Below are 117,172 nucleotides of genomic sequence, written 5' to 3' on the forward strand. Positions count from 1 at the left end.
TTCATGCCCCTCGACTCTTATAACTGCCATCTGGTTTCTGTACAAATTGTAAATAGCTTTTCGCTCCCTGTATTTTACCCCTGCCACCTTTAGAATGTGAAAGAGAGTATTCCAGTTAACATTGTCAAAAGCTTTCTCTAAGTCTACAAATGCTAAAAACGTAGGTTTGCCTTTTCTTAATCTTTCTTCTAAGATAAGTCGTAAGGTTAGTATTGCCTCAAGTGTTCCAACATTTCTACGGAATCCAAACTGATCTTCCCCGAGGTCCGCTTCTACCAGTTTTTCCATTCGTCTGTAAAGAATTCGGGTTAGTATTTTGCAGCTGTGACTTATTAAACTGATAGATCGGTAATTTTCACATCTGTCAACACCTGCTTTCTTTGGGATTGGAATAATTATATTCTTCTTGAAGTCTGAGGGTATTTCACCTGTCTCATACATCTTGCTCGCCAGATGGTAGAGTTTTGTCAGGACTGGCTCTCCCAAGGCAGTCAGTAGTTCTAATGGAATGTTGTCTACTCCCGGAGCCTTGTTTCGACTCAGGTCTTTCAGTGCTCTGTCAAACTCTTCACGCAGTATCGTATCTCCCATTTCATCTTCATCTACATCCTCTTCCATTTCCATAATATTGTCCTCAAGTACATCGCCCTTGTATAAACCCTCTATATACTCCTTCCACCTTTCTGCCTTCCCTTCTTTGCTTAGAACTGGGTTGCCATCTGAGCTCTTGATATTCATACAAGTGGTTCTCTTCTCTCCAAAGGTCTCTTTAATTTTCCTGTAGGCAGTATCTATCTTACCCCTAGTGAGACAAGCCTCTACATCCTTACATTTGTCCTTTAGCCATCCCCGCTTAGCCATTTTGCACTTCCTGTCCATCTCATTTTTGAGACGTTTGTATTCCTTTTTGCCTGCCTCATTTACTGCATTTTTATATTTTCTCCTTTCATCAATTAAATTCAATATTTCTTCTGTTACCCAAGGATTTCTATTAGCCCTCGTCTTTTTACCTACTTGATCGTCTGCTGCTTTCACTACTTCATCCCTCAGAGCTACCCATTCTTCTTCTACTGTATTTCTTTTCCCCATTCCTGTCAATTGTTCCCTTATGCTCTCCCTGAAACTCTCTACAACCTCTCGTTCTTTCAGTTTATCCAGGTCCCATCTCCTTAAATTCCCACCTTTTTGCAGTTTCTTCAGTTTCAATCTGCAGTTCATAACCAAGAGATTGTGGTCAGAATCCATATCTGCCCCTGGAAATGTCTTACAATTTAAAACCTGGTTCCTAAATCTCTGTCTTACCATTATGTAATCTATCTGATACCTTTTAGTATCTCCAGGATTCTTCCAGGTATACAACCTTCTTTTATGATTCTTGAACCAAGTGTTAGCTATGATTAAGTTATGCTCTGTGCAAAATTCTACAAGGCGGCTTCCTCTTTCATTTCTTCCCCCCAATCCATATTCACCTACTATGTTTCCTTCTCTCCCTTTTCCTACTGACGAATTCCAGTCACCCATGACTATTAAATTTTCGTCTCCCTTCACTACCTGAATGATTTCTTTTATCTTGTCATACATTTCATCAATTTCTTCATCATCTGCAGAGCTAGTTGGCATATAAACTTGTACTACTGTAGTAGGCATGGGCTTCGTGTCTATCTTGGCCACAATAATGCCTTCACTATGCTGTTTGTAGTAGCTAACCCGCACTCATATTTTTTTATTCATTATTAAACGTACTCCTGCATTACCTCTATTTGATTTTGTATTTATAACCCTGTAATCACCTGACCAAAAGTCTTGTTCCTCCTGCCACCGAACTTCACTAATTCCCACTGTATCTGACTTTAACCTATCCATTTCCCTTTTTAAATTTTCTAACCTACCTGCCCGATTAAGGGATCTGACATTCCACGCTCCGATCCGTAGAACGCCAGTTTTCTTTCTCCTGATAACGACGTCCTCTTGAGTAGTCCCCGCCCGGAGATCCGAATGGGGGACTATTTTACCTCCGGAATATTTTACCCAAGAGGACGCCATCATCATTTAATCATACAGTAAAGCTGCATGTCCTTGGGAAAAATTACGGCTGTAGTTTCCCCTTGCTTTCAGCCGTTCGCAGTACCAGCACAGCAAGGCCGTTTTGGTTAATGTTACAAGGCCAGATCAGTCAATCATCCAGACTGTTGCTCCCTGCAACTACTGAAAAGGCTGCTGCCCCTCTTCAGGAACCACATGTTTGTCTGGCCTCTCAACAGATACCCCTCCGTTGTGGTTGCACCTACGGTACGGCCATCTGTATCGTTGAGGCACGCAAGCCTCCCCACCAATGGCAAGGTCCATGGTTCATGGGGGGAACACCTGGCATAATAAAATAAATAAGAAACATGCACAAAAAGTGTATATGTGTAGATCTGAAAAAATTTGAAAGTTGAAACTTTTTTTTTCTAAATATAGGATGGTAGTGATGAATTTCAATTATTCTTTCCTCAATCCCTATCTACGTGGATAACCAGTATTATATTCTTTGAATCGTCAATACTGAATACAACTAAAAAAACTCTCCCCCCTGTAAAATTTTGTAAATGGCATTTGTTGCGTTTTGTTAAAATGGTCCGCAATTACAGTTTATTTTCTCAGTGAAAAATATGTATTCAGCAACCCCTTTATCTCCATGTAGTGATTTATACCCAAGTACACTAGATATACATACAAGGGGAAGTCGGAAAGTAAAGCAGCGCTTGGTAACACTACTAGTATCCGGGGCTGAAGTATTATCATCTGCAACAATTCTATACAACATGTCATTCTTATTCCCGTGTTAGTCATCATACTGTAGCAGATGGTGAAACATGGCGGCTCCACTGTCGATCTGCACCAAGGAGGAAATGAGTGCAGTGATTCGCATTTTGTCCGTGGAAAGTGTTAAACCTGCAGAAATTATTCGTCAAATGCAAGCACAGTGTGGTGACAGCTGTTTATCACAAAGCAAGCTATAAAAAGGGAAGAACTTCCCTATATATTGGGGAAAGATCGGGCAGGTCACTGATGTCAATATTGGAGGAAAATTTGGTAATCACTGAGGGTATGGTGATGGAAAACAGGCAAATCACAGTGGACGAAATTGCCAATACTTTACATATCAGTCATGATTCAGCATATTCAACTTTACATGACTGTCTAAATTTTCTCAAAGAGTGTGCAAGGTGGGTACCAAATGAACTGTCAGCACAGGGTAAGGCGCAAAGGATGGACTTCTCTCAAAAACATTTGGTCTGTTATTACTGCGAGGGAGATGGATTTTTACAGCAAATCGTTACTGTAGATGAAATGTGGGAGCATCATCACAAACCGGAAAGTAAGGCTGCGAGCATGGTTTGGAAACGCCCATCATCGCCAGAAATTAACAAATTTAAACATCAACCATCAATCGGTAAGATAATGCTAACACTATTCTGGGACATGAAGATGTGTTGGCCATTAATTTCATCCTGTATGGCAAAACTGTGAACAGTGAGAACTATTGTGATGTGTTGCGAACTAAACTGAGACCTGCAATCAGATTCAAATGACACAGAAAACTGCAAAAATGTGTCACCTTGCAGCAAGATAACGCTCGACCACATTCTGCCAAATGTATGGGTGGAACAATCATGGAGTTAAGATTCGAACTGCTGGAACACTAGCCACACAGCACACAGTACAGACCAGACCTGGCGCCGAGTGATTTCGCTATGTTTGGACCATTGAAGGAAGCGTTCAGGGGAAGATGAATCACAACTGATGCAGAAGTCGTTGAAGCGGTGCAAATTTGGCTACAGGTGCAACCACAAAACTTTTTCCAATAGAATCAAAAAACGTGTGAAACACTGGACAAGGTGGGTTGAAATACAGGGAGATTATGTAGGAAAATAACACACACACACACACACACACACACACACACACACACACACAGATATATACAGGATGAGTCAGGAGAAAAGGTAGATGCTTTGAGGGGTGATAGTATTAGTGATTTTGAACAAAAAACTTCATATGGACGTATGCCCTATTCTGAATGGTTTCCGAAATAGAACACATTTAATATCACTTTTGTATGTTTTTCTTGAATAACTCAAAAACCACACCATCCAACGAAAACGTGTCATCGTAAAAAATTAAACTTCTGTATATTAAATTTCCTATAAAAAAGGTACTATTCATTTTTTCTTTAGAACGAATGGTTTGTGCAAAGAGAGCGCAAAAATGTTGAAAAACTCGCTCCACGTGCATGCGCTGTAGCTTACGCAGTTTTCGTAGGCCAATTTGAGGTAGTTTCCCGACTTTATAGACCACAAGTGTCCCGTATCAAACTGATCGTCTCAACTTGCTGTCTCAAATTGGCCTACAAAAACTACAAGCTACAGTGCATGTGCGTCAAGTGAGTTTTCCAAAATTCTCGCACTCTCTTCACACAAACCATTAGTTCTAGAGAAAAAAAAATGAACAGGACCTTTTTTGTAAGAAATTTAATATAGTTTAATTTTGTGCTGCGATACATTTTCACCGGAGGGTGCAGTTTGCAAGTTATTCACGAAAAACGTACAAAAGTGATATTAAACGTGTTCTATCTCTGAAACCACTCAGAATAGGGGATATGTCCATATGAAGTTTTTTTGTTCAGAATCACTAATACCCTCAGACTTCAAGAAGAATATAATAATTCCAATCCCAAAGAAAGCAGGTGTTGACAGATGTGAAAATTACCGAACTATCAGTTTAATAAGTCACAGCTGCAAAATACTAACGCGAATTCTTTACAGACGAATGGAAAAACTAGTAGGAGCCAACCTCGGGGAAGATCAGTTTGGATTCCGTAGAAACACTGGAACACGTGAGGCAATACTGACCTTACGACTTATCTTAGAAGAAAGATTAAGAAAAGGCAAACCTACGTTTCTAGCATTTGTAGACTTAGAGAAAGCTTTTGACAACGTTAACTGGAATACTCTCTTTCACATTCTGAAGGTGGCAGGGGTGAAATACAGGGAGCGAAAGGCTATTTACAATTTGTACAGAAACCAGATGGCAGTTATAAGAGTCGAGGGACATGAAAGGGAAGCAGTGGTTGGGAAAGGAGTGAGACAGGGTTGTAGCCTTTCCCCGATGTTATTCAATCTGTATATTGAGCAAGCAGTAAAGGAAACAAAAGAAAAATTCGGAGTAGTTATTAAAATTCATGAAGAAGAAATAAAAACTTTGAGGTTGGCCGATGACATTGTAATTCTGTCAGAGACAGCAAAGGACTTGGAAGAGCAGTTGAATGGAATGGACAGTGTCTTGAAAGGAGGATATAAGATGAACATCAACAAAAGCAAAACAAGGATAATGGAATGTAGTCTAATTAAGTCGGGTGATGCTGAGGGAATTAGATTAGGAAATGAGACACTTAAAGTAGTAAAGGAGTTTTGCTATTTAGGGAGCAAAATAACTGATGATGGTCGAAGTAGAGAGGATATAAAATGCAGACTGGCAACGGCAAGGAAAGCGTTTCTGAAGAGGAGAAATTTGATAACATCGAGTATAGATTTAAATGTCAGGAAGTCCTTTCTGAAAGTATTTGTATGGAGTGTAGCCATGTATGGAAGTGAAACATGGACGATAAATAGTTTGGACAAGAAGAGAATAGAAGCTTTCAAAATGTGGTGCTACAGAAGAATGCTGAAGATTAGATGGGTAGATCACATAACTAATGAGGAAGTATTGAATAGGATTGGGGAGAAGAGAAGTTTGTGGCACAACTTGACCAGAAGAAGGGATCGGTTGGTAGGACATGTTCTGAGGCATCAAGGGATCACCAATTTAGTATTGGAGGGCAGCATGGAGGTTAAAAATCGTAGAGGGAGACCAAGAGATGAATACACTAAGCAGATTCAGAAGGATGTAGGTTGCAGTAGGTACTGGGAGATGAAAAAGCTTGCACAGGATAGAGTAGCATGGAGAGCTGCATCAAATCAGTCTCAGGACTGAAGACCACAACAACAACATCACCCCTCAAAACATGTAACTTCCGCCCTGACTCACCCTCTATATTTAAAAATTCTTGTCTGGGGTAGGAGGAATCGTGAAGCAGATATGATTTTAATTTGTGTCTGAATCTAATTTTATTATATGTACTAGCTAAAAAATGCCCACTCCACACAGTTTTTATTTTTATTCGTTTTCTGCAAACATTCGAAATCACTCGAGAACACTCAAAAAAATCATAAAAATGTTAGAATGCCATGCTAAAGGGTACTTTCGAATGCTCAAAAATACTCCCCAGTCTTCAAATCTACTGAAGTATTCATCACAACCCTAATCTGAAATTAAGTACTCTGCCAATCACTTCTCTTCTTTATACAACACTGAGAACACTCCAAAACATTCAAGAACATTTTTTTACAAAAATTGGAAACTTTCCAGAATCTTCTAAAATAAATAACATTCAAGAATATTTTAGAAATGCTGTTTGTTCTTTATCTTTACTTGATATTATTTTCATTCTAATTATATTGTTTGATAACTGTTCACAACCATTTCTTGTTTTGAATTTTTAAATTAATATCGTTAACTACTTAATTTCTTGCTGCTAAAATCGCTCTTTCGAATAACCAACTTGAGTAATTTTGAACAATGTTCACAATAACTTTATCTAATAATTCATTTTGTCTGTTGACAATGTTATTTAAATTATTTACAAGCTCAATCTGGCTACTTACATGATCAGTTAGGTGGATGCCTTCACTAATTTTTAAGAGTTTTTCAACAAAATGTTTCACTACTTCATCATTGGGAAGTTGAACTCTCATGTTTGTTCTTAACTCTACATCCCTCACTAGATACCAACAAAATGATTTCTTCAAACACGCATTTCATCTGCTGGAGTTGATTTTAGAATAACTGGAAACATTTGCCAAAAATGTCCATTACATGTAAATAATGCAGTTCCTATTACTTCCAGATTACCTCGGAGATCTACAACATTCTACAATCTTTTGGAAGGTTCTATGACATTTCTGAACATTCTCCAATGTACTAGAACGAACATTCTGGCCAGTCTCGGCCACTTCGGCACTTGACTTCAAGCTACTTCACTGTCTTCTCATAAGAAGTCATCTGGCGTGATGCCCTCTTTTGATACCTATATCTTCAAACCCAACCCTTGCAATTCCAAACCAAACCTTATCATGGACAGGGGATGTAGGGGCTACCATATCATATAACCCCGTGGAGCTCCAGGAGCGTGTGGTTGAGTTGTAGCAGCATGCACAGGAAAGCCACACTAAGACTTATTACGTCACTGCGAACAAATGCCCTCTTTAAACACACATAGCTTCTTGATAACTAACCCCATAGTTCCAAAATAAAACCTCCTTCAAGGATGGGGAATGCATCATTACCACACCATATAACCCTCTGGGGTCAGTGAAATTCACTTGCAGAATTTTGGTATCTCACACACACACACACACACACACACACACACACACAAACCAACTTTTATTATACAGGGTGTCCCATTTATCTTAACCACCCTAAATAACTGTTTGTCCAGATGCAAATTACAAAACGTTTCAAGCAAATGGTCTTTAGCCCTCAGGGGGACATCAATCAGCATGATTGTCTTCATTGTAGCTTTGTTTTTTACAAAGATGGGAAGAGCGGTATGACTTTTTTAAATGGCGCACTGTATTTTTTATTTGGTAATTCATTTCCTCTCCTAAAGACCTATTCAAAAATGTATTACAGTGTACCATTTACTGAAACACAACCTTATTAATTACAAAACACAACACTGACTTTGAGCCCAGGATCACAAACTCGTCCACTTGCTGGAGTTGTAAGAAAACAAATGAGAACCAAGTAAAAACATAACACAAAATTGACTTTGACTCTCCTGTATGATTGCCCAAGAGTAGAACATTCAAAGGTACTCAAAGTGATGACCCCAGACACCGATACACTGGTGCACTCATTGAATGAAAGAATTATTTACTGCTTCCAGTGTTGCCTGGCTGAAGATAATTACAAGCAAGCACAATACATTCGTGCATGTCCTCTGAATTTATTGGAATGTCGCGTTAGACAACATCTTTAATGCATCCCCAAACAAAAAAGTCCAGAGGATTTAAATCAGGATACCTAGCAGGCCAAGCAGCTGTTCCTCCTTGACCAATCCATCTGGCATGATACCTTCGGTTCAGAACACAACATGCACGCCAGGCATCATGTCCTGGACACCAATCATGTTGATACCACACAAGCATTCTGGTTCTTAGCAGCATTTCATCCAGAAGAGGAGGAAGAATTTGTATGAGGAAGTTGGCATACTCTGTGCTGTTTAGACTACCATTGAAGAAATAAGGACCAATAATTGTAGTACCAAGCATCACACACCGGATGTTAAATCTCCATTGACGCTGATGTTCCACCTGTCTAAGCCATCGTGGGTTATCGCTGGACCAATAATGCATGTTCCTTTGTTTGAGAAGGAACATTCATCGGTAAATTGAACATTGGAGAAGAAGTTCGGGTTGGCGAGGATTTGCCACTCTGCCCACTGACAGAACTGTACATAATTCTGGAAATCGTACCCATGCAATTCTTGATGTAGGTGTAAATGGCAAGGATGTAAGAATACGATGTACACTGGTTTTAGGATTGCTAATCTCGTGTTCAAGCTGTCGTGCGCTCACATGTGGATTCATAGCTGTGGAAATGAGAATAGTAACATCGGCAGCTTCGTCTGTGAGAGTGCTACGACAACTGAGTTGTCGTGGGTCGAAACTTCCCGTTTCCTGAAACGTCGCAACAAGACGAGAAAACATCCATCAGGAAGGTGGGTTCTTGTCAGGATATCGCTCTCTGTGCAGTTCCGCTGCCTGCGTAGCATTTCTCCTACCTTCAACAACAACAATAAAAGAAACATTACATTGATGCAGTTTGTAGGAACGACAGCCTTTACTGTATGCCTACTCTACACAATAGTATTTAAAAGGATTAAACTACTGTACCAAGTGTACATGTACATAAGAAAACAGTATTGCAATTACTGTTCTGCTAACTTACATTCCCCATAGATGAGCAGCATTTCTACCTTCTCTTCATTGGTGTACATTCTACTCATACAGCTCTTCAATTGACGATGGTTGACAGAATGACAGGTCTGCATTCTACTTATGTTTACATTTGTCCTCTGTCAATGTCAGCATGTGGATGTGTTCCATTACCCCGAGTACCTGCACTAAGTGCTGGGAGCATCAACGTCAATGCTGTGTTATGTAATTAATAACGTCGTCTTTAAGTGAATGGTGCACTGTGATACATCTTTGAATCGGTCTTAAGGAGATGAAATTAATTACCAAATAAAAAATACAGTGTGCCATTTAAAAAAGTCATACTGCTGTTCATATCTTTGTAAAAAAAACAAAGCTACAATGAAGGCAATCATGCTGATTGATGTCCCCCTGAAAGCTAAAGAACATTTGCTTGAAACATTTTGTAATTTGCATCTGGACAAACAGTTATTTAGGTTGGTCAAGATAAATGGGACACCCTGTATACACTGATTAATTCTTTACATCACTGGCTAGGTGGGCACAGATTTTTATGGCAGAGTATCTCTCTCTCTTTTCTGTGCCACACTGTGACAGAGGGTGTGTGTAATCACTTGGTTTTTCATGTCCTCCATGCTGAAGGAAATCCCGAGAACCTGAATTGAGGTAGATACCACCATTAGCTTCATCTACCATGTGCAACAGCATATCAAGAACATGATGTTATTTATTACTACAGTTTACAACAGCAAAGGGATGGGCTATGGAGCAGTAAACAACAGGTCAGCAGTCATACCATCTAGTGTCACCACCTCATTCTAAGGTAAAGAAACAACTGCTCCACATAGTTAACTCTTCTCAGACAAACACTAGCAAGGGCACACAAACACAGCCATCGGATGTTCCAAATATTGAAAAATGTCATCTATTTATTTATTTATTTATTTATTTATTTATTGTTCCGTGGGACCACATTTAGGAGAAGTCTCCATGGTCATGGAACGAGTCAATACATGAAATTATAACACGATTGTAGAAACAGATAAAATGAAACAAGTCGTTAGTTTAAATAAAGAAAATCAAGAATGTAACACTGGAATTTGCTTAATTTTTTATCTCTTCCAGGAGCTCCTCGACAGAATAGAAGGAGTGAGCCATGAGGAAACTCTTCAGTTTAGACTTAAAAGTGTTTGGGCTACTGCTAAGATTTTTGAGTTCTTGTGGTAGCTTATTGAAAATGGATGCAGCAGTATACTGCACTCCTTTCTGCACAAGAGTCAAGGAAGTGCATTCCACATGCAGATTTGATTTCTGCCTAGTATTAACTGAGTGAAAGCTGCTAACTCTTGGGAATAAGCTAATATTGCTAACAACAAACGACATTAAAGAAAATACATACTGTGAGGGCAATGTCAAAATTCCCAGACTATTGAATAGGGGTCGACAAGAGGTTTTCGAACTTACACCATACATAGCTCGAACAGCCCGTTTTTGAGCCAAAAATACCCTTTTTGAATCAGAAGAATTACCCCAAAAAATAATACCATATGACATAAGCGTATGAAAATATGCGAAGTATACTACTTTTCGTGTTGAAATGTCACTTATTTCAGATACTGTTCTAATGGTAAATAAAGCGGCATTTAGTTTCTGAACAAGATCCTGAACATGGGCTTTCCACAACAGCTTACTATCTATCCGTACGCCTAGGAACTTGAACTGTTCCGTCTCGCTTATAACATGCCCATTCTGTCTGATTAAAATGTCAGTTCTTGTTGAATTGTGGGTTAGAAACTGTAAAAACTGAGTCTTACTGTGATTTAGCATCAAATTATTTTCCAAAAGCCACGAACTTACTTCATGAACTACATTATTTGATAATGTTTCAATATTACACACAAGATCCTTCACTACCAAGGTGGTGTCATCAGCAAACAGAAATATTTTTGAATCACCTGTAATACTAGAAGGCATATCATTTACATAAATAAGGAACAGCAGTGGCCCCAGCACCGACCCTTGGGGAACGCCCCATTTAACAGTGCCCCATTGGGACTGAACATCATTACCACTCTCAATATTGCGGAGGATTACCTTCTGCTTTCTGTTCTTAAAGTAGGAGGCGAACCAATTGTAAGCTACTCCCCTTACTCCATAATGTTCCAACTTCTGCAGTAATATTTTGTGGTCAACACAGTCAAAAGCCTTCGTTAAATCAAAGAAAACACCTAACGTTCTCAACCTTTTATTTAATCCGTCCAAAACCTCACAGAGAAAAGAGAATATAGCATTTTCAGTTGTTAAGCCATTTCTAAAACCAAACTGTACATTTGACAGCAAATTATGTGAATTTAAATGCTGCAGTAACCTTGTATATACAAGCCTCTCAATAACTTTAGCAAACACCGATGGCATAGAAATAGGTCTATAATTGTCAACATTATCCCTGTCTCCCTTTTTATAAAGTGGCTTCACTACCGAGTACTTTAATCGGTCAGGAAACCGACCACTGCTAAAGGAAAAGTTACAGATATGGCTAAGTACTGAGCTAATATACGTGGAACAATACTTCAGTATTCTGCTAGATACCCCGTCATATCCATGAGAGTTCTTGGTCTTTAGTGATTTAATTATTAACTCAATCTCCCTCTTGTCAGTATCATGGAGGAGCATTTCAGGTAACAGTCTCGGAACACTTTTTTCTAAGAGCGCTGTATGATTCCCTGTTGGGACTAGGTTTCTATTTAGTTCACCTGCTATATTCAGAAAGTGATTATTAAGTACTGTACATATATGCGACTTATCAGCAACACGGACATCCCCACTACGCACTGATTCTATATCCTCGACCTGTCTCTGCAGACCAGCCACTTCCTTTACGACTGACCATATGGTTCTAATTTTATCCTGAGACTTAGCTATTCTATCTGCATACCACATACTTTTTGCCTTCCTAATAACTTTTTTAAGCACCTTACAATACTGTTTGTAATGGGCTGCTGCATTTAGATTTTGACTGTTTCTAACGTTTTGATATAATTGCCACTTTGTTCTACAAGATATTCTTATCCCTTTAGTCAGCCACCCAGGCTGCCTGTTTGTGCTAGTACCCTGTTTTAAACGTTCTAACGGAAAGCAACTTTCAAAGAGCACGAGAAAAGTCTTGAGGAAAGCATTATATTTATCGTCTACTGTATCAGCACTATAAACATCTTGCCAATCTTGTTCCTTGATAAGGTTTACAAAAGTCTGTACAGCAACTGGATCAGCTTTCCTAAAAAGTTGGTAACTATATTTAACATGTGTTGAAGCACAAAAATCTTTTAGACTTAAAATTTGTGCATCATGATCTGAAAGGCCATTCACTTTTTTGCTAACAGAATGCCCTTCTAATAATGACGAATGAACAAAAATATTGTCTATGGTTGTTCTACTGTTCCCTTGCACTCTCGTTGGAAAGAATACGGTTTGCATAAGATTATATGAATTAAGGAGGTCTACCAGCATCCTTTTCCTTGCACAATCACTTATACAATTAATATTGAAGTCACCACATATAACTAACTTTTTGTATTTCCTATAAAGTGAACCAAGAACCTCCTCTAGCTTTAGCAAAAATGTTGTGAAATCGGAGTCTGGGGATCTATAAATAACAACAGTAAGAAGTTTAGCTCCACTAAATTTAACCACACCTGCACAACATTCAAACACCTTTTCAGTGCAGTACTTTGAAACATCAATTGACTCAAATGGGATACCGTTTTTCACATACATGGCTACTCCCCCACACCGCAAAGAGCTCCTAGAAAAGCTGCCAGCCAACCTGTATCCTGGTAAAGGAAGCCTCTGAATTATCTCCTTATTTAAGAAGTGTTCAGATATACCAATAATTTCAGAGTCAACATCTATAAGCAGTTCACTAACTTTATCTCGAATACCTTGTATATTTTGATGAAATATACTAATTCCCTCATTAATCGGATACCCAAGCTTTGTAGAAAGTGGTTTCTTTGTTAGAGAGACTTCCCTTAAGCAGGAATACCTATCAGCTGACTTCAATCTAAAAAAGGTACAGCTCTAACACCCACAACTACCGGAATTTTCCCATGAGTGATCCCACCACCCCCACCTATGCTGTCACCTATAAGTTTTGCCAACCTCCCCTTCCCATACCTGTTGAGGTGCAGGCCATGTCTAGTGAAACCCGTCCTACTGATAGACTCCACCGACACCACTGAAATGTGACTCATGCCTTCTGTCATCAGCGCACCCCCAAGTCTCATGTTATTACGCCTGACGGCTATATTAAGATGAGGCCGATCGTGACGCTGAAACAGTTCCACGAAATGCACATTCGTGTTGCCAGTCTGAGTGGCTATCTTTTCCAGGTCACCATCTATGTCATACTTCCCATCCCTATCAATACTATTACCAGCCCCACCCACAATCACTACCTGATCCTCTTTAGTAAAATCCCTACATAACCCCCCTATGTTAAAAGTCACCTGAGCCAATCCTGCATTAGGCTTCACAATGCTGGTGACCTGGTACTCACTCCCCAAAACTTCCTGCAACTGCTGGCCTACACCTCTACCATGAGAACTACCTAACAGCAGAACCTTCTTCTTTCTCTTAGACTTTGCAACTGTCCTAGACTGGAAAGTTGAAGTATGCACAGTTATAGGCTGATGGCAATGGTACAAGCATGTCTAAGTGACATAAGACAAAGCATGTCACTTATTAATCAGCACCCATTAGGCAGATGGTGGAATTAATTTCTTGGTTGGTTGGTTGGTTGGTTTGGGGAAGGAGACCAGACAGCGTGGTCATCGGTCTCATCGGATTAGGGAAGGATGGGGAAGGAAGTCGGCCGTGCCCTTTCAGAGGAACCATCCCGGCATTGGCCTGGAGTGATTTAGGGAAATCACGGAAAACCTAAATCCGGATGGCCGGACGCGGGATTGAACCATCGTCCTCCTGAATGCGAGTCCAGTGTCTAACCACTGCGCCACCTCGCTCGGTTTAATTTCTTGTTGAGGATGTTTACACAGTATGAAATGGGGCTCATGATACGCGTGCCACTGCCTGTCACCAGTGAATGATACAGCAACTTACTGTCAAATTGTATGCTCCTGTTGGTTTGTCTGCAGCAACACAATATACCATTTCACTGTTCACAAAATGTGTCAATGATTTCAGGAACATTCTACACACATGAGAATGATTGTGTGAACCTACAAGTCACCTGAGCACAGTACTACTGCACATGCGCAATACCATGAGAGCTAGGTGTCTTTATTTCCAACGGTTCTGCAAATTTGGTCAGTAGTTGTGTGTCTCTAATACCAGAGTGAGGATGCTGGATCTTGGTTTACACCTTTATATTTCCAAATATGCTTCACCGATATATGATTTCATACCTTTACATATTCCTTTATATTATAATTTTAACCATGCTAATGGTAGGCAAGTTGCCAACTGTGGCAGTGTATGATTGTTACTAAACGGCTACCTCGGGGGTGGGGGATACAAGTAGGTGTGTGAGGGGGGGACGACGACGACGTGTGTGTGTGTGTGTGTGTGTGTGTGTGTGTGTGTGTGTGTGTGTGTGTGTTTTTAGGGCTCAAAACTGCTATGGTCATTAGCGCCCGGTCCGGGACTTAAGAAACAGTAAAAAACCGAAAATGGAAGCCAGCAGCAATGGTAACAAAAGTCATAAAATTGGAGAAACTAAAAACAGAAGGAAGGCTTAAATATCCTCTACAGAAGGGGTTGGTTGTCCCCAAAAAAAGCTTCAAATGACTGACGTCATTTCACTGGCACCAATAAACTCGAGAACGCGATCGGCTGAGTGCGTGTCATCTGCTAAAATCGATGATATATCAGGCGACAGCTGTAGACGGGAGCGTAACGGATTAAAATAGGGGCACTCAATTAAAAGGTGTCTTACCATCCACAGCTGAGAGCAGTGGGGACAGAGTGGGGGAGGATCGCCGCTTAAAAGATGTCGATGGCTAAAGAGACAATGCCCTATCCGGAGTCTAGTTAAAATAACCTCCTCCCGACGACGCGTTCGGGAGGAAGAGGTCCAAGCACAAGGAAGAGCTTTCACGTCCCGCAATTTATTATGGGGAAGTGTCGACCAATGTGCATGCCATAAAAGAACAACACGACGACATAAAACGCTCCGTAGATCGGCGAAGGGAATCGATTGAATAGCTGGCCGAAGAAGAGAGACTGCAGCCTTGGCTGCTATATCGGCCGCCTCATTTCCACAGATACCAACGTGTCCCGGGAGCAAGAGGAACGCCACTGAGACGCCCCCCAGGTAGAGCAAGTGCAGACAGTCCTGAACCCAGTGGACCAGAGGGTGCACAGGGTAAAGAGCTTGGAGACTCAGGAGAGAGCTGAGAGAATTTGAGCAGATAACGTACTGTATCCGCTGATGGCGGCGGATGTAGTGGACAGCCTGGAGAACAGCGTAAAGCTCCGCAGTATAAACCGAACACTGGTCAGGGAGCCGAAAGTGATTTGGGGTGTCGCCAACAATATAGGCACTCCCTACACCTAACGATGTTTTCGAGCCATCGGTGTAAATAAATGTGGCTTCCTTCATTTGTGCACATAGAGCAGCAAATGCCCGACGATAAACAAGTGAAGGGGTACCATCCTTGGGAAATCGACAAAGGTCACGGAGCAGGCAGATCCGGGGACGGAGCCAAGGCGGTGCTGTACCCCAAGTTGTCAAGAAGGTTTTAGGAAAGCAGAAGGAAAGAGAACGGAGCAGTTTACGGAAGTGGACTCCCGGTGGTAGTAGGGAGGAGGGGCGGCCTGCGTACCCTACATCAAAGGAGGCACCGAAAAAAATGTCATGGGCTGGATTAGCAGGCATGGAAGACAGATGGCTAGCATAACGACTCAGAAGGACTGCTCGCCGATTGGACAGCGGAGGTTCAGCAGTCTCAGCATAAAGGCTTTCCACAGGGCTGGTGTAAAAAGCTCCAGACACTAAACGTAATCCACGGTGGTGGATAGAGTCGAGACGCCGAAGAATAGACGGCCGAGCAGAGGAGTAGACTATGCTTCCATAGTCCAATTTCGAGCGCACTAAGGCGCGATAAAGGCGGAGAAGGACCACTCGGTCTGCTCCCCAGGAGGTACCATTCAGGAAACGGAGGGTGTTGAGGGATCGCAGACAGCGAGCCGAAAGATAGGAAATGTGGGAGGAACAGCACAGTTTTCTGTCAAACATAAGACCCAAGAATTTAGCGACGTCCGAAAACGGAAGGTTGACAGGTCCTAGATGTAAGGAGGGTGGAAGAAACTCCTTACGTCGCCAAGAATTAACACAAACGGTCTTACTGGGAGAAAAACGGAAGCCGGTTTCAACGCTCCAAGAGTGGAGGCGATCGAGACATCCTTGAAGACGTCGTTCAAGAAGGCTGGTCCGTTGAGAGCTGTAGTAGATCGCAAAATCGTCCACAAAGAGGGACCCCGAGACATCAGGAAGGAGGCAATCCATAATTGGATTTATGGCAATGGCAAACAGTACAACACTCAGCACGGAGCCCTGGGGTACCCCGTTTTCTTGGGAGAAAGTACGGGAGAGAGTAGTGTTCACCCGCACCCTAAATATGCGCTCTGCCAAAAATTCGAGAAGAAAATGGGGCAGCCGACCTCGAAAGCCCCAAGAGAATAGTGTGCGGAGGATGCCTGTCCTCCAACAGGTATCGTGTGCTCTCTCCAGATCAAAAAATATTGCTACTGTTTGGCGTTTCCGGAGAAAATTGTTCATGATGTAAGTGGAGAGAGCAACAAGATGGGCAACTGCAGAATGATGCTTTCGGAATCCGCTTTGGGCAGGTGTTAAAAGACTGCGGAATTCCAGCCACCAAGCTAAACGGTAATTCACCATATGCTCCAAAACCTTACAGACACTACTCGTGAGAGAAATGGGGCGATAGCTAGACGGGAGATGTTTGTCCTTTCCAGGTTTCGGAACAGGAATGACGATAGCTTCCCGCCATCGTCTGGGAAAAGCACTGTCGGTCCAAATTCGATTATAAAGGCGAAGGAGGTAATGCAGACTATGTGTTGATAAATGCAGCAACATTTGGACGTGGATACCATCCGGTCCTGGGGCGGAGGAGCGAGAAGAAGAGAGTGCATGTTGGAGTTCCCGCATGGAGAAAACAGTATTGTAGCTTTTGCGATTTTGAGAAGAGAAAGCAAGATGTTGCACTTCCGCTGCACGTTTCTTCCGAAGAAACGCTGGCGGGTAATTTGAAGAGCTCGAAATCTCAGCAAGGTGCTGACCCAATGAGTTAGAAATTGCGACGGGGTCCACTAATGTATTATGCGCGACAGTGAGCCCGGAGACCGGGGAGAAACTAGGCGCGCCTGAGAACCGTCGAAGCCGACTCCAAACTTCCGAGGAGGGAGTGAAGGTGTTAATTGAGCTAATAAAGAATTTCCAGCTTGCCTTCTTGCTATCGCGGATGACACGACGGTATCGCGCACAGAACTGCTTATAGCGGATACAGTTGGCCAAAGTAGGATGGTGGCGGAAAACGCGAAGAGCACGTCGCTGCTCACATATTGCGTCACGGCATGCCTCGTTCCACCAAGGAACTGGGGGGCGCCGGGGCAATTCGGAGGTGCGTGGTATTGAACGTTCCGCAGTTGTAAGAATAACGTCTGAAATATGAGTGACCTCATCGTCGACGCTAGGAAAGTGACGGTCATCGAATGTCGCTAGAGACGAAAAAAGTGTCCAATCGGCTTGGGCAAACTTCCAGCGTCGCGGGCGCATATATGGCAGTTGAGGCTGCAGTCTAAGGACACATGGAAAGTGGTCACTCGAGTGCGTATCATCAAGGGCGAACCATTCGAAGCGCTGAGCTAGCAGAACAGTACCAACCGCAAGGTCCAAATGAGATAAAGTTGTCGTGGAGGCAGACAAAAATGTAGGGACCCCAGTGTTGAGGCAAACTAGATCCGCTTGGTGGAAGACGTCTAGCAATAGTGAGCCATGTGGACAAGGATGTGGAGATCCCCAAAGCGGGTGGTGGGCATTGAAGTCCTCAACCAGCAAATAGGGGGGTGGAAGCTGACCAAGAAGATGAAGGAGATCAGCTCATGCCATTGGTGTGGATGATGGAATGTATACAGTACTAAGAGAGAATGTGTATCCAGAAAGGGAAAGACGGATGGCGACAGCTTGGAAGGAAGTGTTTAAGTGGATTGGGTGATAATGGAGAGTATCATGGAGAAGAATCATGAGTCCTCCATGGGCTGGAGTGCCTTCAACAGAGGGGAGATCATATCGAACGGACTGAAAATGAGGGAGAACAAAGCGGTCATGGGGACGCAGCTTTGTTTCCTGAAGACAGAAGATGACTGGCGAGTGGGATCGTAAGAGGACAGACAATTCATCCCGATTGGCTCGAATGCCGCGGACATTCCAGTGGACAATAGACATAGGGTGAACAAAAAATGGAGGAATGCGACCAAGGGCGCCGTCAACTCAACGACTGCTCAGAGCTTGCGACCGACAGCATGGAATGGCATTCAGCCGAATTCAGAAGATCCTGATCCATAGGTTGTTCAGGAGCAGCTCCTGCCACCAGCGATTGGCCGGTTGATCGGCAGAACCCGATGAAGGGTGAGCCATAGAGTGGGCAGGTGAAAGTGGTGAGGTTGAACGGACGATCTTTGCGCTGGCCGATCTGACGATCGTGGCACTAAAGGTGAGGTCGCAAGTCTGCGTGGCCGCCTCCTTTGTTGGCCGAGGAAAAGCAAGGACAGTGCTGTATTTTCCTGTCTGAGGCACGGTGGGTTGTCGACTAGCGAATAATTTTCGAGCAGCAAAGGTCGACACCTTTTCCTTCACTCTGATTTCCTGGATGAGCTTTTCATCCTTAAAAATGGGCCAATCTAGAGAGGAAGCAGCGTGGTCACCCATACAGTTGATGCAGCGAGGGGATGGAGGTGGACAAGCACCCTCATGGGCATCCTTGCCACACGTAACACATTTGGCCGGATTGGAACAGGACTGGCTGGTGTGATTGAGCCGCTGACACCGATAGCAATGCATAGGGTTTGGGACGTAAGGGCGAACAGAATTTATCTCATAGCCTGCTTTGATTTTCGATGGAAGTTGAACTTTGTCAAATGTCAAGAAGACAGCACGGGTTGGAATGATGTTCGTGTCAACCCTTTTCATAACTCTATGAACAGCCGTTACGCCCTGGTCAGACAAGTAGTGCTGAATTTCTTCATCAGACAATCCATCGAGGGAGCGTGTATATACGACTCCACGCGAGCAATTTAAAGCGCGGTGCGCTTCAACCCGGACAGGGAAGGTGTGGAGCAGTGAAGTACGCAGCAATTTTTGTGCCTGGAGGGCACTGACTGTTTCTAACAACAAGGTGCCATTCCGTAATCTGGAACAAGACTATACAGGACCTGCATTTGCGTCGACACCTTTCTGAATAATGAAAGGGTTGACCGTGGAGAAGTCGTGACCTTCGTCGGACCGAGAAACAACAAGGAACTGTGGCAACGATGGAAGAACTGTCTGTGGCTGAGACTCAGTGAACTTACGCTTGTGAGCAGACATAGTGGAAGGTGAGGAAACCATTGCGGAAGAATCCCCCATGATTACCGGCGTCTCCGATGGCGCGCTCCTCCCTTGTGGGGGCCCTCTCTGAGGCCACTCCTGCCTTAGGTGATTGTTCACACCTCAGGTCACACCTCCCGACAAACGGACGGAGGGACCAATCGGCACTTTCGGAAGGTATCAGCTCGGGTAATCACCCCTCCCTGGGCTTGGCCGTTACCAGGGGGTACGTACGTGTCCTACCTGTCTACCCGGGGCGGGGAATTACGCGTTACCCCGTCACCGGCTACGCACAAAAATGCGTGGGTCGGCCTTCAGACACGCACAGGGAGGAAGAAAGAGAAAGGGAAAGGAAAGAAGAGAGGTCTCAAACGCCGCAGCGGAGAAAATGGTAAAGAGAAGAGGTAAGGAAAGGGAAGGACAAAGAAAGGAAGAAGACATACAAGCAAAGAAGGCGAAGAATGCGTTACATTTACGAGCGTCCGTCTCCGGACATAGGCACAAACCATACTCCCAGATGGGGAGAAAGGGAAGGAAAGAGCCAGAGGTGAGGGGAGGAGGGGCGAAGATGGGGGATGGAGAAAGATGCGGAAAGGGAAGGTATGCAGCCTGGAAAGGACGGAAGGCCACATTAGCTCGGGGTCCCGTGCTCGCTACGCACGTATCCACAAAAGAGTTGTGGACCCCCTGGGTGTGTGTGTGTGTGTGTGTGTGTGGGGGGGGGGGGGGGGGGGGTTAAGTGTGTGGAGGGGGTGCGTGTGTGTGCATTACACTTATTGTCAGGAAAGCAGTACTGTGGGAAAAGAAAAACTAAGCAGGTGGTTGAGGGCGGCGTGGTGACCAAAAGGCCCGAATACGTGGGCAGAGGGGGACGGGGGCCCGAGTACGTGGGCACGGGGGTAAGGGCGCCCGAGTACGCGGGCACAGGTGTAAGGGCGCCCGAGTACGCGGGCACAGGTGTAAGGGCGCCCGAGTACGCGGGCACAGGTGTAAGGGCGCCCGAGTACGCGGGCACAGGGGTAAGGGCGCCCGAGAATGCGGGAACAAGGGTAATGGCGCCCGAGTGCGTGGGCAGAGGGGTAAGGGCGCCCGAGTGCGTGGGCAGTGGGGTAAGGGCGCCCGAGTGCGTGGGCAGTGGGGTAAGGGCGCCCGAGTACGTGGGCGCAGGGGGAAGGGCGCCCGAGTACGTGGGCGCAGGGGGAAGGGCGCCCGAGTACGTGGGCGCAGGGGGAAGGGCGCCCTTACACTTTTCATACGTCCAAGACTACAATGTCAATCATGTTGAACAGTAAGATGTAAATTTAAATTGAAAGTGACAAAATGAGAACACAATAGACAAACTACTCAAACACAATTTAGCAATCTGAATTATGAAATGCTACAGAGATAAGAGCCAGAAAATCTACTGTACACTTAAACTTGTCAACAGCGAGCATGCATCTGATCAGAGGTGTGATTATTCTAATCGTCATCACTCAGAGGGCTTGGAGAGCCAAGTGAACTTGTCTAATTGCTAAAGGAGAACCCAGGGGCTGCACTTAAACTTGTCAATAGCACGTGGGGAAAAGAGGATAATGACCAGTTAACCCACCAACAGAAGTCAACAGGTTAACAATGAAAGGTTATTCTTCAAAGTAAATAATGGATTTCAATCTTTTTACACTTCTACAGGTTTTCTCTTTGCATTAATGTCACACTGCATTGAAGGGGAAAATATGACAAATGTCATTTGAAACTTTAGCATAAAAGTAAATTCCTGTTGTGATTAAAATTAAGTCAGTGTTTGACTTTTCAGTATGGAAGAGAATTAGAGAAGCAACTGGTGGTCTCATCTGGTTTTTCTACATATTCAGTGCTCATTTTCTGCTTTCACTTTAAGCACTGCAGACAACCACGACTTGCAGAACTGCCAGCATTCTGCACTGGAAATTTGATCAATTCATACTGTCAGTATACAAAGTTGTGTGTGAAACGCGAAACTAAAATATTATGCTCCAAAAAGGCCAACGTAAGATACAGATGCTAAACTGCATAGTGTCCTTTACTTTTTCAACTCTTTGCTAGCTATGGATTCTCAAGTTGCTGCCAGTAACACAGAAATAAAATGAGTAGTATCACCACTCACCGAACATGGTAAACATCTGCTACACCATTAATTGTCCGAGATGCCTCCTTACATACAGTAATGAATGATCCCAACTTCTTGTACTGTGTCAATACGACGAAGAGCTTGTTTCTGAAACAAAATTTTTTTAGTCATTTTAATTCTATTAATCTTGTTTCTGTCTACATATTTTTCAGACAAGACATAAATTCAGCTACAAACCAATCCATGACAACCAAGTAAAATCACATTCTTACACATGTAAACAATACAATTTACAGTCAACAAACTAATTGTTAAACATTTGCATACCACAAAAACTTCAAACATTTGACATTCCCTGTTTGTCTCAGTAGAGCAGTGCTTACTGTGGCTGCTATTGCAAATTGATCAATGAACGAAATATGTTTCTTTTACCTCAACATTTAATCTTGTGTCTGCTGAAATTAAGGCTATGTAAGTATCATCACAGAAGATTCACAAATGTAATACTAACAAAATGATATTAAGTCTGAAGCAAACCAAAATGTTCAAAAAGGGAGATGTGTTCTGAACTTTATTTGGGGTCACTCAGACATACTATTTCACAAAACAGAAATCAACCACAAATAAGAAAATTGTTTAAAAATTTGTGGTCAGCTGCTCCAGCATCTAAGCAATTCTAAAACATAATCCAGTCACAGGCATCTATATAAGCAGTTATAATCACATCAAAATATGTTAACTAATGAAGGGATAGGTTGATAGGACACATGCCGAGGCATCAAGGAATAATTAGTTTGGTTACTGAGGAAAGGGGGTAGAGTAAAATCAAGGTATGAATATAGTAAGCTGGTTTAAATGGATGTAGGGTGTATTTGTTATGCTGAAATGAAGATGGTTGCATAGGATTGAATAGCATCTCAATTTTCTGCGTTTACTAAGTAGTAACATCAAGAATTATTTTACATGAATTATACATGCTGTTTAGACACTCAAAGCATACAGCAAATATAAATCTCAAGAAGTTACATTTTCACCTGCAATATTCTACAATCAGCACCACAACATGAGAGAGCTGAAAAGAAAACATGTGCCTAAGCTTATTCTCTGGTTGTTTCCTGCTATGGCAGCTGTCCATACACGATTAGCAATCAGTTATTTTGTTATTCTGAATGAGGTAAAGTTTGCCACATCACAAAGAGCTTTATATTTCATCTCTATAATCACTATGTTAGGCTAATTCAAGACATTCATTACAAAACGGCGGGTCCCTACCTAAGAACTGTGTTTGGATTTCTTGCCATTCCATTTGTGTATGGAGCATGGAAAGAATCATTGTTAAATGTCTGTGTGCACTTTCAATTAAAATAATCTTGTTCACATGATCCCTACACAAGAGATACATAGGTATATTCCTAGATTCAGGATTTAAAGCTGGTTCTTGAAACTTCGTAAGTAGGCTTTCTTGGGATAATTTAAGTTTCTCTTCAAGAATCTGCCAGTGCAGTTTCTTCAGCAACTCTGTAAGACACTCCCATGGGTCAAACAAACCTCTGACCATTTGCGCTGCGCTTCTCTCCAGTTTCCCCTGCTAGCCCGATTTGGTATGGGTCCCACACACTTGACCAATACACTAGAATGGGTCAAATGAATGATTTGTAAACTATCTCCTTTGTAGACTGATTGCATTTTCCTAGTTTTCTACCAATACACCAAGGTCTGCTGTCTGCTTTACCCACAGCTGAGCCTATTTCATTGTTCCACCTCACATCCCTACTAACTGTTACACCCAAGTATTTATATGATTTTCCAGATTCCAGCTGTGACTCACTAATAATATTATTTGGAGGATTTTTCATATCGTAACGTGCACAGTTTAATGTTTTTGAACATTTAACCCTACAACCACCAAGCACGGGCCAAAACTGCCCGTAAAAAGGCACATTTTGCCAAGCATGGACAAAAATTGCCTTTACATTTTTCTTTTATTAAATTTCAGTTGGCAATCTCAAATGTGAGTTTTACAGCGTCTTGTTGAGAGTAATTGTTGAGTCTCACTTTCATTGTTGATTACTACCCATTAGTATTAGCAACTAATTTGTTTGTGTGGCCATTCTTCGCAGCAAGCACAGAAATATTTGCTTTGTAAATAAAAAAATGCCTTCTCCTGCTGCACTGTGTTTTATTCCCCCAGGGGTCTGTCTTTTTTCACTTTAAGGTATCATCTTTGAGATTTAACCAAACAACATGGGATACACAATGAACTAAAAGTAGTTATATTTTGAAGTTCAAAGTTGATCAAATCTCTATGTTGGCGACAGAAGACTGACAGTGCACCAGAACATCTAGAACAAACAAAATGAAAAGTGGGAAGAAAAATGTTTGTAACATAAAAGCATGCTTATGTTTCGTAAATAGAGTACTAGAGCAACCTCCAGCATGTGACCGGATGAGAAGAAATGAAGATGCCAACTAAAAACACAAAGAACTGTTGCAAGTAACCACGTATTTACATAAAAAGCGAGAGGTGAACTGTTTTATAATCGACAAATAATACGTAACAAGAGAAAAGTGTCCCACTTATGACGCCTTAAAGTGAAAAAAAAAGGTGAAGAGCATCTGGGAGAGGAAAAAAATACAGTGCAGCAAGAGAAGGCATTTTTTATTTACAAAGCAAATATTGTTATTAGCAGTTTGTCACGACGGAGCAAACATTTTCCTTGTAAAGTAGATTTTCTGAAATGAGTTTAGAGGCTTCAACGATGCAGAACTTCTTGCAGAACTTTTACCTGGCTATGAATTATCCGATTTCAGTAATTTTGAGTTGGATCACACAGACATAGAAGCGAATAATGAAGTAGTGAAAGATGAAGAAGAAACAAGCCATGTAGGTAATGCTACAAACAAATATGTTAGAAGTTCTGGTAGAGTGTATCTTGCAGAAGCCCCAAGGCATTGTAAAAGGGATTTTGCCAACACAGTCTGTGAACATCAGGGAATAACTACTGCTGGGAAAGTAACAAGTATACGTGAGTCATTCAAGAAATTTTTCACTCCTGAAATAGTACACAAATTGTTGACCATGCAAATGAAGAAGCTGAAAGAAAACAATTACCCCCTGCTAGCATTTCTGAAATACACTCATGCTCATAAATAAAGGATAATGCTGATACATGGTGAAACAATGCTCTGGTGGGCAGTTTTCGGGTTTAAATCACCTTGGGGTATGACCATGCGGTTGCACGGTGGCACTGGCAGCAGTCCACATACGCAGAGGTGTGTGTCAGAGTAAGGTGCAGCGAGTAAGTGTGCAGACATTTTCAGACGTGCTAATGGTGAATGTGCGCTGAAAATGGCTCAAAGAACACATATTGATGACGTTATGAGGGGTAGAATACTAGGGTGACTGGAGACTGTTCAAACACAGCATGTCGTCGCACGGGCCTTCTGTGTGCCACAAAATGTGATCTCAAGATTATGGCAACGATTCCAGCTGACCAGGAAATGTGTCCAGGTGCTACAGTATGGGAAATCCACAGTGTAAAACACCACAAGAAGACCGATATCTCACCATCAGTGCCTGCAGACGGCCACGGAGTACTGCAGGTAGCCTTGCTCGGGACCTTACCGCAGCCAATGGAACAGATGTCTCCAGACACATAGTCTGCAGACAACTGAACAGACATGGTTTATTCGCCTGGAGACCTGCAAGGTGCATTCCACTGACCCCTGGTCACAGGAGAGCACGTAAAGCCTAGTGTCAAGAACTCACTACATGGTCATTGAAAGAGTGGTCCCAGGTTATGTTCATGGACGCATCCAGGTATAGTCTGAACAGTGATTCTCGCTGGGTTTTCATCTGACGTGAACCAGGAACTAGACACCACCCCTTAATGTCCTTGAAAGGGACCTGTATGGAGGTCGTGGTTTGCTGGTGTGGGGTGGGATTATGATTGGAGCACGTACACCCCTGCATGTCTTTGACAGAGGAACTGTAACAGGTCAGGTGTAGCAGGACATCATTTTGCACCAGTATGTCTGCCTTTTCAAGGGCGCAATGGGTCCCACCTTCCTCCTGATGGATGATAACGCAGGTCCTCACCGAGCTGCCATCGTGGAGGAGTACCTTGAAACAGAAGATATCAGGCGAATGGAGTGGCCTGCCTGTTCTCCAGACCTAAACCTCATCGAGCACATCTGGGATGCTCTCTGTCAACGTATCGCTGCACATCTTCAAACCCCTAGGACACTTCAGGAGCTCTGACAGGCACTGGTGCAAGAATGGGAGGCTATAATCCAGCAGCTGCTCGACCACCTGATCCAGAGTATGCCAATCCGTTGTGCGGCCTATGTACATGTGCATAGTGATCATATCCCATATTGATGTCGGGGAAACAGTGGAGTTTTGTAGAACACGTGTTTCGGGACGGTTTTCTCAACTTATCACAAATACCGTGGACTTACAGATCCATGTCGTTTGTGTTCCCTATGTGCCTATGCTGTTAGCGTCAGTTTTGTGTAGTGCCATGTTGTGTGGCACCGCATTCTGCAATTATCCTTAATTTATGAGCATGAGTGTATATGCTTTGATAAGAATTTTAATTCTAATGGGAACTAACCAGGACACCAATATTTCTTTAGCTAACTTATGATTAAATTTGTTGGGAAGAGCCAAATAAAGAGGAACTATGTGTAAGCCAAGAGCATATCAGCTACTGAAAATTCTTTGCTTTGATGTTAAAGGCATCAGGGCAGAAAGACATATAAGAAACAAATTTTCACCACTGTGTGAATTATTTGAAGAATTGAATGGAGTATTCCCAAGGTACTTCAGAAGTGGACCTCACAATACAATTGATGAAATACTACGTCTTTACAAATGTTGTCGTCCTTTTACAGTTTTCCTTAAAGACAAACCTGGAAAATATGGTATACTTGGTAGAAATCTTAGAAGTATAACTGAACGATACATAGTAAAAATGGAAGTGCATACTGGAAATGTAGATCTGCCTGTGAATGAGGTCCTCTTGAGATTGTGAAGAGACTGGTGGAGCCAATAAAGAATACAGGCTACAATATCACAACTGACTGTTTCTACACTTCTGTGGAATTGGACATACGGTACAAAGATTACAAACTTACGATGTTTGGGACACTCAAATCCAACAGAAAACACACAATGCAAGAACTTAGGATGGGAGTAGACAGAGAGCCACTTTCCTCCAAATTTGCATTCACAGATAAGTCTATTAAGAAGCCTAAATAACAATTGTCTCTTACATCACAAAGGAAAACTAAAAAAAAACTGTTGATGATGCATAACATTGTGAAGCGGGAGCAGACATTGATACACCAAAAAGTAAACCCATATTAAACCATAATATAAGTCCACTAAGGGAGGAGTGGATGCCATAGATCAAATGACCAGGACATACTCTAAGTTGGCCACTTCCAATGATCTACAGCCTATTTGATATAGCTGCAGTAAACTCATACATACTGTTCAAGATGAATGTGGCTAAAAGAATGAAGGTAAATCAAACACTAGAAAACTGTATATCCAAGAATTAGGCTTTGAACTTTTGAAACCATATGTAGAAGAGTGGTCCAAGGACTTAAAAGGACTCTGGCCACCTATTTTTTGCGCAATGGGAGATACCCTTGGAAAGAAACTAGAGGTAACCAAAATTTCTGCATATGAGGAACTAACTAGGAAAGCAAGATGCTAAATATGCTTGAAGAATGCAAATAACCAGAGCACCAGAGACAACATCACGAAAAACAAGTTAACATGTACAGGTAAATTTCTTCTGTAAATGACAGTATTCTCTCCAAGTGAAGATTGTTTTTCGAAAGTTTTCAACGTACCATAACCTATACTTGTGCAAGTGTTTTGTTTCTGTTTTTGAAACTTTCCTTCAAGGAGAAAACTGTATTATTCAGTACGTAGATCAAAGATGCATAGAAGCTCTGGAAAGCCTGACTATTCGAGTACAGACTTTATGTTTCTAGTTTATACAAACTTTCACTGTCCAATATATCTCCACTGTTGTTGTTATATTCACCATACATGTTCAAAAAATTCTGTTTTTAGTTATGTTGTCATTATTTCCTGTTAAACTGGTTTCACATTGGAAACACAATTACTTAAAATAAATACATATTAATAGGATTTACAGCTTATTGTAACACAGGCAAAATTTGCCCTTGGCTGGTGCTCCTTGTAACCTAATATACGTTAGTACTCTTAGGGTTAAAACAAGCTGCCAGCCATTGCACGGCTTTGAAATCTTATCAAGGTCTGACTGATTATTTGCACAGCTTCATTCAAATGTACATCACTGTAGACAACTCCACCACCTGCAAAAAGTCTTAGCTGCTATCAATATTGTCCACAAAATCATTAACACACAACATGCACCGAAATCCATGCTCATTGGCTGGGAGGAGGTCATTCTTTTTGAGATACTTGATTACGTTGGAGCTCAAAATATGTTCCAAGTTTCTAAAACAAAAATGGATGTCAAGGAATTGGATGGTAGTTTCTGCTAATCTTCTTGTAGACATACATGAACTGAGCTTTCTTACAACTACTGCGCAAAGTTTTTTGTTTGAGGGATCTATGATAGACCATAGTTAACAGAGTGGCTAACTCAACTGTGAATTGGGTACAGAATTTAATACGAATTCCATTGGACCCTGGAGCTTTGTTCAATTTTAACAGTTTCAGCTGTTTCTCAATGCCACAGACACTATTTGTTTCACTCCTCTTTTCAGTGGTACGAGAATTAAGCTGGGGCAAAACTCCTGGGTTTTCCTTTGTAGAGGAATATTTAGAAAGAGGATTAAGATTTCAGCCTTTGCTTTGCTTTGCTACTCTTAATAGCAGTTCCAGTCCCGTCCGCAAGTGACTGGACACTAAATTTGGTGCCACTGACAGCCTTTACATATGACCAGAATTTCTTTGGGTTTTGTGAAAGATCATTTAACAACAATCCGTGATGGTAGTCACTGGATGCTTCACACATTGCTCTCTTCACTGCCAAATGTTTTTCATTCAGTATCTTTCTATCTATAGCACCATACTTTGTTTCATACCTATTATGCAGTAGTCTGTGTTTCTTTAGAAGTTCCTCTATGGTGATTGTATACCATGGAGTACCTCTCCCATTATGAATTGTTCTACTGGGAACCTATCCATCCAGGGTATAGTGAACTATTCTTTTACACTTGAGCCATAGCTTGTCTACATGCTACTGACCAGAGGGAAAAGCTTCAAGTTTCTCATTTAGGTATGACACTATTATCTGTCTAGTCTGCTGAACATGTAAATCTTCCTGCTTGTTTTCGCTGCCCTTTGTGTTTTGGTATTCATTAAGTGGGTCCGTGAGCTAATGCTTGTTGAAATGCTCATTACCAACTAAAATGTGCCTTTTTCAGAAGTGATAAATTTAACCCAGGTGAGCAAAAGCTATGTTTGTTTGGTATGAGGAAACCAAATGAAGAACACATTTGTTGACACTTTCTCTGGCAGACTGGTTGAATCTGCATGTGCAACAACCTCATTGGCTAACTTCAATGCTAATTAAATTGGAAATGGTACAATACATTCACTTTTTTTCTTAATAATTATTTCTCAGCACAACCTATCCTGCAGTACCATTACAAGCTTTCCAGACTATACTGCCTGTAAGGGCAAGCTTCCATGGTAAATTCTGTAACTTGGATTTTAATTTAAAACTGTTTTACAGACCAGTACAGTACAAGTGTGGCACAATAACCAGCCACAGCACAGTTGTGATTTCTCATTAAAGATACTGTGGTAGGCATTCAGTGCATTTTGGTAAGAGCTGCATATGCAAGCATTGCATTTGTGTACCATTTAGGGATGAGTGGATTTCCCTAAGTAAAGAAGAGACGATTTACTGAGGAGGACACGCAGGTCCACTTGTACATTGCACAGCGTTTCTGGACTGCTCTAAAGCACTATATGATGATTATGGAAACTTTTTCCAATGTTAGGATGTAAATAAATGTGAGAGGTCTATCTGGTGGCACTTTCAAATACCGGAGAGAAGTAGATTGAAGTGAATAAGACTTTGGTGTCAGCTTAATAAATGAGTTAGACTAACTGTCAAATTGGGTCCAGAAATTTGTGAATATTAGAGATTGATATTAGTTTGCAATTTTTTAGTCTCGTCAGTGATGCAGCAGAGCAGTAAGTCATGAGCAAATTACACCAAAAATCTGTTTACAGTATACACTGTTTGCTAAGAAACAAATTAAATGGAATTAGAAATGCTGGTAATCATTAAGAAAAATGGAATGTTTATTCTATATATAAACAATGATATCACTTTCCATTACCTAAGAGGACCTATGTGATGGCATAATACATACTTGAAATGAGGGAAAACTGCATCTAAATCCAATGCTAACTATATTGTTACAAATTACAAAAAAAAATCTGAATACCAAACGAAAGCTAAATCAAAGAATATTTCTAAAAGTGCAACAATGAGAAGAATCAATCATCTGCAAAGCAGCAGAACCAATGAGAGTGGCCATTACCGCAAAAACGTTTGTCAATTGGCAACCACAGTGGCAATCAGTTACGTGAGCTTGAAAGATGGGCAATGTTCTGATTTTGTTTGCAATTGGAGATTTCATGCAGCTGATGATAACTCCTTGTAGAGTGCAGAAAACGGGTTTTGTAAGCCTGCAAGATGTGCAGTGAAATTGATCATTCTCAAGTTTTTCATTTCCCTAAGAAACATATGGTCCATAAAAATGACAGAATTTACATGTCAAATGCACAGACTTAGTTTGAAATAAATTACAATTGTTTTCACGGGTGAGTACTGCAGAAGGGGCCATGCGGCCTTGAGTTTTCTCTTAGAAACAATGACTCGCTGGAGAACATTTTGGCCAATGGAAGAAAACTGGTCACGTTTGATTGAAGTGAACAGATTATTTACATTTAGGTGATTATCTTTACGAAAGATCACTAAGTGCTTCATATCGGCTGTAATAAAAAAAAAAAAAAAAAAAATTTAAAAAAATAAGTTTTGAGGGTTCTGGCTTAATAAAAACAAGTTCTTGTGTTTCCCTCTCTACCCATATATGTATCACTTATGTCACAGCACTATCACTGAGTTTTGCTTATTTTATTATCTGCTGAATACCTCTGCCACAAACAACAAAATGGCAGATTACAAACTGTTAATATTAAAACACAGAAGCATTGCTGAAGACATACAACTGATAAGAATGTGCTGTTACGTAAATTAATGGGTAACCCACTGATGACAATTTAACATAAGTGAGAACTGTATGAATAAAGAGAGAAAAAAAAAACAACCATATTTTGCTCAAAGAAGGACCCAGAAAATATATTTATTTAATAGACACTTTATTTGTGTAAGCTCATGAAGTTTACTTTTAAGGCTGTTTTGACTCCCAGACTTTATAATTATTGTCTGACGATACTTCCTTCAGAAGTTGCAGGGATCAGTAGGGAAGATGTGTGGAGGCCACCTGTGATACTGCTTTGCTCCATTTGAGGCCTGAAGTACACTTACAGTGTACCCGACTCTTCCATTGGATGTTGCTGTTGGCAGTTTGTTATCATTAGTCATAGCCAATCTGGTGGTAGGATACAATAGGTAGCAAAGGAGAATCGCTCAATATTATGATCTTGGTTCTCATAAATATTTTACTGTTTTTTGAGTATATGTTGCAATTTCCAACATCATGGTAAGGGGGGGGGGGGGGGCTAATACCTTAGCTGAAACAAAATTCCAGTTAACTTCATTTGTGAAAGAAAGAAAATTATGGCTGAGTATCATGTGCTGCCCACATCCCATTCATGAGTCACTGTGCTGACTTCTCATCTTTATCTGTGCTGTTACAACCGGCAGCATGCAACAGAATAGCTAGGTAACCATATCTGTATTTTTAACAAAATTTACATACTCTATTCGTCTTATGACCCAGATGAGTCTTTTCCTTTCTAGCTTTGTGCTTATTCTTCCTCTGCATTTTACAAGCCTATTACCACATGTAATTCAAAAAGTGGTTTAAGGCAGTCATATATGGTGCAATTTCTTTATTATTTGATAAAATACAGCAAATTTCACTTTTAGTTAGACTTGGTCCTTGTCATGTGCTTTTTCCTGTGCATTTTCGTATGGGAATATCTGTTCAGGACAAGCATGCTGTTCTGAGCTAATTCTACTAACGAAAGACCTCTAATTTCTGTCACCATAAGTGAAGTTTCAACCAAGAATCTTTCTTCGGCATTTATAGTGGGATTTGCTACTTGTTTCTGTACTTCTACATGAAGATTTTTTATCTCTTAAAGGTGGACATGTTGGTATGAGAATTATTACATGGAATAACTTCAGTTTATTTATTTGAAGAAGTCTCACTATTGCCCGATTATTTCAGCATCTGTAATACACCTTTTCATTTTCTTGTTTACACACACACACACACACACACACACACACACACACACACACACACACACACACACCTGGCTTGGAAGGAGGCACTAAGTGAGTAGGTTAGGATTGTGGAAAGGCGTTGGTAGGTATATGAGCTAAGCAAATGACATGCAGGTACCGGAGAGAGATGTAGCACAAAGTAAGGATGACGTGGAGGCATGGATTTAGGATGGGGTGACATGACAGAAAGAGGAAACTGTTGTGTAGAGGGTGTGGGGACAGTGGGTTAGGCACAATCCATATCACTTCAGGCAGGGGGGGGTTACCTTCATAGTCTCGAATGTTATTGAACTTAGCACATGTTAAAATTCAGGAGTAAGTAAGAAACGTGTATTTTTTTGTTTTTTTTTTTTTTTGTTTTCTCCAAAAAAATTCCTGGCCCGAGATACAGGCTTCCAAAGATGACACTGTGAACACCATTCTGAAGATGCGAATTTGGGAAAAAAAATTTAAAATGCTGTATCTCTGTACCAGTTCTAGATATTTTGTTAGAGCTTTTTTATTTTAAATATAATTGCTTTATGATTACAATGGTATCCTCCATTTGGACATATCTGTCAAAGTTCTTTTACTGTCACCTTTTGAATTTTTTTTTTTATAATTTACAGGTTTTTTTTAATGCCAATTCAGAAAAGTTAGATTTTTTTCTGTTGATTAGTACCAAGTAGTACTATATTCTCTGTAAAGGAGAGCTTTGACTTTTTGTGTCCTAAATATTTTGACAGAACAACAACAATGATAGTATCTGAACAAGCTGAAGCCTCCCATGGTGCAGATGATGCAGATTTTGCATCAACAGAGGAAGAATTAAATACCTTGAATCATTCAACTACAGAGGTAGGTGTTAGTCCTGTTAAAAAACTGTTCAGTGAAGTCGAGTCATAAGCTTTATGCACCAAGAAAGTGCAGAGAAATTACTAAAGCTATGGATGAATACCCTACATCAAATTGACCACACTCTTCAAAGTACAAATTCCATCTTCAGAAGAAAATGAACCAAAGCACTCTTCCACCTCTTGCCAGGAATTTATCACAAATATCAACTCAGCTGTTCAATATCGTGCATCCTACAGTGAAAAGGTGCAAGTTTTAACTATTATATGTACTGATAAATATAGACTATGAACAGAAGTCTGTTGCTAAGGCAGAATATTCAAAATTACTGGGTGTGTGCATTGATGACAAATTGAACTGGAAGACACTGCTGAAATGGTTAGGTTCAGCTACTTATGCTATTAGGGTTATTGCAAATTTTGGTGATAAACACATCAGTAAATTAGCCTACTATACCTATTTTCATTCACTGCTTTCGTATGACACAATATTTTGGGGCAATTAGTCATTATGAGAGAAAGCATTAATTGCACAAAAGCGTGTTATCAGAATACTAGCTGGAGCCCACCCAAGATCACCTTGCAGACCTTTATTTAAGGAACTCAGGATATTCACAGTACCTTCGCAATACATATATTCACTTATGAAATTTGTCATTAATAACCCATCCCAATTCAAAAATAACAGCAAAGAGCATAGCTACAACACTAGAAGAAAGGATGATCTTCACTATTCCGGATTATATCTCACTTTGTCACAGAAAGGTATAAATTATGCTGCCACAAAAATCTTTGGTCATTTGCCAAATAGTATTAAAAGTCTGACAGACAGCCAACCAACATTTACTCCTTCTACTCAATAGATGAATTCCTAGATATGAAGCAGTAAATGTAAAAACATAAAACAATGAATTAATTATTTTGTGTAAAGTAAACTTATGTTAAAGTGATATGTTCCACATCATTACGAAATGTCATACATTCATGAGCTATGAAACAAGGATTAATGTATATATGTATGTATGTATGTGATATTTTCAAAGAAAATAATTTTCAACCATGATCCATCAGTATCAAAGTACATGGTAGACAAATCAAGAAATCTGAGGTCTGTAAAAGGAATCTTTATAAGACCAGATCCCTATTATGGTCATCCTGTAGAAGTAGCTCAAGTTCAAACAGTGCAGTTATTTTATCTGGAAGATAAATGGGACTGTTCTCACCTGAGTGTCAACAAAAAAGACACCATAACTGTAACATTTGGAGGTTAAAAAGTTGTGAAAGTGAAGAGGTACATGACTCACAATATTAAAGAAACTTTTGCAATTTATAAGAGCAACTATACAACTTCACATATTGGAAGATCAAAATTTTATGCACTATGACCTAAGTAGGTAGTTCCACACCCACCTAGAGATGTCTGCTTATGTGTGCACTGCACGAATTTTGAACTGTGTGTGGTAACTTTGAAGAACTTACTGGAGCACGTGACATGACACCTACATTGGGCATGTGAAGTCATGAATAGCCTGTGACATAAAGCGAAAGACTTGTTTGTTTCAGGAATGCGACCAGCTATTTGAACTGAGTAAGTCACTTGTGCCAACTGACTGGGTATACAGTCCTACTGGTCATGGGAAGGGGCCTTGTGATGGTGTACGAGGCCTGCTGAAGCACCATGCTATGAAACACTCTTCCTAGACAAAATACAGCTGCGATTCAGAATGCAGAGGATTATACGAGAGTCATGAAATTTTACACATTCACAGCCCTCAGTCTTTTGTTCAAAGAGGAAATAGAAGAAATCCATGAGCAGAAAAAGGAAGAATGGTCCAAACTACTACTGTGAAAGGAATTCAGCAGAGACATTTTTGGACTCGAAGTGATGGGCGAACTCATATTGCCACACTTTAAAGAGCAAGAAAGAAGAAATTTCATTCGTTCAGCCAACACCTCAGAAACAGCAGGATAACATTCAGATTCACAATCTGAGAAGGGAGGTGTTTGTCTATGACTGTGACTGGTGGATTGCAGAGATTATAGACAACAGTTATGAGTTAAACGAAATCATAGTGAACTTTATGCTACCACATGGACTAACTGCTGGATATAGGTTTCCAGCTGGACAGCAACAATGCTATCAGTGCTCACTTCCTGTTCACAATGTTTTGAAGACTGCAAGTGATCCAGTTCCTACTGGTTCAAAAGGAAGGCATCACTCTATATCAAAGATACTGAAGCAGTGAAACACACTTTTAGTTCATTGACTGGCTAATTTCAGAACAAAACAAAGTGCACAGGAGTTGTATAAATTGAAACCTTTAAGTCTTTGGATCTTTCACATACATTTTGGAACCATTTAAAGTACTTGAAAACTGAGTCCCTTACTCATCTTTCAAAACTAAAATTATGTTAAATAATATTAGGTTTTGATTTTTATGAGCCTGTTATGTGATAATGTGGTAATAAAACAGGTTTTATGTATGCCAAAAAGTTCAGTTGTTTATAAAACCTGTTCAACCTAAAAATGGAAGCTCTCCTTTTCAGGGAATGCAGAACTATATGGTACTAATCAACAGAAAAAAATAACAATTTTATGGATGGGCATTTTTGAAATTTTTTTTTTCCATAAATTATAAAAAAGTTCGGAACACTGTAGTAAAAGAATTTTGACAGATAAGTCCAAATGGAGGATTTCTTTGTAATCATAAAGCAATTATCGTTAAAAAAAAAAAAAAAAAAAGATCTACAACTGTTCCAGAGATACAGTGTTTTAAAATAAATTCGCACCTTCAAAATGGTATGCACGTTGTCTTCTTTGGAGGGCCGTATCTCTGAGCAGAAATTTTTTTGGAGAAAACAAAAAAAATGTGTGTTCCTTACTTAGTCCTTCATTTTAACATATGCTAAATTCAATAACATCCGAGACTATGAAGGTAAGATTTTTTCCTAGCCTGCCTGAATTGGCATGGACTATGCCATTAGCAAAGACTGAGGCCAGGAGGATTACAGGAGCAATATATGTGTAGCTAGGATAACTCCCACATACATAATTAAAAACAGTTGGTACCACAGGGAAGGCTCCAGATAGCATGGGTTGTGAAGCAGACATTGAACTAAAGCATTTTATTGCTCTGCATTGTGTTGTTCCACCAGGTAGTCAACTTTGTTCTTAGTGAAATTTGGTAGTGGGCATTCATTCAGCTGGTTGATAGTCATGTCCACATAAAGGGTTGTACAATAACTGCAGCACAGCTGTTCTATGACATGGCTGCATTCACAGTTGGCCCTAGGATAAGCCTATAACAGGAGTGCAGTAGAATGTGCAAAGTTGGGAAATCGGACAGATGTGGCACCTGGATCTTCCACAGGGATAAGACCCCTGCAGTAAAGGCTGGGAGTAGGAAGTTGCACAGGGATGAATTAGGATGTTGCGTAGGTTGGGTGGGCCATGTAATACCCCTTAGGAAGGAAGGGAAGGATCTTGGGTAGGATGTCCCTCATTTCTGGAAATGATGATAGATGAACAAAGCCCTGGCAAAGAATCTGGTTCAGTTGTTCCCATCCAGGGTGATAATGAATGACGAGAGGGTGCTCCTTTCCAGCAGATTCTTGGAGATGATTGGAGGATTAGGAGTGTGTGAGGACACTGCACAGGGAGCTGTTTGCAGACTAGGATTCTGGAGGTTGTGCCTGTCTGTGAAGGCCTTTGTGAGACCTGCAAACTTTGAATAAATACCTCCACATCATCCTTAATGTGTGCTGCACCTAACCAGCTCCAGTACAAGGGTGTCACTTGCTTAGTCTGTACTCCTGCTGCCCATTCCTCCTGTATTCCCATCCTGCATGCACACCTTCCTCCCTCCAAGCAACTATTTCAGACTCATCCCACTTCCAACCCCTTTCCCCTTTACTCACCACACCCAACAAATACCCACTCCAGTCCAGGACCAAGACAGGTGTGGTGTACGGATTTAAAGGTCTAGATTCGCAATTTTACTGTTTGCATTACTTCTGCATAACCTTTCATTGATTTTATCAATACTCATTTGTATTGTGATATATTGTGAAATTTTGAACATTTGCGAGTGCCGCGATAATTAGTACTGTTGTTAATTATAGGCCTAAACAGAAGGGCTCTAAGCCATTTTTCAGAAGAGTAGATCTGTCGTCGTTATAAACAGTCTTTCTTGTTTCATTGTACAATACCGTGGGGAAAAAAAGTTAGTATCAGAATTTCCAGGCACTTACAAAACCATATTTTCGTAAGTTACCAGTACGAGTGTTTTGGATACGTAATTTATTTTGTTGCAAATCGGTGTTTGTGATTTACTATTCAACCAAAGAATACATCACCAGTGAATTTCATTGTGTATCAACACAAATAAACATGTTTTCGAGAATTTTCAGAAGCTACCATATTTTGTAGCAACTAACATACTGTGTTACATATAGTGTTCCCTTAAAGAAGAGTAGCCCTACGTATAATCTGCATTTATCGTAAATTAACTGTTTTCCAGTTTGCTAACAACTATAATTAACATCAAAATGTTTTAGGAAGCTAGTAATTTTTACCACAGGTTTTTGTGTTGCATTAATAGAGATCTCATTTTTGTGTATTTCCTTCAGTTCTTATAGGGAACTGGCAACGGTTTAGCTCAACAGATTAAAAGATAATCAGTAGGTTGAAGTTGAGGGTCTTTGTTCACTACTTTGTAATACATTGCACCATCCAAACTACAGCCCTACTGTGAATGCTCTTCTCAAACACAAGACGAGTTGGTCAATGTTCGTAAGCTGCTGAAAATCACCCCGACTACTGCGAAACGCTTTGCAGCTGCTGTGAATCAGTGAGTTGGAAGAACTCCCAAGAGTCATGTACCTGTGATACCTATACTAGAGGTACTTCAAGTACTATCATCTCCTGTGGATCCTGTCTCCTCTGCAGAAAGTACAGCATCTGTCATTACCTGTCCACTTGACTGCAAGTGACCTGTCAATGGTAGATCTAGGTGTCCTGCACAGCGTGGACGGGGATCGGGGAGGACTCAAGGTGTTGTATTGATCCCCCTGACCAACAAGTTCGAGGTGCTGTCTTTCACTGAAACTGAGCCAGTGGGACTGACTCCACCTGTTTTGTCCAGTGTCAGGAGGAAGTAAACACAAAAGTGGCAGGGTCTATTAATTGTCGGCAGTTCAAACGTTCAGCCCCCTTATGGAAAATGCAGAAAGGGACAGGAAAGAACACCAGGTACGCGCGGTGTGTATGCCCAGGGGCCTCATTCAGCATGTTGAAGAGGCTATTCTGGCAGCCACTGAGGGAAGAGGGTGCAACCAACTGCAGAGTGTGACGCACGTTGGAACAAATGACACCTGTCGTCTGGGCTCCACAGTCACGTTTGGGTCATTCCAGTGACTGACAGAGAAGGCTGAGAAGACCAGCCTTGCATGTGGAGTTTCAATGAAGCTCACAATTTGCAACACTGTCCCAGAACTGATCGTGGCCCTTCGGTTCCAAACCCATGGGAAGGACTGAACCAGAGACTTCGAAGGTTCTGTGACAAGCTAGGCTGTGACTTCCTGAACTTGCGTCACAGGGTTAGGTGTTGTTGGGCTCCCCTAAATAGGTCTGCACTACACATCAGAGGCTGCTACTCAGATAACTGACTGTGTGTGGGGTGCACACAAGGTTTCTTTTTTAGATTAGGTGACTCTCCATCCAATTCAGATAGTGAGGGCTGTAGGAAACGCAGAAGCATCAATGTAAGTTTGAAATAATCGTGTAAGAATATTAAAATTCTGATGGTAAGCTGCCAAAGCATTCACAATAAAGTGCCAGAGTTTGAAGAGAAGCTGACTGAAACCTGAAATTGATAGCAGTGAGATTTTTGGGGATAGTTTAAGCGTATATCAAAAGGAAAGACAAATGGGAAATTTGTTGCAGTAGACAAGAAACTCAAATCCACCAAGGCAGATACCCAAGCTGCATGTGAGAGTGGGCAAGACCCAGTATCTGGGTTGAGCATAAAATGATTATCGGATCCTTGTTTTGGCCACCAAGATTCATCTCCTGATGTACACGAAAACTACAGAGAAAACTTCAGTTCACTTGTAAGTTCCCCAAACATACTGTAATCATCAGTGTATACTTTAATCATCCAACAATTAATTGGGAAAATTACAGTTTTGTTAGTGGTGAGCATGATAAGGCATCCTGTGAAACTTTATTAAACGCCTTCTCTGAAAACTACCAACAACAGATAGTTAGGAAAATCTAACGGCAACAAATAGATCTGACCTCTTTCAGGATGTCCACAATGAAACTGGTATCAGTGACCACGGCGCAATTGGGGCAACAATGATCACCAAAGTACAAACGACAACTAAAACAAGCAGAAAATATATGTTCAGTAAACCAGATAAAAAATCAGTAGCATCATATCTCAAAGAGGAACTTTAAACTTTCAGCACATGGCAGGAGCACATACAGGAATTCTAGCTCAAGTTTAAAATAATAGTTGACCATGCACTGGGTAGATATGCACCCAGTAGAACTTGAAAGAAACAGAGATTACTGCATAATAGGTGTGAAAAAAAGCATAGGGCTGTAGATAGAAAGATGCTAAATGAAATGCATTTGGTTGACTAGTGAGCAATGCATGGATGTCTTCAATTACTAGTGTAGCAGAATATTGTCAAGTGATCTTTCACAGAACCCAAAAAAAATCTGGTTGTGTGTAAAGGCTGTAAGTGGCACCGAAGTTAGTGTCCAGTCCCTAGTGAATGAGACAGGAACTGAAATTGAGGGCAGCATACCAAATGCTGAAATGCTTAACTCCATTCTCACATGTTCCTAAAAACTGTGCCCAGTCCTCATAAAAAGGCCCAGGTCATACCCATACAAGACAGGTAGTAAAAATGATCCACAAAACTACCGCCCAATACCCTTGGCATCGATTAAATGTAGAATCTTAGAACATATTCTCAGCTCAAATATAATGAGGTATCTTGAACAGAATGACCTTCGCAATACCAACCAGCATAGATTTTGAAAATGTCGATCATGTGAAACCCAACTCGCACTTTTCTCATGACATACTGAAAGCTTTTTCCTCACATGACATTCTGAAAGCTTTAGATCAAGGCCACCTGGTAGATGCCGTATTTCTTCTGCATCGAAAAGCATTTGACTCTGTACCGCACGTATGCTTTATGTCAAAAGTATAATCATGCTTTATGTCAAAAGAATGATCATACAGGGTATCAAGTGAAATTTGAGATTGGATTGAGGACTTTTAGGTAGGGAGGACACAGCATGTTATCTCGGGTGGAGAGTCATCGTCAGATGTAGTTAAGGACCTTTGCTGTTCATATCGTATACAGGGTGAGTCACTAACTATTGCCACCAAGAATAACTCCGAAAGTATGATAGGAGCTGAAAAGTTTGTGGGACAAAATTTGCATGGGACAATAAGGGCCAAAATATGATGTGGGTTTTTTGTTGCTGGATGGGCTCACTTTGGAGATGTGAAAGTAAACTTTTTTTTATTTTTATTTTTTTAATGGGATGCTATAGTTTGGTACTTATATTCTGATAGCAGCTATGGAGACGAATCCAATTATGTGTAACAGTAAGGTCTTTGAAGGTCAATGAAGGTCACAAAGGTGGCATGAACATCCATTTACAGAAAGTATCTGAAGTGATGACCATTGGTATCAATGCAGTGCTTCAATCTTCTTATCATGGACTGAATGTTATACCTTATCACTGCGGCACTTATTGAAGCAATTTTCTCTCCCATATCTTCAGGTGTGGTTGGAACGCCTTTATAAACAATGTTTTTACAAATCCCCACAAGATAAAATCCAGAGGCATCAAATCTGTCAAACAAGCCGACCACGACACATCTCCTCCGCATCCAATCCAACGATCTGGGAATTGTCTCTGCAACTCATTTCTAGCCATCAGCAAAAAATGTGTCGCACAGCCATCATGTAGATACTACATTCTGTTCCACGTTCCTAAAGGTATTTCTTTCAATAACAGACTTAATGTTTCTTGCAGGAATGTGGTGTATTTCCTACCATTAAGATTTCCTTCAATGAAATAGAGACCTATAATTCTGTCCTCCAGAATCCCACACCATACATTCACCGACCAAGGTGGTTGGTGTACAACTAGCCACAGCCAACATGGCTTTTCAGTTGCCCAATAATGCAAGTTATGTAAATTAACATTTTCATGGTTTGTGAATGTTGCCTAGTCAGCAAATAAAATAAAATTAATAACTGTGTCATCCCTCTGAATCTGAAGTTGAGCCCATCAGCAGAATTCAATGCGACACATACAATCCATACCAGTTAACTCTCGGTGGAGACTGATATGGTAAGGATGATATTTATGGCGATGCAGAACACGAACAACACTACTCTGGCTCATATCAGATTCCCTTGTGATTTGACGTGAACTAACACAGGGATCTCGAACAACAGTGGCAAGAGTACCAACTTCCATTTCCTTGTTAGTAAGTTTCCTTTGCCGGATATGTTTCCGATGCATTAAAGACCCAGCTGTTCTCAATTTATCATACATCAATTTGTTCTTCGAAAGAATACATCATACAAATTTGCTTGATTCGATGATATTAGTCTTACCGTTCTTGTTAGTGTTTTATTGCAAAACCATTGAAATATGTTTACATGTCAGTGGCACGTTAGATGGATACGCCGTATTCAGCGAATATTTACTATTTGCACAATATATGAGAAACCACTCAATCCATCAAAAAGAAACACAAAGTATATCTATTTAAAAAAAGCCCATACTTACAATTATATACAATTGCTCGCTCACAGAAAGATCCATACCTAAAGATTGGAAAATTGCTCAAGTCACACCAATAACCAAAAAGGGAAGTAGGAGTAATCCGTTGAATTAGAGGCCCATATCACTAACGTCTATTTGCAGTAGGGTTTTGGAACATATAATGTATTCAAATATTATGAAGTACCTCGAAGAAAATTATTTACTGACACGTAGTCAGCACGGATTCAGAAAATATCGTTCTTGCAAAACACAGCTAGCTCTTTATACTCATGAAGTAATACGTGCTATCAACAGGGGATGTCAAATGGATTCCATATTTTTAGATTTCCAGAAGGCTTTCGACACCGTTCCTCACAAGCGTCTTCTAACCAAACTGCGTACCTATGGAATATTGCCTCAGTTGTGCAACTGAATTCGTGATTTCCTGTCAGGAAGGTCACAGTTCCTTGTAATAGATGTAAAGTCATCGAGTAAAACAGAAGTAATATCCGGCATTCCCGAAGGAAGTGTTATAGGCCCTCTATTGTTCCTGATCTATATTAATGATATAGGAGACAATCTTAGAAGCCACCTTAGATTGTTTGCAGATGACATTGTCATTTCCCATCTCGTAAAGTCATCAGATGACCAAAACAAATTGCAAAATGATTTAGATACATATCTGTATGGTGTGAAAAGTGACATTTGACCGTGAATAAAGAAAAGTGTGAAGTTATTCACATGAGTACTAAAATAAATCTGCTGAATTTCAATTATGCGATAAGTCACACAAATCTGAAGGCTGTAAATTCAACTAAATGCTTAGGGATTACAATTACAAATACCTTAAATTGGAATGATCACATAGATATTATTGTGGGTAGAGCCAACGAAAAACTGCCAAGAAGGTGCAACAGGTCTACTAAAGAGACTGCTTACACCACACTTGTCCACCCTATTCTGGAGTATTGCTGTGCGGTGTGGGATCTGCATCAGATGGGACTGACGGATGACATTGAAAAAGTACAAAGAAGGGTAGCTTGTTTTGTATTATCGCGAAGTAGGGGAGATAGTGCCACAGCCATGATACATGAATTGGAGTGGTAATAATTAAAACAAAGGCGTTTTTCATTGCGACATTATCTTCTCATTAAATTTCAATCACCAGTTTTCTCCTCCACCTGCGAAAACATTCTGTTGGCACCCACCTACATAGGGAGATATGACCATCATGATAAAATAAGAGAAATCAGGGCTCACACAGAAAAATTTAAGTGCTCGTTTTTCCTGTGCGCTATTCGAGAGTGGAACAGTAGAGAGACAGCTTGAAGGTGGTTCACTGAACCCTCAGCCAGGCACTTTATTGTGAATAGCAGAGTTACCATGTAGAAGTGGATGTAAATAAGAAGATAGCAGCACTGCGTTAATACCAATGATCATCACTTCGAACACCTTCTGTAAATGGACGCTGATGCCACCTTTGTGACCTTCAAAGGTGTTATTGTTACACATCATTGGATTCGTCTCGACAACCACTATCAGAAAATAAGTACCAAACTATAGCACCCCATTTGAAACAACAAAGTTGACCTTCATATCTCTGAAGCGACCCCACCTAGCAAAAAACTTATGTCCCACAAACTTTTCTGCTCCTATCGTACTTTCGGAGTTATTCTAGGTGTCAACAGTTAGTGACTCGCCCTGTATAATGACCTTGCAGACAATATTAATAGTAAAATCAGGCTTTTTGCAGATAACGCAGTTATCTATAATGAAGTACTGTCTGAAAGAAGCTGCATAAATATCATTAATATTCCATCAGATCTTCATAATATTTCAACATGGCGCAATAAATGGCAACTTGCACAAAATTTTCAGAAATTTAAAAGTGTGCGCTGGTCACAGGTTTGTGTAGCCCGTGGGAGAATTTCACAGAGATACTGAAGGAACTGAAATGGAAGACTCTTGAAGATAGATGTAAATTATCCTGAAAAAGTGGATCAATCAAATTTCAAGAACCAACTAAATGATTACTCTAGGCATATTCTACAATGTCTATGTATTGCCCACATATGGATCATGAGGATAAGATTATAGTAATTACTGCGAGCATAGAGGCATTCAAACTATCATTCGACCTGTGCTCCATGCGTGAATGGAACAGGATGAAATCTTAATAACTGGTACAATAGGACATACCCTCTGCCATGCGCCTCACGGGGGTTTGAATAGTGTAGTTGGAGATGTAGACCACCAAAAACCATCCCGGGGCCTGAATAGTCTGGTGAGAAATATGATCACAGTTTAAAAATGGGCAGAGCTATGTTCAAAACACTCCCAGCCCGGAAAAAAAAAAAAAAAAAAAAAAAAAAAAAAAAAAAAAAAATCTCATAATACACTCTTGCGTGCCCCCCCCCCCCCCCCCCCCCCCCACACACACACCCCCTTGAAGCTCCCTGGTAAATAAACAATGTCATTTCTGTAAACAGTTTTTGATAGCAACAATCATACAATAATTTTTAAACACACCACCATTTGACTGTATTATTGCTTAATTATGACCCTGATTTCAGCCTTTTATGCCATTTTCAAGTGATTGACCTTATGTCCTTAACACATATTGCAGAACCTCAAGCTCAAAATTGACAATAAATATTTTTCTTTCTTTATGACCAATTTCGAGCTTGATGACCTGCAATATACATTAATGACGTAAGTTCAATACTTGAAAATGGCATAAAAGGCAGAAAACTGGGTCGTAATTAAATAAACACCAATACAATAACACAGCTGTGTGTTCATTTAAAAAAAAAAAAAAGGTTATTTCTAATGTTGCCTTTTCCACTATGTGTGCAACATATTGATCACTGACAGTTGCAGTGGGCTTCACAAGGGTCCTTCATATCTCCCTTAAAAAATCCTGCAATGCAAGTCTAAATATGTTATTACACCAATACCTCTCCATTGTTGCAACTCTACACATGACCATCTTCACATTCAGCCAATCGTGCCTTGCAGCTGACAGCTAGCAACAACAATGCAAGCTGTTGGGAGGGTCACCTTTTGTCGACTCAACTACAGTATTTTAAGTACCTCTGTACACACACTCATCTATTGTTGAATGATTACCTATTATCCTTTTTAAATTAATTCTATCCTTTATTTCCAATGTTCTAAAAATTTCAGGTTTTAGTCAGATACAATTAAAATTTAAAAAAGATTAGCGTACATACAAAATTACAGAAACTGAATGCAATAGTGTGACCATTTAACAGTACGTCTAGTAACGTCAACATTATTTTATCTTCTCCAAACCAAACTTTCCTAGCAAAAAACTGATAGCACTTTGATACCCAGTTTGCACAAATAAGGTGCAAATATTTTTTATGGCATGCTTACATATTAATAACTTCAAGCTTAGAAGAACTGATAACTACCTTCTTTCCCAAAAATTACTGTACTCACAAGATGGTGGAAAAACTGTCATGATTATTTCCCTAACTCCCAAGTTCATCTCTCTCTCTCTCTCTCTCTCTCTCTCTCTCTCTCTCTCTCTCTCACACACACACACACACACACACACACACACACACACACACACACAGAGATCAAATTTTGCACAGTTTGGTTACATCATCCTCAGAGAGAGAGAGAGAGAGAGAGAGAGAGAGAGAGAGAGAGAGAGAGAGAGAGAGAGAGCGCTTATAATATAGTCTGACGAGCTTCCTTTAGTATGACCTTAAAGGACAGACCAACACAAACTGAGAAGAATCAAAGGTATACAAATCCACCATTCCTCCAAAAATCACTGTCAATCACTTGCAAGCAGCAACGAATGAGCGAGTTGGGCCAAATACCATGAATCATACCACAGAAAAAAGCTCCCAGGAAACACAAGGCAGAATGTTATGTTTTTTTAACTCACGAATATAGACCAATGGGTCCAGGCGAAAATAACTGTTTCCATTCAGTTATGTGGAACATGAAGTTCAGAAGCTGAAGTAATTGTTAATGGAAAAAAAAAAAAAAAAAAAAAAAAAGAGTTTGTTGCTTACCAAAACAGAAATGAACCAAGTCAAATTTTCAAAATTTGGTGAATCATATTCAGTCATTACGCAACAGTATATGCAGCATACTGGACGCCATTTCGGTGTCACTAACCTACCCTGCAGTAACCGTAATGGGGAAAGAGGACCTAAAATTTAACATGGAACCTGAACCACATGTTGCTCCTGCCAAATCTTCATATTGTTCACAAGTGAAGTCTAGGTTAAGAGCAGATTTAAAAAAAAAAATTTACGGTCCAACTGGGATACAATCCCACGAGCTGTCAGGTTTCAAGCAGCATTACCACTAGACTACTGCATATTACAAAGATAACATACTGTATGTGACAATTTATTTTTATCAGAACGGAAATCACTGAAAAAGAAAATGAATATCAGGAAAAAGCTCTTAGAAAATGGATGTATAGCTTCAGGTGCACGAGTGCATCACCAATTTGTATCAACTGATGAAACACTACATCAGATTAATAATATGTTGTGTTGATGTGCTAAAGCAACAAACAAATATGTTTACATGACTAAACTCCAACCTCATCAGTAATTTGCCTGCTTATGTGTATAGCCTAATAACACTGTAAATGAAGTTTCCACACCTTAAAACTATTTCGATAAAAAGTCAGTATCACGTGTAAATGTTCCACACACCTTTTCAGAGTGTGTGTGTTCCATGTAACCAGATGCTGCTGTCACAAAGAGCTTTTAACATAAATAAATAAATAAAATAAAAGTCTGAGGACACTCTTACAAGAGACCATAACCAGTCACCAAGTGAAATATATAAAACTTAATTGCTATCTAGACCATTTTATTGAGATAATTTTAATATAATATAACAATCACTGTGTTTTTCCAAGGACAGTGTTCTAAAAAATTCTTTTGCACCTTAACTGAGTTGCCATCAGAATGAAAACAGGTGTTTCTGATGGGCTTAAATGCCAACTCTTCAATGGTGTAAGCAGATTATAAAATGAGTGGTAACACTGGCAATTTTAAAATACATGGTAACAAATATTGACAATATTTGGTACATCCAATATTTTTAATAACTTTAGAGGTCCATAGCATAGTGAATACACTTGCAGGAAAGTTTGGAATGCACTTTGTTAAAATAGGCACAATATTTGTAGCAACAAAATTTTTCAGCAAGTTTGAAGAGAGATTGTGCAACAGGCATTACTGACGTTCATTTGGGTTATTCCCGCGTTCTCTCAGGATTAAAACTTTAAATATCATAGTTCCAATACGTCAGGAGCAATGGTTTGACAAACTTGAGAGTGTCATCTTTTTCCAGTTTTGAAAACAGCATGCCTTATGAAAACGGCTCTAGCATTTAACTGAAGTTTAAACTCTCTTAAACAGCCTATTTTCTAAAAAATTTCTTCAAAACCTAGAGAAGGATGATAGGCAGGCATCGAATACTGGGTCACTTTACAAGGAATGACTCATAACAATGCTTTTCTGACGTTCTGTAACATCAGTATCATCATATCGCAATGACAGAAGAGTATTGGGGAGAAATGATGCAAGAAGAATTAAATCTGGGCAAAGCAATGCTACGCATCGCTTTGCTATATTCACGTGAAGGAATGATTCTATCACTACTGGGTAATGTTTCACATTGATCTTACATGTAGTCTATCAGCACTATGTCAGTATGAACACCATCAATCAACACCGCAAATGCTTTCGATTTCACTCTGTGTATACCAGCCGGCGAAACAGCATTCCGAAATAATTCCATGGAAGCCATTAACAACTCATTTTCCAACAAATCAAGTTAAAACGTTTTTCTTTTCCGTCTTCTGCCGAACAGAAATTAAAAGGACTTTTTGATTTCTCACAACAACGGACCAATGAGACATGTAAGCAATTAGCACCACTACTTTTTTCCGTTACGAACGATTAATAACTACACTCCAACAAAAATACTATACGTTCTGACTTTCTCCCGGGATTTGATTGTTTAGACATTGATGAAACTTATCATGATTCATGACTATATACTGAATTACTGATACTCATACTGTCCGCTACGGAAGTTAGTCAACACAACTCTTGCCCACACGATACTGGTTAACAATAATATTGTTTAGTATTTTTTACTGTAATGAAAATGAACGCTCGTGTCACCAAATAGTGTCTCCAAACTGCACAAACCATATGAAAACATGGAATTATAGCGTAAAGTCGGTAACTTGATTAACTGTATCAGAACTCTGCCAACACGCGAATGGGAATCCAACATTAATACTTGTCGAATTAATAAACTGATAAAGTTGCTGTGTGTGAAGTAAGAGCGAGAAGAAATTTTTAGACACAGTTGTGTGAAGATTAAATTTGTAATGTAATGTAAATTAAGGAAAAAGGCCGTTAATTTATTTTCAACGTTTGGTCAAACTGTGTCAGTAAACACAGGAAGCTACTTCCACAGTGAAGAAGGTTTCTCTTTTGGCTATTGATGGAAGGAGGAGGTAGAGTCGGGGTTTGGTTGAGACTAGTTCGTAAATTATAGAGTTACTGAAGAATGCTTCTTAAATTTTTAGCATTAAAATCGTTAGGTTCTGTTCAAAATCAAGCTTTGCGCTTGATTAATATAAAAGCAGAGCCCTGTTCGTTTGTAGACAAACAGAAAATCAAAAGTTCCCTGGTCTGGGGAACATATTTGCCCGTACAGCATTGTAGAACTATATACATGAGTTCGTTCCTCTCAAAAGTGGAAGACCGTCGTGAAATGTTGGCTTCAATGCCAGCAAAAGATGAAGGTACAGAGGGAGAGAAAACTGTTGACATCGACACACTCATAAAAAGGTAAGTTCTCGTATGGAATTGTATTTCAGAACTTGTTCAAAATGGCGTCCGCCCTTTTACGTGGATAAAGTTATAATATGAGCTATTACACAAATTATTTAGTTTTGTTATTCCTAATTTATAGAATTAACATATTTTGTAAACAATAGAGCTGTTTTATGGCCTAGTATATTTTGTTGGGAAAAGTATGAGAGTTAGGCCGATGGTTGATGCAATTGCCTTTTAGATATTTACACTGGAGACTGCATAAAACGTAATCTCTAACTAGAATCTAATTGTAGAGCCGGGTTGTAAACGATGATGCAAGTGAAATGAGTTACTTTTGCTGGGATTGCGTTTTCGTCAGGTTGCTGCTAAATTTTATGATTGAGGTTTTTTTTTTGGGGGGGGGGGCGGTATTTTCGTCATTACATGTACATTTCAGTGCATCCGAATAAGCATCAAATATGAACTCTTGTTACCGTAATTATTGACGTATGAAAGAACACTAACAGATTCATAAATCATCTCATCAGTTGTGTAATGTAACATTTATTTGTAAATAGGTCTGCATCAATGGTCTGTAAACTTCGTTGTGTGCTGGACCTAGCCCTGAAGCACTATCCTTAGAAAGTATAGGAATGAAAATAACTGTGTTAGCAGATCCTAATTTCCACTAGAGTGAAGTTTTAATCATTATTTTTGTGGTTTGTTATAATGAAAATGAAGTGATTCACAGGTAAATGTCCCTTTATAAGAGAGTCACTGTGGGTGAATGAGGAGGAGGGTGGAGTAATTTAATAGTATTAATTTCCCAGTACTATAATTAGAAGACACTAATCACCCATATTTGTTATAGGTTGCTGCCATTAGATATATAGTTTAACTGTATGGAAATGAATGTACCCACACTCCATGGTACCAAATTAGCAGATTGTTCGTGCAATACAAAAACTGCCCAGTGTGTGATAGTGTGTTTTCTACCACCTTTTTCCTAAAATTTTAGTTGTGGGGTGACTGATCTGTCTGTAGCCTGAAGTGCTGGTTTGTTTAGAAGATGACAATTTCTTTGTGATATTACATTATGGTAATTTTCAAGAAGCCTTGGATGTCAAAATCACACTAACACTGTGAGCGATATATATTTAATGCCCAACTATTGAGGTACAGTTTTTTAATTTAATTTGTTGTGGGAGAAGGTAGATTGATCAATAATAGTCACATGTTTGATTATTAGTAAATATAGATCCACCTACATCATCCAATGATTTAATTAAATACATTGATCTTCCATGATTTAACTTAAAAACATCTTAACAATATTATACCAATTCCCTTACCAGCACACAAAACAGTATCCAGACTCCACACCTTGACAGGTGTGTGTGTGTGTGTGTGTAATTTTTCTTATTCAGCCATTACTTGAGTGACATAGAGAAGAAATGTTTGTACCTTGTCACTCTGGATAAGTGATGCACCTTTTTTGAGTAGACTAAGCCATAGCTATATATTATAAAAGCAAAACATAGTGTAAATGAAACAGTTTCTGCTCTAAGTAACAAGTAGAATGGTCATATTTTGATCTCCCCTTCACCTGTGAGAGTTTTGGAACAGTGGTGATGAAAACATTTTGAGATTAGTTAATGACGTGCAGCTGCCCCTGAAATAAAATTTGCAGATTAACAGGACCTCTATCGGGTAAGGGATTTTACTCTGTCAAAATGCCTTCAAACATATCCATAACTTAACAGTATCAGGCCTCTATGAGAAATGAGGGGTTTCATTGTGTATTGTGAAATATGTATAAAAAAGGATGTCAAGAGAAATTTGTGTGCATCACCAGATCAAAACCAAACCATCACTTTCCCATCTGACCTAGCTCTTCAGTTATGCTACAGTTCAGTCCGTCTTCACTGTTTCATTAACGAAAGTACGTGTAGGTCTGGTACACACAAAATCAGAAACTTTGTTCACCGCAGCGGATCACCATCTCCACAAGACCTATATAGGCCTATTAAACAACACAATGTAAGCCAGCATGCACAGGAAATAAACTATGTATTGTAAACAAAACAGCCGGCCACGGTGGCCGAGCAGTTGTAGGTGCTTCAGTCCGGAACTGCGCGACTGCTACGGTCGCAGGTTCGAATCCTGCCTCGGACATGGATGTGTGTGATGTCCTTAGGTTAGTTAGGTTTAAGTAGTTCTAAGTTCTAGGGGACTTCTGACCTCAGCTGTTGAGTCCCATAGGGCTCAGAGCCATGTGAACCATTTGTAAACAAAACATAATATTGACATCTACAACTGAGATGTTCAAAAACATCCCAGATGCCATTTACATCATTCATGTCACACTTCAAAGAATACGTTGATGGCTTACATTGTTCACCAGACACAACATAGGAAAGCTTAAATTGCTTTTAACTTCAGATCTTGGTACCAGTCAGCAAATGTAAGCAGCTAAATGACACCAATCGACTGCATGACCACCCTCTGGTTAAAACAAGCTGAATCATGCCAATAGTTTCCTTTACTGCTTTGTGCAGGCATTCAAACATTCTGTCATTAAAGGAAGGGGATAGGATCAATTCTATCTATTAACACAAAGAGAAATGTCAATCCAGATGTTGGCTTAAAAACTGTGTTGTTTTACTGGGTTTGGTCCTATTAGAGGTGGTTCGACATTGTATTCCACCAACCCAACCAGTTAAGGGGGGGAGTGACTCCCAACCATAGTGCAGCTTGGCATTTTCCACATTAATAAGCAGTGCCAGAGATGAAAGAAGTGTTAAGTGAAATGCAAAAAATCCTAGGAATGGACAAGGATCATACCTGTGTCCTTTGATATTGACTTTACCTGTTTGGTGGCTCAATGCTGAAGCACAAGCCTGCAGATTCAACGATCTCTCGTTTGATCCCCAATGAACCTTAGGATTTTTGTCTGTCACATATCATCTCTCTCATCTCAAGGCAATTTCTGTTAATATGAAAATGCTAAGTTGCATCCTAGGTCAGAGTCCACATTAAACAGCAGGTCCTCTATAACTGGCTGGGTAAGTTACTTCGAAGGTCGGAAGAAGGCAGCAGCATATCACCTCCAATACGACCATCCTTAGTAAGGCAATATTGTGTTCAAACTGACCTTTGGGCTGACGACAGTGTTATTATCTGGGAACTTGATAACTAATACCAACCTTACTGTATACAAAGTGTCCACCTCCGTAGCAGAGTGGTCGTCGTGGCCGACTTCCATGCAGAGCCCCATGGTTCAATTCCGGTTACTGCCAGCGATTTTTCATTGATATGAGCATTGGAATGGGGCCCACTCACCCTTGTGATGTCAGTTGAGGATCTGTTTGAATGACAAGTTGGGCATCCAAGGTCTGTTAAGGTGACAGTGACCAAGAGAGCAGTGTGCTGACACCAAAGCCTCTGTATACCACACCCGAATCACGCCATTGGATGAGGATAACATGATAGTTGGTCTCAATTGACCTGTCTTGAGGCCAGAATGGTGGTGCTTCTGATACAAATTGGTGTGTTTCATACCAAACATCACACGAGGGACAGCTGAAATGCAGCTAATACACAGAATAAAATCTCAGATCTCAATATTTTAGGATCTAAATCTTTGACCCAGATAAAATGAGTGTGTAAGGCGTGTAAGTTGTTTGGGGAAGATAGTTCCATTAAATCTTACGGCATGTAAACTCTGTGCACAGGAAAAGGCGAGAATACAATGAGATTCTTAAAAAAAAACTAGAATCTGCAGTTGTGATAATGAGCTACAGTAATCGAATAAAATTTGGAACTGTCATCCAAATGCACCAATCGACTGTATGAATACATTGGTTGAAGCAAGCTGAACATGCTAATAATTTTAGTCTTTTACTGCTCTGTGCATCTGTGTGTGTGTTACTGCTCTGTGCATGTGTGTGTGTGTGTGTGTGTGTGGGGGGGGGGGGGGGGGGGAGAGAGAGAGAGAGAGAGAGTTTGAAATAAAAGTGCCAGGTGAGATTGCACACTGGCTAAGACAAATAACTTTTATTTGGAAGGCGTGGGAACAAGGAGTTTAGGTTGATTCTAGGATGTTTGCTACAGACAATCCAGAATCAATTACTTGTCCTCCCTACATACTTTTTTGTTTAAACAAGCTCGTATTCAAATGTTGGAGAGAGGCCCAGAATAATGAAAGACAAATTTATGGTAATTCTGCATTGCCTTGCTCTTCCAACAGTCCAGACAGGTATGTATGTTAACCGCAAAAAATAAGGCTCCTTGGAATGAAAGTACTTTTTTCACACACACACACACACACACACACACACACACGTGTCAAATGCTGTACGTAAATACAAAACAGGTGTCAGAATATCTGCAGAGGAGAATCATGAATACAGGTGTGAAAAGAGTGGTATAAATTGATTAGATAGGCTGTTAGAGCATAGTATGTGTTAAGAGCACCAGTTCTCATCTCCAGAGTTTGGAATCTCAGTTGTTAGAATGGAAAATACAAATAGGTGGAGCAATTAAACCTGTACATCAACATAATTTGGTTGTGACTGTTCACTCTGATGGAGGTTTATAGTATCGCACAAACATTAAATGTGGGACAAAGTTGCAGGTCGGTTATTATATTGCATGCCCTCTTGCACACCACTTTCTTCCATATATATGTTTTGACTTGGAATATGCTACAATGGCAATGTGCGTACAAGAGGTTTTAAGGTGAAACTGTGCGTGTTAACAGCTATAGTGGTAGTAATTCATAGTTAATGTCTCAAGCTGTAACAAATATAAAATAAGTTGGGAGAGTAGAAAAAGATTGCAGTGAGGGTTTTTAATAGAAATCTGCCAATGTTTTGTGGGTGGACAACTACTGTTCTCACAAGGAGACTTCCCCAATGGTGGGATCAACTTCATGAAACCATCTATATGGTTATGTGGCTTAAGTAACCACGTATTACACACTGCAGCCATTCACCCAGGTAGGCACTCATTTGCAAGTAATCAATTGGGGAAAAAAAATTGTGTGATGCTTAATTGCATTAAAAATGCAGTATTACATAGACTAGTTCTGTGGTGTAATGGATAGAATAAGGGCTTCTTTTGCAGGGGATTGCGGGCTTGAATATTGTCAGGTGCATTAAATTTCATTTTTAAATGAATGAATGACTTTCATCATTATTATTATTATTATTATTCACTTTATGGTTTTAAATGTAATTGCTTATTTCTGTTCACATCATTTTAATCATCTTCATTTGTTCTCATTTTTCATCCTGTCATTCTTTTTCCTCTTGAAATCTTTTTATGATTTTGATTAGTTTTATATATTAATTTTGATTTGATTTCTTTCATATTGTCGTCCTATTTTTGTTCATATTATTCTTTTCATTATTTCTGGTCCTTACTTTGCGTGAATTTTGTTTTACTTGTAACCCCTTCTTTTGTTTAAACCACCTTATGCATTATTTTGTTCATAGTGCAATAGGAATTTAGGCTGTTATGAATGTTGGTATAATGATTACTATGCAAAAAAATTAACTCTCATAACAAATAAGACATATTTGTGTCACAGCACAGTCACTATAAATATATTATCTCATCTTTTGTTTTTTAACTGGCACATTGGTATTTCAAACGATTGAGTATTACAATAATGGAAAGTCAAGGATGGATGAATGACAAGGTTATGATAAGGAAAGTTGCTACTCACCACATAGCGGAGATGCTGAGTCTCAGATAGTCATCCATCCTGGATTTTCCAATAGATTGTTAACTACATGCAGTGAAGATGTTGAGTTGCAGATAGGCACAGCAAGACGGCTACCAGACAAGTAAGCTTTTGGCCTAAAATGCCTCCTTCCAGATTAGAACACACACACACACACACACACACACACACACACACACACACACACACACACGCGCGCGCGCTCTCTTCTGTCTCTGTCTTGGGAGCCAAAGAGTGGTTTTGTGTGTACCTTCTAGGCTGAAAGCTTACTTGTTTGACAGTCTTTTTGTTGTGCCAATCTGCAACTCAACATTTTCGCTTTGTGGTGAGTAGCAATCCATCCTTTTCATAATATTGAGTATTAAAATAGATAAATATAATTAAATTCACATTTGCAAAAAAATGAGTGGAAAAAGAATGACATGAAGAAAAAATGAAGAGACATGAAAAAGTTCATACAGTGATTAGAAATAAAAATTACATTTAAACCAGTTAATTGAATACAAATAATGGTCAGTCATGTGGATAAATATTTAAAAATTAAGATTTAATGCATCAGATGAGATTTGAACCCACAAACTCCTGTGTGTGGAGCCCTTACCACATACATTACACAAGTCTATGTAATACTACTATTTTAACGCTACTGTGCCCCATGCAGAACTTAAAAAGAATTGTCAGTTACTCGCAAATGAAGGCCATCAGTGTGAATGGCTGTAGTGAGATACCAGGGATCTTAACCTGCATCATTGTATAAAAGGTTTCAAATGTTGATCCCACTGTTGGGGATCTCGCTGTTAAGCCATTAAAGCATAGCCATATAGTAGTGTGCATCTGGTATCCTCTGACACTAATTCAGTGGCAGGTTTTCAAAATTTTGTAAGCATGATAAAAAAGGCAGTTTCGTCACTTGCTGGTTGATAATAAACCATAGCATGACTGAAACAACCCAGAAGCTTGCAAGTATAACAAAGCGGACTCCCATAGAATTGATGAATCGTGTTGTTAGACTTCTTGAATTTAGCACAGTATTTGATTACATTCCTTCTTTCAAGTTTTGACTTCGTCACACAGTATGACGCATGTACTATCAGGAGGTTCACGGAAACAGATATCCTGGCACTCTTAGAGCGATAAGAGGTCAGAGCTCCCACTTAAGGCCTGACCAGACGAAAATCAACCTGAGAGTTTGGCTCAGGTGGTAGTGGGTGGCCAGGATGTATAGTGGCAAGGGCACTCCACAAGCAAGAGCAGCTGCCAGTAGTGACTGCTTTCACTGCATCAACTGTCACTCTGTTGGAATGGCCGAAATTCATTGCAGCTTGCATTTGTAGTACGTATAACAGTGCTGCCTCCCACTGCTTTTGCCACACAGTAATTAAATGTGCCAGCCGGTGCACATAGCTGCTGCAGCTGGCAGCAGATTTGTACACTGAGACAACTTGGTACCAGCAGCAGCCACCACAGACTGGTGGCAGCACTCTGTGACTGGCACAATACAGGACTTCAGTGACACAGGCTGGATGTCATGGCTGAAGGTCGCACGGCCTAGCTGTGTTCTGTCTGGCCAGGCTTTCAACTCACCCGATCCACATATGCATAGATCAATTGGAGCATTAGGGAAAAAATTGCATTACTTTCCAGGCTCTCCTTGTATTTTTACTTACTGGTCATTATCTATTTTCCATTTTTCAAAACAGACGTTGCATACAAAATACTGTAAAATTCTTTGTATTTAATGTGTCTGCCTACCAGGTGGGAGCAGATCAATGCATGAAGAAAAACATACAAGAATAAAAGACTCGGCATTCAGAATCTGATATTCATTCCCTGTCTTTGCACAAACCCCTGCCCAATCTACCTACCTAAACCATTTAGAGGTTCTTATTCTTTTATTTTTATTTTTCAGATGAAGGAACCTCATGTGCAAAAGCTTGTGAATCTTTTGCCTTTGTGTGTATTGATCTTCTTGCTCTGACCTGGTAAGTAGAAATTCTGATATTCTGTTTCTTTACAGTACTTTCCATTTTGTTTAAGGCTCTTTTGATTGTATTTACAAGTATCCCCATCCCCTCTTATCAGCATGTTATTAACTTTTCCTGTATAAAGTTCACTCTTCACAAGAAAACTTTTGCAACAAGGAAAACATATTTTACTTTATCATAATAAGTCATTGAGATTGTGGTATTTTACATATAGATCTTTTAAAATGAACATTGTTTTCATAGATTAAAGGCTTCTGTCTGAAGTGAAGTGTTTCTGAAAGAGCCTGGTTTAATCCCACAAACAACTGGGGCCATGAGTGTAGAACAACTCTGCAACAAAGAAAATCGAAATCGCCTGTTACAGTTGCCTGACGTGAATAGAATGTTGGTACTGTCACACTAGATACTGATTCTGAAAATCTTGATTTTCCCCCCCCCCCCCCCCCTTACTAATTGCCCATTTACACCCAACTAGCTCTCATCAATCATATAATTTTTTAAGTGTTGTGAACAAGCACTGCTTTTTCTCACCATATGCGTTAATGGTGAGTCGGCTGAAAAAAATGTGTTGTTATAGTTCAAGGCTTGGGAGTAAAACCCTTGCTTATATGAATATACAAATGTTGCTTAATAGTGTTTCCACAAGCTAGTGATTATTACTGGCAGTGTCAAGCTGTACTGCTTTTGCATGTCTGTCTTAGAATAACACTTAATTTTTAATTTTTCTTAAAATTTAATCCCTAGCAATAAATTGTAATAAGATGGAAACACTTTTATATCACTTAGCATTATGCTCTCTGTCCAGAATTTTTTCAAGGGAGTGAAGAGATTTTTACTTGTCTCACTCTTGGCACACAAGAGGATTGGAATATCTGTAATGGAATAAGAAAACAGGTGAATTCTAGGCAACTTAGTAGTTCCTACAAAAAGAAGAGGGAAAAAAATTACTTACTGGTCAGGATTCATGGCCAGAGTTTTGGCAGTTGCTACTGCTGCATTCCTCCTGTTTGCTGTAGATTGTGCCTAGGTGTCTCAGTAACAATATTGTGGCATTAATTAAAAAGTAGTTGAATAAACATTGTAGAACACCTGTTTGCCAGTCCTTCATGTAAATTGTATCTTATAAGGTAATCTTCCTTTATTACTTACTTAAACCCAACTGCTTGGGATTAATATTAGATTGTCAGTCAGGCAAACTTTTCGTCATTAGTTCAGTGGAGATAATTATTAGATTAAACATTTGTTTGGGGACTTGTATTGTGCTAAAAACTCCACATCATATAATTACAGCACAAATTTGGTTGAAATAGATTTAGAAGACTTTTGACTATTGCATGTCCGTTTAGGTACAGTGGCATAAAAGTTGACTACGAAGCAACAAACACTAGACAGTTGCAGATGAACTGAGAAACTGCTGCAACCACAGCACAAATACTAAAATAACTCCAAATAAATTTGGTCCCTTTGTAAACATCATAAAAGAACTTTGTCAGAATTTACAATCTGTGCCCCACTTACCGTATTTACTCGAATCTAAGCCGCACCCGAAACATGACTTGAAATCAAGGGGTAAAAATTTCCTGAATCTAAGCCGCATCTGAAATTTGAGACTTGAAATTCAAGAGGAGAGAAAAGTTCTAGACAGCACCTCCAAATCGAAACGAAGTTGGTCCATTGTAACATGAAAGACAATTTAGGTCGAATGGATGAAGATACAGCTACAGTAGTTTGGTTCAAGTCATAAGCTTAGCAGTTAAGCTTTACCAGGTAGCCATTGCTATGCGTCAGGCGCTCCCGTTCGTATTTATACGGGTACTCTTCCTTTTTCACATGCTTTGTCTAGTTTGAATCAATTGCTTATTTTGCGTTGATCTGATAAACACCTACAACAAAGAGAACGGCACTTATGTCACTCTAAGCTGAAAATGCATTATTGTACTGTGTCATGAATTGTTTGTCGCATTCTGATAATGAGTGTTCACGACCTGGAGCCACTCGCGGCATGGCTTGCTTTTGTGCGTGCTACTGCCGCTTACAATAAAAAAAGAGAGGAATTGTCTCATTTGCGAAACAATGGCAAGAGACTGCTATTTGTTGATACACTGCTGCTTTCTTTGATAATGATCAACAAGAACCAAATAATAGACTGCATATGATAGATGATGTTCTGAACGAGAGTTTAGTGAAAATTTTTCTCCATTTCAAAATCTTTGCTGACGCCTCTTTAGTACATTACATTCTGCACAGAAATTGGTCATCTTAGATTTAAAAATCTAGTCAGTTGCTGTGCTTCATTTCTGACTGTATCACTATTCAGCATAAGAATAATACGAATATAAACATGACATGATATATATAGTCTTCCGTGTTTGCTGTTGTCTCTCTAGTTATATAGTTTATTAGGCAGACAGGATTTAAATGACATAGCAGCAAAAATGAAAGAATACATGGCATAATGTTTCCATTCGTGTTATTCCTATGGTGAAGAGAATACTACATGTGATTCACGATTCATACAAGTTTGTATTAGCAACCATCTCTTGTCACAGGTAGGAAAAAATTCAGAACATAGAGTTGGCCAAATTGACATACATGGCCCAAACACTCTTGCCAGTTGGATTTTCGTAGTAGATTTTTAGTGATGACTTCAAGTACAGTGTGTGTTGTTGTCTTCAGTCTGTAGACTGGTTTACTGCAGCTCTCCACGCTTTTCTATCCTGTGCAATGCAGAGTAGCAACACTTATAAAATGAGAATGAAAATAACTTAGAAATTAAATTCTGAAATTTAAAACAAAATTTTATTAGGTTTATAATACATCTTATACGAAATATTTAAAATATCGGTCATGATTCTGAATCACTATCGCTCAATTCTTTGCTGCTCATTTCTTCATACAGAGCCTCGTCCTCTGTACCATCTAGTGCATTGGATATAGAACATTTTTTAAATGCTTGTTGCACAGTCTGATTTGGAACACACTTCCATGCATCATAAATATATTGGCACACTTGCGACAAACTTGCATGTTTTACACATCCTGTTGGTGTCAGTTGTCTTTTGCTTTTCAAAAGCCAGTCTGTATATGTGCGTTTAAGCTTGTCCTTAAATGGTTTATTCAAACAGACGCCAAGTGGTTGCAGACTTGACGTCATCCCGCCTGGAAGTACTGCGATTTAAGAACACTTATGTCTTCCTTTCCTTTGCCGTCAACTGTATAATTTAGTGGCATGTCAAAATATGCAGTAGTTGGTCAGAATTTCCTATCTGACCCAGACGGTATTGCTTTTCTGTGCGCCACCCAATTATGAAGTGCTGAAATTCCAGAAGTTTTTTTTTTTTTTTTTTTTTCATAATTTTTCAGCAGCTTCTGTGCAACTGAAGTTCGCCTACGAAGTGAAAAACCCCAGCGCTTCATAAACAGATCTATCCAGCTGTGACTAGCCTTAAAATTTGATTTTTTGCCCTCTAGCAATTTCATGTGCCTTAATTTTTAAAATTTCGGCGTTCACAGGCAGGAATTTCTGACACTAGTCATTAATAAATTCATTTAAAATCACTTCTAGTGCATGGTATCGGCCACACTTTGGCCCTCTAAATGCATTCCTGCTACTTGAACAGCCAAATGATTTGTCTCTCTGCAGTCGCCATCGTCTGATGTTGCTCTCATCAGTCCTGTATCGCAGACCTGCAGCACGTTTAGAACTTTGTTCCGCAAAAGAAATAACTCCCCTCTTGAATTTGGCACTATAATGAAAGCGCTTCATTATGGTTCACTAACACCAACAAGCTCTTTACAAAATTCCACAAAGCAATAGGTGCCACTACGTGAAATCTTAATGAGCCCCAGCGTATCAACTAATGCAGCAATCCTAAAGCCTTGTGCATTGTTGGTATTTTTGTGTAAAGAAATTTATTTTCATTGCTACAAATATTTGAAAGGCTGCTACATTCAAAGACGGACAAAATGGAATTTCTATTTACTTTGTTGGCTAATGTATGAAAGTGCAGTGGTTGAAACTCGGGACGGAGAAAAAAAAGCTCATCTTCTACCCTCTTTTTTATTTTTTATTTTTTTTAAATGATGCAGAGGTCTTGGTGCCAGTATTTATCTTTGTGCCTGCAAAGCATGCCTGTGTAGCACTACATGTATTAGATGGCAGAAGTTAGTTGTGGCGGCACCTACCAACATTTTTCAGAACTTCTGCTTACTTTGCACTCGATTCTAAGCCGCAGGCAGTTTTTTATATTACAAAAACCGGAAAAAGTAAATACGTTATTAACTAGCCTTTTGCTGTGCTATAGTTAACTATGGATACACTGTTTTTATTCTATTTATTGAACTGTACAGAAGGTTTAGTGACTGTTTTTATTTTGTTAATGTGTGTATAATAAATCTTGTAGTTAGTAAGATACTGCCCACAAACTACTTTGCCAACAGGTTATAGGCCCAGGCTGCATACGTTGGCATAATACATCCTATATAAAATTAAAAAAAAAGAAAGGTGCAGATGGCAGTTTGGAATGACATAGTTGCTAATTCAATGGTTTGTCTAGATACCAATTCCTTGCTTCCAAATGGAAAAACTGATGGGAAGAGAAAACTATAGCATGTGGCAGTTCGTTATGTGAACATATGTAGGACATGAACCATTATGGGATTGTGTCGATGGCAAAATAACTGACCTAGCTAAGATCTGCACATCGAGAGCCAAAATTATACTCTATCTGTTGATATATGTTCATTTGCAAGATACCTCTAAAACTCAAGTAGCATGGATCAAGTCAAAGTGAGTCTACAACAAAGTGTTGCTAAAAGTGCTGCTGATAAAGGGACTTGAAAAATGTTCATCAGTAGAAGAATCTGTTTCAAAGGTAGTGCCCGCATTGCGAAAATTAAGTGACTTAAGCTTTGAACCTAAAGAATAATAGATTGGGTGTATTCTATTTGCAGGCTACCAGACTAATGTAAACTTAAAATTATGAGCTTGGAAAATACAAATTTGACAATCACATGAGACTCCATAAAAAATAATTTGCTGAGAGAAATAAACAGTGCTTATAATAAGCCATCAACCAGTGACGCGACTATGCTAGTCTACCTGAAAAGAATGTGATGTGATGTTATGTTCAAAACACATCCCAGCAACAAGTACAGTTATGTGGCAAAAAATTGTTGAAGTAAGAGCAAGAAAGATATACAAACAGAATGATACGTCAGGGCGTATATGCTCTGGAACAACCGGGAGAAACCTGGGAATTTTGTCCTCCAGGAGAAAACTGGGAAAAACCTGAGAATTTTTTAGGATTCCTGGAATTGTTTACTGTTTTAGACTGCCATTAAGATTTTGTCATTTTAACTGGTAAGAACTGATAAACAGCAGAATGTGTTAAAGACATTAGGACAAAGACTATGGAGTACCTCTTAACAGTAAATTACTGCCGATGAGTATGACGTCACAGCTGTTTGCATTAAGTTCATGTGAGCTGTTGCCAGTGGGCTCATGTGCTGTTGAGATGCATACGGGCAGTACCTTTTCCTGCCTCCGGCTACTTGAAGTGTGGCTGTTAGCTGTATCAACGGTAGTAACAAGGAGCTAGGTGCTACCCAGAAAAATTTTTCTGGCGTGCTCAAGTTGCCAGACTCGCACGTGCACAGAGCAGTCTCAGTTGTAGTCTGGAGGTCATTCTACGTGAGCTGTGTGTAAATTTAGTGATTTTTGCTGTTTCTTCCTCAAATACAGTTCTCATGTCAAGTGAAAATAAAATGAAATTCTGTGACTGGGAGCTAACAAGTTAATTAAAACACATTCACTTAATTATGGAAGGCTAAAATATGCTGTTAGTTTTTCTGATTTTATTTTACTTCAATGTTTTTGGCAGTCAAGCATTAATTGCCTTGCAGAACAATGAAGTTTTTTTGTATCAGTTTGCTAAATAAATGTGGCTTTCATTAATCTTTCCCACAGAGGCAGTAAATTGACCACAGAGGCAGTCAATTTATTGGAAACAGTGTTTCATTCCACACTGTTGGCCAGTTTCAACTGGTTATTGAATTTCAAGTGCACATTTTCATCTTCTGGCACATATGGCGTTATGCCATAGTAGCCAAATATGAGATAATACAGTACTCGTACTTCAAGAAAATTTGCATCCCTAAAAGCACACAGAAAAACTTAATATCAGGTTAGGCCAACTTCAGTGTGAATTGGACGTACAAATGTGCACTTTAAGCTGAATTATGCATTTTAGTATGTTTATGAAATTCTGATGCTCCAGTATCCTCTGATGTTCTATTCCTTTTATGATCTCATGTAAGGTTTCTTAATACGAACATACGGGCTTTCTGTGTCATTGTAGCTGCCCAGGCTCAGTAATGCCTTTTTCTGGCGGCTGAAAGGAATCTTATTTCTAACAGGTTGCAGAAAAATATTGTGAATGGTGCTTTGAAAAGCACACACAGATATTAATGTCATTGAGTAAAATTTCACTGGCACATTTGTGTGATGTATTTTAAAGTGTAACACACATAAAAAGACCAATATTATGTGTGAAACCTTACCTTTTCTTGCAGCTACATTATGTACATCAATTTAAACCGTTAACTTTTCCTGTGTGTGTGTTCACATTGCTTAATGGTGATTTTGCTATTGGCCGACTACATCACGTATCCTAAGCTCTGAATATCTGGAGTCACTGGCTTGAGAGATTACGTGACATGAGCTACGATTGGCTTACAAAAGGACATTTCAATCTTGATTTCAATGCGTCAGAAACTAATGTGTGCTGTGTTTGGTGGAATTCGAATCTATACTTTTGTATTACGGGTATGACAATATGCAGTGTAAATTATGCTGCACATCAAAGATCTTTCCAAAGCTCTTGCCAAGAATTCCATAGCCAAAGAAGCTGCAAGACTTCATAAAGTATCAGTCAGTTGACTTCGATCCTTTGTCACTGGAAGATTGATGATGTCATCCAATGCTTAAAACTTGTTGAGGGCGAAGATTTACAATCTCATTAAGAGAACCACATGTTTCTGTCTGTTATTTTACCTTCTGATAAATGTACAAATGTGAAATAAGTCTTTACGACTAAGAAAGATTTGGAAGCCCATATTATGCACTATAAAGCACAGCTAATAATAAAAGGTTTTGTGCTCAGAAGCAAGGCCTGGACTATGATGAAACACATGCATCAGTTGCAAGATATAACTCATTAAGACATTTATTTGTTATGGCAGCTGATCATCATCTTGACAACAACCACCTAGATGATGTCATGGTTTTCTTGCAAGGTGACTTACTTAAAGAGATTTATGTGAAGCTCCAGAAGTAGATTCAGTTACAAAGACAAAGATTTGAAAGTAGACAGTACACTATTGAATCTATACCTGGAAAGGTCAGTAGCTGACCCTTGTCTTTTTACAAAAATCAGAGTTCAGGCATATTAACAGTTGCTGTTTATGTAGATTATAGGCAAGTTATCTGTAATAGATAATGACAGAAAAATGTTTTCACTGTTTAAACCAAACAATGTAAAATCCAGCTGCCAGCGACTCTGTGTGTGTGTGTGTGTGTGTGGGGGGGGGGGGGGGGGGGGAGGAGTTGTGTTTGCATGAATGTGTCTGTTGTCTAATTTTGACAAAGACCTTGTTAGCCAAAAGCTAATTGTGTGATGCTCTTTTTGTTGTGCCTCTTTGTGACTCAGCATCTTTGCTATACGCTGAGTACAATTATCTTTGTCACTGTATAGTGACTGTTTAGGTATATGAATTATTAGGAACTGCGAAGAAGGTGGATAGACCAAACTTAACCATGTGGAGCAATTTATTGATAGATCAATGTGAAAGAGCTTGACCCACTATCTACATCACTGGAGGACAAGCAGGAGCTCACTCATGGTGAGAGTCCAAAAACAGAGCAAGAGGAAGAAGCTAGTAAGAGCATATGCTGGTCGTGAAGCTGTGGGAAGTATGTCTGTTCAAGATTGGGCCTAGCTTAAGCAGTAGAATTTTCATCCGTTTTTGTAATAATCAAGGCATCTGTATTGGCAGATAGTCAAAAGGGTATTTAGATATCTAAAAAGTATATAAAGCTATTCTTTCTTTAAGCAGAGGACTGCCACATAATAGCTTACTGTGATGCAGGCTGAGCCAGAGATTCTGAAAACAGATAGTCGAGAATTGGATATCAATTTTATACTTCAGTAAGCAGTGATATCCTGGTAGAATAAGAAACAGATGACAGTAGTGCTACCCACAACTAAGACAGGATGTATAGCCCTGGCCTCAGCATGTCAGTCTCCTTTGGCTTCAGAAGTGAAGACTGAAATATCTCTGAACTCTAAGAAGGATCCTATCAAACTACCATGTGGCAACAAACCAACTATTGATGTGTCTTGAGGCTAGTGGCTAAAAGAGTCGAACTAAACATGAACACACAAGACACCACTTTATAAGAGGAAAAAATAGTCACCTCAAGTAGCTGTGTTGCACATGACTTCAGGCCAAATGCTGGCAGACACGATGACAAAACCTCTGGCAAAACCTTGTCATCATCTGCTGCTACAAGATTTTGGACTGAAAATTTGTTTTTTCAGGCATTGTTCTAGAGGTGTTGTGATAGTTAATTTAGACTCTATACCTTACTTGTTAATCTTTTGCATTCCTATGGGTAATTATGGACACACTATTATCATAGGAATTGTTTGTCCTTTGAGACAATGGTAAAAAATAAACCTTCATACTTCGTGTGTCTGTAACTTGATGGATTAAAGTTTTCCATGCATTATAGTAATTATAGATTAGAAAAATAATGTGAAAATGTTGATTGGAATACTCTTCAAAATTTTGAGATTATTAGACATCAAATAAAAAGAGCTGTCCAAAACTTCTTCAGAAACTAGGCAACAGTTAAAAGAATCGAAGGATACGTGTTTATATTCATATATCACTGTAAAATGCTCCGCGGACGGAGAACTTTGAAACAGTAAGGCAGGCAGTAATGAAGAAGAGAGCGAGACAGAATTATTTAATCTGTATGTAGAGCAAGCAGTAAAGGAAATGAAGGCGAAGAAATAAAAAGTTTGAAATTTGAGTGACATTGTAATTCTGCCAGAGACAGGAAGAGTTGGATGATGAGCTGAATGGAATGGATAATGTTTTGGAAGACTGCTATAAGATGAACATAAACAGAAGTAAAAGTAAGGTAATATATAGTAATTAAATTTCTTTGAGCAAATTAGGTTAGGAAATGATACTGAAAATAGAATGCTTTTGCCAGCTGTGTAGCAATATCACTGTTCATGCAGACTGGTGGTAGCTGGCAAAGCAATCTGAGAAAGTGGATTTATTAACATCTAATAAAAATTTTATATGTTAGGAAGTCCTTCCTGAAGGTATTTTCTGGAATGTAGCCTTATATGGAAGTGAAATATGTATGCTAGAGTAAAGGCTAGAGAATAAAAGCTTTTGAAATGTGGTCTTCCAGAAGAAAAATTGAATATTAGATGGGTAAGAAGAGTAACTAAAAAAGAGGGGAAAGTGCTTGATGACGCAGCTTGACTGGAAGAAATAAATCGTTCATTCATTTCCTTTGGGCCTTTGTCCCACTACAACGCAGGGTCGGCCTTGTTAGTATTGATTTGGCGATGTTAGTGTCAGAGGGTGGCTGGATGCCCTTCCTGTCACCACCCCATACCCCCGGGATGGAAATAGTGTACCCCAGCTGTGTGCATCTAGTGTAAGATATGGAATAGTGCAAAAGTTTTCAAATGTCTGCGAGTTGTGTAACTGAGGCGGGACGTGGGCCCAGCCTGGTATTGACCCAGGGGATGTGGAAAACTGCGTAAAAACCACATCCATGCTGGCTGGCACACCAACCCTTGTTGTTAATCCACCGGGCAGATTTGATCAGAGGCCGGCGCGCCTACCAGAGTCCAGGAAGCAGCACATTAGTGCTCTCAACTAATCGGGTGGGTACTGAAAGAAATAAAAAGCTAAGTAGACAGTAGTTAGATAGTATAACATTGTTTCAGTGAACCCCATTCAATTTTTCCAAGATAGTAGTTATTTATGGCCATTTTAAATATGTAGTGTCTCAGTTCTCTTAATTTTCTTAGTGCGTTATTCTGCTCCAAGGGTCGTCCTCATTGGCAGAGTTTGTAGTAATACATGCATAAATGAATAAATTTAAGAAATATTTGAAGAGCAAGTCAAAACTACACAATTGCAGGATGAACAATTTCTTATTCATCTTGAGTTCTGTAAAAAAACTGTTGGCTATTGTGGTTGGGATACAACGTTGTCTTCCCAGGTGATTACCTTCAATTATTTTTGTGCACTGTTAGCAGCTGACTCTTATGGCCTACCTTCAATTGTAACAGCATTTGAGATGAGTTTCAGTATGGCAATGCGATTATTCAGTACTTGTATGGAAACCCTATTGCAATTATGAGGGTACTTCAGAAAGTAAGTTGCACATTGTCAGAAAGAACGCTTTTTCTTGGTTTCTTGCAGACATAATTCTGCAATGTTATTGTTAACAGGTGTGTTGCATTGTGCGATTGAAGTGGTGCAGCAGCTGGAAACACTCCGAAGTTGAAGTACATGGGTCGGTATGATTCTTGCAAGCAAAATGATTAAATTGCACACATTCATTGTGAAATTATGTCAGATGCAATGTTTGGTCCAGCTGTAGGGAAATAGTACCGACAACTAGACTAAGGCCTCGCAGATTTGGGTGGTGGTGATAGAGAGGCCATATACATCGACTACAGATGACAATGTCCAGGCAACTAAGGAACTGATTCTCAACAATCAAAGATTTTCCTATGATGACATTCATGCAGCAGATCTTAAAGGAGAGGATTTCTGTTGTCAAGGAATTGGAAGATTGGTAAATCATTCCGATCCTTTACTAAGAAGTGGTGACTATGCTGGAAAATAGTGTAGTGTGTCCTTGTCGCTGTGAAGTGTAGTGCAACGTTCAATAAAATTTTCTTGGTGTGCCATACATAATAATTTGTAACTTAATTTCTGAAGTCTCCTCGTAAGAGCCAAAGGACATGAAAGGGAAGGAGTAGTTGAGAAAGAGTGAGATAGAATTGATTTGCAAAGGAAATGGAGTGAGGAGAAATAAAAACTTTGAAGTTCTTGGAAGTTTAGTTTGAAGGGATTGGATAATATTATGTAAAGAGGTAGTAAGATGAACATGAACAAAAACAAAACCAGAGTAACAGAATGAAGTCAAATTAAATCAGACGATTTTGAGGTAATTAGATTAGGAAATGTCACTAAAAGTAGATGACGGATTTTGCTATTTGGGCAGTAAAATAACTGTTGATAACAAAATTAGAGAAAATTTAAATTACAGACTCGTAACAACAGGGAAATCATTTTTGAGATAGTGGAATTCGGTAAAATATTTGCTAATATATGAGAGGGAAATGTTAATAAAAATCTCAGTCCTTAACGAATTTACTTCATATTTTTACGCAATACTCTAATAAACATTTGGAGGGGTTTGGTTTTACATTTTTTAAAATAACTAGATACAAATTTTCTGTTAAAACCCTCTACAAAGAAGAAATTTTTGTGCTGTCCTGTGATAATGTGCAGTTTTGTTTTCTTCCTTGCAGTCAGTTTTAACAGAAAATCTTTTCAAAAAAATTGTGTTTATGGCTTATCAGTTTATGATCAGAATACTAGTATGCACTCTGTATCGTCCGAAACGTTTAAATGCTACCTGCTCTCAGCTTAAAATTATGTGAAATAGTGTCTTGAAGTACTGTCCTCACAAATCCAGGCGCTTGAAAGGTCTCTCGTGCCACATATACAAATGATCTCAACTGATTCACCCATTAAGTTTAAGCTATCAGAGTGTTTTTCGCATGGTCAGTTGTATGTTGCCTGTGGGCCAGTAGTTCAAAAACCAGTTCATACTGTTACCACACAACATCCACAAAAAGGAAAAATATTGTCTATTGAGATGTTTTGTAATCGTGCTGTGAAAAAAAAAAAATAAACCTTAAAATAATAAAAACCAAATTTGAAAACAAAGGAGCTTTTTTCATTCATGTTCTGTATGATTTTTTGTTATTTCGAGTTCCATACTTTCCAAGTGGGTGAAGTCGCAATGAGGAGCTGAAATGTGTGTCCTGATAACTATCCTTCGGAATACCCTGGTTTAGGATGTATATCCAGTTCCCATACATATTTAGCAACTGTGAAGCATTGCTGTGTTTGATAGTTAAATATGAATTTAAGTGCGGAGATGTCTGTTCTGAAGATATGTGTCTGGAGTATAGCCCAGACTGCAAGTGATAAGTGGGGTTGTAAAAAAGGGAGTAGAAGCTTTCGAAATGTAGTTCTATGGAAGTGTGTTGAAGATAAAATGGGCAGTTTAAATAATTAATGAGGTGGTTCTGAATTGAATAGGAGAAAAAAAGAAATTTAAGGCACAACCCGACAAAAAGAAGTAATGGCTTATGAGATATAATTGTCTAATTGATAATATGGAGGGCAGTGTAAGGGGGTAAAAGTTGTATAGGGGAACTTGACTTGACAATAAACCAGTTTGAATGGATGTAGGTTGCAGTAGTTGCACATAAATGAAGTGGATAGTGCCAGCTTGGAGAGCTGCATCAAACCAGTCTGCTGACTGATAACAGAGAACGAGAACAACACATTGAGTTCTGTCTTGTAAGGAGTCCTGAATTCATTCACAAATCTAGTCTAATACTTGGGAAGCTCAAAATTTGTTTGTTAAATGACAGTGCAGAACTGTCAGTCAGTGTAAACCAGGATGCCCTTAGTTACTGCTTTATGGATTTTATGGACAAACAGAGCAAGCTCTTTTCAAAAGATTTCTGCTTGCGACACACCCATTGAATTTAATAAAGAGATTTTTGTCCTAAAAGGAATCGTGACACGAGATCAGAAAACCTTTTGTTACTGTACGACAGATTGATGTCAGCAGTATAGGTCTTTAATTATGTACATGTGGCTGACAGTCCTTGAAAACAGGATTGCCAGCACTTTTCCCAATCAGTTAGTGCTCTTTGTTGCTTCAGGGATGAAGGTGGTTTGATGAACCCTCTGCCAGGCACTTAAATGTGATTTGCAGAGTATCCATGTAGATGTACCATAAAATGTTGCTGAAGGGGAGCAAGTTCTTGCACATAATCTTTATAGAATCTCACACATCTCTCTTCTGGTCCAGTCTCGTATCCTCTGTTGAGCAATTTTAGTTGTTTTTTCTGTTCCATGATCAGTTTTCTCAACATGTGCCATTTTGACATTGGTGCAACTGTTTGAAAGGTGAAACCATGTTACAATATTCCTCAGTAAAAACAATGTTGGTAGCATGAATTCAGTAGTTTTGTTGTGTGGTCACTAAATGAGTGCTTATGGTTTTTCAAACAACCAAAATGCTCTTTTGGGGGGGGGGGGGGGCAGGATTGGTTAGCAAAATTGTGCTTTTGAAGTCATTGAATGCTCTACCATTGCTCTCCTTATGCTTACTTTGTCTTCATTCAGATTCTGATTGTCAACCAGACTTTAACTTAGTTTAAATATGTGATGAAATAGTCCTTGCTTTTGTTGAAATGTTCTAAGCCAGCTTTTGAACACCATGATTATTTGCCATGTCACACATCCTTGCTTATCACGTATTAGTCTAAGGCTTTTCTACAATGATTTTGAGTCTTAGCATCTTTTCCTCCACATCCTTGTCCTGAAAGCTGAATATTTGATATTGGCTGTTCAGACATTCTGCATGTATCATTTTTATCCCCCCTTCCCACCGTGATTCCTGCTATGGGAAAAGGGGGGGGGGGGGGACAGTTCCTGACCTTTCATTATATTTGTTGTAACACTTACCCTTCTGTATGTTTAGTAATTCAAAAAGCTCCGATTTCTTAGTTACTAGGAAATCTAAGACATTGCCCTCACAAGTCCATTCCCAAAGTACCTGTGCAAAGAATTACCAGACCAGACTATAAGCAAGAGGAAACGGTATGCAAAAAAGGAATTGGAAAAATAAGTACTATAGTCACACTAAAAGAAGTCCAGACATGCAGCAAGTTGAATTTATGGTATATACAGAGGTAGAAAGTGACTAAAAGAAGTCCAGACATGCAGCAAGTTGAATTTATGGTATATACAGGGGTAGAAAATGGTCAATTTTAGTCTGTATTTTTTAATTTTGGTCTGTAAAGTCACATTTCTTCGTCTTGCTTCCAAATTTGACCAGCTATGGTCCACATAGACTTTTTTCTCTCCTCCTTGGAAATGTAATGTATGGATCTCGTTTTTATTGGTTTCTCTCAAACAATTTTATGCTGTTGGCTCTGCTTCTTCTGCTTCTTCTTCTTTTAGTGGAGACACTGGAGTGTAGAATGCCTCTGGTTTCATAACTGAATTATAGTGCCCGATTTTGGCCATGGATAATGTCACTCCTTTGCTGTAGCTGTTCTGTATTAGTGTGTAATGAAGGTCTAATTTCCTGTCTGTTCCTTTGACTGCCTCTTTACCCAGTCCATAGAGTTGGATCCATTCTCCAAAGTATTTGAATTCATCTGTCCGTTTAATGTTGGTATATCCCTTCCTTTCCTTTGGGATTTTGAGACTTGTTTTTCCAGTGATTTCATGCAAGACCTGCCAACATTCTTTGCCCAGGCTTCTGATTTTCTCACTAAAGGACAGTGTCATTGGCAATACTTGAACACATGATTACCATGTTGTTTGTTTTTTTCAAAAGTATATTCAGATTTTTTTTGCCAGGTTTTGTCATTTTCTCCAGAACTATATTAATGAGGATTAGGGATAATCCTCCTCTTTTCCTGACTCATGTCTTTATTGCATAGGATTCAGAGATTTCTAAAAAAAAGGGGAAAAAGAAAAACTTTGCTTTTCATATGGTGTCTGGCAGGGTTTGTTTTAAGAGCTACCTCGTTTTCCAAATTTGTCTAAAACTGTAAATAAAGCTTGTCTGTCAGTTGTCATATACTTTTTTTATGAAGTAGACAGTAGTTACTACCAGCTTTAGTGCTTTAGAGTAGCATGTTTTTACCTGGAAGCACAAAGAACTGTGTAAAGTGAAACTGAGTTCTTCACAATTACACTTATCTCCAGCCAGTGCTGGATATAACAGTGGTGATGTAATTTCATCACTTTGAGCTACATCATAAATTAACCTTATTCTGTTAGACCAACTTTTAAGGGCAGAGTTAATCTGGTGATTGAAAATGGTGGGTGGAGGGAACTTTGCTGTTCAGCCAGCTTGTGAAGACTACAAAGAAACCTTTGAAGCAATGTTTCTTGGAAGTCTTCCCTCTGAGTTCACCCTTTCAGGGACAAAGGTAAGATACTTAGTATTTGATGCTTTAGCTCCATGCTTTAAAAACAGTTTGTGGATGATATTGTAGGGGCACATTCCTCTCTTCGTTTTGATGAAATTGTGAATGCAGCAAATTTATTTTTTTTTTTTTTTTTTTTTTTTTTTTTTTTTTTTTTTTTTTTTAAAAGAAGAAGAGTTTCGAACTGTAGTTAATTCCTGGTTGATTCCAAACTTTCTTCATTGGTAGAGCCACTGCTAGTGATACTCTCAAAATTAAATTAAATGTCAGATAATTCCCAGCTTTCTTGTTGAAAGCTAGCGATGATAGTTTGTGATGGGCCCAGTGTTAACAAACCACAAATTGTCAGATGAATGAGTCTCCAGTCCTTTTAGGAAGAAAAGAGCTGATTCGTGTAACATACACATCATCCATAATTCTTTCAAAAAAGGGTTACAAGAATCAGGTGAAAATGCTTCAGACATGATCTTGTTCCTCTATATTCTTTTTTGTAGCCATGCACCACACTGGGAAAGTTTTGATTAAGGACAATCGAATTTGAAATTTCTGGGTCATCATTTTGTGCGACAACTGACATTAGAACCAGCTGTAGAGAGACTTCCAGAACGATGATCACCTGTTGAAAATTAGTTTCTTCAGTTCATACCCCAGCACAAAAGCAATTTGATGAGATTGGAAACACGGAAGAACATAATGAAATGAGTTGATGAGTTATTTGATACGTAAAAATATTGTTGAACAGTTAAAAGATAAAGCTACCAAAGTAGAAATTATGTTTGCTTATTGTGAAAGTGCTCATACATGTTCAAGATTCAACTTTTCACTAGGTGGCAGGGACATAAATATTGCATCTTTTCCTCAAACATTTGAAGCATTAGTTACCACATTATAAAAGCCTGATAATTCTACATGGTGCTAAGGACCCTGTTATTGTGCCCTAAGCAACAGATCATCATCTGATGTCTCAAGCCATTAAGAGTCCTGACTGCTGTGATAAATCCAAAGTTTTCTTACTTTCATTTTTTTACTCCTGCTTCAGGTCTCTGTAAGACTTGGTTGTCAGTTTCACAGACATGTGTAATTTACCTAACATCTACAGTAAATCAACTCAACCCTTATGAGGACTGGACTGCCTATTTTGAGTGTTGAAATATACTTGTAAGGTACTATTGCTTTGTGATGTTTTCATTTGTAAACTTACTACTAGATACCTTGCAACAGTACTGAAATGATAAATTGCTACTTAAAACACAGAGGGCAGTATTGAATCGCAGACCGTAAGCTTTCAGTTAGTTCTTCCAGGGCAGTAAACACACACAGAACCACAACTCCCACATATGTGGCCACTGCATCTGGTTGCTTATGCCCAACAGTTTTGTCTTTAAATTGCTGGATTGCAGTTCTTTCTGCAGATGTAAGGTTGGTTTCCATGTTGAGGGAATTGGCAAATGGTAGTGAGGCAACATTCAAAATTAGAAAATTCTGGAAAGTTAATGGAGTGATTTGGGGATAGTAGCGGAGGATTACTGTTGGGTGAGGGAGTAATCTGAGTTGGTTCTACTTGTAGGATCTGGGAGAAGGAGAGAAGGTCTTAGATAAGCCCAGCATGATTGGATTTGGAATGAGACAGAGTCGGGAGTCAGGCCTTAGTGTTAGAAGACAGTGGCCATATTTTTTGGAGTTCTGCCCCCCCCCCCCCCTCTCTCTCTCTCTCTCTCTCTCTCTCTCTCTCTCTCTCTCTCTCTCTCTCTCTCTGTGCGTGCGTGTGTGTGTGCGTGTGTGTGTGTGCGTGTGTGTGTGTGTGTGTGTGCGTGCGTGCGTGCGCGTGTGCGCGTGCGTGCGCGTGCTCACATGTTTCTACTTGGAAGGAGGGGCATTGTCCGAAAGCACAAATATTTTTGAATCCTTTTATTGTGCTTATGTCACACAAAGCCTCTTAAATGTGGTGAATAACAATCCATCACTTTCATTTTATTTCTACTCCAGCCTGGACTTCCATTTCCTGATTTTTTTTTTTTTTTTATTTTTTATCTCCATTGCTGTTATTAACTTGTAAGGTTTGTAACTATATTGTAGAAATGCAAAATTCTGTGTGTTGCAGAGCTGGAGACGGACTGTTCCCAGATGAGACTACATCAAAACAGTTATTTAATGGTACCCCCTTTGAGGAACTACCTATATTTAACATAAAAGTCTCCCCAAATAATACAATAATAAGTGTAACTGATCATAAAGGTAAATTAATTTCATAATTTTGTCTTCTGATTTGAAGTCATATTGCTTAACTTAAATGCACTGTTTTGAAATAACTTTCAGGTGTGGTTAAGCTGATGCGGTCTTGTGGAGTTGAAGGCTTCAAGAATACACGCAAAGGGACTAATGTAGCTGCTCAGGCCACAGCTATCAGTTTAAGCATGGTAAGCATTGTCATTATTTGGTGCATCAACTACTTACGTGACAAAGAAGATGGATATTACGTACCCCAAAACCCTTTGTTTTTTAATTGTGAATGGGAAAAAAGAATTTACGAAGTTCTCTAGTAAGTAAATTACTTAATGTGCATCCACTCCCACTACATTTGAAGGCAGGTGAAAATTCTGACTCTGCAATTCAGAAGAGATATCAGCTGCAGCTCAAAAAGCAGTTTAGATAAATTGTTTCCATAAATCTGTCATAGGACCTTGTATTCTAATAAACCTTACTGCTGCTGCCCAGAAGAACTTTACTCAGAAGACTCTACAGTCCTTGCTGATGATTTGATGCTGCATCAAGCAAGTTGGTGAAATGATAAGCACACTGGATTCACATTTGGGAGGACAATGGCTCAAACCTGTGTCTGTCCATCCTGATTTAGATTTCCTGGGATTTCCGAAATCTCTTGAGACAAATACCAGAATGGTTCCTTCAAAGGGTATCGCCGACTTCTTCCCTATCCTTTCCTAATCCAATAGTACCAATGACATCGCTATTTGGTCCCCTCACCCAAGTCAACCCAACCAACCTTCCACTCTCCCTTACTGAAACTTAAAATAGTATTTGTGATGCTCCGTGTTGTTGTGTAGAAATTTAGTTAGCTGTTCATGGCTGCTTTGAGTTTCTCTGTATTTACTGTTAATTGCAGGGAAAAATTACATTTAGTTCAATTCAGCACACAAGTTACACTATGGTGCAGTTAAAAGTAGCCCATGTAAGTATACAGTAAATGCAGTGAAATTACAGAAATGAAGAGCTGGAATGGACTTACCATTTATTTACAGTCTAAAATACATTTGTAGAAGATGCTGAAAGTAGCCCCCTGCAGCATCAATACGCAGATGTGCACGGCTAAGCATATTCAGGCACACCTGGTGTAAAGTTTGGATATTGATGGCTGTAACTTCATGGCTGATGTTGTCTTTCAGTTTCTGTATGGGGTATAGATTTTTTTCATAGACTTTGCTCATAATGTGCTCTCACAGGAAAAAATCGCTTGTTATTTCTGGCAAATGTGGTGACCACAAATAATTGCTGACAGTTCGTTCCTCAGTGAAGACACTGTGAATGTGTTCCAGGGATTCCTTCGACATGTGACATGTTGTCCCCTTCGTGCTGAAAGAAGCAATATTGTCTTTCATATTGAGTTGAGCACAAAATGTTTCTGAAACTTCCATATATGCAAGCGTGTTGAGGGTAGAGTCAAAAAAATATCTGTCCAATGAGGCGTGTTCTTGTTACACCCCACCAAATGCAGTTGTTTTCATCATGGAGTGGTTGCTGGCACACAGTGTCAACTGGTGTCCTCCACTGCCCAGTACTGACTGGAAAGATGAAACCTTGCTTCGTCACTCATAATGTAATTCAAAGGACGTAGTAAATTATTGTTGATGATGTTATTCAAACGCTTTATGCAGTAATGTACTAGTTTGACTGTCATCCTTTGTGATTGCTACACAACTGCCACACGATAAGGCTCCAAATTAAGACTTTGTGCATGTTGGGCCAATTTACATGTAGATTTCTTTGGGCTCTGAATAATTCTTTGGCAAACGTTTGCAGTAACTTTTGATGTATGAACTGAAGGAATTCTTTGTTTTAAGTTTTGCACAGATCCACAGGTGCACCAATTTCTGTACATCCTCTCTATGGCTCTCTTTGCTGCTGGTCGATCTGGATACTTGACCCCGAAAATTTTGCGAGTTTCCGTAATGAAACTTGTTTCCATATATGCGGCCACAATTTCAACTCTTTCATGTATTGAGAGAGTCATTTTGCAGACCGCAAAGAGAAATGTCTAACTTCACTAATGAAATAAATTGAAATGCTGACAGAAGAATGCTAACAATTGATTATTGCATAAAACTGTCCCTTGTTGTAGGTAATATTGCATTCGGAATCATAGGAGAGCCGGGCTGCTTTTAACTACACTACCCTGTATTTAAAAAATTCAGATTTTTAAATCTAATAAGACCCTGGGTAGTTGCATCAGATTGAAAACTTTACCAGGAAGTATCAGAAAATCTTTGCTTACATAATTACACCATGATATTGCCCCTGCTCTCTTGATCAGATCTATGTTTTATGGCTCTTGGCAACCACAACATGCACAATTACATCAAATGGAAAATTCAGTTGAGACAGTTTTTCACCCTCCAAGCAGGTAATTTCCATGCTCACGCTTATCCTGTGGGTGGTAGTTCATGTAACAGCTAATACAGGAATGAGGAATGCAGTTGGTTGTCTCCCCCCCCCTCCCCCCCTCTCCACACACACACACACACACACACACACACACATTCTCTATGCGTAACTTATTTTACTACAGTAGGTAGTTCGTTGGTAATTATTAATGTTTGTTTCTTATTTTTCAGAAAGCTTTGGAATATGGATATAAGACAGTTCGTGTTAGAGTTCGAGGGCTGGGTCCTGGTAGAATGGTGAGTACCGTTTTATACAACTGCTTCAGTGTGTTGTGCGTGCGTGCGTGTCCTGTTTGTCAACTTAGAATGCCTTAATCATTTGCTGCACCTTTCTTTGTGTCCCAGATCTCTGGTTTGGAACACCCCCCCCCCCCCCCCTCTTTCCTTCTTCTTCTACTTCCTGTTTCTAGCAATAGCCTCACTCCCCACATTCATACACAATATGATGAGTAGATCATGCTAACTTGTGTGTTCATGCTCTGGTATCGTTTCAGCATATAGTATGTAGACTGCCCTCTTTCTTACACTTGAGTGTTTGGTTATTATAGTAGGAAGCTACAAAAGTGGCAGCTGAAGGGGTAAGTTGTAGAAGGCCAATTCTCCACCTTTTCTGCCTGCTGCCCCCATTTGTGTTCTCATTGCACACCTCAGTCGGCACAAGTTAAAAGCCTCCGTCCCATATGTGTCAAGCGGATTTCAGCAAACTGTGCCATCAGACAATGCTGTCTATGATCAGTTCATTACATGGCACTACCTTGTAAATGATATGATACACCTGAGATTGGTAGGTAGCACATTGCAATAATGATTTTAGAATCGGACATGGTCAGTGTCTTAACTTTAAATAATTTATTATAGCTGTGAAACCATGCATTTGAAAATGCTGTAAAGAAACAGCGGCCTCTCCATATTAATGTATTCTTGCGTGTTTTAGAAGGTATGTTACAGACAAATACATTATTGCTGTTAAATTATACAGTTATCTTTGTTTTGAGTATGTAAACATTTGATCATTACTTAACTTTGCATTTAAGTTTTAACCGCAGTACGAAGCAGAAAATGTGAATCTTCTGTTCCTGCAAGTAAAACCGGCAAACGTGCTAGCTCAGGCAGTGTATGCTTGGCAGTTGTTCCATTTCATATTTATGACTTTGGGGCAAGGAGAAAAGGGAAGACTACAAAATCGAGTGGAGAGGGGGAACAGTAGTCACAGCTTTAGGGAGGGGAAGGACAAACAATTACAACATTTACTGCAGTTAGAGCTATTTGAAGGTTTTGTTCTGAAGACTTAACTGTTTGATGACTCATCTGGAGCAGTGGCAATGCATTCACTGAACTTTCTTGGATGCCTTCCTTTAAGAAAGTCATTTTCTTGCAGATCTTCAGCATGGTGTACACACGTAATTCTGTCTTCCATTGCAAAATCGATTGCTTCCTGAAATAACTCCTGCACATCTTTCAGTCTTAATGTGCATTCCCTTTGCACTACCTCTCTGTTCACTAGGGCTGTCACATTTTCTATGGGATTTAATTAACAGTGGTAAGGGAGCAGACACAACTATGAGTCCCTTTTATGCTGCTAAGCGCTCTCAATAATATTGATTATAAGGATGCTTCTAGTGCCCAAATTCCTGCAACATCTCCACTTTTGGTGCAGCCTGAAATACTTTTCTCTTCTAGCCAATATGCAGTTCTTCCTTATTTGTACTTGAATTAGGAATTTTCTCCTTTTTGTTGAATGAAAATACTTTAATCATGACACTCGCACAACCCTCTTCTAAACTAAGTAATGACTCTAAAAACAGTGTTTTACGTACATCACTATTCATTTTTTCATGATCAGTGGATTTATGGGATGTCAATATTAGTTTTGTGCTTTTGATAAAACCATACTTGGACAATCCTGCATGAGACAGAATAAGCCTACTTCCTTTGCCAGTCGGTGCTTTCAACCTACCATTGCCTTTCAAATCCTACCAGATGTGCTTCCTGGTGCAATTTTGATTGAGTCAGGTTTCCCAAAGATATATAATAGACTAACGATTCCCCCCTGCCTTCCCCTGCCTGATGCACAGTTTTCTTGGAAAAGTAGCCCTAGGTGCTAAAATACTGGATATCTCCCTCGGGATCTTCCATCATTTCATTTTCTGTATCTAAATCCCAAAGATTTCAGAATTCTTCCATTGAAATGGTGGCCCCTGTGAAAGCAGTCTTGTCATTTAAAACATATGTTACCATTTGTCTTTTAAGCTACTCACCACAGTGATAAAATTCTGATGCAGAACGACAAAGAACATCTTTCCAGAAATCGCCCGAATCAGTGACAATTTTTCTTCCACTAATATCTTTTCTCAGAGATTGAAACTTCATTTCTTGACCACAGGTTTTCTTTGTCCGTGCTTCTGCAACTATTCTCTGTACAGTTTGTAGTGAAACAGCACATGCCTTTGCTGTTGCGGTCTGTGGTGCCGATAAGATTTCGTCCCTTTTGGCATTGTCTTTAGGACCATGAAGAAATTTTTATATCATTTTTGTCTCTGTGTGGCTTTGAATTGTCATCTTTTTAACTTGCAAGCATAAGCAGCAGTACTACCCAATGAAAATCACTGCCCTCTTTGCATACATAAATTTCATGCAGCTCAGATAACAGCAAATGCTGGAGAGTGGGTAGCAAGGAAGTTGCAAAGCCTCGCTACAGCATGAACAGAGCACATTATTGTCACATAAACACTGTTAGCAGTAAGTGTTTGTTTGATAGCTGTTGCTTCTTATGACATCACCTGCGTGACACCAGTGGCAAAAATGACACTGAGGCGGTAGTGTGAGTTGTGGATGGAGCAGGACTAAGCCATAAGCTTCTCATTGGCACTCAGAAACTGAGGAAAGATAAGTGGTGGGAGAACTGGCCTACCCATCTCAGTTGCCACTTTCGCACTCTGTAGTATTAAAAGTGATCCTCCTTGCAGGAAACCAAAAGTGAACTAAGTTTGTGAAGATGATGCAGTCATATAAACAAGTGTGGTTAGTATGGGTTTGGACCATATTTCTCTTGTCAGGTGCAGTGTATTACTGTGCGGGTGCATGCTACATGCAAATTGTTTCCAAATAAATTCTGTTTTAGTTCTTATGTAGTACTGAGTCTGGAATTAATGGTGTAGGAAATTTCATCAAATTTGCTGGTTGAAATTTTATAGAGTAAATGTACCACTGGCCAAATCTGCTTCTTCTGTGTTCATCTGCAAACTTCATTTAGAAGTGAAATTATGGGTACTTGAATGTCAGTGATGATGAATGTGGTTATGGGTGTTCAAATTCGGCCTTTAAGTTGTTTCAACAGTGAAAAAGATGGGGTGCACCTGTCATCTGTATCATCTTCAAGTTTATATCAGAATGATTAAAGCAATTAATAACAATAAAAGTGAAATACCATAATAAATTAGCACCACTGATAGAAGTGAACCCTGCCATCCAACCCTTCACCTCTCCTCCCAAATACGTTTTCGTTATGAAGACCTCAAGGAAACATAACATAACTACAGATGCAAATTAATGATAATGTGATGGAGTGTAGTCATATTTGAAATGAGCTGCTATGTAGACCTAAACAGTATTTGAAGGTAAGATCATGGTGTTTAAATAAATATCTATGACATTCCCATTTCACATTCCTGAGCGTCACTGTTAAGCTTTCAAATAGGCTGTGTTGCATGTCGCTGAATTTAATTGATTTCTGGTGTCATGCTACTTGATAAGTATTCCAAAATCCTGAAGGAATAATTTTCCATTGGCTTCCTTGCCACTGATTTACATGTTCATCTTACATTACTTTCAAATATCTAAACCTGAGGAGCTCCAAAAGCTTACCACTATTCTTTGACTGTATGGATTCTTTCTCTTTGCTGTGGACACTATCTTTAGATTCGTGGGAGACTCTACATCTAACAGACAGAATTCTGATTTGTTGTGTCCTCGAGTACAGCTATGTCTGCTGAAAAGAAAGCCCACAGCTGAAGGCCTCTTTGAGTTTTGTGGGAGATGGGAGGAAGTGATGAGCTATGGAACAAGTTGGCTGTATATCAGTGCCAGCAACAGCGGGTTGTCCAATCACCAGCTAAGGGTACTGCAGTTGACTAAAGATAAACAGATAGGAGCAACAGTTACGTACTTCGGAACGAAGAGGAGGTTGCATCCATCTACAGTCCTCAAAGGTATAGTGAAAAGAAGCAAGAGATATAGTTGAAGACTTGCAGCCAGGTACTGGCGTGTGACAGGAAAATGGTTTTTTTTTTTTTTTTTTTTTTTTTTTTTCAACCCAATTCCTCTGGCAGCTGCGATGGGTAGTTGCGAGACCAAATTATCACAAATGCAGAAATGTGTTGCCTGTTCACAGATCACAACTTTTGATCATTTGAAGGAATGAACTGAGTCCTGAGCTTTTATTCAACCAAACCCTTAGCATTCTCACTTGCGGTAGTTCTATTCTGCATTGTGAACCATGAATAAGATTAGGTATAGTATCTAGGAAAGTGAAATCTATTATTCACCTGTATGCAAAAAGCTGTGTGGGGCTAGATTTTCTCTCTATAAGGGTGGTATTTCCTGTAAGGTACTATGTGCTGTAAAAGAGATTCTCCACAACTGCGATCTAGGGAAAGTGCATTCAATATAAACTGTAATTGACAAAATAATTAAATTGAAAAGATAAAAACATCTACTCACCAAGCAGTGGCAAAACACACACACACACACACACACACACACAAGACGGTTGTAATTGGCAAGCTTTCGGAGCCAGTGGCTCGTTCTGCAAAATTGTTGAAGGGGAAGGAAGAGGGGTGAACGAAAAGGACTGGAGAAGTCTAGGAAAAGGAGTAGACTACAGGAAAGTCAACAGAACTGCAGTTCATGGGAGACTTACCACATGGGATGGGAGGAAAAGACTTACCTTCTCATGTTGTGCAGTAAGTCTCCCCTGAGCTTCTCTTTTTCTGTAAGAGTTGACAATTTTATTCATTTTGTATCTCAGGAGACATAGTCTTACACCTTGTTGCTATAAACACTCCAACTGCTGAGGAGTGAAATATATCTATACATTCCACACATTTTGGAAAATTTTCCTACTTTCCACTTGGTTTCAACCATCTCAGTTCCAAAAATGTAAGTGAGACTGCATTCTAGGAGATGTGAGGACTTGGGTTTTGTTTTAAATTCATTGACAGTTAACTAGCAATATTTTAATACCACACATCTTTACATAAAGTGTTAATTATTAATTTCTCTTTTATTTATAAGCAGATGTCAAGAAAATGTTCAAATAATACTTTAGTGTAAGAGCAGACTCGTCATATTAATGTCTCGTGATTTAGAAGGTTCATTACAGCCAAATACATTATTACTGCTCATCTCTTAAATTGTAAAGGTATTTCTGTTTTGTTTATGTGGATATTCAAGCATTCCTTAACTTCACAAGTTATCTTTAACATGGGCACAAAGCAGAAAAAATGGGACTTACGAATTCCGCAAGTAACATCAACAAATGTGCCAGCACAGGTCGTAGTGTTTGGTGACTGTTGTGCCTTGTATTGATAAATTTGGGGGAGGTGTGTGTGTGTGTGTGTGTGTGTGTGTGTGTGTGTGTGTGTGTGTGTGTGTGTGTGTGTGAGAGAGAGAGAGAGAGAGAGAGAGAGAGAGAGAGAGAGAGGTGTTCACAGGTTTGGAATGTGTGAGGAACAAAAAGTGTAACGTGTAATGCAAATTATTGTTGTTTAATTGTCTTGTTCTGAAACTCACTTGCCTAAAAATAGTTTGTAGCAATGACAATGCTTTCAGTGAACTTTTTTGTCTTGAATGATAACTGCTGCTATCCATGACGATCATGCAATCCTCTTCTGAACCACGTAATAAACTTAAAACCCATCGTTTAAACAAATAATTATTCTACGCTTCTTGATGATCATTGGATTTTCTGTTTTTTACATCATCAATACTGGCAAAACTGTGCGCTTTCATGGTTCTCACAGTCTCAGAGATAAGAGGTGAGGTGCGAGCAGGAGCATTATCGTGATGCAATTTCCATGTGTAGTTTGGCCACAGTTCTGGTCATTTTCTTCAAATTGCTTCACACAAACAGTGCACAACTTTCAGATTGTATTAATTATTAACTAAATGACATTAAGGCAGGAACTTATGATGCACTGTGAGATTGTAATCGAAAGCAAACAGTGAGAGGAATCTTCACTGGTGAGCAAACTTGTTAAATTTTTTTTTGGGCCTTGGTTTCAGTGTCATACCCATGTACCATGTTTCACTTCCCTAGAAGTTCTCAATCTTAGTAAACTTCATTCAGCAGTTTCTGAGTGATGTCTACGCATCATTGTTTTTGGTCAAAATTCAACAATTTTGGTACAAACTTTACATCATAGCAACCCCTCTGATTGAGATTCTGCATTCTTTCAGAACCATTTTCTTTACTCCTACCACATTTTTGTCAGTAATTGATGTGCTAGATAGTCCAGGATGCTCATCGTCTTCGCCTTTGTCTTCTTTGATCCTCTTCGAAATGTTTATACTGCTCATAAACTCTGTGTCATACTCAAAGTAGATTTGCCAGATACCACAGTCAAAATTTCATATGCACTGCTGCACTTTATTCCATTTTTCAAGCAAAATTTCTGTAAGTAAAAAATTTGCTGAGTACTCACACTTATAACCTTTCTGACTATAAACAATAAACTAAATATTCAAAATGGCTTAAAATGTAAACATACATCAAGACCATTTGTACCAATAAGATAAAAAAAAGTTTTGAAAATCAGATGCACAAAGCCCGTGACATTAAAAGATTCTCGTGACTCTTTGATCACACCTTGTATTAGCTTTGCACTTACGATTAAATCATATTCAGAAAGATCCTGCATGACAGACAATAAGCCTTTTTCCTTTGCCAGCCAGTACTTTTAACCAACCATTGCCTTTCAAAAAAACTGCCAGATGAGCTTTCTGGCATGTTTTTGATTGAGCCAAGTCTCATCAGAACAAGTGTGATAAGGGTGATGATTTTATTTCATGATGTACATTTTTCCCAGAAAAATAGCCCTAGATGCTACAATATCAGATCCTTCCATCAGACTGTGTCTTCCACTGGTGCACTTTCTGTACCTGAATCCCTAAGACTTTTAGAATTCTTCCACTGGAGTGGTGACCTCTGTGAAAGCAGTCTTGTCATTTAAAAGATATGCTACCATTTTCCTTGTTGGGTATTTGCCACAGTCGTAAAATTCTGATGCAGTAAAGTTCTTCTTCCTCTAATATCCTTTCTTGGTTATTGAAACACCATTTCTTGATCACAAATTTCCATTGTCCATGCTTCTGCAACTATTCTCTGTACGGGTCATAGTGAAACAGCACACAACTTTGCTGTTGCGATTTGTAGTGCTGATAGGATTTCATCTCTTCTGGCATTGTCTTTAGGATCTTGAAGACATTTTATGCAAACAAAATAAGCAGTACTGCCCAATTGAAGTTACTGCTGTGTACACTTCCACGCAATGCAAAACGAATGCTGGAGAGTGGGAGCAACAAAGGTGCAAAGCTGTGCCAGCAGCAGTATGAATGAAGTGCAGTATTGCCACATATATCCTATTAACGATAGGTGTCCATTTAGTACTCTGTGCTAAGTTGATGGTACTTGTGGCAGAAGTGATGTTGGCAGCAATGTGATCTTACAGTTAGAGACTATGCCAGACTTTGTCAAAGGTTTCTCATTGTTGGTCACAAATGGGGGAAGACGAAGTTTGGGAGAACTGATCTATCCCTTCCAGCAGCTGCTTTTTGCTGCTCCCTAGTATAGTCAGTCTCCGGCACAATGCTGCAAGTGCAGATAATCTATAAATGAAATTTAGCAAGCCACTAGTTTCCAGAAACAAGTTCATTGCTTCTGCGTTGGTCTCGTCCTTTCTAGGGGGATTTGCTTTGACTCATTTCTTTCACAGTTAAAGGGGTCATCATATGCCTAATGTTTTTAGCTACATTTCCACATAAAATACACATACCATCATGTTAAAAGTTTTTATTTCATTACTGTGTGACTAATTTGAAACTAACCTGTCAGTCTCTCAGAACTTTTATGTTGAAACAAATGTAATCTTTTATAGGTTGATATTCTAAGCATTTAGAGTTAAAAAGGAAATGTCATTTATGCTGTACAATTTTAAAAAGATTTTATGGGCTATGCTTGACCGAGGTAGAAGTGCAATATTGACGTACCAAGGGCTTAGACTGAAATCGGAAAAATACATTGAGAGCATACTTTTTACCAAGAAATGTCTGGAATATAAAGTTAACATCAAATTTAATGCTCATGTCAACATTAAAGTTCCACCAGATGATGGTTAGTTTGAAACTAGGTGCAGAGTAATAAAATTATAAAAATGACACTTTGATGTTGTTATTTTAATAGATCATGTCTTTTATGCAAGCTGTGCCACACTACTTCAGCGAATTTTAAGGTTTTTAGCAACTTATAACTATTAGCACTTCCCTGCTCCGTGGCTGCCCAGAACTTGACAAAGGCGAGGGGATTGCTTCAGTCAGAGGGGCAAAGCACAGTGGATTTTTTCTCAAAGTCAGTGGAGGACATCACCTCAAACCTGTTTTAGAAGGGGTATTCTGGCAAAAGTTTGTCTGTGAACTGAAGTTGACCCCATGGACTTCCACTCTTTGACATCCTCTTCTTCACTTCTGTGTTTCTCCATGCCCTCACAACAGTTAGATCCCCACTAACTTACGATCTTAGTGATCTGACCCTCCTTTTCATCCTTTCTTAACCAATCCCACTTTCTTCTTTGAGGGGGGAAGATAAAAGTTCCAAAATCTTGGAATTGCATTTCCTATCTTGAAGTTGCACTTGCTAGTCATTTAGTCTTCTTCTAATTTTAACGATTTCCTTGGTTTTATTTTTTAAACACAGTGAGTACATGTTCCACTTTGTATTGGGTGCGGGTAAGGAAGAGGCTGAGGTGGGAAGGGAGAGGGGTAGGAGGGTAAGGATGAGGAGCAATAAATTGCTGCTGCGGGATCATGCAGGGATGGGTGGGGAGATGTTAGGACAGCTAGCAGCTAGGTGCAACCAGGACGTTAGATGGAGAGTGAGGGTGGGGGGAGATCGTAATGGAAAAGGAAAGAAGTAAAAAGACTGCATGTGTAGGTGGAACAGAGCTGTGTAGTTCTGGAATGAGAACAGGGAAGGAGCTAGATGGGACAGTGGCTAATGAAGGTTGAGGCCAGGAGGGTTATGGGAACATAGGATATATTACAGGGAGAATTCCCATCTGTGCAATTTAGAAAAGCTGCTGTTGGTGAGGAGAATACAGACGGCATAGGCTGTAAAGCAGTCATTGAAATGAAGAACGTCGTGTTGGGTGGTGTGCTCAGCAACAGGGTGGTCCACTTGTATTTTTGCCACAGTTCATCAGTGTTTATTCGTGCGGACAGATAGGTTGTTGGTTGTAATGCCCACGTAGAATGCAGCACAGTGGTTGCAGCTTAGCTTGTAGATCACACGACAGGTTTCACAGGGAGCCCTGCCTTTGATAGGCTAGGTGGTGATTGTGACCGGACTGGACCACCTACTCCAGTCCAGTCATAAACATCACTTATCCCATCAAAGGCAGGGCTACTTGTGAAACCAGTCAAGTAGTGTGATCTACAAGCTAAGCTGCAACCACTGTACTGCATTCTACGTGGGCATGACAACCAACAATCTGTCTGTCCGCACGAATGGCCACTGCTGCCCAACATGAGTCGTCATTTCAATGATTGCTTCACAGCCTATGCCATTTGAATCCTTCACACCAACACCAGCTTATCTGAATTGCATTGGTTGGAATGCTTCCTGCAGTATATCCTACTCCTGGCCTCAACCTTCATTAGTCATTGTCTCACCTGTCTAGCTCCTTCCATGTTCCCATTCCAGCACTACACATCCCTCTGTTCCACAAACACACTCAGTCTTTTTACTTCTCTCCTTTTCTGCTACCTCCATTCATTTTTTATACTCACACAAAAGTAGCAGATATAAAGATACTTGAAAACGGAAAAGCAACTAATGTCACTTGATAGTGAAGATGACTGTACCTAAAGGAGAACATATTATATGCTATACTGTACAGTAGTGGTGGCCCACCATATAGCAGAAGTTACTGTATGAATTTGGAGCTACAGTGGTGTAAGTGAAAAAAGGTACTTTTCCAGAATTTAAGAAAAATCATAAATTATTCATGGAATTTTACTACTGCTGTCTTAGGATTATGTAAGATGTGTTTTACTCACATAACACTGCTTCATTATCAGCTGACAAACATCTGTATAGAAATCTTCTGGTTGTGTGTTAGAGCTCCCTCTATTTATTATTAACAGGGAACCAGTGTTGATAGCTTATTTCTTCACTTTTCAAGGAAGCCTTTGGTACAGTTCTCCATTGGTACATAATTGGTAAAATGCACTGCTAACAGAATATTAGACCAGCTGTTAGGAGACGTCTTCTGAAGTGAAAGTAGCACTGGATGTTCCTCAGAGAGGTTAGACAAAACTATTTTTAATGACAGTATGTACATTAAATGTTTCTGAAGTTAGCAACAGTGATTCTACTAGATGAAAGATGTATTGAACAGTACCAGAAATAAGTGATAAAAATTGTAGCACACTCTTGAGCAATTGGCAAGGTCGGTGTTATGGTCAGTGTTATATGAAGTTCAGTTGGCAAAGACCTTTCAGAGGAAGTGTTGTTATGCCTCGCCAACATAAAAGGTTACAATATTAGCATCTGGGAAGAGTGGTCAGGGTCTGACAAATGTGTTTATCATATTGTGACAGTTGGTTCCTACGGGAATACGGTTTTCAGTGGTGGCTCTTGCAGAATTTCACCATTGCCATTGCTTTGTGACATTTTGGGGCCTGTAGTAATTATAACTATAACTATATTGAATATATTAATTTTGCATATATTTATTGAACTGTTTTAAGTATAACTAAACATTATAATTACGCGTTTAACATTCTGAGAAATACAGGAAAAGAAGAAAACAGTTATGAAACCAGTGGTAATTAAACTCAGGCAACCAAATCCTGAGTTTGAGTCCATGCTCGTAATCGTAAGGCAACTGCTCATGTCCTGTGTCTGTATCTCAAATTTTCCTCGTAATCTATGCGAAAACATTTTTAGGGTAATTTACATTTTCCTATAACCATCAGGCAAAATATTACAGGAACTTGAAAGTGACCTTTACCTTCTACTATTAAACACTGTTTGTTCCAAATCAGTGAGCCTTGTCCCACCCACACTTGTTTTTAGATTTACATTTGTACAAGATCTGACTGACTCTTTAAATCATACTTTTTCCTCCTAAGATCTACTTGTAAAGAGCCTCTTTAGCCAATCATCTACTGGAAACACTTTCGTACTAAAATGTGTCATTTTCCACTTTTGCTGTATTGATTTAATTTGTTCACGGCTAGTTTGGACCTTCTAGGCCACTCCAAGTGATGATATAGTTCTGCAATATGACTTACATAATTAAATGTCAGCATCTTTAGATTTGTTTCCTTTTCGTTTTGGTTCACAAATGCTGTCTTGTTAGCTTCGTAAATGTCAAGCTGTCAAACCAGCACTTTTAGCCAAAATGAATAAAAAAAACACAAATTTAGAGAGAGGCTGGCATTTCTATATGTAAGGCATAATTTTCTCTTGCAGAAACGCACAATCGCTTTAGAATTGCCTAGAAGGCTGAACTTGACGTGAACAAATAAAATTAATTCAACAAAAATGGAAAATGCCACCTTCATTGTTTTGGTACCTGCTATGAAAAAAAAAACTTTCGTACTAAATTTCCTTGTGTACTCACTTTTTTTTTTTACTATCATTTTACCTCCTTTTGACTTGCACAGACAGTATTCTTAACTGTGTTGAATTTATGAACTGTTTAATGTAATCAGATTTTATAATTAATTGTTAGTGATTCGAGGAATATAATAAAATGAAGTAGAAAAGTATAAGTAGCAACGGAATTCAAACACAGGCCCCTAAATTACCAGCCAGTATTGCATACCACACACCCACAGAGCCATTGAATCATTTGCGACTAAGAAATTCCTCATGCTCTACACTTGAACAATACTTTAAATGCAGTTTCAAAGAAAAATACTGACCTCGTGCTGTGAGGTACATAGCACTCTCAAAAACACACGTGTGTCCCTTTCCAGAGTTGATCATAATGTGGCTGACCATCATTTCAGCCCTCTACAATGTTTTCTAGTTATCATTGGAGAACGTGGTACAAAACCTGTCCGCTTTATTAGCATACCAGCACACATCCAAAGAGAAGTGGCATAATTTGAGTGCAATTTTGGTTCACTTTCAAAGAGAGATGACTCAATTTGTGTGATTTCCAGCTCCCATTCAGAGAAATGGCCTAATTTTAGTGTGATATTTACAGTTTGCTGTAGTACATAAGTACATGTTAACCGGCCACAGTGATGTATAAGGGAATGAATTGATACAAAAGGGTCATTTGCTATGCTGAACAGGGTATCTACAGTGCTGGACAACTGTCATCTTTATCTCCTTTGATTGTGTTAGACGTTACAGTGTTGTACATAGTCTGATGTGGACTGTTTTCATGGCACATACACTGTAGTGTTATCTTTCTTTGCCTATCATCATCAAATCTTGCAGGCTACAACTGGCATGTTATTCTATTATCAGATTTCTGACAGGTAAATTGGGTATTATTATTATTATTATTATATAATAGCCCATCCAAGCTATCCTATGATGGTGACTATGTATGTATTCCATACTACCACTGTGACCATGATCTGGCAACCCATATTATGTGCTATTGCAGACAGATGCCAAGTATGCTAGTTGTAGTCTGAACACAATATATTCATACTCGGCAAACCATTGTGAACTACATTACTCAAAGGTTCTTCCCATTGTACCACCTATAGGTATTCTGTAGTTTCCATTTGTGTATGGGATGTGAGAAGAATGACTGCTTAAATGTTTATATGCAAGGAGGTAGGATATTGTTAGATTTCACAGTTAATACTGAGTCTTAAGACTTTTATTAATGGACTTTCACGTGATGTCAGTGTTTTATTATACTGTGTGTTGACTGATTTCTATTGTGGCCCATTGATATTGTAGTCTTAATGTACGATGTTTTTTGGGTTTTGCGAAGTGCACAGTTCTAAATTTCTGAACATTTAAAGCAAATTGCCAATCTTTGCACCAGTTGGAAATCTTTATCAAGCTCTGGTAAGTGTTTATGCAACCACAAAGTCCTTTAGGTACAAGAATATGTGGCAGTCGGAGGATGCCTAATCTGGTAAATATGGTTGATGTTTAAAACAGTTCTTGCTTAGCGGAACCTTAGTGTTAAAATTACCAAATATCTTTGTAGGGCAGGTGTATTTTGTCTGTGAAAGATCTCTCACCCCACTACTTCCCCTATTGCATTTGCAGCCTTTGCAAGTAAGAATCTCTCTTGCACTCAGAAAACTCTACAACTACATTACAATGAGTAAATCTTCTAAATATTCGTAATTAATTGATTTATGTCCTTTTTCTGCATTGTTTCCAACTGTCAGACAGCTGTATTCTGAAACCAAAGCTGGATATACTTGTAAATAACCACATATCGTATCCAAAGCCACACATTGTACTCAGTTCTTAAACTGTACCTCATTCATTCATTGACTATTTACCCATATAACATTGCACCTGCTCTCTGGCCTGGATGCGTGCACCAGTTCAGTTGAGTAGGACTTACGAGCCATTGTATCCTCTTCAGAGGCAAGTTGTTAAACTGTTGTAACTGGTCATTGATATCTTGAGGAATGGCACTGAGATGTGTGTTGACATCTGAACTGGTCCCACATGATTTATTGGGACAGATGCTGAGATCTTGCTGTCCACAGCACACTTATCATACAGACAGTTCATAGACACACATGCCATCTATGGAGGAGCAGTGTCCTGTTGAAAAAGGCACTATGATGTCGTGTGAGAGGCAACATGAGGAAGCAAGATGTCCTTGACTTACTCTTTCTTCAGAATTCCTTCAATCACCGTTATGCCCTGAAATCGCACCCCAATGTCTCCCCATACCATTTTTATTTATTTAATCGTGTCTGAGCTACATCTGTAATTAATTAATATGCTATATATTTAAAAACAAAGATGATGTGACTTACCATACGAAAGCGCTGGCAGGTCGATAGAAACACAGACACATACATACACACAAAATTCAAGCTTTCGCAACAAACTGTTGCCTCATCAGGAAAGAGGGAAGGAGAGGGAAAGACGAAAGGAAGTGGGTTTTAAGGGAGAGGGTAAGGAGTCATTCCAATCCCGGGAGCGGAAAGACTTACCTTAGGGGGAAAAAAGGACGGGTATATACGCGCGCGCACACACACCCATCCATCCATCCACACATATACAGACACAAGCAGACATATTTAAAGGTCTGGAATGTTGCAGGGCGTCCATTACTCGTTCAAGGATGGCAGGCATAGATGAGAAGGATTTGCGGTGTGTTCGGTACACAATATGGTGATTTACCCATGTGGTAGTTAGATGTGATCGATTGAGACTTTGATGGTATGTATGCCTGCCTTCATGTTCCCATCCAGTCCAACATAGGGCAACTGTCACATATGAATGCCCCATAAGTCTGGATATTACACGATTTTACCAGATGTGTGTCCTTCTCAGAGGTTCTCCAAAATCTGATACAGTTCATGCCCATTTATATATCCCACTGCTTTGTAGTAACAACACTAAACATAACCATCACTAAAACACTCTAGTGGCCAGTCTACTTGCCACAGAGAAACAGAACTCCAATTATTTGCGCACCTGCTGATCTCGTGTATGTATATGAAAGTAATTGACAACAAGCCATATCTTCTAAGTGCTTCACTTAGCAGGTGGTGTATTTTTGAAATTGTAAATGTTACACATAAATACATTTGAAAAGAAAATAGGAAAATTTCACTCACTCACTCATTCAGTAGTGTTAATTTTACTCATATTTCAGTCATTTAACTTGCTACTGTTCAGATCTCTCTTATTTTTTCACACAAGGAGAGATCCCCAGTGGTGGGACTGTCTTTTTGAAACTGTCTATACTGTGATGTAGGCTAATGTCCCAGCTGGACCCCCTGCAGCCATTCTCTCTGGTAGGCCCTCTTTTTTAGTTGATCAATGAAAAATATTTTGGAATCTTGCTTGACACTCAATAACATTTAAATAGTAGCATCATATTGACAGGTTGTGTAGGGTAATGGATAGGGTAAAGCTTTGATGTGGAAAATGTCATGGGTTCAAATCTTGTCAGGCACTAAAATTTTTATTGAAATTACTTTGAGCATTAATTTCATTCAATTAATTGGTTTAAATGTAATTTTATATTTCTACTCCTTTGTCACATCATTTTAATCATCACAGCAGATTCTTCATTTACTCTTATTTTTCCTTCTTTCATTTAAATCTCCATCTCTCTTATTTTGTCCGTAGTGCAATGTTTTTAAACATTTGTGTGAAAATTACCATCCGAAAAAAAGTAAATCTTGTAATGAAAAATACATTTTTGACACTATAGCACAGTCAATATAAATAGATTATTTTGTCATTTGTTATTTAACCAATAGAGATTTTTAAATATTTGAATATTATAATAGATAAATATAATTAAATTCACGTTCTCAAAAATTCCAAGTGGAAAAAGAATGGTATAAAGAAAAAATGGAAGCATGTGAAAAAATTCGCATGATATTAAAATTTGACGTAGGAATAGAAATAAAAAATTACATCTAAGCCAATTAATTGATTAAAAAATAATTGGTCTTTTTTATAAAGATTTAATAAACAAGGCACTTAATGGGATTAGAACCCAGAACCTTCAGCCCGTGGAGGTCTTACTGTAGACATTGCACCACGTAACCAATGAACATAAATCTCTTTTAACGCTACTGAGTGTCACATAGAACTCAGTCTGTGAGTGTCACATAGAACTTGGATCATCCCTGCTATAGATGATTTCAAAAAATCAGTTTCACCACAGGGATCTTTTTGTGTTGGACAAACTTGCCACATTTGAGACATCAAGTTCCAGGAATGTTGAATGATAGTGACTTGATTTGGAAGTAGCTCCAGGAATACACATATTTGTCTGCCCCTTCTGCAGCCGAAGCACCATACAGGGATTTAAACATTCTTTCGAAGTTTTATAAACGTCAAGTTGTCGATTGTGATATTTCGTGTGGCTTTGTACAAACTTGAAAAATCATTTATGGCATCCCTCCTGCATCTGTTTGTCGTCTTTGATCCTAATTTGTCTTCTGATTCAAAAGTTAAATTGGGCGCTGCACTGAATCATGAGGTGAAACCAGCAGATGACAAGATTAAAGGGGTTCAAGTAGTAATCAAATTCCAGAAATTCAGTAGTGGGTTTAAATTATTTATTTCAAATAAAACCAGACAATTCTATCTTTACAAGACAGGACTTGTGTGAAGGGTTCTTTAAGACAGATACTTTGCATTGGTATAAAAATGATTTCATCAACAGTCTAGAATTAGTGAATAATGGCTATGAATAATAATTGAAAATTATCCTACAAAAGGAGGCAATCAGCTTATGGATGAGTTCAATAATTATTTAGAAAAAACGTGAAACAAAAGCAGTGCATACTTAGGTTTTTAAGAATATTGTGGAAAGTTTTCGTAGTATATTTGACTATCAAAGAATGCATATTTATATAAAAGAAAATATTTTTCTCATCTTCCTTGCCACACACAATTTGTTCGTAGTGCTGTTGTAAATTGAATTACTAAAGTTAATAGAACAAATTTAACAGTTTGAAAGTAATTGCTTAACCAGCCATCTTTAATAGCTTTAAAAAGTCCAAATTACACACACATTTAATTTTTTTTAATGAACCCAAACTAGAGCATAGCGCAAAGAAAAAATCAAACTTGAAAAATAAGAACACCATTGAGTATGCAAGAACATCCAAGAGTTTGGGTTCAAGCTGGGGGTCTCTTCTTTCACATTACTTCGTTCAACTTCATCTCTTCCAACAGGACCAGCAACAATACAAACCAGCACCCGGTACATCTGTTCTAGAGCGAAAAATTTTGTCCTTTTGTACCAGGACTTAATCATTGCTGAAGAACACTATTTATTTAATAAAACTGCAGCCAAATAACCATATACAGTTACTGTGCTTAACATTTTACATTTACATTTTACATTTTTGCATATTCATTTTTAGATTTCACTCTTTTACTGCACAGTTCACACACACGTTGTGGTTGGGGCATGATATTTTTTCTTTTTGCAAATTAGGTGATGAAAGCCGTGAATAGATAATCTAGTTAAGACATGTCGCAGTTCGAAGTTTGGTGCTGTCCATGAGCGGTTCGTCATTGCTTCACTGCCATAGAACTCTGGCCATAATTTTCTCGTTTATCCTCCATGATCTTCAGTTGATTTCTGGAAGCCTTGGTACGTGGCATCGTATATCGAAGTTAGAAGTCTTCGATTAGGAATATCTCTCTCGCTAGCCAATACACTAGTCTACATCTTATTGCCTTTGAGAGTCCTAGTGCTCTTTTTAGATAAGTCGATTTTACCTTTTCTAGTGTTTCTGGATTTTTTTGTCGGGTGGTCCCATATAACGTCCATCCCGTAGGCCAGGATTGGCAAAATTTTTGCGTTGAATAATTTCAAGGCCGTTTCTAGACTGAGTAGGCGGATGTTTTTGATGTCCTGTATTGCTATTATTGCTTGGGCTGCACATTCTGTTGTATGTTTTGTGAAGCATTTGGCTGTTGCTTGCAATGTCACCCCTAGGTATTTAAAGTTTGAGATTTTTTATTTTTGTGTTCTGATGTTGATTTCCGCATTCTTGGGTATGTGTTCTCTGCACCATTTATCTATTTTCGCAATGATTTTAGCTTCTTTCCTGTTATGTCGTCAGTGTATGCATATATGTATACATCATCTTCGTTTTCTCCAATTCGCAGTACTTCTTCAGTAGCAAGAATGTACAGCAAAGGGCTCATTGGGTCGCCCTGTAATACTCAGTTTGATTGCAAAATAAGGTTCGAAAAAGAGAGTTTGTTTGATATTGTGATTAAGTTGTATTTGAGGATTGACTTGATTATTCTTGCCCATACGCTATCTTCTCCCATTGTGTTGTCCAGTTTTCGGACTAAGAGATCTGTTTCCAGTAGGTCAAAGGCTTTGGTAAAGTCTATGAACACTGTGTAGAACATTTGTTTCTTTTGTAGTCGATGTTGTTTAGAAGCAGCCTGACTGCCGTAAGTGTTGATCTTCCAGATATCTGCAGCCCATTTGTGGTTCTGGGAGGTGACTGTCCACACAGGCTTTGATTTTTTGTGTAATTATCTTTGAAAACATCTTGAACTGATTATTTACTAGGGCTATGCCTCTGTACTTGTTTGTGTCCATTGGGCTTCCTCTACCTTTGTAGAGAACTTTTATCGAGTGTGTCTGTGGGGTCGGAATTCTTCAAAGTTCCAGGCATTTGTTGAATAGTTTGATCCATATGTGTTGGAGAGCCTCTCTCGCATCTTGTGTATGTTCATTATTCATTATATATATAATTGGTCCTGCTGCTTTCTTCTTCTTCAGTGTTTTTATTACTTCTTTTACATTTACTTCATTTAGAGGTTCCCATACATTGTCTCTTTCCTTTGCTTGATGTTGTTTCTCTTTCTTTGGGGGTGTTTGGATTCCTCGTTTGTTCAGTATCTTACTGAAGTGGTCTTTCCATTCCTTCCTGTCTATATTTGGTGTATGAGCCAGTCTTCATGGTCTTGCTGCTATGTATGGGTCTTTAACTGCTTCATCCACTTCTCTTTTTGCCTCTCTATGTATTCTTTTTCCTTCTCCTCTATTAGTTTTTTTGTAGATTTTCCTCTCTTCTGCATATAGTTTGCATGTTTCATCATCATGCTGGTTTCTTAATCTGTGGAGTGTTCTTAGAACAGTGTTCCTTTTGCTATAGCATTCAGCATCGAACCATCTTTTTGCTGTCCTTGTTGTTTGGTTTGTATCATTGAATTTTTTAGGGTCTGTTGCTTTTACAAGGTTTCCTTCCTCTGTTAAAGTTTCTATTTGTGTTATTGTTGGTTTGTTATTTATTCGTTATCTATTTTTCTTTGTGTGATTTGGTGGGTCTTTCTTGCTGGTGGTGCGGTGACATTATTTTTATCTTCATTGGAATGTGCTTTCGTATAGGAGTGATGGAGTCTTGCCATATTGGTTGAATATTTCCTTTTATTTCTCCTCTTTTTTAATGCAAAATCAATGGTGCTTTTACCATTGTGACGTATATATGTAGGTATTTGTCTATTGTTCAGTAGAATGAAACCATCTTCTTCTAAGGTTTCAGTGACTGGTCTTGTTTTATAGCTATACGTGTCTATTCTGCAGTTGAGATCACGTGCATTAATGGTGGGTTTGCTGTCGCCATGTTTGGTGAGTGTGATTATCTCGTCAATTATTTCTACTGCATTTGTGTGCGGTTGGAAGTAGGCTGCAATTATATTTGTTTGATGCTTCTTCTAGCATACTATTTTCTTGCAGTATGATTTTTTTTGTCGGGGTTCATCCAGGATTTCAGTAGGATAGAGATTCCTCCCATGGGTCGTCCCCCTTCTCCCTTCTTTGCCATTAAGTAAAATTGTAGAAATCTTTGTTGCCACTTGTCTATTAGGAAGGTATCTGTTAGAATTGCAAAATCAGAGGTTTGCGGAATGTCTGTTAGTGTTAGATTAAGAGCACTTTTTATTCCCTCTGTATTCTGCAAGACTGCTTTTATCCCTTATTCTTCTGGTTTTCTTCTTAGTTTAGTTGAGCTCTGCTGCTCCCTTTTCCATTGATCTTCTTGGAAAACGAAATTGACATACTTTTAAGTTTTCAGACAACAATTTTAGTTCTTCTGTGATTTGTAGATCTTCAAACGGAATGCCTACTTTGAAAGCTTTTTTGTCGTCCAGTGTGCACAGTTCTTCACATTCTAGTTGTCACAGTATTCTGTTCTTGTTGAGGTATTTTACTACTGTATCAGTTGTGGTGGTTCTCTTTAAGTTACCAATATATAGCCATGCTGTTGCTTCTGCTGCTTGCATTTCTTAATCTTTTTTTGTATCCATTATGGTTTTATTATTACTCTGGTGTCTTCTCCTGTACCATCTCCTCCCTACCACAGTACTCCAAGATGGTATTATACCTTGGCAGAAGTTTTTCAATACCATCTCTGAAGAAATCTGCCGCCTATGATTGCAACCACTGGTTTATACCAGCATGCAATTTGGCATCAGTATCGAAGCATTATGTAATGAGCCATGTGTTCCTTGCTGGGAAGAGGTAGTAATGCAAAATTTCCATAATCATGAAAGAACAGTTTTCACGCAATTTGTGTTAGATTTTCGCCACCAGTTAGCCACAAGGCTTGGCCTAATCACTGTGGTCCTCATTGTGAACATACGTGTGGGCCATTTTTATAATCGGTGCCCCATTGCCTCACTTGGCTTTCACTCATTATTCCTGTCCAGTGTACATCACAAAGTTTGCGAAAAAATTTCAGCTAGTGTGCGGTTTTTTGCCAACAAAATATAACCGCAAACATGCCTCACAATTAGCAACACCAGTGCACATTTTAACGCATCACAGAAAGGAAAGTAGCGGAGAGACAGAGCACACGCTACCACCACTGGATGCTTGTTGAATGTAGGAACATTGTGGCACCAAGATGGCGGCAGAAGTCCTGCCCACCACCACAATAGACCGAAACGTCTGTTAGTTTCTGGGTAGATCTCAGACAGTATTAAAGTCTGAATAGCTTCAGGAACAAATTGTCAGATTGCTACAGCAGAAAAATATAGACTGTAGTCCCAAAATACATAGGTACACACATGAAGTGCACCCAAGTTACAGGTTTGCTTACACCTATACACTAGGACAGGTGTTTGTAGTATTACTTCTCCCAACTGTGAGACTATAGTTTGCAATGCTGTTACCTTATTTGCTCAAGTTCCATGCATTATCTTCCCGAAGCTCTTAGATGGCAGTTCCCAATATTACAGAAGAAAAGTGTGTAGTTTTTTTATGTCAGTGATGTAATTCAGCAGCTGCGAACACTGATGACTTGAGTATGTCTGAAAATTTGTCACATTATCCACTATAATTTTGAGGAACTGCATCTCACTATGTTTACTTGTACTAGATGTTTGGGATGGCGTATCCTTCTAAGCTCTCAAGGAAGTGGAGACGTGGAGTTAGTTCTAGAATTAATCATTTGTATGTCTGAATCAACAGTTCCTTTCCCCCAGCAGGTTAAAATTCTCCTACATGTAGCTTTTGTCCCCACCTGGAGAGCAGCATGAATGGTCATAAGTTGGTTTGACTCAAAAGACTGCGTCGAGGAAAAAGTGAAAACTTGAAGATAGGCGTCAACTGTCCTGCAAAATGCTTCAACAACCAGTATTAAGTTAAGAACATAGGACTATACTACAAGTATCAATATATCACCCACATAGTGGCCATGAAGACAAGTTTTGACTAATTATAATTACAGTCATTCTTCCCATACACCCATAGATCAGTTGAACGAGAGGAAAGTAATATACAGTACAGTTTGTCATGTATTTCAGAGGTTTGCAGTTTACAGCAAAAGATTTAAATAAATAATGTTTTAGTTGCAGCAGTGACCAGTTCACTTAGACGTATAACATTTACATTCAGAAATAAATTAAAAAAGAAAAGTTCAAAAAAATAGGAGGGAACATTTTAAGGTTTGTCCTATCATTAGAGATGGAGCACAAGCTCGCATTGGGGAAGGGAGATGGCTACACCCCATAAAAATAACCATTTCAGCTTTAATTATAAGATATTTATGGGAAAATACGTATAAATGAGGATATAAAATGTAGACTGGCAATGACAAGGAAAGTGTTTATGAAGAAGAGAAATTTGTTAACATCGAGTATAGATTTAAGTGTCAGGAAGTCATTTCTGAAAGTATTTGTATGGAGTGTAGCCATGTATGGAAGTGAGAAATGGACGATAAATAGTTTGGACAAGAAGAGAATAGAAGCTTTCGAGATGTGGTGCTACAGAAGAATGCTGAAGATTAGATGGGTAGATCACATAACTAATGAGGAGGTATTGAATAGAATTGGGGAGAAGAGGAGTTTGTGGCACAACTTGACTAGAAGAAGGGATCGGTTGGTAGGTCATGTTCTGAGGAATCATGGGATCACCAATTTAGTATTGGAGGGCTACATGGAGGGTAAAAATCGTAGAGGGAGACCAATAGATGAATACACTTAGCAGATTCAGAAGGATGTAAAGTTGTAGTAGGTACTGGGAGATGATGAAGCTTGCACAGGATAGAGTAGCATGGAGAGCTGCATCAAACCAGTCTCTGGACTGAATACCACAACAGCAACAGCAACGTGGGAAAAACAAAAACTAAGTCCATATGGGCCCATGGGGATTTGAACTGTCTTCCTCCCAAATACTTGTCCAGTATCTTAACCACTGAACCACCTACTAAGAAAGCTTTATAGCTTGTCACCATGTCTGTGCGAATGTGTTCTCGCTTTGCATAATAGAATGTATCTTTTGAAATAGATTAGATATTTGGTAAGGCACTAAAATATATTCATTCAGAGCAGCTGCATAATATTGATGGTCAGCACAGTCTGTATTAGAGAATTGTCATGTTATCGTGACGTAAAGAACCTGTTTTGATCTGCTGTTTTCACAGCGTATTAAATATATCATTATTGTGCTGTTGCAGGTGTTGAGAACCAAACTTTCAGGCATTTCTTACAGAAAGGTCGAGGCACTCTCTTCCACGGCAGTATTGATTGTTGATGAGTGGTAAAACAACAAATGACTGGGGAGGGGAGAGACATGAGAAGTGTAGCATAGGAGGGATGTTTTTGTAGGTGCAAAGAAATAGTGGCCGTACAGTGGCCACTTAGCACTTATATAGTGTTGCGATATTCTATCCGCACTCCTTTCCTTACATTTCCAACAATTACACTAAAGTCTCCCTCTGCTACTTACACATCCATACAGCTGGACAACTTCTTATCAAGTTAGTGTCACAGAGAGGTGAATATAATATATAACTGCCAACCTATCACGTTTCCACTTATGCTCACTGCTCAGCGATGTAGCTTTGGTATTGTTCAATCAGCTTGTGTATCCCATCCACAAAGGTTTCCAGTTGCTTAGGAAGCCACATTTGCTCTGCTTGTTAGACTTAGACATCTGATTGACCTAAACTGTCAATAACACAGCAGCTTCTAAAGCAGAAGATATGGTAATCCACAGATTCCAGATCAAAGCCTTTTTGGCAGTGAGGAAGCAGTGTAATGTTGCACTTGCTGTGAGAGGCTGGACATTATTGTAGAGTATGAACTCTCAGTTTAAATTGCAAAACTTTTTGTCATTTTTGAGACATCAAATTTCAGTTTTTCTCGCAAGATGTCACTGCAGCTTGTACTATTTACCGTTGCAGCACATGTGTCAAATTATGACAGGATCATTCCCTTCATATCCCAAAACAGCATTAGCACCTAGAAGATTACTATTTGTTGAATAACTTGCTCACGGAGGATGACAGATATTTCTAACCCAAATTTTGCCAGCTACTCTCTGGATTCCAAGGCATTGGTAACAGTTAGTAGTTCCTTACACACAAATATTGCATGAAATTTATGGTACACTACTTTATGTTGAACTAATGAATATGCTGACCTTTAATAGTTCCTCCACTCCAACTGTTGAGATTCTAAAATTGTTCCTGATTGTAGTATTATTTCTCGTACTGTCTTCATCTGTGCAGGGTTTTTTGGACATTCATTTAATCTTTTACACTTGAGTGTGTGTCCTGCATTTATGTGGTACACTACATCTTTTTCTCCTTCTTTTTCTTGTGCCTTTGTCCCCCATCTCTACAGGTTCAACATAGTTTGGCATGAACAGTTGAAGGGGTGGCCAGATACCCTTACTGTAACCCACCAAACACCCCCCCCCCCCCCCCCTCTCTCTCTCTCTCTCTCTCTCTCTCTCTCTCTCTCTCTCTCTAACACACACACACACACACACACACACACACACACACACACACACGAGGGGGGGGGGGGAGAGAAAGAGAGAGAGAGAGTTGTCACCTGGGGTGGAATATGTATACCTCTAACTATTTGTGTATAGTGTTATTAATGTGAAAGTCGGCAAGAGTTTTCTAAACGTTTGCAAATCGTGTAACTGAAGCAGGATATGGGTACAGTCCAGATTTAAAAGTAATTGCATCACCTTTTTACCCCTGTGTGCTGTTTCTTTTGTAATTCTGCAATGTTTTTCTTCTGAATTCAAGTGCTAATATTTCATTTGCAAAGAACGCTGTTTGGGATCTTTCAAATATGACAAGCATTATTGTGGTTTTAATTTCTTTAAAAATTATTTTTGATATAACTGATATAAACTCACTTGTTGTTTTCAGCTGTTAAAATAATTAATTAAGTCCAAAATTACAATTTTGTCCTTTGGAAATTTTCTAGTAGAACATAGTGAAAATTTTGTGCTTCACTGGGAAAAATTCCACGTGGGAAAATATATATAAAAAACAAAGATGCTTTGACTTACCAAACGGAAAAGCGCTGGTAGATAGGCACAATAAAAAACACACACACACACAAATTTCAAGCTTTCGCAACCCGAGGTTGCTTCATTAGGAAAGAGGGAAGGAGAAGGAGTGACGAAAGGATGTGGGTTTTAAGGGAGAGGGTAAGCAGTCATTCCAATCCCGGGAGCAGAAAGACTTACCTTGTTGTTGTTGTCGTTGTTGTTGTTGTGGTGGTGGTCTTCAGTCCTGAGACTGGTTTGATGCAGTTCTCCATGCTACTCTATCCTGTGCAAGCCTCATCATCTCCCAGTACCTACTGCAACCTACATCCTTCTGAATCCGCTTAGTGTATTCATCTCTTGGTCTCCCTCTACGATTTTTACCCTCCACGCTGCCCTCCAATACTAAACTGGTGACCCCCTTGATGCCTCAGAACATGTGCTACCAACCGATCCCTTCTTCTGGTCAAGTTGTGCCACAAATTTCTCTTCTCCCCAATCCTATTCAATACTTCCTCATTAGTTATGTGATCTACCCATCTAATCTTCAGCATTCTTCTGTAGCACCACATTTCGAAAGCTTCTATTCTAGTCTTGTCCAAACTATTTATCGTCCATGTTTCACTTCCATACGTGGCTACACTCCATACAAATACTTTCAGAAATGACTTGCTGACACTTAAATCTATACTCGATGTTAACTAATTTCTCTTCTTCAGAAACGCTTTCCTTGCCATTGCCAGTCTACATTTTATATCCTCTCTGCTTCGACCATCATCAGTTATTTTGCTCCCCAAATAGCAAAACTCCTTTACTACTTTACGTGTCTCATTTCCTAGTCTAATATTCTCAGCATCACCCGACTTAATTCGACTACATTCCATTATCCTCGTTTTGCTTTTGTTGATGTTCATCTTATATTTTCCTTTCAAGACACTGCCCATTCCATTCAACTGCTCTTCCAAGTCCTTTGCTGTCTCTGACAGAATTACAATGTCATTGGCGAACCTCAAAGTTTTTATTTCTTCTCCATGGATTTTAATACCTACTCCGAATTTTTCTTTTGTTTCCTTTACGGCTAGCTCAATATACAGATTGAATAACATCGGGGAGAGGCTACAACCCTGTCTTACTCCTTTCCCAACCACTGCTTCCCTTTCATGTCCCTCGAGTCTTGTAACTGCCATCTGGTTTCTGTACAAATTGTAAATAGCCTTTCGCTCCCTGTATTTTACCCCTGCCACCTTTAGAATTTGAAAGAGAGTATTCCAGTCAACATTGTCAAAAGCTTTCTCTAAGTCTACAAATGCTAGAAACGTAGGTTTGCCTTTCCTTAATCTTTCTTCTAAGATAAGTCGTAAGGTCAGTATTGCCTCACGTGTTCCAGTGTTTCTACGGAATCCAAACTGATCTTCCCCGAGGTCAGCTTCTATTAGTTTTTCCATTCGTCTGTAAAGAATTCGTGTTAGTATTTTGCAGCTGTGGCTTATTAAACTGATTGTTCGGTAATTTTCACATCTGTCAACACCTGCTTTCTTTGGGATTGGAGTTGTTATATTCTTCTTGAAGTCTGAGGGTATGTCGCCTGTTTCATACATCTTACTCACCAGATGGTAGAGTTTTGACAGGACTGGCTCTCCCAAGGTCGTCAGTAGTTCCAATGGAATGTTGTCTACTCCGGGGGCTAGTTCCGACACAGGTCTTTCAGTGCTCTGTCAAACTCTTCACGCAGTATCGTATCTCCCATTTCATCTTCATCTACAACCTCTCCCATTTTCATAATATTGTCCTCAAGTACATCGCCCTTGTATAGACCCTCTATATACTCATTCCACCTTTCTGCTTTCCCTTCTTTGCTTAGAACTGGGTTTCCATCTGAGCTCTTGATATTCATACAAGTGGTTCCCTTATCTCCAAAGGACTCTTTAATTTTCCTGTAGGCAGTATCTATCTTACCCCTAGTGGGATAAGCATCTACATCCTTACATTTGTCCTCTAGCCATCCCTGCTTAGCCATTTTGCATTTCCTGTCGATCTCATTTTTGAGACGTTTGTATTCCTTTTTGCCTGCTTCATTTACTGCATTTTTATATTTTCTCCTTTCATCAATTAAATTCAATATTTCTTCTGTTACCCAAGGATTTCTACTAACCCTCGTCTTTTTACCTACTTGATCCTCTGCTGCCTTCACTACTTCATCCCTCAAAGCTACCCATTCTTCTTCTACTGTATTTCTTTCCCCCATTCCTGTCAATTGTTCCCTTATGCTCTCCCTGAAACTCTGTACAACCTCTGGTTCTTTCAGCTTATCCAGGTCCCATCGCCTTAAATTCCCACCTTTTTGCAGTTTCTTCAGTTTTAATCTACAGCTCGTAACCAATAGATTGTGGTCAGAGTCCACATCTGCCCCTGGAAATGTCTTACAATTTAAAACCTGGTTCCTAAATCTCTGTCTTACCATTATATAATCTATCTGATACCTTTTAGTATCTCCACGGTTCTTCCATGTATACAACCTTCTTTCATGATTCTTAAACCAAGTGTTAGCTATGATTATGTTGTGCTCTGTACAAAATTCTACCAGGCGGCTTCCTCTTTCATTTGTTAGCCCCAATCCATATTCACCTACTACGTTTCCTTCTCTCCCTTTTCCTACTGATGAATTCCAGTCACCCATAACTATTAAATTTTCGTTTCCCTTCACTATCTGAATAATTTCTTTTATTTCATCATAAATTTCTTCAGTTTCTTCGTCATCTGCAGAGCTAGTTGGCATATAAACTTGTACTACTGTAGTAGGTGTGGGCTTCGTATCTATCTTGACCACAACAATGCGTTCGCTGTGCTGTTTGTAGTAGCTTACCCGCATTCCTACTTTCCTATTCATTATTAAACCTACTCCTGCATTACCCCTATTTGATTTTGTGTTTATAACCTTGTAGTCACCTGACCAAAAGTCTTGTTCCTCCTGCCACCGAACTTCACTTATTCCCACTATATCTAACTTTAACCTATCCATTTCCCTTTTTAAATTTTCTAACCTACCTGCCCGATTAAGGGATCTGACATTCCACGCTCCGATCCGTAGAATGCCAGTTTTCTTTCTCCTGATAATGACATCGTCTTGAGTAGTCCCCGCCCGGAGATCCGAATGGGGGACTATTTTACCTCCGGAATATTTTACCCAAGAGGACGCCATCATCATTTAATCATACAGTAAAGCTGCATGCCCTCGGGAAAAATTACGGCTGTAGTTTCCCCTTGCTTTCAGCCGTTCGCAGTACCAGCACAGCAAGGCCGTTTTGGTTATTGTTACAAGGCCAGATCAGTCAATCATCCGGACTGTTGCCCCTGCAACTACTGAAAAGGCTGCTGCCCCTCTTCAGGAACCACACATTTGTCTGGCCTCTCAACAGATACCCCTCCGTTGTGGTTGCACCTACAGTACGGCTATCTGTATCGTTGAGGCACGCAAGCCTCCCCACCAACGGCAAGGTCCATGGTTCATTGGGGGGGGGGGGGGGGGGAGAAGGACAGGTATACACTCGCACACACAGGCCTGTGGTCTGTGTGCGGATGGGTGTGTGTGTGTGTGTGTGTGTGTGTGTGTGTGTGTGTGTGTGTGTGTGTGTGTACCTGTCCTTTTTCCCCCCCATAAGGTACGTCTTTCCACTCCCGGGATTAGAATGACTCCTTACCCTCTCCCTTAAAACCCACATCCTTTCGTCCTTCCCTCTCCTGCCCTCTTTCCTGATGAAGCAACCTCGGGTTGCGAAAGCTTGAAATTTGTGTGTGTGTTTGTGTTTTTTATTGTGTCTATCTACTAGCGCTTTCCCGTTTGATATATAGTGTTCTCTCAAATATCTACACAACCTTTGCAGGCTGACCGTGTTGCAATGACTTTACATATTGTTTAATACAAGGGAGAGTAAAAAAAATATGTACACATTTCATTATACAGTGTATATAAATAAAATTGTCTCAACCTATAAGTGATTTTTCAGCACAGTCTTCTCTTCAATGCTCTTAATCCAGCAGTCCACAAGCTTATGTATTTCTACCAAGAAGGTGATTTACACTTGATCACTAAAACGTTTTTGCACTGTTTTCTGCACTTTCACATGTGAGGAAACTTAGTGACTTCACAAAGCATTCTTGAGTGCCCCAAACAAGTGAAAGTTGGAAGGATTGAACTCTGGGTGGTAAGGAGGGAGTTCAGCACCTCAGAACTCACCTTCTTGATGGTTTTAATGGTATAGTGAGCTGTGTGTGGGCAGCCATCGCAATGCAGCAGCAACACTTGGTGCAACAACAGACCTCATTGTTTGCTATGAATTGCTGCCATTAACTTGTTCCCAAACAATACACCCTGGAAATTTCGTTTGATGATGTTTGCTTATCGTTTATGCTCTCTGTGTCTCAAAAAAAAGGTTGCATAACCTTTGACATCAAAGGCAAAGTCCTGGATCTTGTTAGGCTTCAGTGATCCAGGTTGTGTCCATTCCACACACTGACACTCTAGTTTCATCACCGATGACTAACTGTGTCAAAAGTGAACCTCCACCTCTGATGAAATTAAGTCAAGCGAGTTTTGGCAGATGTCACCGTGTTTGACATTGAGTTCTTCCGTAAGCTGTCTTACCCACCACCCTGAAATGGTTTGATATGCATGACCGTGACTGATTTCCAAAGGTGACACTACCACTTCAATTGTAGCTAGCTTCTAAAATTCTCACTTGAGCTTGCCAAATGTTCTGGGACCATGGTGAAAGTTGATGGGCTGGCTGGTCCCTCTTCGTGCCCGACTTCCTTTGGGCCACTTCCAAAACACTGTTGCTCTGTCCTGTTATTGTGCTGAAAGTCATTGTAGCACATTTTATCCCTCTGACCAAAGAAATAGTTGTTGCTCATTGTTCCTCCTTGTCCAAACTAATGGAGTGGTGCATATTTTTACTGACGGACTGCAACTCAAGTTGTCGGGGATGAAATGGCATGTATATGACTACAGCATAAACAGTAGTAGACATGCATGTGGAGACGGCAGTATGAGAGTTGTGAAGGTGTTACGTGATGAAAGTGTCTCATTCTTAAATAAGGCTATGTGCTAAGGTGCAACATTTCTGCAGTGTCCCTTTGAAAATTGCCAAAGGCCAAAATTGCCATTGTAGACTTAAAATTGTTTTATTTAACAATTCAAAGGAAAGAAGTTATGTATTACTATAACATCCAGGGAAAAGTAGTTGGAAACTATTTGATCAATTTATAGACCACACTTTATAAATTTCATGGTCTGTATTATTTTTCTTAACATGTACATTACAGAAAAAATATAAACCTTAAGAAGGATGCTTAACATCAGCAATTACTGAGAAAATATTGTGTGTAATGGCGCTGAATTTACTAAGAAATAGCTAATTAAAATTAATGATGCACCAGAACACAGGGTTTTTGCCATTGAGAACAAAATTGTCGTGCTTCTTTATCATGTTTGTTTTTGTAAATACAGTATCAAAGTAGACTTCCCTGATGTTAGCAGCTTTCCTTAGATCATGGTAGAATTTGTGAAATGCTGGTGCAGTGAATTCCAAGAGAACCAGGAAGTCCAACTTTTGTTTCTTTCGGATAATTCATATGCAGCTTCATTGAAAGTAGAAGTTCGTGGTCTATTATTTCTAATGACAAGGTCTGCAATGCCACCATCAAAATACCAGCAAAATGAGTGTTCTTGGTTTGCCCAGCACATGTCTCCGAGGGCATGACTACAGCCTTTACTTCAGTTTTCAGTTCCTGTGTCATGTATTGAAATAACAAGATTCTAATCTTTTGTTCCTCTTGCTTCCAAGCCTTTGTCACAAAGAAACAGATTGTTTGGTCAGTACAGTCCTAGACGGTGATATTAATGCCATTGGTTGAAAGCCACCAAATTCTGTACAAGAACTGTTCTCTTAGATTGGTGTGTTTGAGAGATAAAGTTCTATCTGTAATGTGTATTCATTAGTTGGCAGTGCAGTGCAGTCTTGTTGCAGATAGTGTCTGTATCAGTTTTAAGATTCATAAGATTCATGATATTTTCTGTATCACTTAAAAAAACTATTTTGACAAATTTTCCTTGTCACTGAGCCTCTCTTAAAATCAATGATTTGCAGATATCAGTTTTCAGTTATTCATACTTAATGTGGTATGCAAGTGCATAAATCAATCGTTTTCATTTCGTATTCTTATCCATTTCATTTAATTTAATTCTAAAAAACCAGTCTAATAATGTACTGTTCTGTTATGGTTGTCTATCTTATAGCATTATAGATGTTTCTTCTTTCTGCATTCAGCCAGTGGTACACTCCCCTAAGTTGGCACAACAGTTTCCCTTCCTTTCCTCTTGGCCTGAATTACACAAAAGCTTTCATGAATGCCTTATTCCTCTAATTCTCCTATTCACTCCCTTCAAATCACACTTTGTTTTCCCTCTCTCATAGTAAATGTATTCTGTAAATCTGTGTTTTTACCATTCATATAAATAGTAATATCTGTATAAAAGAGTTACTACATTCTAAATTTTCTTCTTGAGGACGTTTAACTTAAAAGTTCTTCCTTCATTTGTTGGGCACCCATACACATCCTTGTGAAGCTCAGGTGAGAGAGCACCGAGCGATAGAATCACTCAAATGCCATGGTTAACAATCTCTTCAAAGTATGAATCCCATTGAAAATTTCTGAACCAACTGCCAAGAACACAGTGCTCCCAGAGATTTTCCCAGGCTTATAGATTGCTGCCCTTGAGGAGGGACAAGATGTTCCTAATGAATGCCTCAATCTCATTAAATCTGAATCGTCCAAGTCCAAAGCAGTATATTAGTTGAGTGACCATGTTTGTTTTTTCTATTCCAGTAGTACAGAGTGCATGACTGTATATCTGGCTCACAAAGGCAAGATTGCAGAGTATCTAGTATAAATGGTTCAAATGGCTCCAAGCACTATGGGACTTAACATCAGAGGTCATCAGTCCCCTAGACTTAAACCTAACCAACCTAAGGACATCACACACATCCATGCCCGAGGCAGGATTCGAACCTGCGACCGTAGCAGTCGCGCGGTTCCAGACTGAGCACCTAGAACGACTCGGCCACCGTGGCCGGCTATGTAGTATATTCCAGTGCATTATACAGCACCTGAAATTGGAACCAGTTGCAGGTTGCCTATCTAATGGCTTCCAGGGCAGCAAAAAATTGTTTTTCAGTATTTTTTGTAATTATTGACCAAATTTGAAAATTTAAAATGCTGTCTCAATCTCTCATTAAGAGGTATAGGTTAGGTTAAAAGTTTGACGCAGTAAGACAAATATTATAATTAGAAACTGTTTTGAGTCTGTGTAACTGATGGTGTGCAAATACCATGACTTGATTCGTCCAGTATTCGAGAACAAGAGCACTTAGCAACTTGCAACAAACTTGACATGCAATTTCAAACCATTATGAAATTGTTCTTGCGACACTCCACACAAGAACATGGATGAATGTTGACGGATCACTAGATTTTTGCTGTTCATTCAACAAACTTCAGCACCAGCCACGAAGTTATAATTTATTACTTCTTTACTTTCCGCAAAACAGTTTGCAGACAGTACCACATGTATCTTTGGATTTGTGAGTAAAATTATATCATTGTATGACACACAGTTTAGGAGATATGATGTAAACATTTTATTTTATTTATTTAATCATATGGTGTAAGACAAGATTAAACCTTGGAAGTCTGTGTTTTTCAACCAATTACTTAAGCTGGGTGTGAGAGTTAACAAGTCATTGGGAATTCCAGGGTATGAATGAAGTGGACAGTGTTGGACTAGATGTTCAATTGTCTGCTCTTCTTGGTTAGATTCACACATTGGTGAACTGATCTAGTCCCATTTGTACCTGAAGTAGCTACAACAACCATGTCCAGTCCTTAACCTGTTGAGGTGGCACCAGAGGTTCCTTGGTAGGTCAGAACTGTTTGGCTGCTTTGTGGGATCAAGGTGATGGGCTCCTGTTCCCAATGTTTTCATTGACCATTCATGCTTCCAGCTTTCATTTAGATCAAAACCATCCGCGATGAGTTGTCCTGCAGTAACACTTGCTGGTCTTCTTGATCGCAATCATTGTTGTGGCGGATGACAGAATTCCTGGTGTGGTGGTGGAGAAGGTGATGCAGAGATTTTCTTGGCCTCCCTCAGTAGAGCTTATTTTTGCCTTAAGTGAGGTGGTGGGATCTTACTCAATACAGGTAACCAGTGCCATGAGGTTGATTTGATGGAACCAGTAATGCAGCGCATAGTCAGGTTCTTTTAAAGAATCAGGTGGTTTACTGGTGTGTGTATAAGGTATAATTGCTCATTTGGTTGCAAAATTTTATTGACCAATACAACTTGGAAACCTTAATCATGTAAGATTAATATGTCTGGTGATATATTTGATTCTTATATAATATTAATTTGATTTTGGCTTGGTGGCTACACTCATAGATATCATATTGTAAATACGGAGATCAGGTTTTGATGCCCATTACATTCTGAGAATTTTTACCCATTCGTGTGACTTGTCTGCCCATACTTTCCAAATGTGAAACACTATAACCATAGTTGGGATTTCCTGTTAAACAGTACACTGTTACTTGCTGGGAAATCTTCCGGGTCATGTCCATGAAACTTTTGTGGAAAAGTTTCTTTGACCATGACCATACAACACAAAAGATTTAACAGCAGCTAAAAAAACCAGTCGTGAAAATGTTTGTTGTATGATCTGGTCATTAGCTGATCATAAGTATGCAGACACCCCCCAGTGATGACCACTAGATGCCACAGGAGGTGGAAAACCAGTATAAAAGGAGACATTGAGTATTAGGTAGTCAATAGAGAAACAATAGCAGCAGAATGGATCAGTCAGGAGATCTTAGAAAGTTTGAATGTGGAGCAGTCATTGGGTAACCGATCCATTATTGATACTTCAACCCTTTGAAAGCTGCCCAAGTTGATCGTTGATAATTTGATGGTTGAAGTGGAAAGGTGAAGGAACAACCACAGTTACATCAAGACTGGGAGACCTCAGGTACTGGCTGATACGATCCGTCAAACAATTAGAAAGAATAGGGTACAATGGTCAAGCTTAAAAAGAATAAGGTACAGCGGCCCAGCAGCTTTTCATAAGCCACACATTTCTGTAATCATTTCTGAGTGGTGTAGAGACACACCATGGGACAGTAGTTGAGTGGAAATGAGTGTTTGGAAGTGACAAATCATGCTAGACCTGTGGCTTTCCAGTGGAATGATTTTGGTGTGGCTAATGCCAATGGAACAGTACTTGCCAACATGTGTGGTGGCAACATTGCAGTACGAAGGAGGCGGTGTTACAGAATGTGGGTGTTTTTCATGGTTAGGGTATGGTTTCCTTATTGCACTTGAGAAAACAGTAAATGTGGGAGGGTATGAGCACATTTTACAGTATTGTATACTGCATATAGAAGGGAACATATCAGAGACTAGATTATTTGTATCAGCTTGAAAATGTGCCCTGTCATAAAGCAGCGTCTGTGAGGCAATGGTTGTTAGACAACAGAATTCCTGAAATCGAATGGCTTGCTCAGATTCCCAGTCTGAACTCCTTAGGGCCGAGTTAGAATGTCGACTTCTCCCTTGACTTCGGCATCCAATCTTCTCTGGTTTTGGCTCTTGAGGAAGAATTGGCTGCTAGTCCTTCTTTGACATTCACATTCTTCTTGGAAAATGTCCCTAGTAGAGTCCAAGCCACGATAAAGGCAAGGGGTGGACACTTCTCATATTGGTGTCCATCAAAATTGGCAGTGAAGAGAGAACAGGAATCTTTCAGTGTGTAGTTTAGTTAGATTTGCTGAAATGAAATTAATGGGTATTGCAGTGACGTGAAATGACGTTAGTGTAAACTGTTAAGGAATGCTAAGCCCATAATGCGATTGCATTCGGGAAGACGACGGTTCAATCCTGCGTCCAGCCATCCTGATTTAAGTTTTCCGTGATTTCCCTAAATCGCTCCAGGCAAATGCCAGGATGGTTCCTTTCAAAGGGCATGGCCAACTTCCTTCCCCATCCTTCCCTAATCTGATGAGACCGATGACCTCGCTGTCTGGTCTCCTCATGCAAAACACCCCCCTCCCTCCAATAATGCGATTAATTTATAAGGAATAGATGGATTGATTGCCAAAAGCAGAAAATTTTGACATTTATCCCAGTCAAAAATTTGTTTTACCTATCATAACATATTTATTGCAAGTTTCATTGGTGGCTTCAGATGCAAAATATTGCTTAGAAATGATTGCATGTAGTAGCCACAGTGACGAGGGTAGTGTCAGCTCCACACTGAAGCAAAGTTTGTATTCCACTTTTTCCAAGTGAGGTGGCAGATTTCCTAATCTGTCTGTAAAAGCACTCAGTTTATCTGCATAACTTACTTTTATCTATTTAAAGATATTGTGAAGTGAAGAATCATGTGACAGTGGTTTACAGTAGACCAATTTTTTTCAAGCTAATTGCATGAAAATTTGATATCCTTTATTTTATTTTATACATTGCAGATATTCATAAATGATAAATAAGATACGTGGGCCAGTATAACCCATGTCTGGAAATTACAGTTTTGACACATGTAACTATCTAGATACTGTATTAAATACCTAAACTTACCAGTTGTGCTGGCAGTAATAAGAATGAGTGAGGGGATTGTGAGAATTAAAAAAAAAAAAAAAAAAGTTCCAGTTGCAAGTGTAGTATAGTTTTATAGTCATTACTATTTTTAAAGGCCACTCACATAAGTACCTAATCTTAAATGCTAAGAAGAGAATAATTTACACTCTGATCTTATGGTACTGCTGTAAGAGCCATATAGTGGCTGTAACATACTGTATGTGTTCATCTTTGCAGTACTAGTTGCACCGTATATACACTAAGGTCTTTCTTCAATTATCCGGCTAATTTTAACAGATGGTGCTACTGTGCATTTTATTGTGTACTGTGTTTTTGAGTCGTCAACCCTCTGTGAGCACTGCATTTATGGACATGGCCCTGTGCACAAGGTGCTTTTTGACTTAAAATGTTTTATTTATGAAAAACCTTTATGTAATGTACTACATTTTATCTACATGACAATTTGGCGTGAGGTCTAACTCAAAATGAATACATTTCGCAACTCATGGTATGAGATATATCCCGTATAAAAGCATTATGTTATAGATTTGGAGATGATAGTAAAGTCTGCAAAACCAATTGTTTGTTCGTAAATAAAGATACATTTGTGTGATCTTGGATTTAGAAAGCTTTTACCAAGTAAAACGGATCGTTTGTAATTTCTCAGCATGAGAAAATTTAGTCATATTAAATTTATTGGGAAGATTATTGTCTACCTATCCTTACAGTGATCTCGGTGCATTGTCCTTTTTTATTTTTATTTTGTTGAATATATGTGCAGAATAGAAGCATTATGTAAAACACACACACACACACACACACACACACACACACACACACACACACACACCTTTGTAATAATGCTGCAGTTTTAGTAATGAGGAAGAGAACGAACAACCGTTTTATACTTGGAATCTTGTCAGATCAGATGTAATCAATAACTTTTGTCTCCTACTTAAATACTTGGTTATCGCTATTCATGCAAATGAGCTACCTACTCAGGTTGATACAAAAACAGTCCATACAAAAACAGTCCCTTGTGTATTTGAGAATTTATGCATGTGGAAATGTGAGTAAATAAATTTTCTTCAGTCGTGCCCTTGCTGGAGGAACCATTCCAGCATTCTCTGGAAATTATTTAAAAATTTAAAAAAAATGGATCAGGATGGCTAAACAAAGCAAACTCCAACATCTTGAGTGAGTGTTCTGTGTCTTTCAGTTAATCCTTGTTGCAAAGTGTTCTTTTGATCATACACAATTTGCCCAAAACAACTTATGTTATAAAACTCAATTTTGCACTGCTGTACTGCACACGCTTTGGACACCCTCCGATGATGACACGTCAACAACAAACGTGCTGCTGTGGCCCTTCCACTCGCTCCAGTCTGTTCAGAAAGGTGACTTCCGGTCCCATGCGTGTTTCTGTGTCGTCTCTTCATTCTGTGTGGGAAAATGAGTCAGCATCCCTCCATGATGAGGAATGTTGATCTCAGAAAATGGGAAGATAGTACTGCCATCCACATGATTTTCTTGGTAAAAGCTTTACATTGTGGTCATGTATTGTAATGTGACAGGATGTTGCAATTGGTCTCTTTTGTTATTAACCCCTACTTGAAGTCCAGTAAGTAATCTTTGATAGTATACATTGCTTATGAAGTATGTTTTGGTTGCCTTTTTGAACAGATTAATTTTAATAATCCTTTTGTCATCTTGGCCAATTTTTTATTCCCTAATAGAAAATTCTTCTTTAAAATTTTTCTCTCGTTGTCATTAGTAAATATAAGTCCAAACTGGTTAGTGTTCTGTGATTGTCTTGAACTATTTGTGAAATACTTTGTTGCGTTTTCTGTGGCTGAATGTTGGTAAAAATTGTGAAAAGTATTCATTTATTGAAACATATTGGGAAATTAAAGCTAATCATGTATATGACTTTTTCAAGTCATTGTGTATGTGAGAATACCATCTTGAGCTGTTGTTCAGATTCCACATTAAACTTTTAGGTCACCTCCACTTCATGAACTAGTCACTGGACTCGGTGAGGAAAAGCATGCCATTTCTTGGGACCATTTTTTGTATCGAAATTCGAATCTTGGACAAACCTCCGGGCTTAGTGTCTGCTTCACTTGGTCTCTAACTGTTCATAATAAAGCATAACATTCAACCTTTGCAGAATTTTAAAGGTCAGCTAGCATGTTAATTTAATCAGATATGTTTCCGTCTTCCATAGTCTGTGTTTATATCAGCAACTTTTTACAAAAACAGTATTTTTTATTCTAACTAGACTGTTAGTTTCAGCTCAAAGAAGATATTAATACATTTTCTTCTAATTTCAGGCAGCAATCAAAGGACTGCAAATGGGTGGAATGGATATCGTCTCCATAACAGACAGCACCCCAGTCTCATGGAATCCACCTCGACCACGGAAGCAAAAGAAACTGTGATTGCATGTTTGTGTCCTAGTAAAAGACTCCAGAAAATGTTTGTGTTGTGATTTACTTTCATGGTTTATCTATGCTATTTTTTTGACGGTGATAAAGGAAATTAAATGTGTAAAAGCAGAGAATACTTTGTAATAACAGAATAGTGCCTCATGACAGTTGTTGTGACATTATTTTTAAAAAAAAACCAGTCTTATCTCAGTACAAAGGGGCCCTTTTTGTACCGCTTATACGCAGTGAGAAGTGGTTTGTCATTAATTTCATGAATTAAACTCTGGCTCTTTTATTCAAGGGACCTGAAATATCTGTTTATCACGACGATTTTATTGGAATATAGCGAGAAAATGCTGTTTTCTCGTCGATCAGCAATATCTGGCTGCCCCCAGTTAATTATTCAGTTTAAACACGCGAGAAGAGGTTAGCTTTGCTATTTATCGTCACAGGAACGAAATTCAAATGTCCCGCACTTGTCAGAGGCTGCATTTTCTCGGCACGGACGATTTTAGGGAGAACTCAGTTCAAGTCTGGCACGTAACGCGCGCTTGGAACTCTGGGTACAGTTCCTGTGAAGAAGGCAACATGGCTGCCAGTGCTACATCGGGGATAGGTGTTGAATAAACCTGTGCGTATTAACTTGGCTGTCGATTCAAGCTGCTATATGTTGTTGAAGACCCATTATATTGTAATTTCAACGTTCTATATTTTTATTAAATTTCTTGGTGGAATTATACGTCGTGCTGGAGACGAGGTACAATTTTCCCCAGTGGACACGATATACTGCCTTTCAAGATGGCAGCAAATTTACTTTGACGAATTCGCACGAAGATACCAGCACGCTTGCGGTTAATTTAGTTGTTTATTTCGCGCATTAGCCTCTTCGGTGCGAATTTAGTAATGTAAATTACATTACTTTATATATTTCACCGAAACACTTGAAGAAATATTGAGATTCCACGTATTCAAGCAGAACGAAACATGCGACAGGTAAGACTCAGTTATCGGTAAACAGCATTATAATTATAGAACTACTCGAAAGTATTTGCATATTTTTATAATTTACTGTCTGTGTAGAAACCATATAACTGTTGGAAAGTGAAATAAGGTGCTTCAGCCGAACTGTCTGTCTACTTGTTTCTCAGTGGGTTTTTAAAGAACGATTTTCGTAATTATTGACAAAATTATTGGACGACGCGCAAATTAAAATGTTTCTGCGTAATCCTAGGCTATTTCTCGAGACCTGCGGTACCAAATCTTTGCAACTTATAGCCTCTTTGAAGAGTAATTCATAATGTTTTATATGGTCATGACACCCATGCTTCATTGTTTACAAACTGTAAACACAGTTAAAACGGTATTAATAAAAGGTGTTCCACCAATTACTTTAGATATTTTGGTAGCGAAGGTTTATAGTAAGTGATGGAGAGCAAAACTTTGAAAATCTGAGATGGACCCTTTTTTGCAATTTTAGCTTGAAATATGACAAACCTTGAGGTGGCCAGGTGTAGTAAACATGCCCTGTATGTACAGATTGTACCATGTATAGAAACTGCGCAATTTGAATAGAGCAAGATAGCTTTTGCATGAATGTGTGAAATCTTTTGGGCATATCTCCATTTCTTACATGAAACAATACATATTACTGTGGAATTGTACATTCAGTTATAAGAAGTTAGGAAGTGATGTAGTGTAAGACAGAGCAGGGCACAAAGACAAACTTTAGTATTAGTATCTTATATTATCATGTGTATTAAGTGAATTCCATATTACCTTGTCTGAACAGTGTATACTAAACTTTTTGTGAATTAATCACAGCACAAGTGATCAATAGAAATGAACTAAGCCGTATCAAACAGTGTTGCTGTTTGTTTTTTTTATCCAGAAGACTCCATTTTTAATTTGCCTATTAAGATCAGTGCTGAAAAGGCTTCTTGTGTTTGTGCAACTGAATCTAATCTGAAGTGTTTATTGGTCACACTTTGTTGTACTGTGTACATATGTGTGTATGGAACCAATAAATTTAAGGTTGTGTGGAGCAATCTCAATAATCAGCAGATTTACTTTTCTCTTTCTAAATAAAGTGCTTTTAATACTTTGAGAAGATTGGTTTATATATACACTGTACCTTATTTAAATAAGTGAAACTAGTAATAATCTTAGAATTGTTTTCTAATGCACTCAACCAAGAATGTCATGAAACTGGAATCAGCAGGAAACTGAAGTGCAAACTGTTTCAGGATGGGTGTTACATATATTAGTTTCACCATATCAGGTTTTTAATTTTAGCTTTTCACAATTAGTAACACAAGTGTTTGGAATCTTAAGACTGAGTTTAAGATGCAGTGTGATACATTACAATCTTGCAGGATATTATTCTGTCATTGAGTCTATTACATCCCTCCCTTGTAGCTCATTTTGTTGAGAGTATGCAGTGAGATACTGTTACATCTAAGGAAAGTAGGGTCTTACACATAACAGGTCACTAAAATAGCTGTAATGTGGAACCAAAATTTGATTACAGTTACAAGTCAATACAGTATTTTGAGTCTGCAAATACACATTCTTGAGGAGCTAGGGTCATAATTGCTTTGACTCCTTGACTTGATATTTTCAGTGGTTTTCTAGATTACTTGAGTGCTGGAATGATTTTATAACTATGAACTTTTAGGCATGCAGTCTCCAGTAATTGTGCTATATGAATATGCTTCAAAATGTAATTTTGTACTTACCAGTAACATCAGGTTCAGCACATTTAGTAACAAGAA

General features: G+C 39.1%; 1 protein-coding gene across 1 annotated transcript; it reads left to right on the forward strand.

The window, feature by feature from the left end:
• The first annotated feature begins 48,342 nt into the window (after nt 1-48,342).
• Nucleotides 48,343-116,508, forward strand: LOC124615787 (28S ribosomal protein S11, mitochondrial). The gene is made up of 5 exons (XM_047143905.1): nt 48,343-48,812; nt 73,974-74,107; nt 74,189-74,289; nt 76,720-76,785; nt 114,306-116,508. Exons 1-5 carry the CDS (start codon nt 48,529-48,531, stop codon nt 114,411-114,413), a joined length of 693 nt encoding a protein of 230 aa, XP_046999861.1. The 5' UTR covers nt 48,343-48,528; the 3' UTR covers nt 114,414-116,508.
• The last annotated feature ends 664 nt before the right edge of the window (nt 116,509-117,172 follow it).

The sequence above is a fragment of the Schistocerca americana genome, chromosome 5, assembly GCF_021461395.2.
Source record: "Schistocerca americana isolate TAMUIC-IGC-003095 chromosome 5, iqSchAmer2.1, whole genome shotgun sequence".
Taxonomy (NCBI): domain Eukaryota; kingdom Metazoa; phylum Arthropoda; class Insecta; order Orthoptera; family Acrididae; genus Schistocerca; species Schistocerca americana.

Bases quoted from the DNA above. Each gene is read 5' to 3' on its own strand.
- LOC124615787 (XM_047143905.1), top strand. From the start codon at position 48,529: ATGCTTCTTAAATTTTTAGCATTAAAATCGTTAGGTTCTGTTCAAAAT. The intron at 74,108-74,188 runs GTAAATTAATTT...AATAACTTTCAG, and splicing joins AAGTGTAACTGATCATAAAG to GTGTGGTTAAGCTGATGCGG. The intron at 74,290-76,719 runs GTAAGCATTGTC...CTTATTTTTCAG, and splicing joins CAGCTATCAGTTTAAGCATG to AAAGCTTTGGAATATGGATA.